The sequence below is a fragment of the Hesperophylax consimilis genome, chromosome 5 (genome assembly GCF_061612785.1).
Source record: "Hesperophylax consimilis isolate HC1 chromosome 5, BYU_Hcon_1.0, whole genome shotgun sequence".
NCBI lineage: Eukaryota > Metazoa > Arthropoda > Insecta > Trichoptera > Limnephilidae > Hesperophylax > Hesperophylax consimilis.
Genome location: NC_142840.1, coordinates 8,171,933 through 8,316,111, shown reverse-complemented (window position 1 = coordinate 8,316,111; position 144,179 = coordinate 8,171,933).

The window sequence follows — 144,179 nt, the reverse complement described above, 5'->3', positions numbered from 1 at the left end:
TCTTTAAGTATATTTATGTATAAAACATTTAAAAATTACGCATTGAAATCATTAACGTTCTTGAAAAATGATTGAAAAACCAAAGTATGTAAATTCTTGAAGAGCTCGTCAATACGGTTGACTTATTGACATTATCGGAACCATCTGGGATCTTACTGAAATGTGAGAATGACTGATTATGACACATTTGATGTTATGTAAACCTTCGCCATTTACTGTTTCAATTTAGGTTGTTTTAACGGGTTTCGAAAATTCTATCTTAAGAATTTTTTAATAAAAAAAAAACGAAAATTAAAAGTAAATACTTGCAGGTATTTATATCAGTCGCACAGAAATTAAGCGCTGATTTATTATCTGAAACTACACCTCCGTTCATATTTTTCATAGGAAACTATGAGGTTATCAATAAATCCAAGACATTTTCAGGTCACGAAGGGTTACGCAATGAACACGGAAGGCGTGTTTGCGCATTATGACACAAGCCAGCCACTTTACACTTAGCTGCTATATACTATACTATACATTATACACGACCAGCTATCATTATTATACAGAACCCAGAATCAGGGTATTTCCTTTCGACGAGAAAAAATCCACTGACTTAATCGTGAGAGCAACGTTCGATACTTTTTTATCAGATTTACACGAAACTAACAGGTTAGAAAAATTATTGATCCGTATTAAGCGTTCAAAAAGAAGAAGAAAATAGTTTGAAAGGGAGATGTAAATACGAGTATTTCAGAGAGAGCGCTTATATTTAAAAAAAAACTAGCAAACTATCGCGCCGTTTCTTCGCAGGGTAGGCTGAGAGGACAGACCGCCAAACAACTCTGTCTTGGGACATACTCCTTGCCTTTTTTGAATTCATGCATCGTCTCATACATACTCTTCTGTTATTTTGACTCTAGACATGGCCAGACTCAAGTATCTGGTTCACTTGATTGTGCCATGTCTTCCTCGGGCGTCCCGACTTCTTCTATCATTCACAGGCCGTATACGGATAATGGCGAAATGCGAAAATGTTATATTTTTTATGAATACGTGTTCCGACATCGTGAAATTCATTGATACTTTACTAAAAGTTTATCAAGAATCCCATCAATTCATTCGTTAAGGGCTATCCCGTTTCTTCTTTCCATGAGATTCATAATAAATTGACAATATTTTTTAGCAGCAACTTCTCCGTACACTATTTTCTTCGTACGTTCGCTCTACATAACGAAAACAACTAAAAGTCTTAATCATTTAGCTTACATAATAATTTTGCATCAACCTAATAAACTATAGTGGTTATAAGGAATCCAAATCGAGGCCTAAGTCCGGTAGTGAAACAAGCACCTACTCCGAAATACAAAGCACCTAATAGAAAACATATAACGTGACGCAAAATTCTTAGCACTCGATTTCCTAAAGTTTATCTGTAAATGAAAATTATTAAACGTAACACATTTCTTCCTTGTTTATGCGTTTGCCGACGTGTATCCTGATTTTCTTTACTTCACAAATGTCAAAATGGTGATGACATAAGATGCCATTTATAAAAATGACATCATCTGCCGATAGGGTGATGACTTCAGTCCCACCTTTTAGATACTTTTCAGTTTTTTTTCTTTTCAGGAGTAGAGCAGGAATATGTTGCAAATTCAATATTTAATCTACCATCTATTATTAATGATTTAAAATTGAACATGGACTAGCGAACATAGGAATCGTGCAGAGTAATGAAGGATGTTTTTTTCGGTAAGGAAGTTTGGACATGAAAAGTACGAGAAGTGAATGGTAAGGTAGTTCTGTAACGAATACACCGATGTAAAAGGAAACCAAACTCGAGGACGTCCGAATAACAAGACATGGCACGATTAAATCTGCCTGATCTGGAGAGTGGTACTCTCATAGAAATAAGCTTCATACGAAACCAGAGAAGCTTCCACTAGCCACGAGCGATAAAACCATACATGAAAGGTCGTGCCAAAAACATCTGAAAATTAAGAAATTAACCTTATTTTTAAAACACGTTCGTTGATTGCATTTTTGAATTGATTGAAATAACGTAATTTTAATACCTCATTATTAATGATACGTAAACGGTCTGCTGCAATAACTCAGGTCTCAGGTAATAGGCTCATTTTGCTATCCCCCGTGTTTGTCACTTCTTTAAAAGTAGCCGAAGTCTTTTTAGTAAAGTTCACAAGGCTTGTCGCTGGGGGTTTGGCAATGTGGGATGAGGTTTGTCCAGGTATTGATGGTAGATGCGTCTGCCCACCTATAAGGCGGGCCGGATCAGGAGAGACTGGTTGAGGGAGACCTTTGAATGGGAGAGGTGGATTCATACGTCCGTCACTCCTGGACACACGGATCCCCAGATTCCTACCCAACCCCTTATAACTCATTACATTACCCACAGATTTCACAATATGACATATGCCCTGAGAGAAATGATTCCTCCCTGAATGCCTTCTGTGTAACATATTGGAATGTACATGGATTTTCCAGGTATTTGAAGATTCTTTTCTACTCCCCATCATCCCCATCCTGTTCACATGTGCTAAATCCGTTACTATTCTTCACTCCTGAAATGGGGAGGAAGCGTAATGTTAAATTTTTATATTTTATTACATTTGTTACATTTTACTGTTTATTGCTAATAGTCGTTTTAGTTTTCCTTCCAAAGTTTTATTGTTATTATATGACACAATGCGTATTTAGATAGTGGGCAGCAGGAATATACATAATTTTTCAATAGATCACGCGTAGTTCAAAACTTACCCTCTGATGACATAATCATAGCTTTGATTTTTTTTACCATATCATTTTTTAAATATCTGTACATGAAAAATATACATCTTAGAATATCAATAGTTATGTTGCGTTATCTTTAAATGCTATTTTTCTTATTACAGTTCCTCCCGTTCCGCATCGTAGTAAAGTTCAAAGGTAAAATTCCGCATCCGCATTATTTTAGTCAGTTTGCACTTGGTGCGTAATCGTTAGTTCTTAGTTTCTGTATCAATGAACAGTGATTCACGTCTTGTGAAGTGTTTGTTACTTGTTCGCGTTTACTTTGCTTATTCTATTTTATATCATTTGAGTAAATAGTAAACCAGTGGAAAAACTGCGATTTGACGTGCATTGGTAAATTGAATCGATTGCTAACACCTTTTGAGCAAGTGGAGTGGTTTTGCCGGTTGGCAGTTGGCTCTAGAAGAATGCCGTCTGTATCTGTCGGCGAGCGGTTGTTTGATTTGCATAATACGTATAATTAATCAGTTTGAAGCGTGTAAAGCGAGTTGGAACAGACAATCAACGCGGAAGGAGAACTTGCGGCTCAAGGTCGGAACGCGGATATTGCGGAAGTCAATCAGTACCGACTCGAATCTACCATTCCGAGCAAGTAGCGTTGGTAGTTGTTACTTTTGAGTTGTGGCTTGTTGCTCTGCGGCTCGATGTTATCACGATCTTTGGTTTCATTTGTAATTTGTACATTCAATATTCAGCATATCGACTTGATTCGTTGTTCATTTCAAGAAAACAAATCTTCGTTGTTCATTACTGAAACGAAATCTACCTATCATTTGTTTTGGAAAGACAGGTTATGTCAGGTTAGGTTAGGTCAGCAAATCATTAGTATTAGGACGGGTTGTTTCGGAGAATTTTAACAATTCATCAAATTTCAACGTTCATTTCCGGGTTCTGTGAAAGTCCTATTCAAGTTCTGTTATTATATCATTATAGGCTAGTTGCTTGACAAAACTTAAATTAAAACAGAATTTGAAAAAATCTTTCACAGAACTGGAAAATGAACGTTGAAATTTGATGAATTGTTCAAATTCTCCGAAACAACCCGTCCTTAATGTCAGTGCTAATTTGAATATTGACGACAAATTGAAAATATTCATTGAATGTTTCCTACAAATCTCAGACCAGCTTTGTCTCTATAATAATATGTTTTAAAAATAGCCGGTATTGTTCTATGTTTTGTCTTCCAAGGAATCCGGCATTATTTCAGTCAAGCGAGCTGATTTTATGCACAACATCATTGGAAGATGAATTTACTTGCTGATTTATTGCAAAAAATCGTTTTGTCTGAATTAAGTTTCCATAGAAAACACTTACCTTAATAAAGCCAATGATTTGACAATAGTAATTTGTTATTAAAGTGTCACAATGTTTGATATTACCGTGGTAATATTAGATGTCACCGTGATAAAATTAATTATTATAAAAAACCACCAAAATTTTTCTATTCTTCTTTTGTTGCTTTGTAAAATAGAAATTTGTTACATTTCCAAACGTTCCGATATTTGAACAACCTTCACATTATTTGTTACCGCATCTGACTTCTGAAATAACCGTTGACGTATAATCTAGATCCAGATGTTGTTTGATGTGTCTCCTAGAAATCTCTAGTTTAATCCATCACAGTCACAAACACATACCTTAAATATAGCATCTCGGTAAATATAGATGTGAATTGCTAATCATTCAGCTACGGCAATAAATAATGTCACATAAATGGTTATGTTAAATCACTTTGATATTGTAGGTGCAGTGAGAAGCTATGGATACCTAATTCCCTACGGTGCACCGAGCTGACGTAACAACACACACGGAAAAAAATCTCCAGCCGATATGTTACAAAACCATTACGTATTCACGATTTTTTCAGAACATGTACTTTACTTCTGGTTGCGCCGTCCTCGTTGAACTCGAAATATGGTTTCCTCTTCCACAGCAAAAGGCGACAAGCGCCGAGTTTCTGTTGAGGAATAATCCAGCTAATAACGGAGTGTTTAAAGAGCCTGATGGTGCAAGACGGCCAGCGTTACACAAGGTGCTTAGATGGATGTGTGAAGAAAGATGCTCGGCTTGCTCGTGCAGCGCGTGGGAAGGTGGTTACATTTCATTCTCTCATTCCCCTGCATGCTTTTTGCCAACTTTTCGTCTAGCATCCTCTCTCACATTGTCTAGGAGATGTTTGATGATGGCGACAGAGCACAGCTACCGTCTGTAATCTGCCGTTGCTCAAGATGTGAAGGGTCACGCCGGGTCACTCTGCGAATTACTTGCCCAAGATACCGACATACGCCACAATCCCACGAACTAATACAAAACATGGAAATAACATCTGAACTTGACCTGGAAACTACCTAAAACTATACATTTTGCTTACGTGTTCAGAGCAAGCAAATTCAAAATGGCCATATTTTAAGAAGACTGTTTTTTGTAAAATCAATGTACGCAAGTATTTCTAAGACGTACAGGTGTGCATTGGTTCAATCTGCATTTTAACTAGCATAATACATTCATTATTACATAATCATTAAAATTATTTATTATCCAGCAATCATCATTACTGAATTAAAACGAAGCCAAATTCATAATTGGCCAGCCAAAACAAACAAGTAAAACGTTTTGTTTTCGTTAGCCATCAGCGCTTTTGGCTTCACTACTTCCTCTTAATTCAAATAAAAGAACTAAAGCGAATTCTGATTAATTGGACATTTCCACATCGGTAATTATATCCAAGTCAGTTGATTGTATTAAAAAAGGAAGTTGGCATTAATCATTCCTCATTATCGTGTGCTTTACAGATTGATTACGAATATTGGATGGGTTTGATTGCATTTTGTAACAATCTGTCGACGGACTCGAACTGCTCATCACAGGTTGGGTAACACCGTCTGAGCAACTGGAAATATTGAGACAACTTATAGCGCCCAATAAGACGCTTGCATAATAATGGAAATTGGCACATTGCTCGAGTCAAGTGGATACTTGTTTTTATTGGGATGCATGACACGGTTTAATTTCGGTCCAGTGGCTGAGAAACTCTTACTTCATTTGGTGAACTTGGTGGGTTTTTTAGGTGCGACAATTATTATCGATCTTTTTTTTGTAAACGCTTCGAGTCTCGTTTTGCAATAAATAATGAGAGCAGTTAATTGTTTTAATTGACTCAGAGAGCAACTGAAATTAACGGTTTTCGTCGTTCTTTGTTCGTAAAACCTCTAATATGTTTATTTATTAACTAACAAGTTTTATTGTCAATATCGATGGCCAACGATTCCATTAAACGTCAGCTTTCATAATATTAATAAAATACTGTGTCTAGTTATACCCTAAAAGAGACATCATGCTTTCACAAAAATAAAGTGTTTTAACTAAATTATTTGGAATGTATTGAATAACCAGTTTCCGCCACAGATTTCACAGTAAATATTAATTGCACAACACCCTTTTCCCCGATAGTGTTGTTCATCGCTGAGCACTGTTTAATCGTTCGTAGATATAATATCGTGATGGTATTCAAGCACAGGAAATCCATTCATGTGGATCTATTTCGCTAGTAAATTAAAATTAAATTGTTGAATAATATTCTAAAGTAAAGGCAAAGGGATCTAGTTACATTATGTAGAAACAAGGCATGATTATTTATGAACATATTTGGCATGTTTCTAAGTTACCTGGAGATTCAGGGATTACGTTATCATCAGTCTCTGGTAATATCAGACTGTAGGAAGTTTAGCTGATACCGAGGCAAACAGAGGGACCGATGATTTTTAGTTCTTATTCAAGGATTGGTGGAAATATTATGAAAACTGTGTTTTTAAACTACCTTTAAATTTTATACATTAATTTAAAATATTTTAAAAATTTTGTTACAAGACAAATATAAAAGTCCCAATTACATTTGTATTTTTCTTAATTCTTTGGTAAATTACCCATTTCTTTTGAGCCATTAGAGGTTACAATGTATTTTTACAGCAATTGTTTTGCAATAGTATAATATGGTAATAACCATGATAATTTCACAACACCGATCACCGATTTTACCCATTGATTGATTTATCATCACAACTTAATCGCTACAACTGTTTTGTAATGATCTTGTGAATTACAAACCGAAAAATTGACAGACGCAATACCATTACTAGAATTCAACAATTATTTATTTTCACCGGTTTAAATGCTAATACTAACCTGAAATTGGATACGTCGAAATAAATTGATGATCTAGGCAGAGCCGGCCCTAGGCCAAACAGCGCTTGGCGCTAATTAAAACCTCAAAGGCGCGGTATTAGGTGTCAGGGATTAGCAGCGCCTTAGCTCCTTGGCGCCCGGAATAGACAGCTCCATTTGTGCCTGCACAGGGCCGGCCCTGTAGGTTTACCGTGATATTTATTTACTTAATTGATTTCTTTAATTGATCATTCTTCGCCTGAAATTTTTTTAGAATTTACTTTTCACAGTCGTTCTTAATAAGCACAGATTATTGAAATAACACCTCGTTTCAACTGAATTAGTGACGAATCGAGACGCAAAATAATGCACTTAAATTCCAATTTTCTTAAAATTAATTTAGCATTAATTTCCGTTTTCACTTGACGCCATGTTGAAAGTTGTAAAAGCACCCTAGACGTGAAATAATTTTATAGTACTGCCAAAACTGCCAACCGAATAAAATGGTGCTATAACAAAATAATATACAGGGTGTTACTTCAACGTTATTGGTAGTAAAAATTAAAATAAAATAGTCCAAATAATGTCAGGAATCACTGTACTATTATACACACTTAAGTACGTCCCTTAACACCCTGCATACCTATTCGATAGATAGGTACTAGTTTAGCGGAATTCTCATAACTCTGACAAAAACCTAAAATCTTATAAAATGTTTGTAATACAAAATAGGTTTTTAGGCTAAATTAGCTTCAGTGTATTATAGTTATAGGCCAGGTTGGTGATATTCTCATCTTTCTGTGTCAAACAATTAGAGCTGAGGAATAGTTAGAGAAAGGGTAGATTCACACTGCAGCATCTCCGTTGCGGGCTCCGATAACGCGTGGTGCCGGATCCGCTCCGTCAGTCGCAGAATCCCGCCGCAGGCTGCCTATTGTGTAACGTGATGTAATACAACGTAACCGCGCACTCGCTCTCTCTCTCGCTCTTATTACGGCATAATGCGATGAAACAAAAAGAGATGACCCACTTTCGCGGACCGGTCGGGCCTCCGCCGCTAGGAAGTAAAAGTCGAAGCGGAGTGTGCGTGCGAAGACGGCGCGGCGTATTGAAATGTAAGTGATTTGAATGCTTGTTGCTCGCGGTGAGAAGCGAGAAGTTTACTATTGCGAGTAATGCTTTTCAGGCTTCCGACTAAAAATATTACACACTTTTCTGTGTGATGATGAGCAATAGTGGACACTTTTGTCAACTTTGCATTGTGATTTTTTTATAATGGGATTAACTTCAATATTTTCATCGAATCTCACAAATCCAAGCTTTTTAACTGCCTACAACCATACAGCAATATGCTAATAATATTTTTTTTCTAAAGCTACAATCTATAAATGTATTTTAATGAAGCTAGTTCGACTTTATATGAAAATAAAGGCATTATCGAGGTAACTTTGAATAATTTCAACTTGGATTTGTGACTGTGATCGACTGTGTTTTGATAAAACCCTTCAAACCACATTTTTGGGAATGTTACTTGTAGTGGCTTCGTATTGAATAGTCTTCATAAAATAATATGGTAAATTAGTTTTCACCGCAATGCAACAAAAAAACCACTTTCAAAAACTTTAAGATTGTAAATATTCGTTTTTTAAGTCTTCTAAAAAAATTTCATTAAAAAGCATGAAGGATTTGAGAGAATAACAGCTGATGTATTTTACTATTATTAATACCCGGCTAAGCCTGTTTATTTTCTCCTTTAAAAACATTTTTTTACTGTGCAGTCAAAATAAGTAGACTTAGGCCGTCGTCCCATAGGTTGGCAAGGAATCGTCATAAATTCAGATGGAGACTGTTACCTTACTTTAGCAAACCTCACTTTTCTGCGCGGGGTCTTACAGCATTCTTTACCGACCCATGGGACAACGGCCTTAGTTGGTCGATGGTATAAACACATTCGTTACATTATCTCCGCGCATTCATTGATTGATTTTTTCTCTAGTTTGGTTTTGTCTCAATGTTGATTTTGTTTCTTGGTTGATTTTGCCTCTTGGTTGATTTTGTCTCTAGGTTTATTTTGTTTAGAAGTAGATTTTGTCTCTTGGTTGATTTTGTCTCTAGGTTGATTTTATGAATAGGTTGATTTTGTCTTTGGGTTGATTTTGTCTATATGTTGATTTTGTCTATAGGTTGATTTTGTCAATAGGTTGATTTTGTCTATAGGTTGATTTTGTCAATAGGTTGATTTTGTCTTTGGGTTGATTTTGTCTATATGTTGATTTTGTCTATAGGTTGATTTTGTCAATAGGTTGATTTTGTCTATAGGTTGATTTTGTCAATAGGTTGATTTTGTCTCTAGGTTGATTTTGTCAATAGGTTGATTTTGTCTCTAGGTTGATTTTGTCAATAGGTTGATTTTGTCTCTAGGTTGATTTTGTCGATAGGTTGATTTTGTCTCTAGGTTGATTTTGTCTATAGGTTGATTTTGTCTATAGGTTGATTTTGTCTATAGGTTTATTTTGTTTCTAGGCTGATTTTGTAAATAGGTTGATTTTGTCCTGGCCATATTTCAAAACTCTTTTTTTCTTTTACGACAGTTAAAAAATGTGGAATAAACAGTACCTAATGTTACATTTTTTTATAGTTCATTGGATATTTAAACCTCCATTGCACCCGATGGACTCAAAGTTCCAAGCTGAAGCGAACCTTGACTTTGACCTAGAAATGAAACGGATCATGTAGACAGAAAACCCATGAAACAGAAATGACGTCGAAATGTTAAAATTATACTGCCATGTGGGTAATTGTACATTTTTTGAAAATTAATCCATTCGAATTAAAGGAAAAAAAACCTAATAATTTACAAAAACCTTTTGCTATTAAAAATTACATTTTGATAATCAATAATAAGTATCAATCAATTAATAGTTCGATTGCAACAAAAATATTAACAAAACCTTTTTGTGAGAAAGTGAAAAATCACATCCTGCGAAGCCTAATTGGAATGTAGACAGTAGTTACTTCGTTGGGAAATAGCGTTTGAGCAGTTCAGGTGAGTGGAAAAAATCAACTCAGGTATTAGGTACGAGTATTTCACATCAACAGGTATTGCTTTCCGCCCACTCTGACCAGCCGCCCTCCTTTCTATCCTTCCATGTTCCATTTCCACTTCCACTTACCACTTACTCCATTTTACCTGGCGTATAGGCAAAAGGGGCAACTTGGTGGCCCTCTGCACTAGAGACCAAATTGAAGATGTAAATGAATAAAAAACGAAATCTCAGTTTTTCTGTCCTGATTTACATATTCTGATGATGTGTACTGATGTGCACTTATTGTGGATTCAATTGCAATGCCAGCCACTAAGTTTTATATAAACATCTACATTGTATAAACAACGTTTTCAAACGGAGTGTTTCAAATATTGTCAGGAAACCGATCTGGATTCGTAATCTGACAGTTTTTATGAAAATGTAGTTAGTTAGTAGTTAGTTAGGATCCGTAAGACATTTACAAGAGTTTGAAAGCTTGTGCACATAATGATTGCTTCTTGCTGTTATCGGTTGGTACTTTGTATTAGGTGGTCGCTGATTTCGCCTTCTCTTCGAGCTGAAAAGGACCGGTCTCTGAAACTGGGATTTCAACACTTAATTTCATGAATTAAAAAAAAATCATTCACCGATAACCTGAACCAGTTTACATTCTCCTTAAATTTGAACACATTTCTGTAATGCTATAAGTACGATTGGGACAATTTCTTCATATAGGGTATTGTTAAACACAGGAATGATTCATAGCCGAGAAAAGTTTCAAAACAATACTCAATTAAAGGAATTGTTATAAATTATTTACCGATAAAACGAGCTATGGCTAACTTGTTCGCGATGGATAAATGGCTCGCTTCTCGTATGGCCTCATAGAAATCATTGTGTCTCCCTTACTTTCATGGTTAGAGATATTATCTAAACGGCGTTAGACAGAGAAAACACCACGCTTTATATTTAAATCAAAAAGTTAACCAAAGGTTCCGACCGCGATTTGAGAGATGACAGTAATGTCTATAATACATTAGTCTAACAAACGTATATTTTTTAATTATCAGTAATTTTAGTACATTGCTTAGGCGAAAAACGTAAGATGAGCCATTTTTCAAATGAAAAAATAAACTATACGTTTATTTGTATTAATCAAAATTTGAAAGTGTTTTTCTTCACCATTCTAAATTTTTTTTTTAGTTTTAGAATACGTTCAGAATAATCATCCTATTTATTTGAATTTATTGCAAAGCTGAAATACTCCGACTTTCTGACAGAATATGCCAGAGGCCTGAGGGGCTAACTAGTCATCTCCATAATGGAAAGCCACACTATTCTATCTTGGCACATACTTCATTATTGCTTCATCAGCTTTGTGAGTGCGTCGCGTCGTCTCGAAAATAATTCATAATCATATATAATATTCCATTAATCTTTCAGTTTTGTAAAGCGTGAATGGAAAATTAATTAATTAATTTTTATTCCCTTTTTAGAGCTCATTTAGATAATTATGAAGGCAATGTAATAATAAAAATAACAGGATTCAAAGTACACGACAAAGTCAAATTAAAATTATGAAGAAGTAATATGTACGTAATTATCTTTTAACCTTATGTTTGTCAAAAAATATTTACACGTTGCAGACTCTTGAGGCGTGGAGTGACATGGTTCATAAGGAAATTGGTGAAGAACCGCGATGGACAGCAGTGAGAGAGAGACTGAAGAAATAAATAACTGATATTTTATGAAAACAGAAAACTTCAGTGAGAATAATAAAACATACAGATAATAAAGTGAGGTTTTGTTGTTTATTACTGTCTGCAACCGATCTTTCTCCTAAAAACCTATGCATGACTTTGAAACTGCAATAATATTTAAATATTTATATGAAGGAAAAAATATTTTCTTGTTTATATCTTGTGTTTATAATGTGTCGAATATCCTGTCTCGGATCTAGGATCATCCTATAAAAGATATTTTGTAATTAGTAAACGCGTTATACGATTTTTTTAAACACTAATGACGGGATGTTTCACAGAATTTGAACTATTCATAAAATTTAATTCATGTTTTATTATTATATCGTTACTGGCCAGTTGCTTCATAAAACTGAAATAATAACAGAACTTGAACAGAACATGAATTAAATTAAACAAAATCAACTTTGAAATTTGATGAATTGTTCAAATTCTGTGAAACAACTCGACCTTAGTTTCAGATAAATTACTACGAGAGACGAATATATATGTCGGGGAGATGGTAAAAGATGCGTTAAAGTTTTTTTTTAATCAAATTTTCAATCTCACTTTTGGTTGAAAGTTAAGAACCATGCGCATGTTTTCCATCTCTTCCGCTGTAAATAATTGTTTCTAGTGGTAATAAGATGGTTATTTTTTATTTTTAAGACGTATTAAGGTTGCAACGGAGTACTACAACTATACCAAAATTACAAACTAAATTACAGTTTAGGAGTTCTAATTGATTCTACAACTGCATGCGACAACTGGTTCAAATTTTGTTTTAACCCTAAGAAAAAATTGTTACTCATACATTTTTTTATATAATCTCAGTTTTTTTTTTCTTTTGACAGAATGAAATTTTCGTAAAGCACATTATTCATTACCTTATCCATATCACAACAACTCACTGTAGAAATGCTGAAATTCCCTGAAAACTATCTGACAAGCTCCATACTCCATACACCTGCACAGTGCACACCCATACCTTATACATAAGCTGACATGTTTCGAGTAGGTGCTTACAACAATACAGCGCTAAGGCAATTTAAGCCGGGGGTAAAATTGGAGTTTATGTCAGCGCTTACGAACAACATTAATTAAACGATATACCAAATATGTATTTATGTGTGCCATTTTTTGTTCTCTCTACATGATGTTGATTGTATCTCCGAATTCGGCTCACGAATGGGCACGAGCTTAAGTAATATAATCACAAAATCATCCTCGAGAAACAAATTAAAAATATATTATGCATTTTGGGTTTCACGATGGAGTTTTTTTTAGTATGATACATCTATTCTTTAATATCTTTTAAAAAATTAAATAAAATAAAATAAAAATTGTTTGACTGAGGATTGAACCTTCCTACCCAGGAATTGGATTCGACAATTCGACCGACATTTATTTCGTATATTAACTGCTGTAATGTCATCCGATTACAGAAAAATGCCTATATGTCCGCGTGTGTATACGAAATTGTCACCAAACGTTGATGAAATACATTGGCATCGACAACAAGTCTACGTGACGAGTTTTAGCGCGATCGTGTGTCGGGAAGTGGTTTAATTTCTGCTTCCAAGATTTGCATTCATTCATCATCGAAAACAGAAGTGAAATTCAAGTATATGTATTTTAAAAATAGGTTAAAAAGATAGATAGAACCTTATATAAGTCCTCTGATCCTTAAAACGGCTAGGAAAAATTACAGGTATTCTGCCGTGGTAAATAAAAACACAGTGTCTTCACTTTGTAGTCACCTTTGTAGTCAGTTTTGAATGACGTTCTGTAATTCCAGCCTAGGTGTTCTCATGTTAAGAGGATGGATGACATCACAGATTAAGATATTCGTTGGGCAAGCCGACCCCAATAAAAGTAAATTTGGAAACCTTACCGGTCAGATAATAACCAATTTCCAATTTTTTGCTACATTTTTGCCATTCGGGCACATTCTATCGGGGGCTATTGCGTTGCATCCTGTCGCTTTCGACGCCCGACAGTTGCTCAATGAAAAGGAAAAATAGCAGTCGGTCATATTTCATTCATTAGACATAATGCATTCTGGGTAATTTTACCGTTCCGTGAGAATATGCCGAGGAAATTGCAATAATAACTGTTACGGCGGTTATTACGTCATACCCGCGGCTCACCTCACGTGTACCGGGATTACATCGGAGAGGATTCGTTAAGAAGGAAAAAATGCAAAATTCTAACAAACTATAATATATTTTTTATTGTTCTGTTTTCATGAAAAATCACAGCGGAACACAGGAAAAAAAAAGTTTCGCTTTTCTTTTTAACTTACTACTTTTGATGACTACAATTTTCAGCCTACCTATCTGCCTTCTAAATAATAATAATATTTGGATGATTTGTATAGCGCCGTTTTTGTTCAAAATCACCTCAAGGGTGCTGTACTATGTGTCATCAACTTGGTATCAGATAACATATCATTCGTTATATGTATATTTTTTCTTTAGTTTCTATTTTTTGACTATCGTTTTATTTTATTTTCCTTCTATTTTTTTCAAATACTTGCTTTGATGACTGCTTGAGAGTTTTAGCATTCATATAACTTAATTGTTGGGTCTTTCTGCCTATCTTATGGGAAATAAACATACATATATTTCTTATATTATAGTATTAAAAATTGATCACTTTAAATGTGTGACTTAAAAGCTTGATGGCTGACCCTTAAGTAACAGAACAGTAATCAGAAAATAAATGGTTTGGCCAAACCGCGGATTTTGCCATAGGGTCAAAGAATAATACAACTTGACGATATACCATTCAAGTAGTGTCGGTCACATGCTTCTAAACCACACATGGATCTTTGCATGGCCAATTGGAGTTATAGTAATGATTTACTTCCCAACGTTCTTGGGTTCATGAATTTATTGAATACACATCTCGAGATATTTTTGTTAGTATTATAGATTAATCATAAATTTAAATCAAACCGGTCAAATTATTTTCATCTCTAGTTCGCTGGTCTGTCGTCGTAGAGAGATAATCCACACCTAACAACTACAAACATGTAATTCCATAACATTGTGAGTACAGTGGAATCTTACTAGGTGGGTACAAGTATCTAGACTATAAACTAAATCATGTAATAGTTTCTCAAGCTATTTCTCCAATATCCTGGCATGTTATCATATTCTGATTTCCTGCAAACGTTTCCGTTGTTACGTTTGGTCCATGCACTGTTGGAACTTCATACTTTCTAATATTGTTTGGGATACCAAGACGTCTAGCGGAAATAATATACATTGTAATCTGGTAGAGGTTTAATATTGCAATTTCGATATTTCATTGCAAAACATTTGTACACCAATGGTGGTCGTAACTCTAGGAATAATAAGTATTTTATTTTTGATCAGAGAAAGGTTATTTTAATATCCCTTTCTGCAATTCAATAAAATCAAATTTCCCGGTTTTATCCATTATGTACAAACAATTATTATATAACTAGCTTTTACCTAAGGCTTGCGCATCAGGGAGATATTATAGTACAAATAATATTCCCACATTCCCCATTCTTAGAGAATGAAATGTTTTTCCGGGATGAAAAGTAGCTTATGTCAGTTCTCAGTTTTCTATCTATTCCTATGAAAAAAATTTCATCGATCGGTCACTCCGTTGCGATATGAAGAAGGACAAACAAACGAACACACTTACGCATTTAGTTAGGAGTATGTTTTCTTCGATTGTAGTATTTCGAAACAGCTCAACGGAACTGCAAAAGTATCAGTCACGTGAGTTTATAAGGCGTGAGGTGCGGCATTTTCCTATTTACGTCTTACATATTAAAAAAAATAACATAAAAAACTTTCGATGTTATCTAATATTAATGATCAGTAATACTGCAAATCTCAACATTAACCGAAAATTTTGAAGTTTTGCTTATAAAAATGTTCACTTTTTGGGGAGATTAATTAATTTAGACAGCAGGTACATTCATTGCTTCATATATAATTTTTTTTGTGAATTTTGTGGTAGAGCAACGTTTCCGGCAAGTCATCAAAACATTCGATAATCCAGATTTTTTTTATAATACAGCGTAACGAGCAGTGACGGAATCACTGTATGACGTCAAAGGAAACCGGAAGCTTCGCTACGGCAGGAAGAAGACTGTACTGAAAAAGGAGAAGATGGAGTGGGCGGGCGGGGTGAGGTTTCATTTCCGGTCGTGACGGCGGATGTCCCCTCCCCCTCCGCCCACTGGCGCCAGGAACCGGAAGTTAAGTAGGATTGTAAAGTGCTACGGAAGCTCCCGCTACGACCCCCCCTTCATCCCTACCCACCCCTATCGGACGCCAGTTGAAATCAGTTCGCAGAATAATATTTCGTGAACATTCCGGAAGGATTACTGTTTTCTGGTAGGTAAAAAATGATAAAAGAATCAATATATAATTTTTTTTCTTTACCTTGTGTTCATTGCTTGTATTTCGTACGTTATACGTGAACTTTTTTTTTCTATAGATACAACAGACATTATTTTTCTTCTTTTTTTAAACATTTGTTTTATAATACATGCATATAAATATATATTATATATATTTATTTCTATAATTAAATGCGTATATGAATGTACAATGTACATACTTACTTTATACTTAAACTTTTCTTTATTTACAATATTATTTTATTTGGATTTTATGTTAATCTTAGTATTAGCGTTTGATTTTTATCTTTTTTTTTGTATTTAGTTATTTATTTATTTATTTATTTAGACGCCGTAAAAGGCTTTTACAATATACATGATTTATGTTTACAGTGGTTCACAGGAGCGAAACAGTATTATGTTAAACAGAATAATTACTGAGAAATTATGTTGAAAATTAAACAAAAATAACATCTGGTATACATAGGTACATTAGCATTTTTATTTTCAATCCGTACAGTAGTTTAGTATTGAGGTTATTGTTACCTTCGATATTGAATTTATATATTTTAATGAATAACGAGTAAGAATGAAAGAAAAAAACAAGGTTGATGACAAGCGAACCAAATACTTGATCATCGACCAATACATCAATGGTTGGGCCATATCAAGAGTTAGAATAACAGAAGGGTATTTGTTTGAGACGATGCGATGTATGAATATGAATGAAACAAGGGGTGTGTTCCAAGACCGAGTTGTTTTTTGGCGGTCCATCTTCTCTGCCCCCCGCTATAAGGACACGGCGTGATGGCCAGTGATAAAAATAAAATATTAATACATGAAGTCCTACTGAGTATCCTACATTTATGTACCACTCAAAAGATGATGATCTGTGTTGGTCAGACGTTCTAAGCGCTCCTCACACGAACACATTGCGCCACTACCGCGTGTCACACGGCAAGCCCCCATTACCCGAGTACATTACCACCTCGATAGCTCGGGCTCAGACTTCCTGGATTTCAACACCTCGAGGAGTCGGGCGGGTTTCATAAGCGGAAACTGTTGCGGCGGCATTGGGCACAACTCCCAGTCAGCCTTTACCAGAGTGCCTTTACCAGTGAGTCTATACCAGTTTGCCTTTACCAGGCTTTGGTAGTAAAGTAGTAAGTAGGCACTCACTGAGGGAGGTTATGCAATGGCTTGATGTAGGCGATACCTTTCTACCATTAAACAGTGCTCTACAGCTTGATGGCTTATTTAGCAAGGGATTCGTATTTCGTAGTGATGGTGTAAGATACTACCTACCCGCGTACTACCTACCAATTACCGATATTAAAATTTAATTTTTTGATTTTTTTTAAATATGTTTTAATTTGATTTTAATATGTATCGTATTTTCTGAAATTCTTATAAATATATTACATGGTGTTTTTAATATATTTATAAGCATGCTTATAAATATATTAAAAAAACACCACGTAATATATTTATAAGCATTTCAGAAAATACGCTACATAGTATATTTATAATTTCTTCACATTATTCTATTATTTCTTTTTGCTACGATTCACATTGTTTGATGAGTGTGAAAGAAAAAGATTGTAAGTACTTACATTCGAAATAAAGAGAACTCTTAAGTAATAATAATAAATAAATGAAACAATTTAACTTTGTTTGAACCATTATATATTTATTTTTTAATAAACGCCGACCGGTTTCGGAACAACCGTTCCTTCCTCAGTATATATTCCTCCGTATATATTATGCCCATTTTCAAGAAACCTACGGACGGCGAAGCCCCGGTGTTCTCCGGACCAAACCATGAGAACGACTGAAAAGTTTTCAAACGACCCTTCCAACACAATGAGACCTCGCCCGGGTTTCTAACTCACCACTCAAAACCAGAATACCTGTTTTGCTGCACCCTGTATATTTTGCGGTGTCCGGAAATCACCAATCTGTTGTTTCTCATTTTATTTCTTTACAATGATTTCTACGCTGTTAAATTTACAGGTGAGAGAATTTGAAGTCTGGAAGTTATGAATACCGGTAGCCAGATTAGCCTTATTATGTAACCTTAAGTACGCTCATTTCCTTTTCCTATTGGGCAGAAACACTGCTCGGTGAGGTAATTCACTATGCTGAAAGCCAATGGTTACGGATACCAAAGCACTTGAAATGAATCGATAGATTATATAAATATGATGATAGACCAAATGCTACTACTCCTTGCTCAACAGCGTAGATAAAAGTCTGGTAGGTAGATAGCCAATTTAATTTTCATCGATTTTTAGAGCACGCTTCTAAATTTAATAAATAAATTAGAAAATATATTTATTTTTAAGAATCAGAAATGTTTATCGATACAAAATCTATATTTAATATACTACGCCTTAGTTCAATCAACTTTACAATACGTTATCATTAGTTGGGGATCCTCATATAAAACTAACCGTCTTCCAATAGGATTCGCACAGAGAATAATAATGAAAAAAACATATTAAAAAACCTAGCGACTACCCGAAAAATTGCTTATTCGTAGAATCTCAAGTAACTTCACCTAAAGATTTTAGATACGTTTTAGCTACCTACATTTATATCACATTCAACAAACATTTACAACAAACATATTGTGATGTTTGGTAATAAGTTGGGTTTTCAAGCGATAGATGGCACCAGTCATAAAGCTTACTCCAGAGTCCGACAGATGTCGCTAGAGTGTAGCAATTGCCTGTGGGGTATTATTGTCAGACAACAAGCTTCTAGAAACGGAGAATTACCAAACCCTCGGGTAATAAACAGTATAGCTAAATTCAGACTTATTTATTGTAACGTAAATACACACAATTATTGTAAAGAACCTTTTACTTTATCAAGAGTTACCAACACACTAAATCTGCATGTAAAGGCAGAGATATAGCAAATATAAACTTCTGTCGCATTGATGTCATAATTTTTTTTTTACTTTCTCACTGTAATGTTCTTACTACATCTCAAAATACATGTACCTACTACATTATTATCATAATATATAAAAAAAAATGTGTTCGTACATGCTAATATCCAAAACCGCCCAATCGATTTCAAATGAAATTTTGTGAATGTGTATGGTTGTTTCCAGCTTGAAATATAGGATAGTTTTGGATCCGATAGGTGGCGCTGTTATCGTGATCTAATTTTTTTTTCAGAATTCTCATCATAAAATACACACAACCACAAATTTTAACTTCCCGCACCCCTTCCCCGTCAATAATTTTTAATGTGATTTTAAGTTTTTTTTATAGGAAAAAGGGTCTAATTTATTTTTGACTTGTGTAAGCTTAAATAGACAGCGGTGTGAACAAATCAATAAACATCTGTATTTCTATATACAGAAAATACCAAACTCAAACATCGTTTTATTTTCATTGCTAATTTAAACGTTTTACGTTAAACGTAATACAGATGTCAATAGATAGAAGGCGGTCTGTGGTAGGACAACGTCTGCCCAGGTCCACTACATAGTTACTTAGAAATAACTACAATAACGTACTACACACTTCTCTTCCAACCACAAGCTAACTCTTCCATGGAAGAGTAGTATTCAAATCTCACAATTTAAATATTATTTTGTATGTACTTACCTTATTTTTAATAAGTTTATAAAAAAAAAAATTCTTTAGAACTTATCTTGTGAATTATGTTTAATATCTTAGCTACGTTCCTACTTGTTTAAGATTTCAGTAGGTTAGCCATATTAAATGATGAATGGATTTTTAATAAGATGGCATTAAAACTGACAGCCAATTTCTTAGGTGGGGTGAGGGGTTAACTCAACCCCACTGAATTAAAATTACCTCAGTTGGCGGTAGCTGAATATGTAAAATTACTTACATACATTGTGTAACTACACCTGTTCTACATCCAATGGTCTTGCATTATATACCTACCACATAAATTGAACAATCAAAACTCTCTATAATTTCTCCTCCTTGTGTAGATATCACCTTTGGGCACTCAAAAATAAAATCTGCTCACGAATTACTAGTCCTTTTGGCAATGGCATGCAAATTGCTGGCTGCGTTAAAAACTACATATCATAAATATAAGAAAAAAATTATATTTTAGTTAGTAATCTTGTTTTAGAAATAAATATTCATGTGAAACAGCCATACATTATCTAATTAATTAAAGGAAAATAAGTATGGACCAAAAGCAGCGTACAATAGCAGTGTTTTTTGATTTTCGACGTGTTTTTGAAACAATAGCCACGAACATATTAATATCCAAATTAAAATATATGGGAATAGTTTGCAAAGAACTAGTAATGTTTAAGGACTACCTGAAAAATAGAAAACAAAAAACCAAGTTTGGGGACGCCATATCGGAGGAACAACCAGTGAACCTAGGAGTCCCACAAGGATCTGAATTGGGGCCATTACTATATATACGAGTATTATATATCAATGATATAGTGCAGTGCTTAAAATACTGTTTAATCAAACTGTTTATGTTAGTTATACATTGGTTAAAGATAAACATATTAAAACTAAATGTAACCAAAAGTAAATACATGGTAATAGGTAAAAAATTCAACCGACTCTAAAATTATCATAGACAAAATAGAGGAAATAGTCTTGGGCATTATCATAAACAATCAACTCAGATTTAACTCTCACATTCAATTATTATCTAAGAGTATTGCAAAAGAGGTTCGATTTTTAAGCAGAATAAGGAATAAATTATCTAGAAATACTAGTAAATTTGTTTATAATAGTAGAATAGCATCTCATTTAAATTACTGCTTTAGTGTCTTTTTCTCGTGCAACCAAGCACAGATTAAAAATTGCAAATAATTCAAAATAGAGGCACGCGAGCAGTTTTGAAATGTAGTAGGTATTCTAAAATAATTTAAAAAAAATAATTATGTTAAGTGCGAGACAGCGTATAATTTATATTTGAGCTCAAATTAAATTTTTTTTAAATTTTTTATTATGAAATACGTGGCTACCATACAAGAAACTGTGCAGATTTTAGGTTTCCGAAAACTAATTTGCCGGGAACCCAAAATATTAAAGGATTTAAGATTTCAATGAACCACCGACAGATGTTAAAGAAGCTAAAAGCCTTGCTGCTTTTCGTAGGTTATGCCCAAATGCTATAAAGAATAATTAGTATTAGATGTGTCTAAATGTCATAGAAATAAGTTGTTAGTAGTTATTAAAGGTTTAAACTAGATATAAAATGTAATTTTTTCTAACTAAATTACAACATACAAAAAAAATGTTTCTGAAATTGAGTATTTTGTTACACTATTTTTTTAGACGCTTTTACAAATGTGTAAATGAATTACCCACATTACTCAATTATAGCGTCGCTACGCTAAAAGTCCAGCAACGGACAGCGCTGCAAAACTTTGCCTTACTTTAGCTAACTTTACTTTTCTGCGCAGAATCTGGTTATTTCAATCTACACTCTTCGGTGGTCAATTCTTATTCAAAGCATTCTCGAACCCTCCTGCACAGAGAAAACCTACTGACATAGGTCAAATCATTAGTTTTTTTCTGTTAAAAATGGGACTGCAGGCCTATAACGAATGAATTGAATTTTTTTTTTTTACAAGGACATTGACATTCTGATATTGGGACATTCCGTCATGATATGTATCAGGAAAAGAATACGTGTTCTCAGTATTTTCCGAATGACAGTAATACATTAATGTTAATAATGACAATTAAGAAATTTGAATGCTGTCACTTTTTTCTGCTGTGACGTGGTTTGCTTCCATTGCTTCCGTTGCGTACCTGATTTCATGCAGGTGCAAGTTTATTGTTTTGAATGTCTGTGGTGACGAGGCATTATCAGTGAAAGACTGATCGATAGATATCTTAAAATCTCAGGAGATCTTGTAGTCCAACATAATACCAGTGGTCAATCAAGCAAACATACATCAGTTGCGTGGTTCGTCGTTCAGCTGTTGGGTTCTTATCAGAGATTAAGAAATACGCTCCCCGGCCGATGAAACCACCGTCGCAGCTATTGAGCGCGGTTATGTCATTTCATAACCATTTCCTTCTTTATCCACAGCAATTTCACACGAAGTAGAAGGTGGAAGCAGTCGGTGGTTACCAGTTTGATCAGAAGGTAAAAGCGGGTCGCCCTCCATAACGTGACGGAGCATTACCTGATCGCGGAGAATGGGAACAGAGTGATATAATAGCTGGTACATAACAATATCAGGACAGGTTAATGTGAATACTCGCTTCGGATCATTGCCCATTCTTGTTATCAATTTCAGCGTTCTTATTCTACTTGATTGCCGAATTCTGCTATACATTTCTTAACATGATAATATGTAATAAAAATACCACATGCGTTATAATACAGCATATAAAGAGCAGTGAGGTAACTTACCTAAGGTACGGTAATGAGTACCCCTTCTTTATCAAGATACTGTTAATTATATGACATTTCCGAATAAAATATTAGTCATTCAGAATATACCTGTGTTCACGCAGGTGCCCTTGTCCGAATAAATATATATCATATTCATAACGTATTCGTGCTATACTGATAGTTCGTTATGAAATTTGTAAAATTATTCGTTTTGCTGTTAAAAATACGACTGGAGGCCAATAACGAATGATTTGATCAAATTTTTAATAATTTAACAATATTTCATATCAGCAAGTTTTCTCCGTGTAAGTTTTATATTCCTCTAGTCTAGATGAAAGAAAAAATAAATAATGAATTGGTCGCAGGGTTTGTAGAAAAATGTTATTAACTGAGAGTAAAGACTGTTTTAACTTTTTGCAATTCGTCTGTCAGTAAATTTGTTTGTGTCTTCCGTTTCCGTGTTCGAAAATCTGCTGCATCCATTTTATTATTGAAGCAAGCCTTACTTTGACTAGATGGCTAACTTTGAGTATGGTTCGGTTAAAAAAATAACGTTATTAATTAAATACGTAGGTATTTATGTAGGTACCTACTTACAAAATTCACGATTTCAAATGAAATTTTGCTTTTGATTTACTAAAAAGTGAAAATTAGGCACATGTTTGACGTTAGGTCTACTGTTTATAGAACTACTAGTATTGACTAATCGCTTATGTTATCTTTGAGGGTGTTGTATATGGAAAAAACCATTCCACAAGAGAGATATTGAGCATAAGAACGACCCGTTCTCATGTGCGGCAAATGCCCCACAGTCGAACAATATTAATTTCACCTGGTTCGTGAGAATGGTGTAGCTAGTCATTTCGTGCATAGAGTAAAACAGTGATCAACTTGATTATTTAGTTCAGTTAGGTACCTACCAATATGAATTATTAATATTTCCAAGAAAGATGATTATTATTTTGTAAAGTATGATCGTTTGGCAAGTGATTTTGCAATGTAAGTGAGCACACGTTTACATTTTCCCTATTTACTTAAACTTCTATTGTCTGTATACTATCAGATTCATTGACAAATCACAGAAGGGAGACAGACAAGGCAAAAAATATAGTTTCACCAGGACGATAGAATACTAAGAATATCTACCTCTTGATTTTTATTATTATTATTACTGTTTCTTAGTTGCAATTCCTCCGTTTTGGGAAAGTGAGTAGTATTTTACCTACGGTGTGTACTTTGCACATGAAATAAACAGTAGTGTAAACACTAAGCAGTAGGTACCCAAGCAGGTTGGAGGGTGCGTCTTCATGCTTGGCTATTCCTAAACGCTGGGTCCTAAATAGGCATCAGGTCAAGTGGAACGGACGAAAAACGTCAAATACGTCCACTTATTGTTCGTTCGAATGGAAAGAAATCACAGGGAAAAACAATTAAAATATCAACTGTTTTACATTAACTGTACAAATGAGGCCGTGAGGAAAAAGGAATTGCCGCGTGGAGGGTCTTTTTGAGTAAAGGAAGTAAAGAAAAGAAAGTGGGTAGGATCTGGGTTCAGGTGTGTCCGGGAGTGACATATAAACCAGTCCCTTCCACTGAGGTGCAAGGCGTTCAAAGAGAGTTCAATAAGAAATTAAAATTTATATGTTCCTCGATTACCTTTTACTAAACCAATCTACAAATTAGTGACATGTTGTCTAATGTATTCAGTATTTACCCTTTTACCATTGAAATCTTAATTCAAATCTAAGATAATATCTATTTTATAATTTGAGATTAAAGGCGTGTATAGTTTTATCTCTATGTTATTACGAAGAGTGTGTGGGTTTGATCATTAAACCAATCTGCATTTTTCCCGAGATCGTTGAAATTCGACCATCTTTATTTTGGTACAATATTTTTTTATATTTCATAGTTATTCAGTAATGTTGGCCTCACAGGGTGGCTTACCCGTGCTGAGGCCTTCATTTTAAAATATAAAAAATAATAAACATAATACATTTAAAGAGAAATATATATATAATCTTGTGAGTTTGTGAGTGATGTGTGTTTTATAATGTCTTTGTGTGTTACGTGTAGGTTTTATTATTTTATGTGATGAAATTTTGGTAATATTGTCTTTTTTGTTCTTTAATCAATTTTGTAATTTTGTGTATGAATTTATTTTTGTTTTCCTCAATTTTATTTTTAAGTGTTAGACTGTTGAATGCTTTTATAGCATGGTATTGATAGTGTCTTTGTCCAAAGCTTGTATTTACAGTCGGAGTTTTTATGTTTTCGTTGTAGGCTTGTCTAACTGGTCTGTTTGTGATATTTTGTGTAAGTTGAAATTTTAAAACAGGAGGGAGGTCACTGTCTACACGAGATTTTCAAAAATCACCCCCACCCCATTTTACAACCAATTAAAGCAGAATGTTGAATTTTTTGTCCACTTGACGTTTAATCTGATTTCGAAAATCTCTGTATAGCGGGCAATAGTTAAATTTAAAAATTAAATTTAGTTTTATAAACAATAATGGCTTCTCCGAATTTGCAACCATCTCATTGCAACAGACCACACGTTTAATAAACACACAGGCATCAGTTTACAACAAAAAAACTGATTAAGAATCAGACAGGATAACTTAGAGGCATTAGAGTTACGGAAACCAAAAAATATCAATATCAAAGTCATCAACAACCAAATAAACCTCCGATATTTAGTTTGTTCCCTGTGTAATCCTTCACCAACTCCTACTACTACTTCACTGGAGGCTGAGCTCCAGTGAGGGCTGCGCTCCAGTGGAGGAGGTGGTAGGAGTTGGTGAAGGATTTAGGTTGTTCCTGGAGGCTAAGCTCCAGTGGAGTGGGTGGTAGGAGTTGGTGAAGGATATATGTTGTTCCCTGTCTAATCCCTGTCTATTTTTTGCAACCCATCCTGAAAGCTTAATATATTTGTAAGTACCACAGACATAGGAATTAATAGACGAGAAGATAATGGCGAGGGGTAAAATCAACTGTTGAAGAACGAAGGGGGTTAAGCTGACTGTGATTCGTCAATAAATCAATCTGACAGTAAATAGGCATCTCGCATTATAATATCACCATTTAGTTCTTAAAAGTAAAATCTGCTTTTGAATGAATAGACATTTTTACATGGGAGCGCAAATTACTCGCCACGTTATGAACTAATTTGCGAAGTCCAAATTCGGCAAAGTAAATTTCTTCTGTTTGCAGAGTCGTAGTTAGTTTCAGAGTATTTAGTTAAGACACTTTTACAAATGTTTCATAATTTACTTACCCCAGTAAACAACGATGAGCACACTTGAGAATCGCTACATTGTGATGTGATAGTATATGTTTCTAAAACTGATCCATATAATACGGTGTGAATAAGCTTAAAATAAAGTAAAATAATGCTTACTTATGGAATGTAATACGACAATTGGGTTTATTCTCTTTTTCACATCTATTTTTACAAGTTTTCATATCACAAGTCAACATTTTGCCGTGTTATTTCGTAAAATGAACCGATGATGCCTCGACCATAGTTCGCACAAGAATGATGACGTCACGTTTTCAAATTTCACTTGAGGCCATACGCGAGCCCAGCCGGCTCCAATGGAACCGGTATGGGGAGTGGGGATTATACGCTTTTAATCACTTAGGGCAGGTCTACTAATATTCATATGTCTATGGTAAGTACCCATATTACTTGCAGATTTTAGATTTTAGTAGAGTACCTATTGTACTTTCTGAAGATGCTACGGTTGTAGCGAAACCCGATTGGCGCTAAGTATTAAAAAATAAAAGTGGCGATTAATAAATTATTGTTTTATTTTGAATATCACATCACAAAGCATATTACATAACATAAGAACCAAAAAAATATTTAAATAGTTGGTTTTCTAAGCAATCAATACCAGAAGCTTTGTACCCATTCGATTTTCGCTAAAACCCGAATCTAAAACCAAAAGGCTGTCTTGATATCATCTTAAATCTATATGTATAAATAAAAATGTAAATGTTGGTTTGTTCAAAATATTAAATGTCCAAAAGTTCCTTACCGATTACTTTGAAATTTTGACAGAACGTTGCATTCAAATACGCGTGTGTATATACCTATATTATAAAGATTTCCTGCGAAAACAGCGTAATCTGTTGGACAAAATAGCTTTTTTGACGAAAATAGCGCTATTTGTTGGAAGTACAAGCAACACGCGCTAATGTTTTTTCGATCTGCACAGACAGACTGAGCCAAGGCAACTCGTGACGGGGTACAGCTACTTAGATATATGTTTGTTTTAGAAAACATCTTCACATTAATTACAAAGTTGATTCATAGTAATATTATGTTACATTTCCGGAAGTGGGTCTCTATGGGAGAGTGGGTGTTCATTCATGGAAGAGGTCTTCATGGTGACTGAAGCACGGTGCCCGGTGCCCGGTGTCAGGGCTGCCTGTTGACGGTGGGTGCCTGTAGGTAGGCGGAGGTGGTAGGAGTCTCTCGGACTATGGGCAGCGGACCTCGGAAGACGCCCAGCGGACCCTGCAGTCAGTCCTCCAGTCCTTACACCGTACGGATACAGTCCTGCACATCGTGTGAACTACTATTACATATTATCTACTGTAGGATGGATGGTTTACTCTGGATTGTTGAACTGTGGATGCAGTGAGATGATGGAAATTGTAGTAAGTTAGTAAGTAACCAAAAAAATATAAGTGAATGTGCTTTTTGGATTATTACACGATATTTTGAATTTAATTTTTTATTCATGTTAATGAAATTTAAATACATACCCTTACATGAATTTAGTAAGAAGAAAAATATATAACAGAGGGTAAATAGTATATTAGAGTTGAAAAAGATAAGAGAGAACAGACACAGAGAGTAAAAGGTTACGGTCCTACCATCTTATAAAGACATTGTCCTGTAAGACACATATCCTCAGTTCGATTCCCAATTGAGACCGTTTTCTACTAATTTTATGTGTTGTTCTTTTTCATGTTTAATTTAGATTTGTTAATATTATCCACTCGAGTGATTTTTGGCATATAATGCCGAGCTTGCAAAACGTCTTGAGTGATCGCACGCCATAATATGCCATCTTTGACTTGTAGATTTCGCACATTTACGATTTTTTTTATAAATCCTAAAAATATATAAAAAAACGATAAAATTTATACGAATTTATTGACTAACCGTAATCATTGTATATTTATCGTTATTAAAATTCAGAGGTATGATTTATTTTTAAATGAGTGCTAGAAATTTCCAAACCTAACGCCAATCACTAAACTTATATTCCAGTTATTGACGCTAGCACTCGAGCTATTATCTTCTTTTCCAATAATATAAATAAGAGTTAGCTGGAAGAAATAGGATGTAACCTATAAGCTATACCCTTTGTACTCTTTTTGTGAAATAAATATTTTTTTGAATTTTGAATTTATATTGCGTTGATGGATATTTCCTTCAAAAGTTTTTACAATAAAAATTGAATATTACAGGATTATTTGTTTGATTCTCACGTGTACATAGGGGAAGCAGTTTTTTGTTTTATTTTATTTTTATTTATTTTTATTACTTATTATTTTTTTTTTCTGATTTCTCTAAATAATTATTATTTATAATTTCTTCGGTTGTCTTTTCTGTAGCGATCCTCAGAAAGAAAACATTTTAGTAGATTAGTAATAATAAAAATTATTGGATTTTTTTTGTGATAAAATCACCATAAAGGCAAGATATTGTATTTAGGTGTTACTGGCGAGTTTTGTAAATAAAAACACTGAAAAACTGTATTTTATACGCCTCAGTCGAATAATCTCTGATTTAAAAACATCAATGCCATAAACCCACGTCAAGAAGTAGGAATAGTGAAGACTATTCTACTAAGCGCAACTTGAAAGGAAGTAAATTAGAGATCTTCTAACGTATGTAATCATAACGTAATGAGAATTATAATATGCTATGGAATCTTTAAAAATATAGGTAGGTACCCGATTGTGGCCTGTGCAACAAATTCTCTATAGCTATATCGTCAGTGACTTAGGTACTACGGTTCTTAATTCTTGTGGGAGCAGAAGCAGGAACAAGCGGTCACACTTCTGGGCAAAGACAATAACAGTCACCTTCCGGAATACTTTTTTGTACCATTTTTAGCGCCTTACTTCACAATCCACAACCACACCATTTTACTATTTAAATGTGACGAATGACATCATGAATTTCAAATTAAAAAATGTACTATTTTTTTGGTTTGACTGATGTTTGAACCGTCTTCTTCGGGGACTGAATTGGGACTGTACTGTAAATATATACATAGAGTCATACCTAATATTAAATATTGCTGAATGATGTAGCGTATGCTCAAGTCATTGTAATAATAATTCATTAAATTGATTAAATTCTTTCTCCGCATTTTTTGTCCCTTCTTTAAAATGGGTTTCTATCAAAACTCTGGATAAAATCTATGTACCGAGAACCAGACAACAAATTGCGACGGCTACCTCTAGTTGTGTTCAATTTAAGTTGAAGGGCGTATAGCTACAAGCGGTCACCGACATTAAAATCAAACTAAAAGAAAAAAAGCTTAAATTAAAGGAGGAAAAAAACTTACGAAAGAGGTATTTTTGTTTCCGTCTTGTCTAGCTCTGCAATATAGCGTGATGTGGACTTGTTATTTCGGTGTTAACAAACTTGATTGTTCCTGGAACCAGTTGAGGAGTGTACTGGAGCATGCACAGGGAGGCTAATTCGAGTCCACGAATCCTGAAGACTGAAATAAATGTTAAAAAAGACTGATTTGATATAATTTGTCTCTTCCACGCCTTAATGGTGACCAGCTGTGTTTGAAGCAGAACTGCGCTGTTCACTTCCGTGTAAGGAATTTAACTATTGTCCTGCAATATCTCTCATTGTGCTAATTTTTTATTAATATTACTAGCTCTACCCCGCCCGCGCTGCTGTGGCTCAGTCTGTCTCTGCAGATAGAAAAACAATAGTGAGTGCTGCTTTTACGTCCAACAGATGGCGCTGTTTTAAATGATAAAAAAGCATACTTCTCCAACAGATTTCGCTGTTTAAAAAAAGGTGACATCTATACATTTAATATATAAAAACACACGAGTAATCGAATGCAACGTTGTCAACAAAAAAATTATGTACAGCATCCATACCTGGTCATGTTAATATTAGATGATTTGAATTGCGTTATTTTTGTGCAAAATCACCGCAACGGCGCTGTAAGCCATATGTTACTTTTTCAGCTCTGCGCAGAAATCGTTAATAATAATAATATTTGGATGATTTGTATAGCGCCGTTTTTGTGCAAAATCACCTCAAGAGGGCTTCATTCCTTTTCCGTTCCTTCTACCTCTTGTCTATCTCATGGAGGCTCTTTAGATAGGAGCATTTAAAATGTTGTAAAACGGTAGCCATGAATCATCTTATCTAAAAATTGTTATATTATGCTAAGTAGAACAGGACAAAATTTCCGTGAACCGAGCCGCGAATTATAGGAAAAGAACGAAGCAACTTGTTGAACTTTCTCCCTGTGAGCACCCTTATGTTTAGGGTGCATGGAAGGTGGTAAGAGAAGCATGGTCCATAGGGATATACACAAACATTTATAATCTCCTTTCCGATTGCCTCAAAACGGAGAAGCGATTAAATAAATTTAAAAAAAACGTTCATTTCAAAATAAGTACAATGTCCTTTAAATGTAGAATAATTGTTAAGATACTACAATATTTTTATATTACTTGAAGTTATTATTGATATCGTATAGCTTTAAAGATCAAAACCAATTAAATACAAATTTACTGTAATAAATGTCTATCATAATCAAATATGATTTAAGATTTCACGGCCAAAAGTATTTTTGTTATTTGTTTTTGGGGTGTTATGCCGTGTTGCGCTAACTCCTTCTTTAGCCAACGTTTCGGACAGCATTGCAGTGTCCCAAGCTAACAAAGCAAGCTAAAAGCTCACATTTTAACACAACCTCAAATAACACATCTTCCCTGATGTAACATAAGCTCACATTTTAACACAACCTCAAATAACACATCTGCCCTGATGATGGACACTGCAATGCTGTCCGAAACGTTGGCTAAAGAAGGAGTTAGCGCAACACGGCATAACACCCCAAAAACAAATAACAAAAATGTCTATCATAATCAATCGTCATAAATTATTGACGAGCTCAATAGGAACTCACAGTGAATTCTACAAAATAAAAAGCTCTGATTGATTTTTTATACGTAAAACCATCTACGTTATCCCCGACGACACAAAAATCTGTTGGAATAAGTTTTCTTATTTTGTAACAGAATACCCCAGCGCTAATATTTATTTCGTAAACAATGGTCCAATTACCACATATACGAATAGGACAAATAAAGGATATTCACACGATTACTAGATTCCACTTTACGGTCCAAATTACAAGACGCGGCAACACGTGACGAGTGGGTGTGGGAGACAAGACATTTGCATTAATATTTTTGACCATTTCTGATAAAGCGTCTTTTGTCCCAATTAAGCAAGATGGTTTGTGGATGTTTTTTATTGTTTTTGGTGTAATTTTACGCAAGTGTTGTGTGTGCCAATGTTATGTCAAATGGCTGACATCCGAGTCATTATCGCCTGCGAAAATACTGTTTTTGTTTGTGTTTGAATTTTAAATATAATACTTGACTTGACTATTTATCAAATATCTCTCATTTCCTTTTTTCTTTGTTTGTTTTTATGAATGTATTGGTTATTTTATTTATTATATTGTTTACGAGGTCTTGATTGCGGCAAAACCCGTAATAATACTTGTAATGTTATTTTCATAGATTTCTGAGAACTACATTATACCAACGCACGTGTATTATATACTATTTATCTTTGATAAGTAGCTTAGTTACCTGGAACACTTAGAAAAAGGTAGTGATTTAAGTTTTAAATAATAAAATAATCGAGTTCAAGTGTAAGGAACAGCTGCTTAAAATACATATCATCAAATGGCTCAAAATATCTCCTTTTCGTTGATGGTATCAAATATTTCAAAGCCATCACATCGATTCCATTCTTGATTCTTTGTCAAATGGTCGAAACTAAACAACTTACTCAACGGCATCCAGAAATGCAGTGTCGTTACATTAACAAGATGCAAATGTAGACTCCTGTTCCCCTGCCACATTAATATTAATTAATGGACACGTAAAAATGAGACATTAGCATGATTTTCGTAGCAAATCTCACCTATCTGACATCGTCTCCCGCGCCTAAAAATTGGATTTGTTCTTCGTAATGAGAAATTATTTACAAATAGAATCGCAATATGAAGAGCATATAAAACATTATTGCTCGCAGTATCCTGAAATATAGCTCAATTAATTGGGCCTCTTCTGAAAAAAACTGTATCCTAGAAATTATGGCTTATGCGTTTAACTGTACACGAGGAAAGTACATAATATCCATTCCTGTATTCATCCTTGTTCTCAACAGGAATACTTGATTTAAACACCTTAGAAGCACGCCGAAAACTATATTTTGCTTAAAATAACTTAACTTAATCTCTGAAACTATACTTAATCCACATATGTTAAAAGAGGTTAACTTATATGTGCCTAACAAGTTCACTCATGGAAGATTCTATAAACATTTTATGCTCTGAAAGCGAGGACTTTTGCCTTCTGTCTATCAGAACGCACCAATCAACAGAGCGACTCAACTTATAATTCCGATTCTGCAATGACAATCGACATTTTAAATTTTACCTAGATAGAGTTTAGCAACAATCTTTTGAAGTATGTCACAAAATAGTAAAACTGCCCCCATGACCTTTTTATACTTATGTGTACCTCAAATAAATAACCTTCCTTGTGATGTATTGGTTTTAATAACCGAGAAATAATTACGGAGAACATGAAAAATATATTTGAAGCGCTGTACAAATTATCTTACTATTTATTATATCATCCATTTCCATCATGTGATTGGGAACGTATGGATAACATTTAAAAACGATTAAATTCACAGATAACGATAATGTTCGGATTTAATAGAAAAGTCACTCATTTTTCACTGTACACTTTTAGTTCACTTTTAAGCACGGATTTGGAAGTGACATTAACAATATACGTCATTTTACGAGACGATCGTTTTAAGGCAACAAAAAATGTTTAATGTGAATAAATTTTTTTTTCTCAGAACAGCAGCATTCACATGACTCATTAGCTGCGGCTAGTGAAACAAATGACAGTCGGGGGAAAATTTTAAATCGCTACAGCTGTTTTAAAATGCCCTGGGTCTGTCAGACCCTACCAGGCACGCGAAGGGTTAAACCTGCGGTGAAATGGTGTGATCCATATCTAAAACTGTTACTAGGTGTGTTAATAAGAATTCATCTGGGCGTAATATACATTCATAACCACATTCGATTATTCTTTTAGAATGTATGGTTCAAGTATCGTGTCAACATTTTGCAATAAGTAAGTATGATTTATTCAACCACGACTCGGGCTCAGTTTTTTAGAACTCAGTTGCGTAATCAATCCACGAAAAGGAGTCATGAACTCGAGAAATGACATAATGTGTAAATAAACACGATAAGTATGCGTAAACAGGTACTCATAGCACACCCGGTTAACATTATAACATAATTTACCATTCATATCCGAATGTGCACAACTGACAGATCTCAAGGATAGATTTGACAAACGAGCATGGTTCAACAATGAGGTGAATTTTTTTAAAGAGATCTTGATGTATTTGATTTTTTTTTTCTAAATTCAGCCTTCTAAATATGTATCTGAAAGTAACTTAAATTTTATAATGTCCATAAATTTAATAATAAATATGTTTATATCCATATTTTTAATGTTATTTATATTAATATCCATATACTAAAATATATAAACGGTAAAAAATTTACTAAATGAAATAAATAAAAAAAATTAAAACACTATTTAATTAAAATGATGCCACAAACAGGGTTTGCAATCCCACAGTCCCCCATGAATTCAACAATATTTTTATATTCCGTGTATTTGCGGGAATTTCATATGCGGTATTTTCGTTTGCAGGATTTGCGGGATTGAAAAAAAAACTGAATTTACACCAAAAACCTGCTGTTTTGATTTGAACTTGCTTGCTAGTTGCGAATCACGTAATATGCAAGCGCCAGAATACCCAGAAGTCAGTACCTACCTACAAAGTTTTTACGACCATATTTTTTAAGTCTTCTTAAAATCCTTATTATGTTACGATTTCAATGTCTTTTTTATAAAATTACTAGTAACGAAGATTTTTGACCTCAAATGATTTTTTTAAAAATTCGGGATTTGTCTTCTTAAAATCCTTAAAGTGATTTTACAATAATAATTATTGAATAAGTGTATTCTAATTTTTTTTTGAATTTGTTACAGATTACAGACACGTAACTTGTTGTGCCTTTGCAGAGAGACTATAATATTATTGTAAGTCTCATTGTCCTGAGTGACTTTTAGTATCGCATTGATGAAAAACCACCTTTCAGAAATCGACGTTTGAATAGTTTCAGCAATGCTTAGTTCTCACAAGTAAGATTTTCTCAAACTTCCCCTATTTTTCTCTTTCCCCATTTTAAAATCAGATCTACTATGTTTCTGGAAAGATAAAAATCACTTTTAAATATCCCATTGGATCAGGAAGTATTGAAGTCGGTATCTAATTAGTCGATAATTGATCCAGAATTTCAGTTCCTCTATTTTCACAACAAAAATGGTCAATCAAGCAAAAATTTCCGTTTCTTTGCTTCACTTTTTTGCAATTTTTCACGCCATTTATCTCATTTTCTCATCTATACTTAACCACTTAAACAGTTTGGTGTCACAGGGCTTTGCCGTTCCATCTTCTCTTCATCTCTCGTTGTGAAACTGCGATGCTGCGGCCGCCGTAACGAGTTAATCGCTTCCTGGAAGCTGGACAGGACCAATCTTCCCATTCGGGATGCTGAGATTGTCTTCCGGAGTGGACAAAGCGCTGGTCTGAATCCCGAATAGACACTTGTCATGGAGGCTGCTAGTATGAATTGATTATTGTTCAATCAGCGATAACTTCTTAACGAGGCATCCCAAATTGTTAGTCACCGTAGTCTAGTGCTTGATTAACAATGTATGATAATAATAATAAATCAAAGAAAGCATTTTGAGTGCCTACATAATTTGGTAAACTGCCTTTATTAACAAATTCACTAGAAGTATATGGAATTACCAAAAGAGTAATGCATATTTCTTTTACCAATTCGACCGCTTGCATTATGGATTAGAATCATAATTAATTGTTGATTCAACCATAAAGTCGCTTTGATAATACACTGTACACATTTCCAAGAAGTGTTATGCTTCCTATTTACGATCATGTTTTCCTTATGGACTTGCTTAGTTTAAGTTCGAAAATCTGCATATTTCTAGCGCAAACCTCTGTAATGTTTTTTTGTCACCAGTTCTGCTAATTTCTTGTGCCATGAACGATGAAGAAATATTTATATTTGAAACAAAACAAAAAAACTCAAACAATCTTATGTCAATAATATTATGACCTTGAGACACAGGAGATAGGTCAGTTTTAATACTTAAACAGAAAAAGCTTATGAATATGCCTGTACATAATATGTTGTTTATATAACTACATTTTATTTAGATTTCAAACTAAAAGTGTGCCATTTATAAGGCACTGTCAAACAGTCACATCAGATTTAAAAAATATATATTTATATTAATTGCAAAATAAACCAATGTTCATTCGCAATACATACATATGGATAAGAAACATGTTAAATTTTACATGCTACATGCAAAATTTTATGACCGCTAGGTAAACTAGATATTTTAATGTATTCATTTTAAAAATATAAATTGAAGTAGGTATGATGTCTAAGGAACAGAAAAGAAAAATAAATTCCAATCATGAGATACACGGTCAGATTTGCAACAAGAAAGATATCAAGCAACTAGAAATCTCCTACGTACCAGGCCGTCCAACTTTATAACTGTGATGTATGGTAATAAGTTGGGTATTCAAGCGATAGATGGCACTAGTCATAAAGCTTACTCCAGAGTCCGACAGATGTCGCTAGAGTGTAGCAATTGCCTGTGGGATATTATTGACAGACAACAAGCTTCTAGAAAGAGAGAATTACCAACCGTAATGAACAGTGTAGCTAAATCCAGACCTAATTTTTGTAACGTATAAGTAGAACCTTTTACTTTATCAAAGAGTTCCCAACACAGTAATCTGCAAGTAAAGCAGAGACATAACAATAACAAAATCCCGAATGAAATTACTGAGATTGAAAATATGATTCATTTTAAAAGGCATTTAAGAATGTATGTCTACCTCAAATATAGACGTTTTGTTTGTGATTGAATACATGGTAATAAGAGACGTACTTGACTTACTTTAACCAATGATTCCTATATTACGAGTTTATATATCCATAGAAATTTAGGTATCCGGTGATGTTTAAATGGTTTTTTGCAAAAACAATAAAAAAATTTAAAATTAAACAATAACTTTGTAAACATCACGTATAGGTAAATACTTAATCCCTACCTCTTCCACTGTAGCTCAGACTGTCCACTCACCGTGATATCAACACATGTTAATCTAAATTTTAGATGGTTAGTATTATACTGCCCTGATGAAGCTACGGTTGTAGCGAAACCCGGTCGGCATTAAGTATTTACCTATAAGTGATGTTTACAAAGTTATTGTTTAATTTTAAATTATAATGTCACATCACAAAGTAACCGCTTCATATGAAGAAATAATAAAAAAATTCTTCCACGAGTCGGCACTGGTCACTCAGCCGTCCAACCTATCATATCAACCCTAGCTGTCCAATACCTACCGATTTTTTGCAGTTTTAGTTGAACAACAACAACAAAAAGACATCAAAAATATCGCCGGAGACCAAAATTTACTTTTTTTTACTGTAAATAATGTCATTTATTCAAATAAAAATATTTACAGATGTTATGTTTGCCAAATAATGTAATTTTTTATATGTACCTTTCTGAAATTATTAGCATACACGACAATGTGAGCCAACTAAGATTAATAAATAATTTTATAGAATTAGATGAGACGCGAGATTGCGTCTCTGTATGAGGGAAGCGTTGCGTGTGTTAGGGTGAACAGTGGTTTTACGGGGTGGTTTTATATCACAAAAGGTGTTAAACAAGGCTGCGTAATGTCACCGTGGTTATTCAATCTATACGTGGATAATTGTATGCAAGAATTGAAAGAGGTGGGATTGGGCGCGAATTTGAGTAATCTGAAAGTATATTGCCTGTTGTATACTGATGATGCGGTGTTGATTGCTAATATGATGGATTAAAACCATGTATGATCGTGTGAGGAATGTGGAGATCCGCAAAGAGTGCAAGACTGATGTAAGCGTAATGAGTAAGATCAAGAAAGGGACGCTTAGATGGTTAAGGCATGTAGGGCGAATGAGCGAAGAAAGGAGTGTACGATAAAAATGTGAATGGTAGCAGAAGCCAGGGACGTCCGAGGAAGACATGGCACGACCAAGTGAATCAGATACTTGAGTCGGGCCATGTCAAGAGTCAGAATAATAGGAGAGTATGTATGAGACGATGTATGAATGTGAATGAGGCAAGGAGTGTGCACCAAGACCGAGTTGTTTGGTGGTCCGTTCTCTCTGCCTTTATAATAATAATAATAATAATGTTTATTTCAGCTGGACAGAGCGGTGTGTGCAATAACCTAATAACCTGCCATAAAAGTTTACATTTAAGTTAATACATAAAAAGAAAATCAATAAAGAAATAAATAAAAATAATAATAATAAAAAATGAAGACATTGATAAGCACATTAGGACTTTATGGTGGCTTGAGTGAAATTCTCCATCTCTGGTGTAGAGGTGCTCCCTGCCAGTGGGCAACGGCCTGGACAAGAGTGTTGTCCGATCTCTGGTAGCGCTGACTCGTCCCGGCTATTCTGTGGCGCATTAAAGCTGCGAACCCATGCACCCTTCCTTCGGTGAACATCTGTGAGGCGCTGCATCGCCAGGGGAGGCCAAATAGGGCTCTGTGTGCGTGGTTGTACTGTACTCGGAGTGTGTTCATGACGCGTTGTGTGTATGTCGTCCATAGCTCATATTTATATGTATCTTAGAATTAGATTATTATTTGTGTGCTGGAAATCAGCGAACCCTTACAAACTTCCTAACATCCCCCTTTCACGTCATATCATCTATTTCCTCTTCTTACTTCCATCATTTTCACAAGTTTCCTAAAATTGGGGATGACATAGTCGACTGGGTCCAGGCAGTTAGGAATCGGTCCACACGAACTCCGGTCCTTTTTTATTATTATTTTTTATAAAAATGTCTTTCCAACTTAAACCCCGTACATTTTTTTTATCATTGTAGTTAGTTTTAATGGTTAAAATAAATTTTATTTTTATTTACGCCAAATCTTTGGGTGTCTGTTTTACGTCACAGGTCACAAAAAGTTTAAATTTTATCTCAACAGGCACTGTATTTTGTATGGCGGCGTCGAGAGTCGAGAAGTTTTTTTCTCTACTGTTATTGTATTGTACAAACGTGCAAAAATACATCCGTGTACGCACCTGAAAACAATTTATTAGTATTCTAAAACCCGAAATACTACGATAAAATGGGGTGACGCTATCAAACTAACCAATAAGAATTCCCTGGGACGACATAAAATGCACAAAAAATTCAACTATATTAAAAAAATAAATCTTACGTTGCATTACTATTGCTTCAATGATTTTTTCAAACGTTAGTAAGTAATACGTAAATGTACACAATACTCTAGGTAGGTACCTACACCCATCAGTTAGCTAATACTTCTTTAATTTTTGCAATAAAAATGTAAGTTTTATTTTTATTTATTTATTATTTAACAAGGAAGCGGAGTATACGTAGAATTATTATTTAGGCTTCCTCTTCTGCAAATTATAAACTACTTACTTATCTCAATGTCAAACTATTTGTAATGGTGTATGCCTTCCAACTTCCACCGGCTAACTTAATTCATATAATTATTAAAAAAGGATATCATTAAAACATCATTCTTTTACCATTATTTTTAACATAAGTGTAATATATTCTTGTTTCCGTTTTTGCTGTTGAGCCCGGGTAAACGCGAGGTTTTTTCCGGTGGTAAATATAGAAATTTAATAATATGTTTTTTATATTTGATAGATATTATGTTGTTTGGGGGTAAATTAAAAACAAAAAACAATTCATTTCAAAATAGCGATGAAAACTTACAAGCTCAAAACACTAATTCTTTACTAGAGTAGATATTGTATGTTCAAAAAACAAATGGATTTTGAAAACTGTTACAAATTCCGTTCGTTCGTTTTCCTCCCCATTTGTATGCCAGAAAAATTAAGTATGTCAAATTGTACTAGTTTAATTTTTATTGTGACATCAGTGATAAATAATTAACTTATTTAACTAAATAACCGTAAAACCGCTTTGCAGGGGTATTATGCCCTTTACAAATTATTAAAATTTTTTGTATTTTTTCTGACTTTATATCCGAGTTAAATATTCCCCATAGGAAAAACTAAACCCTTCCACACACTTTTCCACTAACGATCATCTAGTCAATCAACATTATGCAAGTGCATTATAAAAGCTAAATAAATACAAAACAATACAGGAACAACACATCAACTCACCAGAGATCAAATGGGAAAATAATTCGCCGACTCCAGATATTTTCATATCAGAGGGTTCGGTTCGGTAGAACTAGGGTTGCCATCCGTCCGGGTTTCCCCGGATTTGTCCTAGTTTAGAAGGCGTCCGGGGAGCGTCCGGGCGGGGTTTCATTTGTAGTCCGGGTTTAAAAATTTAAAGTCTTGGGCCACCCGCCACACACGGACTGTTATTATTTCATAGATTTCTTGAAATTACAATTGTTATGTTTTTTTTACAACCATACTAGGCTAATACCCGTGTTAAAGTAATATGGCTGTTGATTAAAATTTAAGGTGATATAAATTAGAATAGTTTTGGATATTTTATGTTTTAAAAAATTAATAATGTAACTTACATTCCAGTGTGTCTAAACTTTAAAAAGGGTCAGTTTTGTTGCTTAAGATTTAAGAAGACTGAATTTAGTTCATATTATGTTAAGAGGTATTTTGTTGTGTAAATGGCTGCTGATACAAATTTAAAGAAGATAATTATTTATAATAAAAACACATAAATTTGTTTTTGACCACGATAGTTTTATTTTCACTCTACCGGTTTCGGAAGATCCCTTCCTTCGTCAGGAGAATATTTAAAACTGATCTACTACACAAAATATTGACACATAAATACAAAAATGTTCAAAAAATCCAAAAATGATCAGAAAATCCCCCAATAATAACTCGAGTAAAATAAATAACCAAATTAATCTGTCTTATAGTCCTATTCTTGACATATTTCCAGTTAACCGCTCTGTTCTTCCTGGAATTCCCGTAATTACCCCTTCCACTTTGTCCACATCTCCCTCAAACACTTAACATTTTTGTATTTATGTGTCAAGTTTAATATTTTAATAAGGTTTAGTTTTCATAACAGAGTATATTAATAATTTTTGTTTTATTTTAAGAATGAAAAAATTCTAACTGATTATGAAAACAATGTGTAACAAACTGTAATAAGATTCTGTTTTGTTAGGTACATTTAAAATGATTATAAAAGATGACAACATTCAATTTTAAGGTCTGAAAATAAATAAAAAGGTGATTTATGACATTTTAAACTGTTTTTATTACACTGACTGTGTTTAAAAAAACCTGTTGACATGTCCGGGTTATGGGCTCTAAAATCCGGGGTTTTCACGCCTCTTGTCCTGGTTGCCAAATTTTAGAGATGGCAACCCTAGGTAGAACTCCTAACAGGGCCTATAAATCCTACTGATCCCTCAACATAAATATTTTAAAAATCTTTCGTTATCCTACATTTAAATACATGCAGACATGTATGACTGATTCTTGCATTTTTATATATAAATTTGTTGATAGATTATTGATGTTGTTATTATTATTTAGTTTCATTTTATTTAGAAAGCATCATAAAACTGTGGTGAAGCCATTTACAGATGAGATATTTATATTACGAGTATTTGAAAAACAATATTTTTTAAAACCGTTAGTCATATTTTTAATACGGTCATAGATACATGTTTTACTGCACATTAAACATCAAGGTTCATAATTCATAATAATATATATCTATGTTTAATATCTTCTTATTATAGGATTGTATTGTACACCATAATTACAATATTGTCGCAATTTTGCATCATAAAGAGCTACAATTACAAAATAACATAATCTCGGAAGATATAAAAAACAAACAAGGAAGCATGAATAGCCATAAATATTGAACGCCACGACCGTTGTTTTTCCTATACAACTTTTCCAGGCGGTCATTTCGAATTCGGAACTCGTTTGGCTCCGGCAAGGACATCTAGCGGAGACATCTAGCGGCCGTTGCTCGAAGCATGTTGACTTCCCGGTGTAATGCCTCTTTCACACCTCCATTTATAATGTCCAAGTTCAATGTTATAATAATTTAATTATAATATTGAAATGTTATTCCATAATGTAATAAAAAGTCATATTTATTCTCTGAAATAATTACTGTTTTGGATTAAGAATTCGAACTGCGTCAATGAAGGTAAATTTTACTAGTAGTTGAAATATTTTCGAATAAAAACATTAATAGCACGTTACAAAATTCTGTGCATAGTAAGCAGAGACAAATTATCTGAAGGAACTGAGTTTTGACCGGTGAGCTTTGACGTCATGAAAGTTTCGCAGTCCTTCTATCCAGAAAATATAGGTTATTGCAAATATTTTCAGAGCGCCACATCATTTACCTACATAATTAACAACGGAGCCGTGATATGATATTTAATTGTGGTAAATTCACAAGACGCCATAATATTGTTGTTTAGTGCGTCATGAAATTGAAAAGTTTTTTTTTATAATTTGAATTAAAACACCAGAAAAGTTTAGGGGGGTGTAATTGCATTGAAGTTAAAAAACAAATAATTATAAGCAATAATTAGTTATGATTTAAGATTTTCACGGCCAAAAGTATTTTTGTAATTTGTTTTTGGGGTATTATGCCGTGTTGCGCTAACTCCTTCTTTAGCCAACGTTTCACACACATCTGTCCTGATGATGGACACTGCAATGCTGTCCGAAACGTTGGCTAAAGAAGGAGTTAGCGCAACACGGCATAATACCCCAAAAACAAATTACAAAAATAATTAGTTGCCTGAAATATCAATACAAATTGAAAATATCTCCCGAGTAAAAATAAATGCAGCCAACGGGAATCGAACCCGTGCCTTCTGATGTCCTGTCAGTTGCTCCTAAGATCTCGGGACATCAGAAGGCACGGGTTCAATTCCCGTTGGCGGCATTTATTTTTACTCGGGAGATATTTTCAATTTGTATTGATATTTCAGGCGACTAATTATTGCTTATAATTATTTGTTATCCTTTGTGCTATGCATAAAACCTTGTCTTATAAACATTAGTTTATCATTAAAAAAATAATTCAAATTGGGACGACAGTCCTTATTAGTCATCTAAAATAAGAAGGTAAAAAAGTTCATCAATTAGACTATGGCATCCCCAATTGGGGATGTAGTGGGGAGGGGAAGGAGATGGGGAAGAGGAAGGCCAAAGCAATTTCAAGCAACGTTTCAATTCTGAATAGTGGTCTTCCACTCTGAAAAATTGGTCATGTATTTAAATCAGTCGAAGCGATCAATAAACACAATCCGTTCTCAACACGGGCGGCTGATCTTTGAACATCTGTTTTCATATTCGTGTCCTTAGATTCTGTATGTAAATGATTTGTTTTAATGTATATTATTTATATTCACACGACGCGATGCAGCATGCATCCAGGGAAGTGCATTAGTAGACGCCAGTGCGAATATTCAACCTCTTATGTGCATATTAATAAAATACCCACTGAATTGATACACTGACAGAATTGTTTTGTGGGCGTGACGTTGTGCTTTTACTAATCTCACATTCTGTAATTTCGTAGAGGTGGGTTCAAATACTAACGTGCCTAAATAAATTCTAATAATTGATGTGTTTTAATTTCACATGTAATTCATCTGAAATATTTTTACCTACAAGTCCTAATGACACGGTGAAATTTCATGTAATTTTGGATTGCTTCCGAGATATTTTAAATGTTTTAGAAACTAGATAAAATTATCTTTGAAATGGTTGTACTTGAAATAAACATCAATATTTTTAAATAATAAAATTTTGATATCAAACCTGAAAATGTTTTCGAAATATTTTGACTCCAAACGTGCGTAATTTTGAAATAATTAGAAATTTGGGGATGCCATAATCCCACTAGTTCCGGGTATTTGAAACTCTTAACTTATAATCACATAAACACTTTGACCCTTTCAATACCAATATTCTTCCTCAGAAACACCATATCAATAAATAATATCGCTTGATTTTGTATCACCAGCCCCGTATTTTGTGTATCTCTTTGGTCTATTTTTATCTGCTTGGTTGCAAGTCTAATTCCCACGACAAAAACACCATACATAAAGTGACAGATCCCGTTTCGATGGTCTTGCTTGGTCTGAAATCCACTTTATCAGTTTTATGTTATCTATGTATTTTAATTATTTTTTTCACTGTAAACGATTTTTTTTAAAAGAAAACAATTGTTTGTGTTAGGTTTTTTCACTACCAATAAAACTCTTAAAGCATAAAAATCAAAATTTTTTAAAAAATTTAATGTATATTCTCCAAGTGGGGATATAAATTGGAGCTGAAAGAGTGAAACTTCCTCTACGCACTTTTTTAGTCTAACAAACTCACAAACTAGGGCAGTCACGATTTTTGTGCTATGCTATGTAAAAATTATAATACACTTTCTAACAACAGTGGAAACTTGCGAGCTGCTTTTTATTCATTAAAAAGATATGTTTCTCTTGGGGTCGGTAAAAACCCCAACAATTCTGTTGTTGTCCACCGTCCGGGCAGTGTGAAACCTAACAATGTCCAGTGTCCACACTGTCCGCACAATACAATATGTATATTATACACTTTCTGTACATTGTACACTTTTGATAAGTAGTTGCGCACATTGTGTAGGCTCATATTATGGGACGGTTCGCTCTCCGACCCGCTCAATTATTTAATTGAAAAAGATAATGGAATAATTGGTGGCAGTCACTGGGTACCGTGTCCGTTTTAGTTAGCGTTAGAGGACTGAGGACTCCCATCTTAAAATAATGAAATAGCAGCTAGTAGCTGAATACGTTTCTTGTTCTGAGCGATGAAACAGGCTTTTAACTAAAAAGTGAAATTGGGTGAAATTTTGTTACTGGCAATTTATTCATGAAACTCTGGTGAATTTCATAAAATCAGTTATTGGTTGAATTTGTTGGCCGTAGTAGTCTATTATCCACAACATAGGGTTCCCAGGCGACGCGAGTTCAACTTTTCCTCCATCATTGCACGAGCATATTGTAATATTTTCCCACTACTGTTAGGTTTTTATAACATGAAAAGAAAGAAACAGAGTTTGTTTTATTGTAAAGATTGTACTAATACACTGCCTACCAATTATAATAAACGCCCAGAATGTTTCAAATTAGACACGTCTCTTGGCAACAATTAAAATCAAAATCATTTACTTTCTACTAAGATATCCCGAAACTTTCCGTAGGAATCTTTCCAAGGAATCAACTTCACCTTTTTTAAACCTCTAGTGCTAATGTGTAGATTACCTATAAATGATAACATCCACTGCAGTGACGATGTTCCAGACGTATTTAGTGATAGCCCCCATAACTTTACTAAATTTCTCGAATTTTGAATCTTCGATGACTTCAGTTTACATAAATTTTATTGTCTGTTGTTTATCTTGTTGTTTCACAGATGTACTTATTATTTTTATCACAATGTTGTGCACCTTTATTGGATGGTTGGTATTTATCATTTGTTATATATTTGAATTGTTTTATGTTAACACCTGTCTGTTGTGTACACTATAAATAAGATTAATTTATTTATTCAAGCCTTAAATTTATACATTTACATGAACGTGTTGTTCAGGAGTAAAATAAAATAAAGATATTATATGATCTTTCCCGATCTCACACCAGAAGTCTATTTTTTATTAAGTTTAGAAATCAGACAGTAACTAATTTTACTTATCAAAATGAATATAATATGATAAAAACCAACTAAGTACAATTAATAATTGTCAATGCATAGGTATAAAGAAATTATACATATGTTCTCAATGAAATTTGGTTGATGTTTGTACGACAATAAAAAAAAAACACCAAGCACATTGAACATAGTAAAAACGTGTATTCAAATTTTTGAGATAGTTTCAGCCCGTTTGATATAATATGGTATAATTGAAAATGTCTACGTTCCATACGGTATTGAATATTTTGTAGATGAATTTTGCGCCTACTTAGATTTACAATGTGGTATACCAAATAAATGATTCGATCTAGTGTGGCCTTCAGGACAACGATTTGGTGTGGCGTTCAGGACAAAGATTTAGTGTGGCTTTCAGGACAACAATTTGATGTGGCGTTCAAGACATCGATTTCATGTGTCGTTTAGGACAACGATTTGGTGTGGCGTTCAGGACTACGATTTGGTGTGGCGTTCAGGTCAACGATTTGACGTGGCGTTCAGGACAACAATTTTGTGTGGCGTTAAGGACAACGGTTTGGTGTGGCATTCAGGACAACGGTTTGGTGTGGCATTCAGGACAACGATTTGGTGTGGCGTTGAGGACAAGGAAATGCAATATTTTCGTATATTTACAGTTCACATTTTACAATAAAAATATCGAATCAGTGATTTTTCGACGTTCAATGGGCTTAAATTGTTTATAACTAAAGCGATACGACACGTCTAATTATTTTTTTATGTTTTTAGTGCAATTAATATTTGTTTGATATTGGTTATATAGGGTGTACGTAATGAAATCATTCTGATGAACCGATGCGAACTTTTGTATAGGTATATACCAACCACAAAATACATTTAGGATTCAAGTTTCAATGAAATCTGAGTGGTGCGGTGCCAGCCTCCTCTAAATCTAAAAGGAGCGCTATGAAGGGAGTTAATGAATACGGACAATAGAGGCATCTCAGAGCCCATCATTGGCGGGTCAATTTAATTATTCAAGGGTCAGTTTCTCTTGCGGCCAGTGCCCAATGCGCATGCGCAACAACTCACTATTAATATAGAGGATGCGTGAATAGCAAAATAAATAAAGTAGGGACATACTAACAATTTTTTATTCTTACTTATTTACTCACTTGTTAGTTGATTAGTTGGTTGGTAAGTAATTTAATAAATGGAAAAATATGGCGAAAAGTGTAAAATTCAGAAAAAACATACCTTAAAACTAAATTAACACGTAAAAATTTGTCAAATATGCATAAAAGTGGTACGATGTAGTACAAATGCTGAAAGACGTAAGATGCTTGTTTCAATGCAGTAAAAATGCTAAGAAACGATAAAAATATGTTTCAAGATGGTGATCAATCTAAAACATGTCTAATCATATAATTCCAATGAGAAAAATAACGTTAAATATGCTCTCTACTCGTATTCTTCTCTAATAGTTTTATATTGCATCAATTTAGTTTGTAGAGTTTAGTTAAAAATTAAGAAAGTTTGAATTTAAACATTTAAAATATGCAAAAGATGGTGAATTGAATTGTGAAAAATGGTTTTATTTGGTTAAAGATGTGTTTCAGTACAGTTTAACCCTTTCAATACCAGACTTTTTCCAGGCAACGAAAAAAATGTTTGTCTACATTATTGAGTTCTGTGATTTTTTCCAATATTTTTACAAAAAAAAAAATATTTTTTTTCCATACGGTTTTCGAAATATTTCATGTTCCTGAGGAAGAACATTGGGGCTTAGGGGGTGTAAGTCAAAGAACGGGTAGTACAAGGAGCATACATAATTTTAAAGTGTTTTTAATTGTTTAAATAGAAAATAAATACACAAAAATCAATTCTATTAATCTGTAAAGGCAAGCATATTAAATTGCAATTTAATATTATGCTAAAATATTATTAGTAAAAAAGAAAAAATTAAAATATATATTTTTTTTTTAAAACGGACTATTACCCTAAATTAACGTAAGAAAAACAAATAGAACAAAAAATATTAGTGGTGAAATAAAACAAAACAATTTTTTCTTTTTGGAGATACACACCGACATTCGTGCTTTTGCCCGTGTAAATTTCAAAATCATAGACGAGCCCACTGGTTCTCGCTCGGCAGAAGACTTTGATGCCCCACTTGTGTGGCTTGTTTTTAATATATTGTTTCAAATTACTTCTCCCTTTGAACGGTATCATGAGCTCGTCTACAGAATTGAATTCCTCAGGTTCGATCTTAGCCATATTTTCAAGGAGGGCATTTACCATCGGCCTTATTTAAAATAATTTGTCGTAACTCTCTTGTCCTCTTGGAATCAATGAGCTATTGTCATTTAAATGAAGACACCAGCGTAACTTAGTGAAACGATTTCTAGGCATGATATCAACGATGAGAGATAGCCTCGTATCATTGGCCCAGTAAAGGTGGAATGCCGGATACTTAAGGATACCCATCATGATGTGGTGTTGACGCTGGTGCTATTTTCTTGAACTGAATACAAATTTGTCTGCTCAACAATATTTTTTATAATATTTTCATCTATGAAACATAAAAAATATTGTAGAGCAGACATATCCAGTGGTTTTTAGAAAGTAACATCACAGTAAGAGTCCACATGATCGACATCTTTCTTGATCCACCGTAGATCAGTTCTCCGTCCATGGGAAGCTGAGGCTTTACTGGGCTGTCCTTGCGACACGGTGCAGGACTCTGGCTCGTCTTCCACTGGCTGCTGCCTCTCTTCCAAAGTCTATAATTAAAAATATATACTTTATGGTTTCATTTAAAACCCAAATTTGTTCATACTTAAATCTACTTCAAACGCAATAATCGCTGAAATATAAAAATAAGAAATAATGACAAAAGTACTTACATGGACTTCCACATCCATTCCAAGAGCTTGGCTCAATGCCTCCACATTGATTTCCTCTGCAGCATCCTGGAAATATTCAACTCACCAGCCCTCTTCATCTTCATCTTCCAACTCCAACTCCACGTCGGAAATATCTCCTTCTAGCATCACGGTGAACTCCTCATGTGTCAAACCACGATGCTCCATCTATTAAAATGAATAAATTAAGTTAAAGTCTACCGGAAAATAATAAAATAAATTAATATATCTTGAAAGAATCAAATAAAAACAAGTAAAACAATATTAAAGGTCAAAGAAAGATTTCTATGGAAAACATCCACGAACGACCAAAGTGCCAGCTCAGGAACATGAATGTTATTACCGAAAACTAAATGGAAAACCAATGTTTTTGATTGGAAATCATATTTACATATCAGATTAGACATGTATATACAATATAATAATTATTTTTAACAGAAATATGCGATATCTTACCTTTAACATAATGTTGAAATCCGAGAAATGTCAAACCGTTAAAAGCTGCAAAACACGCGTTTTTAATTCGAAATAACAGTAATATTATGTATTTCCAGTACGACATTTGTTCTATTCCTTATAAACAATATCTTCCTCAAGCGATATGCAAAATACGGGGCTATTTAGTTCTTAAAATCAAGAGAAATATATTTTTTTCCTTCGTGTTCCTCCAGAAGAACTCTGGTAAGGAAAGGGTTAAATGTTTCACAATAGTTACGCTTCATAATTAATACGTTATAAAAGGAGGTTAAAAGCGTTAATCCTGTAAAAGATGGTTTTAATGGTAAAGGGTGTGTTTCAGTACAGTTAAAATGTTTCATCGTAGTTACGCTTCATAATTAATACGGTATAAAAGATGGTTAAAAGAATTAATCCTTTAAAAATGCACACGATAAAAAACAAAATACATAAAATACTTAAAAATATTCGGAGATAATAGCGTAAAATAATTTTACAGTTTTCTATGTTAAATTTCAACTTGAGTTCCATTGGTTAATCATTTCTTACTAATTTTTTCTCTTTTTACCGCCTTTTGCTAATTTCGATGTATTTACCTGTTTTACTGAATTTGTATTCTTTTGCCAACTTCGCCATCTTTTCAATTTTTTAACCGTTTTTTTACGTTTCTAACCTATTTTACCATTTTTACGTGTTTAGCGTGTTTTTAGGGAATTAAGCATATTTTTCTGAATGAAATTTATGGTGAAATAAAAATTATTCTATTTACCTGCTTTCATAATTGTGAAGAGTTTGCACATTAAACACGCCAAAGACTTAAAATAAAAAGAAAGATGGTAAGAAAAAAGACAAACCTTTAATAATGGTTAAAAACGTAAATTTATTACCATTTTTAACATATATTGTCATAATTGACCACATATTATAATGCTTCATATTTTTGGTATATTGGTCCCGTGCTTTGCCATTTTAAAAGTAAATTTGTATTTTATCGTGTTTTCTTTTCTCTTTTCATATTGAACCAAAGTAAAACATTGTAAAACACGTTGAAATGTGATAAAAAAACAAAACATAATTAAATTTGTGGAGGAAGACGGTAAAAAAATTCAATCTTGGTTTGGAATCTTAAAAAATATGATAAAACATTGAAAAAAAATTATTTGCAAAACATGACAATAGATGATACAACATGATAAAACATAGTAAAATACGTTAAAATATGAAGAAAAAAACGTCACAAAACAAAGTCAAATTTGTGAAGGAATACGGTACAAAATATTCAATCATGGTTTAAACCTTAAAAAATGTGATAAAACGTTAATTGACAGTTTTATGATAAAACGCTGTAAAACATTGTAACACTAGAAAAATACAGTAAGATATGGAAGACAAATACATTTTTAAATATTGAAAACATAATATACCATACTAGGTAATACCAGGTATGAAACGCCCTAGTATTTAATTTAATTAACTCAATCCGATTCCTTTTACTCCAGTTAATTACGTCCCTTCACCGACTAACCACCTCACCACCCCAGACCAACCCTAATATTGTCCAATTTTTCAAAATGTCCTTTGTTATTTTGAAAATATTATCCATACACTTGTTATGCAGAAACTTTAATTATATGAAATTCCCTTAATGGAAAGAAATAGCAAAGTAAGCTCCGAAAATGATTTAAAATGCGTTTTGTTGGTATTTAATATGTTATAGGCATGAAAAAATTTAGAGTGTATCTTTAAATGCAACTAAAGCATTTGTCGAGAGATTTTTGATCTACTTCAAACGATTCGTATTTTATTAATTTTTTTTTCAATTTTTGCCTAATTATTACTGTTTTTTAATATTAGCGCACTCCCTCTAACATTCGTATTTACATACTCCCCTTCAAAACTAACTTTACACGCTTAATACGGGGCCTTAAGTATCGACCAAAAGTACTTCTTATTTGTAGCGGACGTTGTTATCCTGATCTTGCCATAACCCAAGATTCCAGGAGAGGTGTCACATCCAAGATTGCTTACCACTGCGAGTCGTATCTTTTGAATTTGTATAAGAAGATTAGGAAGCGTAATGCCATCATAAAATATAGTAATTTTAACACATTACTGCATAATGTCCAAAAAATTAGGTGTTACATTTTTTTTCTCGGCTATTATTGCATAATTTTCCTTATTTTTGTTACAATAGCTTCAAAAATCTTAGTCTTTCGGAATTTGTCCAAAAAAATTGTGCTTCTGAATATTCGGTAAGTTTATTTTTTCAAAAAGAGTACAGAAAAATGACGGCGTGATCGTGGGGTAAGAAATTTATTTATGTTATCGTTAAAATAAGTTTAATAATATAAAATTGACATTTTTAGTGTTATTTCACCCGCCATGCCTAGGGGTATGCCTATCTTATATGGCGGGTGAAGTTCACAGATTGAAATTTTCGTAATACGCACATAATAATTGTTATTAAATTATACCATTCCGATTTAGTTAATAAATATTTAATATAATTTAATTTCTTAAATTGGTTAAGTAATGTGAACTTCAATATAATATTTTGATACAAATTTCATAACTGGAATCTACGTGTAGGTTATTGTCTTGTTTTGTACTAAATACTGATGCCGATTGGAGGGATTATCATAAAATATAAGGAGAATAATTTTAAAGCACTGTGATCAAGTATAATATACTTAATATATTATTCATATAAGTTCCCGAGGCGCGAACTTTAGGGAGTATGTAAAGTTTACGAAGGACTATAATAATAGTTGAGTGTTTATGGTTTATACTTTATACATTCAAACGCCTTGAAATCGCAGAGGTTAATGATTGAGCTGACACCGAACGTTCGTAAAGTGATCGTGAAATTGTCTGAGTTACCGTTTCCAATAACACTCGGGATTCCTACTTTATGCCTGCTTATGATACCCAGTACCCGTGGGAGAATAAGTACCTTATGACCCGGGACCTGCTATTTTGTGTTGCAATTTTCATTTTATTATACCTTCGAAAATCGTGTGTAAATCCACATCAGCAAAAAAAATAATAAATAAATAAAAAAATCCAAAAGTTAATAAAAATCTCAACAAATTTTACTGAACTCGTTACCTACAAAAAATACATAGTAGGAAAATTCCAGTGAGGAAGTCATTAAAATAAAAATAAAATTTGCGACCTTGTAAACTAACGAATATCACGCCACTTCACCGCAGATTTAGGCTGGGAGGATAGACCGCCACAACACACTCTTGGCACACAATCCTTACTTCAGAATACACAATACAATACTTACATCATTTCATAAAAATTCTTCAGTCCAAAGTACAACAGTTAAAATATTAATATTTAAAATATCAATACTTTTTTTGCTACCAACATTCTAATAAATGTAATATCATTACTAATTGAGGGTAAAATATCAAAAATATGAAATCATAGAATATCCTTTGTTTTTAATTGTATAGTGTCCTGTGCGTGCAAAGTCTTATTTTGGTAGTACAACTTTTTTTAACTATTGAAAGTTGTACCAATCAATGTAATATATCACTAGAGATCCCATATAAATAAAAACCAAACAGGTTTATTACACTACCTAGGTTACAAACCAAAGATATTAGAAGAACGAGATATGCTATGTTGGCCGCCGGACCGTAGCCGGAGTACTACCTAATTAGGGTACTTTGAACGGTATCGGGACGTGTACGCACAGAAATCTGTTCTATGTATTAGTGCGGATACCTTAGCGCAAGCGAAGGTGTGCAGTAGTATTGGTGAACAAAACCGGCGACACTCGGCAAAACAATTCCACTCAGTACGAACTGCGCGTAGCACATCTCGTTCTTCTAATATCTTTGTTACAAACCAACCCAATAGAAATTTATGACCATTCAAAAGGTGGCTGCCAACAATATGAGAAAAAAATAGTTGCGAGATAGTATTGTTATTTCTGAGTTTGAAATAAGAGATTGACAAATATGACGTTTAATAACTAGGTTCCAATGGTCGAGTGATTTTTTTTTTTTTTTTTACAGTATTACCGCACAAGAGTCCCAACTGCTCCCGTCTGGAGCCAGTGAGACTATGGCATCCCCAATTGGGGTATGATGTGAGGCTGAGGGTATTGGGGAGGGGAGGGAGATGGGGAAGAGGAAGGTGGGGAAGTATATATATATATAGTGATTAAGACCCTGTCATGGTAAGACAAGAGATTTTGGGTTCGATTCCTAACTGTGACTTTTATCTTTTTGACACTTGCTCTGGGCTTCCATTTTACAAAATATTTTTCCTTGTTTTCTTCGAAGGTAAAACCTTTAGGAAATGGAACAAGCAAGGGAGAGAGCAATTTAGGTAAGAACCGGATTATTGGGATAATCATGAAAGCGTTTCAATATTACTGTTTTAATCTTTTATTATTCTCTGGGAAACGAAAATATTAGAGTCACGGTTTAAATTGTGCCTCATTTATACTGATACCTATATAGAAAACATATCGGGAAGAATCTTTACTTTACACTCACTGTGTTGTCAACTTGGCCTCAATGTGTAACCTTCACCAATTCAATTATATTCTTAATGGAAATTCTAATATTCTTGACCTACTTTTTTGTGATGAAACTAATATTAATCTGTCTAGAACAACAGGGTTATCAAAAGTCGACAATCATCATCCCCCTTTCGAAATGATTTTAAAATTTGAAAAACTGAAATACTTAAAAGATAATCATTGCCCTATTAAATACAATTTTAAGAAAGGAAATTATGAAGCTTGTCGTCTAGATCTGTCAAATGTTAATTGGATCTCACTTTTCAGTAACTCGAATGTCAACAATAAGGTACAATTATTCTACGATACTTTGTGGGATATTATTGATAAACATATCCCGAAAAAAAAAACACAAATAAGAAATCACTACCCCAAATGGTTTAGTCAGTCTCTTATTAAGCTCCTCAAAGAGAAAAATAAAGTAAGACTGCGGGCCAATAAATATAAAAACCCGCTAGACTATGCTGAGTTTGGTATTCTAAGAAAAAGATCGAAAAAAATGCAAAAAGAATGCTATTTATCATATATAAATTCTGTTGAACAAGGCATAAAAGTAAATGTAAAAGCTTTCTGGGCATACTCAAAATCGTTGCGTACTACCAATTGCATTCCTAAATTAATGCACCTGGATTCTATATCTGCAGATAATGGACAACACATTGCCAATCTTTTCTCTAATTATTTCGCATCCGTTTATACTCAATCTAATCCCTTGTTATATACTGCCATGCCAAAAGTTTCACAAAACAACCAATTTAATCTTGGAAAAATTAATGTTAGCAAGGAAACCATTAAATCTTGTTTAGAAAAAATCGATACATCCAAAGGCCCAGGACCTGATAAAATACCTCCCTTGTTTGTAAGATGTTGTTCCAGCTCGCTGATTAACCCACTTCTTTTAATATATAATGAATCATTATCTTCAGGAACTTTCCCAGACTTGTGGAAAAATGCACATATTGTTCCAATACATAAATCTGGTGATAAATCTTTTGTGAAAAATTACCGACCAATCAGCATTTTATCTTGTTTTGCGAAAGTCTTTGAATCTATAATATATATTTCTGTATTTTCACACTTTAAACCGCAATTATGCATCAATCAACATGGGTTTGTTCCCAGCAGATCTATAAATTCAAATCTTCTTGACTTTTGTGATTATGTTTGTAATGCTTTCAATGAAAGAACTCAAGTAGATGCCATTTACACAGATTTTCAAAAGGCATTTGATAAAGTTAACCATTCTATTCTACTACAGAAGCTTGATCGAATAGGTATTCACGGTGATCTTTTTAGATGGCTTAAGTCTTACTTAGAAAATAGAACACAATTAGTACTTATTAATGGGTACGAATCACCTCCCATAATTGTAACATCAGGCGTACCCCAGGGGTCCAATCTTGGCCCACTGCTTTTCTTAATCTTTATTAACGACCTTGGCCCCATGTTACGCTGTGATTTTGTTCTATTTGCCGATGATCTCAAGATTTACCGCAAAATTTCCACTGATTGTGATCATGTTAAGCTTCAAGAAGACCTTTGCACACTAAATAGCTGGTGCATTCAAAACGATATGTTTTTAAATATTGAAAAATGTTACATTATTACTTTTACTCGTAACAGAAAACGAAAGGATTTTGCATATTCCATTAATAATGTACGATTAAATGCAGTCACCACTATAAGAGATCTAGGAATCACTCTTGATTCAAAGTTTATGTTTGATGTACACATAAATGATATTATAAGTAAATCAATGAAAATGATTGGATTCATTCATAGAATATCGAAACCATTTAAATACCCCCAATCCATTATAACATTATACAACTCGTTGGTCAGAAGCAAATTGGAATATGGGAGTGTTATCTGGAACCCACATTATATAAAATATTCTAAAAGTATTGAATCTGTGCAAAAAAAATTCCTAAGACTGTTATCATATAAACTTGGATTAAATGCCTCACTCAAATCTTATGAAGAACGTCTACTAAACTTCAAATTTACGACATTGGAAAAAAGAAGACAATTTGCAGACTTAATATGTTTATATAAAATTATTCATGATAAACTTCTTACCACTAATTGTCTGAGCAATATTCATATTAAAGTCCCTAATAGACATAATTTAAGGAGCCAAAATATATTCCATATTGATATATTTAATAATAATATTGCATATTTCAATCCACTATCTAGAATGTGTCGTCTGTACAATACAGTTGAATGCGACCTTATAGATATATTCGCAAACAGTCTCGCATATTTTAAAAAACAAATTAACCATCTTCTACCATGATATGTTATGGAGAACAGTTAAGAGATATATTTGCTTTATTATTTTCTTTACTTTTCTTCCTTATCCTTTCTCTGTACATTTACTATATTTTATATTTCATACTTAATATTCATGTTTTATATTTCTTTTTAATTATTATTATATTTGTATTTTTTTTTTCTTTCACCACTAGCATCTCCGCCTAATATCAACTAAACCTTGTTTACGCATGCTGTGAACATTTTTAATTGGGGTGTTAATATATGTGCACATTCCCACCGAAATAATATAAATGTTATAATTGTTAACACTCTGTAAATGTTTCAAACAATAAATAAATAAAATAAATAAATAAATAAATAAATAAATAAATACACGATAATTATTTTTTTATACAAATTTCACGAAAGCGTCATATTTATTCGATGTTGCCGTCAACAAATCATTAAAACTACACGCGATGTGCACAATACTGAACAGTAGTACACGTTCACAATCAGTAATAAACACACAGTAAAGTATTTTTATCAATATTTTCATTATCAAATGAAATAAACATGCAACATTTCCACACAATGTCGTTACGTTAAACAATGACAGATGACAAAGATATCAAATAATGTCCACCATCTTAAAACATTATGAAAATCTGCACCAAAATAGAGAACTTTCTTTTTTCATCCCGAATCATTATGAAAAGAAGGCCCACATGGAACTGGACAAAAAAAAGCATCGTGTTGAGCGGCCATAAGATGTGGATGTTATCAAAGAAAAGGCCTGTCGCATTATGTACGGGCCTTTTAAGTAGACAATAATTGTAAAGTGTAAAACACAGTGTTATTGTTGAGTTTATTATTGATCCTGAAAACTTAAATCTCACAATGTTATGATAATTTCTTGTTAAATCCTTTTCTCAACTTCCAGCGTAGGTTGTTGGTTGGTCACCTTATTCCTCGTAAAAGGTAAGCTCTTATAGATAATGTAAATTACTATTATAATTCAATGCAAATAGCTGGATTCTTCCTGACAGTAATACTTTGAGCCACGTTATATACACTTTTTTGTGCCATTTTGTTAAAACCACCCATTAAAACTACACAATATATATACGACAACAATAGTACTCGTATACAGACAAATGTGTCACATAATATAGCATTTAATTCAAGATAAGTTTTATGTTTACAATTTACAAAGCAGACCTAACTCCTAAAGCCAAACTAACATAAATTCCAGGTTTTCTCGAAAACACGATTCAGCAGTACATTTTTTCAATTTACGAGTGCCAAATGGGGGATTCTACGCCGGAGGAAGTCACATAGTTGGCAATGTCGTCCGCGATGCGATGGTGTCTTGGTCGGTATAGGATGATGTGAGAGTGGAGACGGTGCGTTTAAATTTGACGTTTTCAATGTTTTTTAAAAATTTATATTGAACAATTACCGTATAATGAGACAGCATGAAACAATGGTTCTTCTTTAATGTATCAGCCGGTGAATACCAGAACATTCTTTGGGCAAAGGAGTTTTTCTTATAAAGCTCCTTTTGTTAATAATATGCTCGGTGAAAATATAAAAAATATAGGTTCGTTGAATCTATTCAAGAAAATGGTAAAAAATTCTATACTGGCTGAGAGTGGTGATTTTGGATTGCCCATGTCGTGGCTTCTGTCATGTTCCCCTTAGGAGCCCCATATTCGATGTGATCCATCTGTGTATGTGTTATGTGTTTTACTTATTTGATTGGATATAATTGTAAAGCTGCTCATCTACAGGAATTCCCCAGTGAGATGAATGGCGGAGGAAAAAAAAAATAAATGCCACTAGAATTGGTGTATTGATCTACGTGAATATATTTGTATAAATACATAATCATTTTATTTTTTGGAATAACTTAATGAATAAAACCTCAAATTGTAGAATTTAATTATTGAATATAACATTAGAAGATGTGACCTATCTTTTTCTGATTTTTCTGTTTCGAAGGAATTGCTAATATTGTCTTCAATAATTAAACATAATTATTTCCCATGTGAATTGTCAGTTTCAAAAATAGAAATAATTATTATTTCCCTATAATACGCAACCTACTTTCAGATTCAGAGTGGATGCTAAATTTATATCGTTTCGACTATTTTAACGACACAAATATACCCAAGTTTTGGGGCCAATTTTACAACCCTTCATGGAATGTTTACGACTTGTAAGGTAGATGTAAAGTAGATGAGAGTGTCAGTGGATCACTCCATCCCCTAGGGCAGAGATGGGCAAACTTTTTAAGGAAAGGGCCAGATAAAATAAAAAATTATCTAGGCGGGCCGGAAAAAAAATTTAATAAAATATTTTTTTATAAGTGATATAAGTACTTTATTTTTTAATTTTTACATCATGCATAATATTGAGTACATTAAATGCTAAAATGGTAAAAAAGTAACAAAAATTGATTATTCTTTAGAAGAGTATGAAGGTGTATGTGACAGATGAAACTGTGGCTGAGCTTCTAAAAGTTTATCATAATCCTGTAAAAACTGGGATGAGCTGATTCGCAGTAGTGAAGCTAAATGGTGGTCAGTCAATCGGTTTCTAACACTGTTTTTGCGAAGCTTCATAATAGAAAACACCTGTTCACAGATGTAGGAAGATGCAAACATCGCAATTATCTTCTGAGCGTGAGATTTCAGGTTTGGGAAACTTGATTTTGACAGGGCCTTGTGGAACACAATTTTGGAAACGTTGAGAAACAGTTGCTTCAATTCAGTGTTACATTGCAACTCAATCAATTCGAGCTGCAATTCTGGTTTGACTGATTCACAATCCATATTAAATGGCATGCTAAAAATGTCCAGGTCCTGTTCTATAACTTTGAAGTCTTGGAATCTTCGTTCAAATTCTTCATAAAGATATTTCACGCTTTTCTCATAGTTCTTAAGTTGGTCTTCCCTAACTGCATTAGTTTTCAGTCTTGGAAAATGGGTATAGTCTTTCTTGACTAGTTGTTTAGAAAATAGATTCAATTGCATTTTGAAACTCCTGATATGACCCCAAATATTATTGATTAGTTGATTTCTTCCCTGGAGTTTAAGGTTCAATTTATTGATGTGACTGAGAAGATCTGTAAAAAATGCAAAGTCTGAAAGCCATACAATATCTTTCATGTGTTCACATTCTTCCATTCCTTTTTCTTCCATGAAAGAGATTATTTCGTCTTTTAAATCCCAAACTCGTTCGAAAACAACAGAGGAAACGAATATGGTAGCGCCCGATTCGTCCCGAACTTAGCCGAGCAACACACGCATTGGACTTCACATCGCCATGTATTCGCCATGCTACCGATCTGCAAAGCGCGAGGTTGTGTGCAAACTAATATTAGATGCAATAATACCGTACTTAAAACACAATGAGAAGGAAACCGTTAAGTATTCTATTCTATCTACGTAGAAAATACATTTTGTTCAATTGGTAAATTGTGGTAGGGTTATTCAAAACAATGTCGCGGGCCGGATTGACTAGCCTGGCGGGTCGGACTTGGCCCGCGGGCCGTACTTTGCCCATCACTGCCCTAGGGTCTGACAAAAAATATCATGTAATTAAATATTCCCGCCCGACATTCAATTAAAAATAATTTTACTGTTTTTGAAAGTATCCCAAATTTAAATACTGTTTTCGTTTTAAACATTTGCAATTAAAAAATCAAAAATTGTAAAGAAAACTTAGCTACAGTCGCTAAGAAAATCGCTTACCGATGATTTTTTTAAGCTATTTACAAATTTATACGAAACTAAAAAACAAACTTAGTTAACAGACGTATTATAAACGTCATTTCGTTTTGAAAAAAAAATATTATTAAATAAATTGGCAAACCTTGACCGGGCGAACTGTCCGGTGGTTTTCTGTTTTGTAGAATTATTTCAAGAGAACGTTTACGGAAAACTTTTAAATGTAAAAATTATACCTGATGTTCTCTCTTTCTAAACCTGTTAATATTATATTTCTGATTGTAGTAGGAAAGGAGACAGAGTGAGTTTTATGAGGACTTGTCATTTGAAGAGAGATGTAACACTACGTGACTCCAGTGGTAAACATACATAAAAAAGATTCAAAATACAAAAGTTTTAACCAAGTTGACCCCAATCATCGAATCGGATTAAATACAATTCCATTATATAACCAACACCGTATTATTATTTTATAGACTGAATGAAGATCAGAACGTGCCAGGATGAACGTAATATGAATTTACGTCACAATAATAATATTTCTATCGCTGTATATTATATTCCCCACCATCTTACAAACGACACACGTAATCGAGTCTCCTTGTTAGGTCCTCTCCTCTGGCATTTACAACCTGTCGTAAAATTGTCATGTGGTCTATCGACTGCGAATAAACATTAGCTTTAGTATCAACCTGCCTATCTGATGCCCGCTGTAAAATGACTTCACCTCTGAACTATCGGTGTAACGACAAGAAACCATTTAAATCTCCGATCTACTGGCGAAAATGATAATAACGGTTAGCTGTATTTTTTAAATTTAAACTATTTGCATTTCAGCTCTGCCCACAGAGCTTCAATACGAGTATATTATAATTGTATACTGGTGTATTCAAAAAGTACAAATATAAAAAAAAAGATAAATTGTTTTTTCGTAACATCAGTACATAAATCTACTGTCATTAATTATTTTGTTAAGGAAGAGGAACAATTTATCTGTATTTTATTAATAGTATATCTTCTTCTTCTGGAAGGTAGAAGGTTGTCATCAAGGCCGGTCCTGTACAGGTGCAATTGAAGCAGTCCGCTCCGCTAACACCTAGCACAGCGCCCTTAAGGTTTTTACTATCGCCAGGGGCCGTTCGGCTCAGAGCTAGCAATGCCAATCTTTACTTGCATACTGCAGTCCGGGGGCGGGGGGGGGGGGATGAACACTGTAATGTCATACGAAAAGTTGGCTAAATAAGGAGGTAGCGCTACACGGAATAATACCTCTCTACTTACCTTAACTTATTTTTTACATACCATTGATTAAAAAGATGGTGCGAATAACATTGCTGTATTTTCCAAAGCAATACTGAGGCCTTTGAGGTCTTGAACCCCCTAAAACCCTCCCCTTAAATACGCCCTTGGCAGTCCGGAGCAACTCACCGGAAATGCTGTCATATTTACAAGTCACGTAATTTTCCCAACCTTGAAAATTAATAGGTACTTTCCATACCACGTCTCCATCCATTTGTCTATGAATTATCAGTTAGATAATATTGTATTTATCACCCCTCATAACGTTCTTCTTTTTAAATCTAGTGCAATTTCACAATAATTTTTGATCTAATAATTCCTTCTCATGAAACTTTTGAGAGAATGCCCATATTAGATCTACAATCAACTAAGAAGCTTTTATCATCCTTATCAATGCAAGGTTCAGATTCCCATTTCACAGAGAAATTATTAACACATTTACCATAAGTACTTACAAAGTTTTGGAGAACAAGACACAATTAAATGTCAATGGAACAAAAAGCATCTACTTGCGAAACTTTTTCTCATTTTAATTTATTCGATAGCATATAAATTTTACTGGTCCATCTAGACCGCTTGTTATACACTATACTCCTACAAATCTATACCTGAGAGATTGAAATAAGTTACCTGCTTTAAATAATTCAAGAATAACTCTCTTCAAGAGTTCTCTGACTAGTTTATAATTTCTAATTTACGCGCATTTGTTTCAGTAAATTATTTATTTTCCTGTGATAATGGCGACTACATAAAATTATATTTAATTTAATACAGTACGTATATAAGATAAAACTTGAACCTGCGAATAAGCACGTAGGATAATCACTAACTCAGGTACATCTTAATCCAGCTTCACAACGGACATCTTATCGAACCTGTAGAGAAGGCTAGTGTATATTCAAAATGTGCGTCTCAAATAGACGACCACCTTCCTAACTTGCTTTAATTCTATTCGGTGGCTTCAATCCATTTCCAGGTCTTAATATATTCTTGTACAGCATATAAATTTATTTATTTTCCTCAGCTATTCAGGAGAACTAATTCTTAAGTAATGTGGATCCCTCATAGGCTGGTAAGGAATCGGTAAGCCAAAGTAAAGTAAAAATGAGTAGAAAGTGCGCAGAAAAGTTACGTCCGCTAAATTAATTTTCTTCTGCGCAAGGTAACGGTTTGCAGAGTATTACTATCCATTGTAGGATTATAATGATCTACATCAAAAATAACTTAGCCTGTCGTCCCATGTTTCAGTAAGCAATCGATATAAACCAATTGCCGTAATACCCTATGCAGAAAAGTACCACACTGAACAGACCGTTACCTTACTACAATGAACTTAATTTTCTGCCCAGGCTCTTACAGTACTCGGTTTACGTCGATTCCTTGCTGACCCGTGAGGCAGCCGCCTTACGACGTGTTGTTTCACAGAATTTGAACAATAATATAATTTATCGAATTTCAAAGTCGAAATTCAAGAACTGTGAAAGTTCTATTCAAGTTCTGTGAATATTTAGTCATGGGTTTCACAGTACGTAAATGGTAACAGAGCTTGAATAGTACTTTCACAGAACTTGAATATTAACTTTTAAATTTGATGAATTGTTCAATTTTGCAAAACAATCGGTCCTAAGTTTCTCTCTGGAAATGTCAATGGAATGCTGTGTGATAGTCGTTCTCTTGGCATGTTTAGCACAGGTAAAAGATCGATACGAGCAGCTGGATAGTATTAGAAATATATTTTTTTTCAGGATACAAGGTAAAGTAAAATCTTTTTTTTATTATTGATACATTTTGAATTTTATTTCAACCACCATGCTAGGGATGCCCCTGTGTTATGGCGATTGTACTATATTACCAGTAGAAGATAATCTAGATTCTAGAAGACAAAATGTGACATGTTGTGAGTGCGAATGAACCGAGCAATGTCGGCAAGGAATTTCATTTTTGTACTATCACTACTAAAAATCTTAGCTTTAACTAAAATATGTTTTTATGTTTTAATGTTTTATTTTGTGTAAATGGACTTACCCTTCTTTGTTTATCAAGTTATCTGATCCAGCTTTGTTCTATCGAAGGCGGAAGCAAGGAAACACTCGCCCGCAGGATTGGCTGATTAGCAATTCAGATTGTTATTGCATTGAATGATTTTATTATGCGCTCTACACGACCTCAGTCTCTACTCCTGATAGTCCTGATACACAGGTTTTTTCGATTCGTCAGCAGATGTCTGTTCTCCTCACTTGTCATTTGTCATTAATTCAGTCTAAGATTTAAAGACTATTAAAAAAATTACTGTTTAAACAAGATGTGTCTTATTTTGTTGCTGAATGCAATTTCATCTTGAACAATCAGGACTATTTCGGATGTTTCCCGATTCGATCGGTATTTGGTCTGAATTATCTGCATTTAATTTTAGATACGTTTTGGAATTTTGAAAGCTTTTACGATCTTTGTTTTTAAGTGGTTTCACAAACATATACCTAATAACAGGAAACAGCTTGTTTTTTTAGATAAAGTTATTAATTTTTAGCTCAATTTTAAAATAAAAAAGTTTTATTTCTTTTCCTCGTCTCATGTGATTTTGTGATGCAGGTTTTCAATTTTACTTAGAAATTCATTTGATGTATGGCCATTAATTATTTTTTATAAAGCATTCAAAGAAATAAAAAAAAAAAGTAAGATATAAGTAATAATTATGGATTGTTGCGCATTATTTTGCACCATTTCCGAAACAGAATATTATATTATAACATAAACAAGTTCAGTTTATTTTTTTATATGTACGACGATATTCGTGTAAATCGTATCTTGTAACCTTTTATTTTCTGGATTATTGTCCCTCCAAAAAATTGAACAAATAATCGACAAAAAAATTTTTTGTTGTCAGACCTGCATTACCTATTTTTCGCTAATTTTGCATTTCGATAACTTTTGCAAAAATTATGTCGCAAGCTAAAATGATTTATCTCTGCAATAATAATTGTAGGACCACCTTTGCACTATTTGTTTACTAAATCTTTATTTTTTCAGTTTTCGAGCAGGTTACTTAGATTAATGATATTGACCTACGCATATCAGCAACAACTGTAGTCATTGTTAATGGTTTTGAATGTACCTATCTCCTACATACCTACCTGATAAATTCATTGAACAATTAAATAAAGTCCGGTAGGTATGTGAGACGGAGTAGACGCCTTCGACTTATTTTATTTTTCGTTGACGATATTAATTTGCTAGAACCGGTTATGCAAAATTCGTCAAAACCAATAAACAGATAAAATATTGGCAAAATGGCAGCCAGCGGTAGGTAAATAATCACCATTATGTTTGAGATGTCTCGCGTCAGTTTGTCTACGATTTAAACTTATTTAAAATTATGCAAATTGATTTAATTCTACGTTGCTCGGCAACGCCGTAAGTTCCGATAATAATAATTGGCAGGTTGAATAAAAAAAACCAAATAAATCCTTTTTAACGATACAGCGAGGAAATAAGGATTTAGGCAGTGTCAGATTTATATTTATATTTATAGTTATAAATAATGTAAGAGCGATAATGGCTACTTTATGGTTTTCCCATTGTGGTACAATATGTGTACATCGCACCGCTAGTTTAATACAATAACATCTCAACGAATCCAGTTTTGAGATAAATAGCTAGTGTTACGTAACTTGTGGCACGTCTTGTGAAGAAATCCTTAGATCTGGTAAAAAACCGATAGTTACAAGTACAGAAAAGGAGTTTTGACAAATGTTGGGTCTGAGGCAGTCAACTCTTAGATGAGAAACATCATCAGCTGTAGGCAGACTGATAGAACCTATGCGCAAGCCAAATACTAAGTTTTTTAAATATTGAAGACAATATTAGTGATTTTTAAACGCAAATCTGAAACAGAAAAATCAGAAAAGGAAACGGTCACATCTGGGACTCGAACCCAGGACCCTTGTCTTTCCGGGACAATGCTCTACCAACTGCGCTAATGGGACCCTATCAAGTTGACAACTAAGTTTTTTGATCGCGCTTTCGGAGTATCTGGGCCGAAGGCTTGGAATTAACTCCCTCCGGAACTAAGATCCATAACAAGTCCAACAGAATTCAGGTCTAAACTAAAAACTTACCTTTTTAAGCTGTTATACCCTTAAATTAAATATACCATTACTGAGAGAAAGTCCAGTTATATTCAAATTTCCAACTATGTCCTAAATTTCACTTAAAAACAATTAGATAATGTTAATTAAGTGTTAATCTCAAGTGACCTACCAGGTAAGTATTGTACTGTATATTATCTCCATAAATAGTTAGTAATAATTTATAACATAGATCACTGTAGACATGTATTATAAATTTGTACAGCGCCCTTGAGGTGATTTTGCACAAAAAGGCGCTATACAAGTCATCCAATTATTATTATTATTAGGGAAAAATTCGTCATTCTTTTTAACTGCTATTTCTATGAAATTCCGAGCATCGTGTATCAAAATTCCCCAAAAACGCGAAAACTAAGATATTTCATGAGTTTTGTCCAACTTTTTGGGATATTTGAGAGATTTTCCACGTTTTCGCTGGAGAGTTTCTGTTCTTTGCTCATCATTATCTTTGCTGAACACCCGGCCGATAAGCACATCGATATGGGGTTTTTTTAAAATTTATTTTAACGAATTCCTAGTGATACCCCCAGAATTTTAACAATTAATTGGATTGACCTTCCTGTAAATAAAGGGTTGTTGTGGTTTTCCGCAATTTAATACAATATTCATTATGCTACAGAACAGAAATATAATATTTATTTATTTGCGTCCTAGTGGGCTTTTACGTGAAATCAATTTAAAAGACATTCGTGTTAACTATTTGCTGTACATCACGATGGTATAGCAATTACGTGGTATTGATTTATATAATAAGTCATGTTACAAAGTACAACGCAAGAGTTAAATATACGTCATATAATGTAAAAATCACACTTCTTTAAAATAAGAAAAAGACATGCAAATTATTTAAATAATCAGCGTAAAATATCAAATAAGTGATTATACAAAAAATATTTAATAAATACGATAAACTTCTTTTGCAGACCCATTTACATGAGGTCAATATGGTATAACATTAGTACATAATAAAGACATCTTGTAAGTATGTTACAATATTGCCCACAGAAAGATACATACGTCGATAACCAATTACTTCCATGGCGTAGTTCTAGATCAGTGATTCCCCATGTTCCGATGTACTGAGAAATTATTAAAAATTTATCGGGAAACGACCTGCAATCCCGTTTTTAACCGGATCAATAATAATTTAAAGAGATTTTTAATAATTTGAAGAGAGGGGTATGTGGGGTTGCTTAACCCTTCGGGTACGAGATCACAAATGTTAAGCCCACCGAAATATAAAGCAAACTAGTTTTTCAGAACTGTCCAAAGTGAGACATGCACATTTGTCCTAAATTTAAATAACAATACGTGATTATTATAAGAATTGTTATGCCATTAAAAAAATTGAGATATTAAAGAAAATAAATATCAAAAACTAATTACATTTTTAATCTATCTTTTTTTGTCAACCTTACACGATAACATAATTGGGAACCACTGTTCTAGATAGATTCTGGCTGTGGAACGGATACCAACCTGTTGAGGAATGTATCAAAGGAAATTTACCGGAGATTCGAGGAGAGCGAGAAGAATTTATAGTAGGTACTAAAAAACCTTGCTGTTGCATAAGCAGAATATACCTAAACTAAAAAAAATTAACTAACTATCACGTCGTTTCTCGCAGGGGTAGGCAAAGAAGACGTAACGCCAAACAACACGGTCTTGGCACACACTTCTTGCGTCATTCACATTCTTACATCGTCTCATACATGATATTCTATTATTATGAATTTTGACATGGCCCGACTCAAGTATCAAGTATGATTCACTTGATCGTTCCATTTCGTCTTCAGGCGTCACCGACATTTTATACCATTCACTTTTGCGTCATCTATTCTCCTTTCACCCCATTTATTCATTCATTCGCTCTACGAGTACATGCCCAAACCATCTAAGCGTCACTTTCTTAATCTTACTTATTTCGCTTACATCAAACTTGCATTCTTTGCAGATCTCCACATCTCTCACAAGATCTTACATGGTTTTACCACACAAACGCCTCAGGGATCTCATTTCTACAGCATTCAGTCTACTTTCATCCTACCTCTGACAGTTTCACGCCTCACTGTCATAGATCAGGGTAGGAACCAGCACTGCTTTGTGGACTGCTAGGTTCGCTTCTTCGGACATTTTTTGTTAGCGCCAACAGTTACATATACCTACATATTCAATTTCGTGAGAGACAATACAAAAATTTCCAAACAAAAATAAGCAGCTTATAATTATTGTTTTAGTCTGTTTAATAATGTTGAGTTGGTGTAGCGATATGTGGCCGTAGACGAGTTGACCTCTGAAAGTATTCACATTTAATTGAGTGCTATTAATATTTTTTGCAAACCCGTTTTATGAAAATATCTACTTTAACCCTTCAAACCCCGGAAGGACACTACTAGCCACAAACATCATATTCCATTAGTGGCTCTGAAGGACAGAATTGACCGGGTCGTCTGCACATTATAAAAGTATTTTTTCTATAATCTCGTAGATACGTGATTTGGTCGACGTTGGAAAGATATATAATTATTATTCTTAATTTGTCTCAAATATTCGTATGGATAAAATAAAAATATATTCAAAATGTGTGATAACTAATTGGCTGGATTTTTTCATTGACAGTTGAACGTTAAAAAATATAAATACTTTTTTTATTGTTCAAGTGACATAAAAAGTGAAGTGACAGTTTTCTTACTAATTCTATACACAAAATGAATATGTTTTCTAAATATCGAATTCTTTCAAAACTTGGATGTTTCGTGTAAAAATTTTTTTTATAAATATCAATGTTTATTTCAAAGATAATTTTCACTAGTTTCTAAAATGGTATTTATTTTTACGACAGCTAAGAAATAATAATAAAAAAAATATAAATATGTAGCACTTAGATTTTTAGCATTTTATATATCTCGGGAGGATTTAGAAATTCCATGAAATTTCACCGTGTCGTTGGGACTTGTAGGTAACAATATTTTAAAGCCTGAAGGGTTAACTATCGCCCCTGTGAATTAACAATAATCAGAATTTGTAATATAACCTAACTATGGTTCCGTTAATATCGGGCATTTTCATTTGCAGAATCATTTGAAACATTGGTTCAGAATTGAAAATGATTTAATAAAAAAACTACGACTCGAAGGACCAAATTCAGACTCGCGCAAAGCAAAGTTTTCTCGTTTTCTCCGGCTCTGTGTGGCTGAAGCAAACGACATGTTGTGCATTAAGAAAGCTGTTGTCAACAGGTCTGAATCAGAAGAACATCAAAAGGAATCAAATCGTAGTTGACATACCAAATTCAGACTTTTTTTTTTTTTTTTTTTAATAGTCGGAGGCGGTTTACTTACGTTCCCCGCGAGCACTTAGGCCATAGGCCCATTGTACTATCTCCCATTTTACCTCATTCCCTTGCCAGTAACCCGGTCCCTTTTATGAAGTTCACCAGGGCTGTCATTGGATATGTGGCGATGTCTTCTGGTTCCACACTGTGTCTTCCCAGGTATCTGAGCCTTATTCCCAGCAGAGCGGGGCATTGGCACCATAGGTGAATTGGAGTCTCTTCCTCCTCTTCACATTTCCTACAGATGTTGGTGTTTTCCACTCCCAACAGTTGCATGTGTCTCCTGAGATGGCAGTGTCCCGTTAATAGTCTTACCAGTTCCCTCAGTGAGTTTCTGTCCATATCGAGTAGTTGCCTGGTTCGGTTAGGGTCCGGTCCGTTTATGAGTACTTTAGATTGCCTCATTCCGGGTGCCTTCTTCCATTCCTTCCAGTGTTGGGATTTGACCCACCTCTTGATATGTAGTTTGGTGTGGCAAGCTGCTACTCCTACGGCCGGCTCAGATCCCACAAGTGGTGCTTTCGCCCCTTTCCTTGCTAGTTCGTCAGCCCGCTCGTTGCCCTCAATACCTTTATGTCCTGGTACCCAGAGCAGGGTTACTTTATTGATGGTCGCCAGTTCTATTAGGATAGTCCTGCATTCCATCACCAGTCTGGAGTCGCATCGGTTACTTTCCAGTGCCATTAAGGCCGCCTGGCTATCAGAACATATGTTTATGTTCTTATTTCTGTACCCGATACTCATATTCTCCTGTGCGCAGACTAAGATGGCTTTCATCTCAGCTTGAAACACAGTGCAGTGCATTCCTAGAGGTATACTGAGTTCCCTCTTAGATCCCTGTAGACAGACCCCGGCCCCTGTTCCTTCCTCCATCTTGGACCCGTCAGAAATTCAGACTTAGAAATACGTAAGGTTTTCTTTCTCCTACAATTTCAGACGTAAGAACATTTTTTTATTGGAAATCAACTCTGAATTCTTGTACGCATAGTTTTCGCCAATATTTCAAGATGAAACACTTAAAAAATATTTTTAACAGATTTGATAACAAAGGATTACAAGTTCGTAAACAGATGTTATTTTGGCCGCAAGGTTACTACAACAGGCTCCGCTCCACACACGTGCTTCTAATATTAGCGGTGGAGTAGTACTCTTGTCTCCTACCTCCTACTCAGAGAGCGATGGACCCATGTACGCTCTACTCGCGGACGCGCGCGTGAGTGCGTGTGGATGACGGTGTATGGGTGCGTCTCATGCGAATATTACCGAGATTGTAGAAATGTTAAGATTTCTAAGGGAGATGGTTAAATTTCACCATGCACAGAAAAGCTTACTGACATAAAATACTGTTAATTTATTAAAAATCTGGTCAAATTATTCGGTTTCCTCTTAAAAACGGACTGCAGGCCTTTAACGAATGAATTGACAATGTTCCTAACAAAGTGTCGGTTAAAAGCGAATGTTTTATGTGGACGGCTGAACACATGTTCATACAAATATTGATATTGACATACTGATATTGTCGCATTCTGTCATGATATTTATTAGAAAAAGGACACGTGTTCTCGATATATTCTGAATGACTAATATTTTATCTGAAAATTGGCATGCTATCACTTTTTTAACAGTATCATTATTCTCCGTGTAGTTAACCAAGATTGTAACACAAGATCGAATGTGTAATTTAAATTAACCTAATCCAAATTTTACCTAAACTAACTAAACCTAACCTAATATGTTATGTTTTCTCTCCTACAATTTATTTTTCTTATGAATTTGGTTATGGCCTAGCCTAACGTAACCCAACCTAAGCTAAATTAACCTCACCTAACCTAGTCATAATCAGCAAAATTAAATATGGATTATCGAGACGGAAAGGAAGAAAAGAAACCCAAGAAAGATTAACGTTATGTTTTCACTATTTTGTTCTTAAAAAAATATTTTTTTTATTTTTTTTCATTTTGTTTACGATTTCCACTTATTTTTTGGCACTCTTATGTATCTTGTGTATTTGTCGACGTAAACGGTTTTCTGGAAAGTGACGCATACAATCATTTTATGAATGTTGCAAAAAGATATATACCTAATATGAATTCAATATTTTCCTTCGTAAAGATATTTGTGGAAACTTTAAACAAATTGAACGTTTCATCTATTTCTCTTTTACCACTGGTTCAATATCATCTCCAACTGCGTTATTTGCATAATTTGGACGACTCCGTAGTTAATGCAGCGCTCGGACCGACTGTTGCGAGTTGTGCGTAAATAGAAGGAGATGTCACCAAATCTGTTATTATGTATAGTGAGATTGCCTTCCATTTGAATATTGCCCACAGGAGACATTATAATTTTTGATTTCTACTAAACCCTAGATATAACGCATTCAAAAATATTTTAATATTTTGATATGATTAAAATACTATTGTAATAAAAAAAACCTTTCATGATCATCAGCCGTAATATCACGTACCTGACAATATTTATCACATTCTTCAAAAAATGATAAATTGACCAGTAGTTACTACCCGGCTTCCTCAGAAATACAACACCCTTTTCGAAATGTTTATTTCATTTAACAATTAAAAAACAAAAAAAATTAAGACTCCGTATATTTTTATGGAAATAACGGTGCTAACTGAAGAAAATTCCGTTTAGCTATGTATGTTCCAGATAGAAAAACAGAACAATTTTCTCCAGCTCACCCTTCGAGAAATTTTGCTGATCAGCTTTATAGTTAAGTTGGCAGGTTTTAAAAATGTTGGTTTAAATGTTAATGTTTCTGGTTCCAATTATAAGTTTTGGAATTTTTTGGTAGCATCATTACGTTACTCATTTTAGATATTAAGATATCATACTCTGGCTGGAGAGTGATATACTTACACGTTTCGGATTTGGTAATAACATTATTTTAGCCGCAATCGATAATCAACAATACCAAATCGATCCTTCCAAGAACACCAAGATGCTAACGAAACAACAATTAAAATTGCTAATATCGTTTGACCAGTCCATAAGTATTATACCAGTATCACCACTGCATCGTATCGGTTCGGTATGTGATTCTTGATTACAACCGCCAGCATCTGTATCTGCAGACGCCAAACAATAAAATTAATTGAACAGCCATATTATTATTACCGAGGAAGACTAGAATCCCGCTGATGAATAGGGAACGCCTCCTGGATGCACTCATCATGAGATCCATTTGGAAAGGTATGAGACTGATGGAAAAAATAAAGAGGAAAATTAACATTACTTCGATTATTTACAGTTCTTCTTCTATCACCATTTGCATAATAACATTATATAGAATAATTGGATGGACCGTTTTTGGAAAACTTTTCCTTCAAAGACAAGAAGATATGTAATAACCTTAAGAATGAATAACTGGACTCTCACGAATATTGCTACCACACAATGCACCTAGAAAAGAGCAATACAAGTTAGGTTGCTTGCAAACTCAAAAGATGAATTAATGAATAAGAAGCAAGACAGCGCTTGCCGACACTATCATAAAATAATTCAAATATCATTTGGTTAGGAAAACGATGAGACGGAGTGATTTTTTTGCTAAATTCAGTGCATTGTTTATTCCAGTCATTGAGAATTCTTTGACCACCATGCTCTAGGCACATGCCCGTGTTGTGGTGGTCGATTATATTTATATTTATATATAAAGTACATTACAACAACCGGTATTTGTTGGGCCAAAAATGGGCAAAACTAAAAACGCCAGAAGGACGAGAAGAAAAATATTGTGGGCCTACCTACATTTTAGTTCTCTTTAATTATTTTAATCTTTCCCGCTTACCTATAGGTACACTATCACTCATCCCCTTTAAAAACACTTTCTGGAATACATGATTTACACATAAAATCCACTATAAAATCCTTTGTGTGAAAGCAAAACATTACAGAATTGAAAAGTTTATTACTTGGTAAATACTTTAGTTAGGGTTTCGTGCATCATTTGAATCGTGCTTTTCAGTTCTTTAATCATATCACTGATTCAGGGACGAGTTTCAAAGATCATTTAACATCCTCACAGTAGGGTGGACCATCCATGGACAATCTCCATCTTCTCAAGTGAATCCGGAATTTAAGAATTGATGTTTTCATTTCATAAATATTTCTTTCCACGTTGTCTGGGCGTTTCTCTGTCTGAGAATTATGCCATCAAAATTCTTCGGAACGTCATTCGGATTTCTTTGCATTTTTTGTGACACGCTTGCATTCAAGGGCTACAGAGTAAATGGAGGGTGAATTTACTGTTGACGTGATATCATCATCATTGAGATGAAAATATCTTAAGCGTGGATCTTATCCAATTACGTCTCCTGCCTTTTTTTACCAAATTCCTTTATTTTATTTTACATGGTGTGTTGACTCTTCTTGATTTCTTTAGTTAATAGTGAATTGTTTTACCTTAAACCCCACATGATAGTGCTAAACTTCCGGGAATGATTTGGATATATTTATCTGGTTTTTGTTGAGGAACTCATAAAAATATGAAGACTTAATATATAAGAAGAGATGTTATGCACCAATTAATTAATAAAAAAATAACGATGGGTTGTTTTGCAGAATTTGAAAAATTCATCAAAACTTCAGCGATAATTTTCTGATTCTGTGAAAGTACTATTTAAGTTCTGTTATTATATCATTATGGGTTAGTTGCTTGACAGAAATGAAATATTAACAGAACTTGAAAAAATCTTTCACAGAACTTGAAAATTATCTTTGAAATTCGAAGAATTGTTCAAATTCTCCGAAACAACACGTCCTAAGCAATGAGCGTAAGAATTATTCATAAAATCCAAGTAAATTCCCAAAACCAACCGACAAAGTTGCCTAGTTGTTGAATAGGATGCCTTCGAGTCAATAGGAAAGATGTTCATTTTATCACAATAATAATAAATATTTAGTTTCTAAAATATTTATTGGTGTATTTGAGGTTTACTTATGATATTATGAATAATACTAATATTCGTAGATTCATAAATTAGAAAAAAGAATTGATTATAAACATACAGCGTGATATTATTTATTAATTTATTTAAATAATATCACGCGGTATGTTTATGATCAATTATATATTATTAATTTATTTAAGGAACATAAAACATTCTTATAATACTAATATACTCGTAACATACAGAAAAGGATGACAAAAAAATGACAAATTATTAACGTTAAAAGATAGTTTGATTTAGAAATATAAACTAAGAACTTAATGAATGTAAACTAAAATATTATCATTTTTGAAAAGATAATCTTATGTTTACGTTTTATGAAAAGGACAAAGGATAACAAATTATTATAAGCAATCATTATTAGCCTGAAACACCCACATAAATCGAACCCGCGGCCTTCTGATTGCCGGTCAGTTGCACTAGCAACTATGCGTATTCTTAAACCGCCAAATAATTCAATAAATAATAGTATTTTATTCAACAATTATTGCTTATTAGATTTTTTCATCTGAAAACAACCAACTTTATTTTCTTAGGAAAGGCATGGATAAATACTAAATATTCTACTAGGTGGCGTCGAGATATATTATATCTTTATTAAAAGGTGAAATATTTCAATTATGATGGCTGTTTCAGGCTAATAATTATTGCTTATAATAATTTACAATTACATTTAATTTACAATTTACCATCCCGTTGGCGTCATGTATCTTTTATCAGGAGATTTTTCAATGTGGATGAGTGTTTCAGGCTAATAATTATTGCTTATAAAAATAATTGTTACAATATTATCGATTGGATAGTAGGGCATATATGTGTTAAGTTAAGACACATTTACAAGTAGATAAAATTAACGTGTTATCATTTCTCGTAAAATTAACATCACTCAATTCACCAAGAATATGTACATATTATATTTACTATCGATTAATATTCATTACATTACGTAGATATTAAACATGATCTCAACAATTTTTGCATTTAACACATTCGTGCACTATACCTCTAATACAATCATTTAAATAATACTACCTCATACACCACGCTGTATGCACAAACTTTCCCTTGCTACAATATTGAAGTCGAAAGCCAATGTCTAGCAAAGATTACAACTCTAGTCTGACATGTCATATATCAAAGTACACGGTACAAATTTGTTTTGTTTGACATAAACACGCGGCTCTTCTATTGCTGATTGCTGGCTACTGACTACTGGCTACTGACTACTGACTTCTGACTACTGACTGAGATAGTGATTACTTGGCTTCCGCATTGCTGTCTTCCCGGTTCCCAGTGCACGGTACTCTACTAGAAATAAATATTAAACACACTTCCTGATCAAAGTATGCAACTCGTAAAAACCGATAAATTTTCCAGAACCGTTTTAATAACCGAATTCTCAAGCTTGTATCTTTTCGACTGTGGAGTTTATTACTTACGGGGTAATACGTTAAATCTAGATGGATATTTGCAGGGCTGGACGAAGAAAAAAAGTATTATGTGTATAATGGGGCCCCCCAACCCCGTCGAGGAAGATAACGTGTGGAAATGATAGGCACAATTTCAAAATATTCTGAACAGAGAGTTCAATCCTCTGCAAGCTATTTCTTCCGTAATTGTAAAAGAAACCTTTTCAGCTTATAATTATCAAAATTTAAATAATTTGAATATTGTCAGATTATTCTTAACCCGAGACACAAAATAAAGTTGTTCATCGAATGGAAAAAGAATTAAAAAACAAAGGAAGATGTCTCCAATATCATGATCACATCACGATGATTGACAAAATACTTAACTTAGAATATAATTGATGACATGAATTGATATTTTTAACTATAAAATTTAAAACGACAATTCAAAACATTTCTGTTAAAATATTGTCGTAAAGGTAGGTACCTACTTTATCACTTGTCTGAAACTTTCACACGATCAGTTCCAATTTTGAAAATGACACTTAAATTCAAAGCAAATTTGAGTTTATTGAATTAGATTTCACAATTACTTATTATATTGCCTTCTGGATTTTATGTAACATCCGATTCTGGAAGTCGAGCTGAACATATCTGGGTTGTCAGTATACCTTGCAGCGAAATAAATGTATCGTAATTTTTCTATGCAACACTGCATACTTGTAAATAGCTATTATTCAATAGTATTACGAGAAGTTATTGCATGGATTGTGTTGGGCAGTATTACAAAATGTTTACGTAGGTCCTAATAAGGAAAGGTTTAAGGAAGTAATAGATAATACTATCAACATTGACAATTTCCTACTTGTGATTTATTATTAGTGTTGCATGACAAAAATAGCACATGTTAAAATTACTCGGAGAAAAATAAACCTGCAGGAAATTACTTCTGGAATAAATAACTTGTACACAAAATTACACTCGTACACACTAGGTGAAATTGTATACTTTAATATATATATATGTATTTTGTTAATTTTTTTGTCAATTAAAATTGGACGTGCTGAAATAAAACGTGAGGAAATTACTCCTACACCTAGAATAAATAATTTCGCGCGTAAAACTACACTCGTTCACTTTAATACACAAGGTGAAATTATATACATTATTAAATCATCTTTTGTTAAGGTTTTAATTTGTTGTTTTTTTTTATGTTTGTACGTGTATATAAAAAAAGTTTCTATATCTGGCTTACAAAAAGCAATTGCATAACAGTTACGAAAATTTTCAAAAACACAACATTAAAAAATAGTGACGATTCGGGAAAAAAAAATTAAAAGCATTTATTTTTTGTTTTATGTAATGCCGCACAAAAGTCCCAAAAACTCCCAACCGTCTGGAATCAGTGGAATATGGCATTCCCAATTTGTGAATGTTGTGAGGCTGAAGGTAGTGGGAAGGGGAAGAAAATCACCAAAAACGGCCAAAGTAATTTCAAGCAACGTTTCATTTCTGAATGGTGATCTTCAACTAGGGCGATACTGAAATTATCTTCCACAAACATGTGTCGGAACAACAACGATGAAACCTTAGTTGGGTTGTTTTTTAAATATGTGATTTTTTTACTTTAAAAATTATACCATCCAACAAAACAAATTATTAAATGCATGTCGTTGATAAATATTATGTGTTATTTCAATTAGTGTAATAATGACTTCATATGATTTCGCTGTGTGTTATTTCAACGAATGTAATAATTAAATGCGCGTGATTCCGTCGTGTGTTATTTCAATTAGTGTAATAACTACATGCATGTGATTTCGCTGTGTGTTATTTTAACGAATGTAATAATTAAATGCGTGTGGTTTCATCGTGTGCTATTTCAATTAGTGTAATAATTACTTAATGTGATTTCGCTGTGTGTTTTTTCAACGAATGTAATAATTAAATGCGTGTGATTCCGTCGTGTGTTATTTCAATTAGTGTAATAATTATATGCATGTGATTTCGCTGTGTTATTTCAACGAGTGTAATAATTAAATGCGTGTGATTTCGTCGGGTGTTTTTTTAGCGAGTATAATAATTATCTCCACCCAATACAATTTTTGGCATTCGTAATTATTTATTCCCGTGGAATTCCTTCCTGACACCATTTTATACCACTGCACAATAAAATGGAATAGCGGCAGAAATTGCATGCGGACGGACGGCCAAATAGTCGATAAAATCCTAAAATAACTTGTTTTTTAATTTTATAAATACTCGGACATGCTGGGGAATAAATTAATCCAAACTGAGAAATTAAAATAAAGCTTAATGGATATAAATAAATGACAGTCATCAATTCGTTGGGAACGAATGCAACTTGTGAACAGGTCTCTATCACATATTGAAGGTATTTTGTTTAAGTTTCCAGTATGTACGACTATGCGCATCAAAGCAACGTGTATTATTGCCTTTAAATTTAGTTAGGTAATAAATATTATAATGTATCATTAAATGCAATATTTCAGAAACCTATCTTTTGATAAATTTTATTCTATGGTTCAATTCAGATCAGAAAGTTACAAGTTATACAAATGTTATACTGATTTTTTCAATATTTTTAATGTATTTAAAAAAGAAAAACCTAATAATTATTTTTAACGGTTGTTGTAATATAACATAGTAGCTCTGTGTTATGTTTTCTCAAATTATTTGTATATTTTATGTAATGGAATCCATGACACTAAACTTACAGTAAGCACGAAAGGTGTTGACAACTTGAATATAATATGGTAACATCCCCAAATATCCCGGACAGAAATGTACAGAAAGTGGCTAGTAACTGAACAATGCGTCCCAGAAAGCGTTGGTCTGAGGCAGTCAACTCTTAGATCTCCAACATCATCAGCTGTAGGCAGACTGATGGAACCTAAGCGTAAGCCAAATACTAAGTTTGGAGATTTTTTTTTGAAGGCTTGTCAAATAAATTCCCTCCGGAACTAAGATGCATAACAAGCCCAAGTGAATTCAGTTCTAAACTAAAAGTTAATCTTTTTATGCTCTCATACCCTTATGTCTCATACCCTTATTACCCATGTCAAGAGTCAGAATAATATAAGAGTATGTATGAGACGATGTATGAATGTGAATGAGGCAAGAAGTGTGTGCCAAGACCGAGTTGTTTGGCGGTCCGTCCTCTCTGCCTATCCCTGCGGGGAATCGGCGTGATGGTTAGTTAGTTAGTTACCCTTAAATTAAATATACCTGCCTGAGAGTAGCATTCTTGTATTGCCTTTAATACATCCTAACCGCACTTTTCTTATTTTTTTAAAATTATTCGAAATCTGTCTTTCACCGAGGGACGGATCACATTTAGGAAGATGAATTCTGATCATAACCCTGTTCTCTGGTATCGCCCAGCATAAAGTTTGCCTTTCCTTTCCTAAACACGGCCATTAAAGAACATAAATACCGGAATGTCCAATTGTGTCTAATTTTCTAATTATGTCCTGTGCGTTCGAACCGTATCTAGATTTTTATAATAAACGATAATTTTAATAATTCCTTTCCCAAACACACTCATCAAAAAACATAATTATTAAAATTTCGAGAAAATTCAAAAGAAATTTTTACGATACCTCTATATGAGAGAGTTTGGTTTTTACCCATGGCTGTTTCCAACAGCATTTATCTCGGGAATGCTGAATATCTGCAGCCTTAGTTCCAGACGGGACGTCGCATTATTGATGATGGCTTACAAGCTTCTGAATGGTTTAGTATCAATTCCAGACATTCTGTCAAAAATAGGACTTTATGTCCCGGATAATTTCACGAGAGGCCGCCAACATAGGCTTTTAATTCTTCCCAGGTCCAGAACTAACTTACCAATGGTGATGCCCCTGGGAAGACTCACTAGGTTAATTAACTCCCTTCCAGCTAACTTGGATATTTTCCATATGTCCTACAACGACTTTAAGCGCGAAATATTGTATTTGTTTTAACTGTATACTTATGTATAATTTTTTTTCCATATTTTGTTTACCGCTTTTGCATATGTTTTAACTGTATACTTATGTATAAAATTTTCTTCAATAATTTGTTTACCGCTTTTGCAATGTATTGGTTTTTGTACTGTTTTTGCAAATAAATAAAATAAATAAATAAATAAATAAATAAATAAATAAATAAATAAATAAATAAATAATGCATATTATTAAAATAAATACCGGAATTAATAATAATTTTATTTACATGCTTTCCAATTATGTCCTTATTGATTTGTATCTAAATTTCTCTAATAAACAATAAATAGTGTTAACCTCAAGTGACTTTCCAGGAACAAGTGGTCCTATATATTATCTGTCTGTATAAAATAAATATAATTGTATTATTGATCAACGAACCGGTGGACGCAATAAGTTGACAATAGTTTGACTGTCTATAGTTAGTAATAAGAAAGAAGAAAGAACATTCTAGATACTGTTAGGTAGACAAATGAAAGAAAAACATTTTCAAGTCATTAAAATTATATTGTTTCCATCTTTTTCAGGTTCACCGTCAGTTTTCAGGTACACTAGAATTCACTTCACTTAAGGTATACAAACTTTACTACAAGTCATTCATAACCCCAAGCATCGCCGGGAACACGTGAGCTAGTGTTTTATAAATAAAAATTCCCGTTTTTTATATTTTAGTATTCTTCAAATATCTTTGTATATCATACTTCTCCAGTTAGATATACAAAGATATATTTCTAGAACAAAAAATATATGGTTTCAGTATAAATACTGATGCGCACATTAACGACAGTGGTGAATCTGTTTTCCTTCATTACTAATTAGTGAGTGTGTGTTTCTTAATTCCTTCGAATACATTAAAGTCTTGGGGACAATACGCAGGGGATAATTCAATGTCCTAATGACGGGGCATTCCTGAGCAAAGTGGTCGGGAAACCGAGCCGTGAATCTCCCGGACAGATTTCAGTGGTCCATCACCGTCAAGGTGGCTTACCAAGGGTAGAATTACTAAATAATATTAAGATATTTCCAAAACAAAATAATTATTACCAAAAATCAGCCGAAATCACACCTTCTTCGTCATCCAGCTCTGGAAATAGACTTCCTCCGACTTTTTTCTAGACGTACCGATACTTGGTGGCTTTCAATCATTAGGAGGTCTAATGATTGAAAGTATTAAAATCTAGCACGGTGAAATCGATAACTTTACAATATCGGATTGATAGGCGTAACTACCGATGATTTTATACCGTCATACTGTCGATACCCAAACTAATATTGATACTTTAAATTGACATACGTTGCTAAAACTGGCGCATTTGTCTATGAATTGACATTTCTAAATGCCATACGTTTACGTAGAAGTTAAAAATTAAAATAAATTGACAATGCTTAATTGAAATATTAACTTTTCTGCAGGAAAAGGCAGAGCGCAAGTACTTTTTTACACTAAAAAGGGAGTTAATTACTTCATGTGGTCATTAGACATGTCATAAGTCATAGCCATAACTAACAACTTTTATTTCTCCAAAGTTAGAACGGAATCGATTGATTGCGTCTTAGATGAATTAATTATGTATATAGATCCCGTATACGACTTCTTTCAGTTCTAAGAGGTTAGTTAGTTCACCCCCATTTCGATGGAGGAATTAAATGTACTGCACTATTCCTGGATCTAGCCAAAGCGTTCGACACTATATCACATAAAATTCTGTTGAAAAAACTACAGTGCGTTGGAATACAGGGTCAACTATTAAAGTGGATGGTTAGTTATTTAGAAAACAGAAGCCAAAGAGTGAACATTAATGATACTCTAAGCGATTCAGCAAATATTAAATTTGGTGTACCTCAGGGAAGTACTCTAGGGCCAATTTTGTTTAATATATATATTAATGAGCTATGTAACAGTTCCCTTGCCGACCACATTATTACCTTTGCAGACGATACGGTCTTGTTATTTGAAGGTAAAAACTGGAATGAAGTTCACAGTAAAGCAGAAGCTGGTATAAACAGTGTTAAACAATGGCTTGATAATAATATACTCACACTCAACACGGAGAAAACAAAATTCATCCGCTTCAGTGCAACTCAAGCGGGACAACCGAAAGAAACACAAAACATTATTATACACCACTGCAATAACCTAACTACTTGTAATTGTAACACCCTAGAATGCGTAGATAGTATAAAATATCTAGGAATTATGATAGACAAATTTCTGAGATGGGACCTACATATAGACTCAATTTCCACAAAAGTCAGAAAACTTACTCATCTTTTCCTGGGCATTAGAAATATTCTCTGCATAAAAGATCTTAAATGTTTATATTATGCTCTGTGTAACTCATTACTTGAATATGCATCTTTGGGATGGGGCGGATGTACCAAAACAATACTGGATCCCTTAGCAAAAGCACAGAAATCACTGCTAAGGGTCATCCTAAAAAAACCATTTAGGTACCCCAGTGATGTATTATTCAAAGAGATACAAGTTCTTGATGTCAGGCAACTATACATAAAAAAAATTATATTACACACTCAAAAACAACGTCACCACTACCCTTCCATTGATCATTATCACGACACTAGACATTCAAGGAGGAATCCAGTTGTTCCACCTACTACTATGACATCCTTTGCCCAAAGACAATTCTATTACCTTGGTCCAAAATTATTCAACCTCTTACCCGATTTATGGAAATCGAAAAGCATAAGCATTCTGCGTAAATTAGTTTATTATTGGCTTCTAGACTTGGGAAGAGTCGAAAGCGAACTTATGATGACCAACAGATAAACAAAAATGTTCTGTACTCACATTTATTCATTGTTATTGGCAGTTAAATAAAAAATTCCTACCATGTATCTGATTTATACAATGCGATTGATAATTTTTGTGATTGATAATGTTTATACAATATGTTTTCATGTACCTTGTTTATATGTTTCTTGATTATGTATATTATATTATATGTACCTTGATTATGTAAATTAATACACAGCACAGTAACAGCGATCAAATTAAGAAACCCACCTAATATTTTTCTTATATTGTAACTATAAATTGAATTAATCCAATATGTTATCATGTACCCTGATACAGTGTTCCTTAATTGCATATTATTACATGTACCTTGATAAAATTTATCAGGTGTTTTCATAAAAAAAACTAATATTCGGGTGTACAAATATGTCTGAAAAAGTTTTTATTTTGATTACTTTGATAAATATATATGTATATAGACTATATTACTAGCGTAACTATTAATGTAAAGTATGGAAATATAATTCATAACAGCAGCGTGTACAAATGTTAACTAAACCAGGCAATTTGGCTGTCCTAAAACGGGAAAATTTCCTAGTTGGACAGCCAAAGCTTCCTTAATATGTATGTAATTATTTGTATCTAATAAATAAATAAATAAATAAATTTCAAGTTATTTTGTATAACAAACGACATTATTAAAAAAGTTATGCGCTAAAAGTAGCGGCTTTTGCCTACCGACTGTCAGAAGCATATTCTTACCGTGCTCGTAAATATCGCTAACTGGCCGAAGATGACGGATTTATCGTAATTATATGGGGATTTATCTATCGTCCGTGCTAGACCTCCTGAAGCCTAAAACCTGTAGTCCTCTTTAAACCGTCAGACCATCCATCTGTGGGAAAAAGAAGCACATATCGCCCACAGATGAGACAAATTACTACTCTTGGTAAGTTTGCATGGATACTTACAAGGTTCCACTTTTAACGTTATTTATTTCTTGATTTAATGATTTTGAATTCAACTAAAATTCTCTATTTTGATCGCAAATAATTATTTCACGTGTAATTTAATTGTTTTTAATTTCGCTCTTACTTCGTAAGTCCAACAGTTATGATGACAATCAATACGGAAGGAAGAGTTCTTCCCGCTTCCGAAACTCTCGAGAGATAGAGTATTCAATTCATTTATACAAACATTTTCGTACGACCCAAAAATATTAGGAATCAAACGTCATTCAAAGAAGGTTTTTCTTATACCCTTGCGTCGAGGCTTTGAATAGTAAACACCATACAAAGAATAATATTTCTGCGACATTCTGCGTTGGGAAGAATGGGATCCCTTTTTTCTTCCAAATTAATATCTTGAACGTTACACTATTTTTGCCAATATGCTTATATAACCAAGGAACGCGTCAATTGTATTTTTTCACTCGACCGTTATTCCCCCTTGACAAAGAAATATAAACAAAATTAAAGTGTTTGTTTTTACAAAATTGAAGCTATTTTCGAAAAAACATATTGAAAACTTCTGGTAAAGTTTACAGTGAGCCGAGACGGATATCGCATACTTACGGGAAACGGAAATAGATTCGAAACAAAAGAATGAAAACGTTTCTTGTTTATCCGTTTATTCAGCCTTGGGCCGGCGTACTTACCTATGGAAAATTATACGCGTTGACTTAAGAAATAAACTGTGTTTTCGCGTCGGAGCCGTATTCCCACATTGTTGTGGGAAAGATTTTCTAACAGGATATCCGTTAGACCTGCTGATGTCGGTGTGTTTAAGTTAATACATCCTCCCGATCGCACACAGTGATTTGTTTGATAACATGACCAGTAAAGAATCGGTATTGAGAGCAAAATGGTAAATACATGGTAATATGAACATAAAACGTTTACAGGATGCAAGGATTGCACTTACAGGTTTGGAGGCTGTTTATTTTGATTAAATTAATTTTTATGACTTGTTTCTCAAAATTTTGCTACAAAAATAAGACCTTTATTTATTTATTTATTATTACTTAACAGCTGAGTCGTAGAGGCGATGATTTCATTTTTTATGTGAATACGGTACAATAAATTTGAAACTCATTATAATACATTGCACATAAGCAATACAACGCATTACCTAGTAATCTAAAACTTCCGGCAATGAACAAAAAAACATTGGCAAAAACTCTTAAAAACTATTTCCTCAGCAGATTTATTAATGACTAACACCATCTTTCTTTGGAACTCTATAATAACATCTGCGTTTATTTATTTTAATGTATTTATGTTGTCTTGTCAATCGTAATTGTAATTGCAATTGTAATCTAATGTTGTCTTTCCCGAAATGAGTTTTGTAAACTCACTGGGAATAATACATTATAACTTTTTTATTATTTTGTAATGTATTATCTTGTATTAAATAAACAAAATATACTTTTTCCAAATATTTATACACGAAGAAAAACGATTTTTGCTAATTTATTAAGAATCTATTAAAATCGTTCGTAGTCTGGTTAAAACGGGATTGCAGGTCTTTTATAATGAATTAGAATATATTAGTGTTTGTGAAAATCCAAATATTTTCGCATTTTGTCATTATGCATTATCAAGGAACGTGCGTGGAAACGGCCAGCAATCCCGTTTTTAACCGCATTTCCAATCATTTTAAAAGATTCGCAATACCATTTTTCTCAGTGTAGCCAGTGGGACTATGGCATCCACAATTAGGGTATATTGTGAAGCTGAAGGGAGTAGGAAAGTTTAGAAGATGGGAAAGCAGAAGCTTGGGAAGTACCTGCGAAAAATCAGACACCAAACCTTTGCGGCGAGAGTTTTTGTAGCTATTGCAGAAAATATATTTTTCAGCAATTTAGATAATATTATGTTTAGTAGATCATTTATTTTATTTAAAAAATCCACAGCTTATGTTATGGAAATATTTAATGAGATTTTGACGGTGCTTCAAGTGTTACAGGAAAAGAAAATATCTTAAAATAAATTTTTTAACGCAATAACAGAGATTTCCGCAAAGTCGAATATACGCCCCAGTTTTTGCGGCATTCCTTGCATTTCGGCGTTAAATGATCCCCTGCCCACTGACGTCCGTCATTCAACGGGCGGGTAATTATGTCACCCGTTTCACATAATGCCCGACGAAATATTACCACCGAACCATCGTCATTTCGGCGGGAATCTTGGGCGGAGGGCGGAGAGCGGAGGGCGGGGAGAGGAGCTACGGGAATAGTCGCACAAAGGAAACGCCATCTTGTGGGCGGACTCCGGAGGGAGATTGCCAGATGTGTAGATGGGAAATTATCGCTTTATCTCAGAGGAATTGGTACAGTGTTTTACGCGCTAATTATTATAAGAGTAAGATAATTTTTATTGCCTTTTTTTAATATGAGAGGTTAAAGAGCAATATACAACACAAATAGACATATTATTCGCGTGCAAAATAAAAGTAAGATGAATATACCTACCCCGTACAGCCGTTATTTCATTGATATTTTGTAGCTATCAGGCATAGAGCTATACAATTAGAAATCGATAATCGGTGCGCATAGACTGTATTTTAAAGTTTCCAGTCGTTCGGCGTTAGAGCGTTGGAGGCCAAATCGGACAATTTTTACTAGCGCCAACCGCGTTCGCATTTACCCTGTCAATACACCTATTTTGATAACGCTTATATTCTACATATACAGGGTGTATCGGCACGTACCCGACAAACTTTAACCAGCTATTCCTTAGCACATTTGTAACATTGGTAACATTTTTTTTAATAAAAAAATTACTATTCATATTTTCACCACATGTCACCAATGTTTTATCCTTTGTCAAAGTTTGAAAACCCATCTGGCAATATTTTGTTCGAGTTTTGTTGAATAATGTGTACCTACGTTGGCGCGCTTTTACAATCACAACGAAATGGCACGGCACCATTCGTCTCATTTTTAAATATTATTATTTAGTGTGTACGAAAGAGCGAGGACACTTTTTGACACACTTGCCAATAACAGCTGTTGAACACGAGAAACAATGCAAATGACAGTGACGGAGTGTGGATTTTTTATTTATTTTTTGTTTTTAATGGAAAAAAAAATGTTACCGGACAGCTAAGTGCCGGTAACAATTTTTACTCCAAATGTGCTAAGGAATAGCTGGTTAAAGTTTGTCGGGTACGTGCCGATACACCCTGTATAATGTAAATCTTATAATGGGGATTAGAAATTTAATAAAACCCTTTCTACACAAAAATGGTAGAGATTCTGAAAAACGCAGCGAAGAACGTTGACAACTAAGATTTTTTTTTTTAATTACTCAATCAGGAATAAAGCATTTAAATACTTTATTCATGAAATATCAGAGCTTAAAATTAATAGTCTTCAATATTGTCCCCAGTCCTTGGTCTCATCTCATACCTACCATCATTGAACTTTTCGGTTTAAGTTAATTTAGTCCTTTTGTTTTTTCAGTTGTTCGTCATGACGACACCGAAATGGCATTCCCTAATTTGAAGAACCAAAACACAGATGAACGGATGATTAACTGTTTAGTTGAAGGATTAGAGGGGAATCTTCTAAATTAGAAGTTTCTTTGTCAGTTGGCTGTGAAAATAAAAACTTACTAAAATAAGAGTGAACGAACGAAAGTGAAAATAGAGCTTTGAAATGAGTCGGTGTAGAAATACGATCACTCGTTTCGTATGTGATAATGTGCCATGATGTCATTTACATTTTAGACATTGTAAATAAGGTTCTCACTTTTTTAATGGTTAAATTAAATGAATTGCGTACAAAAGAAATACTTGTTTGTGTTCTTGTTCTTATGGGTGCATTATTTATATGTATTTTGGAAAGTGATTTGCCATTCTGTACATTTTTTTGTCTTCGTTTATATGAATGAATATGAAATAGTGCGAGGCTGGATGCTGGAAATGCAACGAAGCAAGCCAAATACTCGAAAAGGAATGATACAGGTTTGAAGTTCTAGGGCTATCTGGCTCTATTTGAGGGTGTGGTACTAGGTACTGGTATACTTGGCAATGCTGAGTTTCGTCCTGATAATAAATAATGTTTTTGAACACGTGTTTCGAAATCACTGTAACATATTCGTTTTTACTGATAATTTATTAGAAAGCCTGTAAATTCATTCGTTTAAAGCCTGAAGTCACGTTTTATTAATTAATACCAATAATTTGAAAAGATTCTCAATAAATTAGCAATTTCCTCCGTGCACCAAGTAGCGAGGATGCATGGCAGAAAGGCGTGAAACTGGTAGAGGAAGGACGAAAATTAACAGAATTCATTTGAAATGAGATCCCTTTGGTATACGATGCATGGCGTGTGATAAAACCGTGTGCAATGGTGTAAATTATTAGCATAAGAATGTAAGATCAATGAGAATGTACGTAATAATAAACAATATTATCCAAGGGGCGCTTAGATTTAGACATGTAGAATACACGCACCCAGAAATAAGTGAAGAGAAAATATTGTTACGTATGATAAGAGGTCAGGAACGCCTTAACAAGATACGAATACATTCGTGTCAAGAGTCGGAGTAATAGAAAAGTATGTGTGAGACGATGTATTTAAATTGTAAATATGTAAATTTTGTAAAATATACCGATGAAGTCAAGTGCGCGTGTTAATACAGATTTATGTAGCTTTTCGTCTCCTCTACCAACATCTGCCAATAACTAATCTTATCGCTGTTTCCCGGGAGGGGTTGGCAGAAAGGTTAGACTGCCACATAACTCTGTTCTAATACACACTTCTCGCTTCATTCGCATTCATGCAACATTTCACACATTCTCTTCTGTTATTATTAGAAAATTGTCAGGAACTTGCCATCGCTCGATTAATCCTTGTTTTGGTATCTACAAAGAAACTTTAGGCCAAAGGGTTAAGGATTTGTTTCAAAGTATGTAGTGGCAGTCAGTGGTATTAGAAGCAGAACACAGTGGCGTGCATCAATTGACAGAATACGTGACGAGCGATTAGTGGCAGAAGATCAGACGGGCGCCAAGAGGAATCTCTCCATTCTTTCACGCTCAGCTTATTTCGGTGAGAAAATATTTTCCCTAAATTATTTAGTCGTGAAAAATGCAAATAATATATTATTAGGGTGATTCGAGGTCAGTGAGAGCGTGATCGCCAAGGGACAGTGGATTATATTTCACTTTTTCCCTTTTTACCAGGTATCTGAATTCCGCATTCAATATAATTAAATTTCGTATTGTTTTTGTTTTGATTTGTGGGCTGTGAACACTTTTATTTTTTAACGATATTAACATTTCAAAGCTCCAGAGCCGATGGGTACTATGAAGTGACGAGATGAAAATCGTTGTGATGACCTAGAAACATTAAAAAAAAAATCTTTTTCTCAGTGGTCGAAAGTTTTATTTTATTCAGCACACATATGTCTAGTTTATTGTTAAAGTAAAACGTAAAGGTTAACGGTAAGGTTAGACCGTATTTTATAGTTAAGGTAATGTTAATTTTTAACATCATAAGGATGATAAAAGAGAGATTCCTAATACTTTAAGCATCATCAATTAGAAAAGATTTAGTTGTGGGAAAAAACTGCTTTACGATTATATAATTAATTTGTTGTTTTCAATTCCAAATGTTTTGTTTTCCAGTGAAAATTATGCAATATTCTACATGGCAATTTACATGAAACATACATTTGTCCCTAGTAAAATATTCCTATAGTTCAAGGCCTCCAAGAAGTTGTAAACTGTTGTCATCGATATACAATAGTAAGATGACCCCTTGGCAGTAAATAAGCTGTTGGAAATGGGCTCAATCAGTTATGATGTTATTGTGAATGTTCTACTTAGAGTTCGGGTAAAAGTAAAAACAGTCGCACGATGACTATAAGATGTGGAATAATATCTGTAACGAGACCCACATCATTATCAGATCCATGTCATCAGATCAAATCAAGAGAGTGCCATTCCTTCTCGGGGTATCCAAGGCTGTATACTTCATCCTCTTGCTTGTCACCCACTCGCTTTACATATTATCAAAAGATCTTGGGTTTCTCCTTCTTAAATTCGTGTTTATCGCGCTTCCGATGTAAGTCCATCGGTTTCGTATCATATTTGACGGTGTTACATCCTACATGGTTTTAGCTGTGTATACGCATAGGCAATTTCAATTGTATTGCATTTTTAATATGATTAAATCCAACCGAATGGAGTAGTTTTTAACATTTTTTTGCTAAAAAACCCGTGCAGAAAACGATGGAGGAAAAGGATACGTAGTCGATAATAGCCGATAACCAAAAAGGCTTCTCTCTAATAAGTCTGCGAGATGAAGGTATGTCAGAAGGCCTACGTTTAATAAGATCGACAAACACAGCATCATTAAATAATATAAATAACTGTATGAAGACAGCAGGAGACTGTGTGACGTTCCCTTGCTAGAACTCTTCTAGTATTGTAGCTTTATCTGTTTTATGATGAAGTTTGTGTAAAAGGTTTAAAATGCATTGTAATTTATTATTTATTTGATTTTTTTGCTTATTTGGTCGAAAAACGTGTGTATTTTAAATCAATGCCGATATATATACAAATATCCTTGACGTATTCCTATAAATAGCTCGATCTGGCGGTGGGATGCCAAACTCTGGCTACACGAGCATGAATACATAAGGAGTTTTTTGCCCTACAAAGTGTACAGGTTGTTTTTTGATCCGCCCGAGAAGGGGAACACGTGAAACTCAATATGCCCAAATGTAAATGCGTCGGAGATATGTTTCTACAGGATTGTGTGAGGCCATTATGGGACGTCTTACCCCACTCTTCCGATTATCTGTGTTCCGTGTAGAATAATTAATGTGACCCCTCGCTTTAGCCGGTGGTGGGTTGAAGTGGACGTTTTATTTATTTTTTTAAATTATATATCTATTTAAATAAAAATAAATGTGTTCGTTTGTTCAACATCTTAAATCTCCGTTTGTTCTTTACCGATTGCTTTGAAATTTTGACACAGCGCAGCGTTGCATTCGAATACGCGTGTGTTTTTATGTATTTTATAGATGTCACATTTGAAAAGTAAAAACAAGTTTTTTATGAAAGATATCTGTTTGATAAAAACTTTTTTTTTAAAACAGGGCTATCTGTTGGATGTAACAGCAACACGCACTTTTGTTTATCTATTTGTATAGACAGACTAGTACGGAGTACAGCTTGTGTTTTATAACAACAAAGTAAGTACGTATACAATACGATTTGCGTTGGTTTTTTCATATTATAATGCTACCGTGGAAGCGTCAGCTGTAGTTGAAAAAGGAGTTTACAGTAAATTATTGTAGTTTTTTTATCAGTAATTAATAATAGGTACTATAGGTATATGTATTAAGTGCTTTACATTGCAGTGAGAAAATAAAAATAAATAAATTATGTGTATGGTAAATTTCAATAAGAATGTATAGATATAAATATAAGGTATCTAAAATAATATAATTTTTAATAAAATAATTTATAATCTTATATATTTTACAATAATAATATAATCTCTAAAGAAGCGAAGTTAGCAGTCCACAACGGAGTGCTGGTACCTACCTTGATGTATGGAAGTGAGGCATGGAACTGGCAAAGAAAGGATGAAAGTAGATTAAATGCTGTTGAAATGAGATCCCTGAGGCGTATGTGTGGTAAAACCATGTTTAATCGTGTGAGGAATGTGGAGATCCGCAAAGAGTGCAAGGCTGGTGTAAGCGTAATGAGTAAGATTAAGAAAGGGACGCTTAGATGGTTTGGGCATGTAGAGCGAATGAGCGAAGATAGGAGTGTAAGGAGGATATATGATGCAAATGCGAATGGTAGCAGAAGTCGGGGACGCCCGAGGAAGACATGGCACGATCAAGTGAATCAGATACTCCAGTCGGGCCATGTCAAGAGTCAGAATAATAGAAGAGTATGTATGAGAATATGTATGAATGTGAATGAGGCAAGAAGTGTGTGCCAAGACCGAGTTGTTTGACGGTCCGTCCTCTCTGCCTACCCCTGCGGAGAAACGGCGTGATGGTTAGTTAGTTAGTTAGTTATATTTTGTATATATTTGGAGAAGAAATTTTTCCTTAAAATGAACATGTTTTTTAACGAGCTAGATCATTCCATTGGTAGATGAAGGTTTCCCCACACACCTACCACTTATTTTGTTTGACACCGCACAAAAGATTTGTCAACAACCAGTAGGACTATGGCATCTCCATTTGGGATAAGCTGTGAGGCTGAGGGTAGTTGGGTAGGTAGCATATGGGGAAGAGGAAGGTAGGGAATACCCACTATATTATATTTAAATATTCTGATCTTTTCACCAAACACGACTCAAGTCATTTCAAGCAATTTATAGAGTTCTAAATGGTAATGGTTCTTTCTTCAACCAATTTACCATCTTGCCATGGGCTGCAGATGGTTTGGGAAAAACACCACCCTGTAAGCAATGTGTGACCACTAGTCCTTTTTGAAGTGTGTAACAACTACAAAACATAAACGGTTATAATATTTACTATTCCTAATATTAGTCTAAGATATAATGTTTTTGTCGAAATATTTAAAAAACTCAACGTGAAGTTTTTGAAATTTCTGCATTATAGGTGTTAAAGATGGATGATTTCTTACTGGACACATTCACACTATTCAACATGTAGACATAAAATTTATAGAATGTATAATTATTTTCAATATTTTAATTTTCTAAGTAAATTTGATTACACATCTTCAAGTGGTGTATAAAAAGTCAGTTTTTAATTTTTAGATATACCTACACAATACCTTTTATTCTAAAACCAAAGTGGAAATCGTCACCGTGATAAACGAAGTTCAATCGTTCGAGAGAAAGACCTGAATTAGGAATAATTAATTTTAGACATTTGTGTTCCCTTTCCTACTGCACGCTAAAAATAAAATGTGAATATTGTTTCTGTTAGTCCAATCAACAAGTTGTCTTGACAGTGCGAACCAAGATGAAAGGAACTACGTCATCACATCTCCCATCTTTCTTTTGGTACAGATTAATTCCCGCAGCATCCCAGTCAACGTACCCTGTCATCTTAGCCTGACAGCTCCCAACTCCTTTCTCCCTATGCGGGCATTCCTTCCTCTCCAGTCAGAAGTGGCCAACATCGGCCTCCGGTTACCGGCTCTTTGCAGGGGTATTCAAGGGGACTTGTCTGGTTTCACCCACTGTTTGTTTTGTAGCGGGAATGTAATTCATGCCTGCAAGAACAAGTGTTGGTTTTCGTTGGGCATGCTTGTAGATTTTGACGAGACCCCACTGCAGCAGACAAGTCGCATCAAATACATTCATGACTCTGAAACATCCTGTAGGAAGAACAAATAATTTTACATAATAACTTACGACATTAACTACCATGGAGTTTTTGACACAAAATAAAAATAAAATAGATAAAGTACAAGCCACTTCTTAACTTCTTACAAGAATTAGACTAGAATCTAAATAAAGAACGGTGATAAAATAAAACATTGGAGAAAACTGAAGAGAAAAAAACCTTACTGCAACGGAATATATGCCAGCCTTCCAAAATATCAAATTGACAAACTTCAATCAGTGTTTAATGGGTTAATATAGGCAGACTGATGGAACCTAAGCGAAAGCCAAATACTAAGTTTGGTGATCGCGGTTTCGGAGCATCTGGGCCGAAGTCTTGGAATAAACTCCCTCCGGAACTAAGATCCATAACAAGTCCAACAGAATTCAGGTCTTAACTAGAATCTTATCTTTTTAAGTTGTCATACCCTTAAATTAAATATACCATTCCTGAGAGAAAGTCCAATTTTCCAATGCTGTCACAAATTACATATCTAAATTTCGCTAATAAACAATTAGTTAATGTTAATTTAGTGTTAATCTTATGTGACCTACCAGGTAAGTATGGTAATAATAACAATAATAGGATGACTTGTATAGCGACGTTTTTTTGCAAAATCACCTCAAGGGCGCTGTACAAATTTATAATACATTTCTACAGTGATCTATGTTATTACTAAATATTTATAGAGATAATATACAGTACAATGCATATCATTTCCATATACATATAGTTATTAATAACATAGGTCATTGTATATATGTATTACATATTTGTACAGCGCCCTTGAGGTGATTTTGCACAAAAACGGCGCTACACAAATCATCAAAATATTTTTATATTATTATTATTAACCCATTATTTCATCATGTTAGACCAGTAATTCCAAAGTGGTCTATATCGACCCCCAGGCGTCGATCTCGAGCTGAAGGGAGTCCATGTCAATGGAAAAAAATTGGATGTGCATGAGATGTAAATGGGGGTCCATGAGAATGGATCCCATTTAGGCCAATTTTAGTCAATATTTTGTGGGAATTACTATTTTTGTTGTTTCATATGGAATATTTTACAAAATACAACTGTGATGTGATATCTAGGGAAATCCTGGAATGTTGACAAAGAGGTCAAATTCTGGAGAAATCTCAAATATTCTAGTAAAAATCTCGAAACGTTCAAATTTTCTGGCAGTTTGGGGACCTCTGTGTTCTCTGGATTCTAATTCATATACCCAAATAGCCATGTAACTACTGTTACAACCACTTCACAAAATTAGGAAATGCTATATTTTTCTATGTACTGGATTCGAAAATTTGGACACTACCTTTGACCTCAACAAAAATACATCGTTATTTTAAAAACGCTAATTTATTAACTATTTATTTATTCACGCCGTGAAGATTTTTACTGTATACATTGTTATCGGTAAGTTGCACAAAAGTACAATAGTAAGTGTATAGGACAAAACATAATAAACCTAGTGTGAACTAGAACAGGTACGATGTAATATAATGGAGAGTTCTCTTGTACAAAGGAGGTCAATAATTGAATACACTAGGAAGAGTACAAAATAAGTACTACAAAAGTAGTTACCCAATATGTGTAGTAACTTTGTTGATTATTATAAAAAATGAACACGAACAATTTTTTGTAAAGCATGTTTGTATTTAGTAAACCTTTTTTGTACGCCAGATTGGGCGTTTTACAGAACATAGCGAAATTAATACAGTTATAAAAGGTGAACATGAAAAAATATTACAGACATAAAGATATATCGAAAGTTGTAGATTAGAGTTTGATAAGTGTTATTGTAATACAAAAACATAGTTAAAGTAAGTTTGTTGACATAATTTAAAAATTATATAAGAACAGTTTCTTGTAATGCACGTTTGTAATGATTGGATTGTTTGTATAGCGTCGTTTTCGTGAGAAAATCACCTCAAGGGTGCGTAATTAAAATAACTTTATTACGACCGATTAAGTGTTTTACAGAACATAGAAAAATTATTGTGTAGTGAGTACTCGTACACAAACCACATAGATTTAAGAAACTAATCAGGATTATTATTATTTGTTTGATTATTATTTTTCCGACTTTATGTCCGGGTTAAATCTTCCCCATAGGAAAAACTAAACCACACACTTTTCCACAAATGATCATCTAGTCAATCCACATTATACAAGTGAATTATATAAGCATAACAGATACAAAACAATACAAGAACAACACGTCAACTCACCAGAGATCAAATGGGAAAATAATTCACCGACTTCAGAAATTTTTATATCAGAGGGTTCGGCTCGGTAGAACTTCTAATTGGACCTATAAATCCTACTGATCCCTAATATAAAAATCTTTTGTAATCCTACATGTATTTAAAATGACTGATTTTTGCATTTTTATGTATAAATTCTTTGACAGATCTAATACGCCATTATCAGGATTATTAATTAATATTAAAAAGAGTTAGTAATAATGAAACAGTTTCGTATCCGTTGTATGAACACTTGAAATAAAAACATTCGGGTCAATCTTCTGTTCGAACGATCGCAAAATAATCTTGAACTCTGTAAAACGTTTTAATAATGTAACTGGCAAATGATACACTTTCTGCTTGAATGTATGCATTTGTGAGACCGTGACTTACTCGAACGCTCTTGTATATTTACCGTCCGATCAACAGTCGCGGTCGGTGCTAACAGATGCTAACTGTATGCAGAACCTTGGGAGTCCATGCAACTCGGGTGTTCGCTGATCATTTAGCGAACTTCCGGCATCATGTTCTGACTACATCGTTCTGCTACACCTAGAAGGTAAGGAGACTTATTTAAGTTAAGTTATATCGTACAGGTTAAAGAGATTTTATATTAGCTTTAACAATAAAGACAGTCATATATAATATGGATACTCACGGATACATTGAGGAGACATACCATTTAAAAAAAAAAAAAATCACGCTTTAATATTTTTTAAGGATTTTACAGCAGGTAGTATAAAAATTTGTGTTAAAAATGGCGTAATTGGGTAGGTACTACTGCTTTCTGATATTGTTTGTAGATTAAGGATTGAGAAATACAATTGTGAAAGTAATCTAGGTTAATTTATGTATAGTTGTTTTTGTGAAATATTGTCATATTTAGGACGCTTAGCAAAATAAAAAATAATGACAAATTATTTATTAAAATTTCAGAAGCTTTAAGTACCTATGTCTGCTTTTCAGGTATACATGTATCCTGAATGAATTGGACATACTTTCGTCATATACTTCCTAACAAAAAAAAACTGTCCTACATGCGTTTCAACTGAGAATGTTTTATATTTTGGCAAAAAGGAACTTTTTGTGATATTATTTATTACATGATTAGAACAGTGTCCATCCAAAAAAGTGCATTAATATGAGGGTAATAAAATTGTATAATTTATGAAGAAGTCGAACATGAAACAATCAAGCCAACTTATAATCATAAGAAGCGGCGCGTGGTTTGTTTATTTTCCTTTGTATACTACAGACTTCGGTCTACGTCTCGGCGCACATCCACAGTGTTTTTATTGCCTAATCTTTATTTGTATTATTTGTGTTGTGCCTATCACGCTTTGTTCAAAGCACCCGCTCGATATGAATCGTTCCTCATCGCGTCTCATCCCAGTATAATTATAAATAACTTTGTTTTAAATCCGTGTTTCTCAGCATGAGGTCACACGTGAGTCTCGACTTTTTTTGTCAGAGTTTTTCTTAGCCCAAACACATTTTTCCTCTCCTGACGCAAACGTCCGCTATTTTGTAAATAAAGTGATGAAATATTACGTATAATGTGCTAGTTTCAGTTTGCACGTCAGGTTTTTTAAATTCGAAATTTGAAATTGACACAACACACCTTTAGAAATTGGCGTTGAAAGTTTTTTCATATTTTTGTGAAAAAATCAGATTTTTTTTTTAATACTGCACTAGCGTCCTAACTGCTCCCGAATGCCCGGAGCCAGTGGGACTATGGCATCGCCTAATGTGCGTATTGTAAAGCTGAGGGCAGTGGGAAAGGCAAGGAGATGGGAAGAGGAAATTTGGGCAGCAACTTGTAAAGCTCGGAGAAAATGACTATTGCTAATTAATTAAGGATCTTGCAAATAAAATGGGATTGCAGGCCATACCATTAAATTAACAGGTTTCCTGATAAAATTTTAGTACATTACGAATATATTATTATGATGTCGGAACATGTGTACATGAAAATCCGAATATGTTGCATTACAACAAAAAATCTTTGCATCGTCACGATAAATCAAGGCAAATCGGTAAAACATTCTTAAATTGATGTTTTATTAAAAAGGCCTGTTAATTTATCGTGAGGGCAAAAATCATTTTCTCACCGTGTCGTTGATTAGATATGGTCACAAAACACAGCTACAGCTATTTAGAGCAACGTTTCACTACCGAGTAATAATAATAACTTGGCATTTATATAGCGCAGTTTAGTGTCATTTCACTTCAAGTGCGCTTTACTACTCGTATAACAAACTTAAAAAAATGGTAATTCAGTATTAGTGGTTCTTAAAATTATTCCTACAGTGTGCCTTACCCAATACAAATCTAATATTATAACACTAAATACACTGTTTTTTTATATTTTTTTATAGTGAATACCTCACAAGAGTCCCAACTGCTCCCGTCTGGAGCCAGTGAGACTATGGCATCCCCAATTGGGGGATGTTGTGAGGCTGAAGGTAAGTGGGGAAGGGAAAGAGGAAGGTGGGGAAGTACCTGGCTATTCAGATCTAGTCACTTAACACGGCTAAAGCCATTTGGAGCAACGTTTCAATTCTGAATGGTGGTCTTAAACCAGGGCGATACTGGTAGTATCTTCCACTCTGGAACGTGCCGCAAATATACTATATATTATTTTAATTAATTAATTGTGAAATAACACAAATTAATCAAATAAAATTTATTTGCGCACGCCGGGTTCGAACCCGCGACCTTCGGAATGGCAGTCCAATACGTTACCACTGGACTATGCCGGCCGTCATTATATAAAGTGATGACAAAACTTAGAATAACAATAACAGCAGGACAGGACAAAACAAGGATATTAAAACTAAAACATAATATAAAACAGGAGGCAGTTTGTGATCAGAAATGAGAATTTTCTGAGCAGACACTTTAAAAAGGTACAATAAGGAGACAACCGAAACCAAACAATTACCGGAAGTTTTAGAATATGGCTTATTATAAAATATTGAAAAGAAGTTATAATTTATGAATGGTAAGATTTTTTAAATAATTTTGTTTTTAAAGCCCATTTAAATTCAGCCAAATTCTGGAGATTAGTAAGAGCTGAGCGAAGTCTATTCCAGATGAGCGGGCCTGTTACACTAAAAGAACGATCATAGTAAACGGATCGATTTGACCTAGAAAGTTCGATGAGACTATTACTAACATCTAGGTAGAATTTAACAAAGATATAACATAGATAAGGATACTGAGAGTATCTGCCAATCTGAGGTAATATTTTTTGATGTGCAGATAAAAGATATCCGATCAAAAAATAAAGCAAAAAAAATAAATTATTTTGATATTTTTTTATCTAATTTAATTTTCATAACATCTATGTTTGAGAATGTTTGCTCGTTCTGATTTACTAGTTCCCCTTGTGTCTGATTTTATATGTCGAATTAAAATTTTCCACACATTTTTAAAGTGAAATAATGTTTCAAATGAATTTATATTACGTTTTCTATGATTCAAGTTGACACATTTGACTACCAAATCGCTGTAAATTCCTTGTGTCTATTTTTAAACGTGTTAGTATCTATATATTTGAATAATTTAAAATAGGTGGGAGTTAAGAACTTCCGTGTGATGCCAAGGAGAACAGAAATAGTAATGTATCAATCGGTAGAAGTTGACAAACAAAGAAAAATAAACATGTAAAAATGACGCCATTATCGTTGTGAAAATTAGACAATACAATTTACAAATAAAGTTAAAGGTTACTTTCTCTCTGTGTGACATAATAGGAGTATTACAATTTTACAAAAAATCATAATTTGGTTTGTAAACGACACCTTTATTAGGTTAAAGCAGGATCGTCCTGGTGAGAAGCCACCACCTTGTAATGTTGCCTTGTTACATCCTGGGTGAAGCCACCACCTTGTAATGTTGCCTTTTTGCGTTCTGGTGAGAAGTCACCACCTTGTAATGTTGCCTTGTCACGAGATTGGTGAGAAACCACCACCTTGTAATGTGGCTTTGTTACGTCCTGGGGAGAAGCCACTAATAATAATACTTGGATGACTTGTATAGCGCCGCTTTTGTGCAAAAACACCTCAATACCTCGTAATGTTGCATTGTTACGTCCTGGGGAGAAGCCACCACCTTGTAATGTTGCCTTGTTACGTCCTGGGGAGAGAGAATATGTTCTTAGTCCTCCTCACTAGGACATTTGTGCCGAGGGGGACTAGGTTTTGGATTGAGGATTTTTAGCAACTTCATGGTTTTGGTACAGTTCTATCAGTACTTTCGGTGACAATGTTTTTAATATGGTAGTCAGTTCTTTTTCTATTTTATGTACTTACATAATGTTGTTATTAAATTTGTTTGATACTGGGTGGGAAATTATTTTAAGTACATTTTTTAAATGTGAATGCCGCCCAATAGACCCTACTGCTCTCAACCGTCTGGAGCCTATATCTAGACTATGGTATCCCAAATTTGGGTATATTGTGAGGCTGAAAGTAGTGAGAAGGGGAAAGAGATGGGGAATAGAAAGAGAAGGAGACTGGGGATAGAAAGGTGGGAAAGCTAGCTATTCAGATCTGGTCACCAAACACGGTCTTACACCAGGGCGATACTGAGAGTATTTTCCACTGTATAATTTTACAGTTGAACATTCAGAGCTGCTTTGTCCAAAAGTAGTATTACACTTATGTAGATATATTTGGCTTATCTATTTGATTGGATTTGGTTTTGGTTTTATGATTATGTGAGGTGATCACGTCTTTGTCTTTTTTGAGGTGATAAACAAGAATATTTTTAACTTCGAACGTTTAAAAGATTTCTATTGATGACGTCTTCAAGGGGACATTTAATATAGTATTTATGATGCATTCTCAGTTTTCTATATGCGTACGTCAGTAACCGTAAGCGTAATGGGAAAGTTTTAGAAATAAACGATCGTGTATGTCCCAGAGAGACATGTAACAATCAAGCTAATCAGATATTTTATTATGGTTATTTCGAGAGTCGACGAAGAGCAAGTATGAGATAAAGACGAAAAAGTAAAATCTGTGTGACAATGCAGTAGTTTTGTGGAGTTCCACTCTCTCTGCCTACCACCGAGGAAAATATCACGACAGTAATGGTGCTGCCACACGCAAAGCTCACATCAACAGATAATATAAAGCACAATAGCGCTCGCCATACAATCCCATACAGACCCGACACACGTAAAAAGATAACGCGCTATAAGTGTGGTTCTGAACTTCGCTAACCGAATTTATTTTACGTAACCGCTCCCGACGCGATATTTGAAAAGTTATGCGTCCCCCTCTCCGCCGTAAAAAGGAGAGGGGGTCATTTTAATTGCGGAGCTACCGACTAAGTTCCGTGTTCCCTTTGACAGCCATGACATAAGCAGCTAATAATGCATTTCTTATTTATTATGTTAGCTCATATCGTCATGTGTGCTAGTAAATTTAGAAACATAAAAAAAAACTTTATTTGGCAAACATACTTAACATATATTTAAAATATAAATATAATCAATATTTGAATTTGAAGTAAACAAATTTTCGCCCTTTGACTTTGACTTGAGCTTATTTTACAATAATTTATTATATGTCGCTTTCGTCGATCGGCGTGCGAACTGCGAATTTCCTGATTCGACGGAGAGGTTATGTCAGGTTATGTGAAAATGCGCTATTTACGCGCAGATTGTTTAAAATCTAAAAAGTTTATAAATAGCATTTATAATTATATAGTTGGCGGCATCATCATCTGAGGATGAGCTGTCCAACAGATCCAGCAATAGGCGACAAGTATCATCCATTTCGAAAACGTGCTCAAGCTGTCAGTAAGTAAAGTTGTCACTTTGACAGATGAAATTATGTTCCTCGGCCGCTCTCGAATTCAACTGACCCCCTCTCCTACCATAGGAAGAAATATTTGATAGCGTCGTGTGTCGGTAGAAAAGATGATGCGCTGTACATTAACTTTTGATGTGAGCTTTGCGTCTGGCAGCACCATAAGATAAATTAAAAAGCACTCATTTGGAATAAACTTCCCTTAGCACTCACTAACTAATCACGTGGTTTCCCCGCATGGGTAGGCAGAGAGGACGCACCGTCAAACAACTCGGTCTTCACACACTCCGTGCCTCATTCACAGTCATTCAGCGTCTTATACATACTCGTTTATTATTCTTGACATGGCCCGACGCAAGTATCTGTTTCACTTGATCTTCCGCGGACGTCCCCGACTTACCTACCATTCACATTTGCATCATAGATTCTCTTTACACTCCTTTCTCCCTTTCTCCTTTCTCCCTTTCTTAATCTTACTCATTATGCTTTCGCCTTTGCATTATTTGCGGATCTTCACATTTCTCAAACGATCATATATGATTTTACCACACATACGCTCAAAGATAGTATATATTCTAATATCTTTGCAATAATTATATATTCTAATATCTTTGCATACGCCTCAGGGATCTCATATCTACAGCATTCAGTCATAGCACTTACCAATATTCAGAATTTAGGTTAAGCTGGCTTTAAATACAAAATTCACAAAAAATCCTACTCTTCATAAATTTTCATAAAACTTCTTAATCAGCCATATTCTTAAGACCTCGGTAGTTGTTAAACAAAATAAACTATGTTTTCGGTTTCCTCCCTTTGTACTTTGTATGTAAGTATAATGTTCTTATTGCTGAACGTAAACTGACTAATGTTGTTATTTTGCCTATTCTCTGGGCTATTGTTCATTTATTCTCTTCCTATTGCTTTTTGTACCTAGCGTAAATTGGTTCTCTCTTCAATAACTTTATATATCTACATATACCATTAATGTATTTTTAGTTAATGATCTATACCGTATATTTTGTCTAACATGACAACTGGAACGGGGTTAAAAATAAGCATTAATATTAAATTTATTATGGTAAAATGCACTTGAAATGAAATAACAGAAAACTGTGCTCTCAAAACGTTATGTTATTATTACTATTACTAGTTTAGATAAATGAAAAATCACGGGATAGTGATTATTGAAAATTCAGTTCCAATTTCGAAAATGACGAATAAAAGAATTTTCTGAATTGACTGAATTTTTCACACAATCCACTACAAATTTAAAAATGACACTTAAATTTAACGCAATTTGTAGTTCATTGAACCAGAGTTACGCAGAACGCACAGACATCCAATATTAGTATTTTTGATTAGTTAATTGACAACCCCTTCTTCAATCGAATTTGCTTTTTTTCTGAAAGCATGATTTAACATGATTATTAGGTACATATCAAATAAACACAGATTTAGGGTCGTGGTTAGCTATTTAAGGCCCAGTTGTTTCACAGAAATTCACGCGTGACAAATAACCACTCCGAGTTTTTTTTTTACATTTGAAAGGTCCCCGTTAAATGCGGATTCTTCCCGTGTTTCAGCTTAGTCAGATAGTTGTGCTCTTCCGCCGATGACAATTTGTTCAAAAGCTGAAACGGACTTAGAATCGGCCTTTCAACTGTCAAAATACTAATTTCTATGAAACAACCCATCCTAAGTGTACATTCATCTATTCGGACTAATCCTGTTAACTTTAAAGAATCAATATAAGCGTGCTTTGTTTGTATTATTTTGTGTTTGACTCTTAGTTCCAATTCAACACCCAGTTTCCAGAAGAGAAGTAGACAATAGAGGTGGGCGCCAAGACAATTTAGTGGATTTGGGTTCTGTGCCTACCCCGGATGTAACGAGTACCGGGTCCGGGTACCGGTAACGCGAACTGCCAAAACTGGATTCGTGGGTGGGAGGGCTGCATGCCAAACTTGGCACTTGACACTTTGCATGCTTGGCGGAGCCGGGAATAGGAACCCAATAAACACAGGCGATTTATTATTCCAAGATTCTGTCCTACAAGGATTTTAAATAGTACTTATTGATATTTGACTGCGATTATTTTTACACAACCGAAATGTGCAAAATGCTTTTAGGACATTTTTGGAGAACTTTGGGGATTCTGTGTCATAAATTTGTATGTTAGTCGTAAATCTCTAGTTTAAGCCGTAGTTGTAAGTCATATTATAGCGGTATTGCGTAAATGCCCACTCAGTCAAAAAAATATGTATAGTTTTAAGTCATTAGTTAAAAGTCTTAGTTGTAAATCACTCGAAATTAATCGTAGTTATAAGCCACTAGTTATAAGTCTCTAGCTATGAAACTTAGTTATAAGACAAAGTGATAGGAATAAATTAAGTTGTTAAAACGGCGCTCAAATAATCAAATCATTATTATTATTACGATCTTTTTTGAAAAGGCAGGAGTGAGCCTCGGTCTTGAAAAGGGTTCCATGATAACACAATTACAATTGAACACACCTGTAAAAGTGAAATAAGGTCGTTAAAGGCTATGAAAAAAACTAACCTTTAAACTTAACCTACGTTACATATTTTGTTTCATCATTTTTCATGACTTTTTATCATTTTTTAAGGTGTTTTATATGAGTACACCGTTGAATTTCCTTTTCCAGCTTTCCCGTCTATCACAATGGTTCCATAAAAGGTACTCTTACACTTGCTCCAAGGAATTGCTGTACCTACCTACGTATATACATATTCGGTAGAAGTTTATTGTAGAGGGTCAAATCAAATTAATTTATTATTTTAAATTATCTAAAAAAAATATCTACCGACGGGCCAACCATTTTTTTAGATTAACTACTATCAGAATAACAAACAAAAAACAATTAATAATCTCGAAAGATCACCAATGTTTACAATGAAGAATGTTGAGCACTGCCAATTAAAATTATGAGACATTTTTTTTCACGATAACAAAATAAAACGATAATTACCTTCCAACAAACATCCGACTTTCGACACATTTCTTTTATTTCTGTCTACCTCACACGCAGGCAAAACTCGAATCCTTCTCTCTCTGAGGCTGTCTGAGGTCGGTCCATTGGTACGGCTGATGTCACTTCCGCAGCGAAACAAGTGAAGTGCAAATAGGCGGGAGTTTATGTCGAGAGTGATGTCAACTAAGGTCAATTGACCGCCCTAGCCCAGTCGCCCAGTCGCCCAGCATCTAAATCGACCAACCGGCCAACTGGTGCGGTCAAGTGGTCCACTGGGCAAGTTGTATGGAATATTTTAAAGAAATAACATTAATGATTAAAAAAAATATCTAAGTGGATATTTTTTACATCGTCAGTTTTCGTCAATTTTGTGAAATTTGAAATTGGAACATAACTGATAATTATTTTCAATTAGCCTAAAAATACACAAAATTCGCATTTATTACAAAGTTAACGAGTATTATTTAATTTTATAAAAGGGTCAAATTTAAAAGATACTGGTCAATAATTAAACATTGAATTATGAATATATAAATATTTGCATAGTAAAAAAACTGAAAATAGAAAATACATTATTTTACTACCTACTTAAGGCTTGTTTTAAAATAAGGGTGTAAAATCAATTATTTGATTATGAATCTAGTTTAATAAGAAAATTGATTTCAAAAGATTCAATAGAAATGCGTTATAACATAAATAAAGATTAGGGACATGCACTAACCATTTTTCTATTATATTTAAATGAGACAAGAAGCGCAAAATTAGGTTCCACTGTTTTTCCTCCAATTTACCTCCAATGCTCCCAACGCTCTAGATAAAACTACCAAACCAGTCTACAAGTACCGCTTAAATCATTTTCAACAAAATGAACACGTTTTGACGAAATATTAGTACGCAATAGCGCCTCTAATTTATAGTTCTATGGTACTAACTACCTATTATTATATATATATATATATATATATATTTTTTTTTTAAAATTATATTTATTTATTATATAAGTACATTTTTGTTTATTTGTTACAATATATGATCAAATATTTAAAGACTCCTCTTCCATAGAAGCATTAGCTTGTGGTTGGAAGAGGAGTGTACATTGTTTTATTACAATAAGTAAGTAATTAAAAATAAAATAAAATTAAAAATAAAATAATTGTTTTCTTTTTTTATCTTGTATCATTATTTTACGATGTAGGAAAATACCATTAAATATGTTTTGATTTTATCTTATTTATGTGAATATTTTCAATTTGTTTTACAAGGTTTTCTTTTTCTTTTGATTCCACTATCAATTATTGTGTTTTTCGTTGATTATTTACATTTTTTGTATTCCATTTTATAATAACATATCTTATGCGGAAACGTCACTGGTTTCAGCAATCCAGTAAACATATATTTGCAGTTCAGTATACATAAGTATGTATACTAAACTGCTTGTTTCCCAAATAAAGAAAAAAAAATACTAAATATCAGACAATGATAATTTATAGTTGCTGTGGTAATGTTCTACATCCACTGCTCGTAAATAATAATGAAAGTGAAATATTATGTAGGTATGAATAAGTTTATAAGTAAAAACTTACAGCTCTCTGACATAACCCACACTAAACAAATATTAATAAGGGCTCTGACGTTTCATCTCTCAGGATTCGTTATACCAGACCTAAATTATTATTGACCTCTCACGGATCCCATATATACTTCAGAATTCATTCTGTAACAGTCTAAGCAGTACAATATTCGATTAATTATTCTGAAGTTTAACGGCTCCAACAACACTTGCTCAAACATGTACGTATTTAAATTGTATTTAATATCACGTACGTAGGTAATACAAAAAGCAGTCGCGGAAATTTTTTACCAAAATGAAAAATGCCTGGAAGATAAAATAGCATATAGATCCAACTCGTTGAGTTTTCCAATGGTAACATTACAAAGCATCAGCATATCGGCAGCACAAGCGCTCATTTCAAGTGCCCCTGCATCTGAGACGAGTCTAAATTATTATCACAGACTGAGGAGCATTCACTTTATTCTTTATCAACTGCAAATTTCTCCAGCCACTAAAACATAAACATCCATCATAAAGGATGAAAAACAAATAATGCAAAAATATTTCTTTTTCACGAGAGCTAATTTCTGATCTGTAATGCTGCAAGTTTAACCCTTTCAACAACGCACTTTGGTTTCCAGATATAGACTTATTATTTTATGCTTGATAACACCTCAAATAAATATTTTAAAATGTTTGGTGTGTGAATACTTTTTTTTTCCTTACTGAATTTGATTTTAGTAATTTTTAGGCTTCAAAGGGTTATTTTTTACTTTGAAGAAAAACCTACCACAATTATGATTTAAGATTTTCACGGCCAAAAGTATGTTTGTTATTTGTTTTTAGGGTATTATGCCGTGTTGCGCTAACTCCTTCTTTAGCCAACGTTTCGGACAGCATTGCAGTGTCCATCATCAGGGCAGATGTGTTATTTTAAATAACACATCTGCCCTGATGATGGACACTGCAATGCTGTCCGAAACGTTGGCTAAAGAAGGAGTTAGCGCAACACGGCATAATACCCCAAAAACAAATAACAAAAAAAAACCTACCACAATTGTTTAAATTATAAAAAGATTGATTTACAATGTAACATGAATTCATGTGGCATATAACATTAAAAAATGTAAGTAATAATGGATCCCAGTATTCCCAGTCCAAACAAAACGGCCGAAACTATATCTGTTATGATATTTAGAACCGTATTTGTCCCTGGAATAAAGATTAAAACCTACCAGAACGAAATGGGCGCCTTGGGGAATATCCTTCACAAATAAAGAAAAAAATTACTAAATATCAGATAATTTATAGTTGCTGTGGTAATGTTCTACATCCACTGCTTGTAGATAATAATGAAAGTGAAATAAAATACGGGCGATTTATTTCACAAAATCAAGAGACATTAATTTTTTTCTTCAAGTTCCTGAGGAAGAACTCTTGTATCGAAAGGGTTAATACAATTCCCACAGATGCAAATTTGGCGTGGCACTCAGTAAAAAAGAAACAATAAAATCATAAAGTATGAAAAGCAATTTTTTAAAATAAATAACACCTTTTTACAAGAAACCATGTTTCTGATTTGCAATTGCAATGCTTTGAGTACAATAATAATTACTGAGTTGAGTATAAATAATACTGTTCAAAGGGTAAAAACAATATGAAATATGGGCATTTTACAGCTGTCTCACACTCCACAGTCTCTGGAACACGTGTTATGGTAAATGTCTGGACGTTTATACTTGTACCTACGCTGTAACACGTACACCAACTGCCTTATTATTTGAGATCTCGTCTTATGTTTGCTCCTTGTTGGTCTATTTGTTCTCGTTTCAACTCCGGCGTCGAACATGCTTCTGAGGGAGCACTTCACTTACTTGCTTTAATATTTACTACATTACTTCTTGATCTCGGTAAACAAACATATTATTATTAGTGAGTGATTATAGCGATCATCGAATCAAATGGAAACATCCTTATGGTATTATAAGTTGTTTGGTAATTTTATTTACTACTTCTTATGATTTATACCTACGTGATTATTAGTAGTATAAGTAATAAGAATGTTGTTTTAAAATTCCTAGAAGTATGATATCTATTGATTTGGTAAGTTTGTTTTTAGCTACACATTGTAACTGACGAAACTTGTTAAGTCAAATTTGTCACAATTTATTATCAGGAATTAGTCACTGATTTTCAAAATTAATGTTCCAAAACCTTCTAGTAGCTACCGCTACAGTTTCAATAGTATATTTTTGTAATAGGTACGTATACAAAATTTACGTTATACGTATTAGTGGTAATAGATATTAAGTTTTAAAATAACGTCAAGCCTCTTGAGGTGAATTCTTGCTGAAACGAAGCTATATCAATCGTCCCGTAACAATAGGGAATTTGAGTATTTAAAAAAATATATTATATCAAAATCCAATTAAAATTAATTCCAAGTGTGAATATTTTTTAGACGTTATCCGTGCGCTGAACACCCTGTGGTTAGTACATTTTATATGGAGATTTTTTAAATTCTTTAGTAAGGAATTCCAGTACATTTTTTTATCAATTCTTACTGTCTAACTAAATCAAGGGTGTTAAAAAATATATTCAATATCAAAATTTCATCCTGACATTAATTGTTTACGTTAGAATTTGTGATTCTCGCCAAGAAATTTTCTTATTGGATTTACATCATTCGAAATCTGTCTTATACCGACGGACGAATCCCATTTAGTAAAGTGCATTCTGATCAAAACCTTGTACTGTATTACCGGCTAGCATAAAATTTGCTGTTCCTTTCCTAAGCACGCTCATTAAATGTCCTAAATCCTGTATCTAAATTTCGCTAATATTAACTAATTGTTGTTAATGTTAATTAAGTATTAATCTCAAGTGACCTATCAGGTAGATATAGTTTAAAATAACTTAAATCATTGTAGAAATGTGTTATATATTTGTACAGCGCCCTTGAGATGATTTTGCACAAAAACGGCGCTATGCAAATGATTCAAATGTTATTATATTATTATGATTAAAAACTCTCCATAAAAAGCGCGTATACTGAAGTCTACACGGTATTATCGATGTACCTACATGTAGTACGGCGGGTTCTCGCCAGCGGAGTTATTGTCATTGATTTTACGTAAATTTGAATTGAGATTTTTACTTAATCATTTTTACAAAAACGTTAAATTGGCATATAGGTGATTTTAGGCGCGGTCGCGCTAGTTGTTTGAGTTGCATTATATTATGGAATAGCTTCAATTTTACCACTTTCAATTCAACAAAACTTTCTAAAAACGATTTATTAATTCTGAGAGTAAAAATATATAAGTATATTCAGAATCGGTGTTTTTTGATCTACATGAATATATTTTTTAAAAGTCTAAATATTTTTTACTCAAATTCCTTTTTATGATAAGTCCACATTCACCAAGAAACACCAATTCCACATTCCGTAAAAAAATATAGGTACTTCTATTAAGTTATACCTATGGTGGGATGTATAAGTTATATATCGTTATGTAACAAATACCTGATGATAACTGTACATTCTAACGCAGCATCACGATCATTTAGCAAACGCATTGTACTTAGATATAGTTTTGTATTGTTAGTTGATAATATCTTTTTTTCTAGTCCGTTTTTAGTAATACGATAGAGCATTGTAGAAATATGTTATATAAACGACGCAACACAAATCATTCAAAAAGTATTATTATTATGCATGATAGAAGAGAATGTAAGAAACGATCAATAAATGTGAATGAGACAAGGAGTAGGTGCCAAGGCCGAGTTGTGTGGCGGTCCGTCCTCTCTGCCTACTCCTGCGAGGAAACGGCGTGATGGTTAGTTAGGTAGTTAGTTATTATGGAAGCGACTTGGTATATGATAGAAGGAATTATAAAAACAGGACATCTGTTCAGCTACAATGGTTGGCGCCCCTAATTGGGATTTTGACAAATCTGTGAAAAACGATCCCCAAAAGTGTTGTTTTAAACACAAAAGTCTCAACTTAATTGCCCAAATTTGACACTCAATAAACTTCCGGCTCACTAAACCTTTACTAATTATAATCTTTCCAGGAAACTAAATGCGAAAGCCAGTTCAAATGTTTTAATCTCTGTCAAAGAAATCGATATACGAAATGGTTTGCAATTTGTAAAGTAAAATGTCCTTCTTTACTGTCTTGTAGAACCCAAAAATGTCAATGTTGGATGTGTTCCCATTTTTTTGTTTGGTTTTTTTTTCGTCCGCAGGACATCTTCCGCGAAACTTCTAGAGCGACCCTAATCTCAGAAAATAAAATATCGGGTTACCCCCAAAACATGCCCCTCTTTTTCTTAACAAATATTCCGAGTGCGTCATTCTCGTGGTTGTTTTTTTAACTGCAACGGAGTGCCGCTACCTGTCTTAACTTCTGCGGATTATTTGGAGAGAACCTGGCTTTGTGATGGATTATTTGGAGAGAGCCTGGCTCTGTTAGAGATCTAATATTTTCAACATGACTTAACTGCTTTGAGATATTTACAAGATTATTTATTTGCTGGAAATATTACAAGAGTAAAATATTCTACATTTGGTTTGAGTATTGAAATTCATAATTTAATTCGTTATAAAAAATGTTTTTCCAAGCATTTGTCCCGTAATATTGAACATTCTTAAAATCTAAAACAACTGCTCGCAACCGTCTGGAGCCAGCGAGGATATAGTATCTCCAATTGAGGTATGTTGTGAGGCTGAACTGAGTTGGGGGAGAAGATGAGGAAGAGGAAGGTTGGAAAGTATCTGACTATTCAGATCCGTTCACCAAACACAGCCAAAGCCATTACAAGGACTTTTCAATTCTGAATGGTGATCGATACTGAAAGTATCTTCCACTCTGAAACATGCCGCAAATATCCTATATATTATTTTGAATAAGTAAATTGTGAAAAAACACAAATTATTCAAATAAAATTTACTTGCGCACGCCGGGCTTTGAACCCGTGACCTTCAGCTTGCTAGTCAAGAGCCTTACGCCTTGACCACGGAGTAGGTTATTTATTATACATTGCATTTTTAATACTATTTAAAAAGAGTTAAAAATAATTTTCTTTGTTTGTAGGAGATATTTAAAAAAAATCCTACTTATAGGAAAACACAAGTTGATGACCTCCAGTGCGGACTGGTAAGATTCTTACCTTCAGGTCCAAATTTTTGTTTTAAATAAACAAATCCAAACTGATACCTATATATTTGTATATACACATCTACACCTATATGTACACACATATCTACACGTGTAACCCGCTAAAATAATGTTATATAAGCAAGGTGCTGCGAGTCTGTTGAAGGAAGTGTGGAAAAAACATAACGAATAGGTACTATTTATCTAAGCAGCAAGTAAAAGAATTCTGATACATCATCAAAACCATCTTGAGGTATGCACTTTATGCAGTGGCTTAGATATTCATGACGAGACGAGATAAGAGCTTTAGAGCTAAAAGCTCCATCGATTGGCAGCTGCTACCGTCTATCCTCCATCTAAACCACTGTGGTAATAATTGTCATCCTATACTGTTCCTGAACAATGCTTTACTTAAAGAGTCCATTGTTGCCACTAAGTGTCAAATTGATTTCAGATAACATCGTAGGTAGTAGCAGCCACGAAAAAATCGCCTCGTCACGATTTTTTTTACTGATACTGGTTTCCGTGTTGTTTATTTAAGTCCGGTAAGTTGGTATGGGAACAGTACTTGTTAACAATTGGTTACTTAATTATTATTTAAATAGAGCCGGTCTTGCTGTCGAAATGATGGTATTACCTTTTGTGTTACAAAATAAATACTTATATATACGTCGTTCTGGTAGATTTGAAGTTCCGATTATTTTGACAAGGATCATGCTGCAAAAACACACATTGTGGGATTACTAGGAATTATTTGGTAAAATTAGTAGGAACTAGCGATGGGTAATAACTCATTTTATTAAGATCTGGAGCCAAAGAGTCAAAGAGTCGACTCCATTGAACGGGAGCCGTGAGCTCAGAGCGTATGAGCAATGAGAATACTGTGCTCGCTCGATACGGCTCCCCCGGTACGGCTCCCCGCTACACGGCTCCCCGATGCGGCTCCCAGCTTCCAGCACAAGCGTATGAATGATCGTATGAGTCTTTGTACTTGGTACCACGAGAATAATAAAATTCCAGGTAATTAGTAGGTGTAGATACATATATCTCCAAGTCTAGATTTCGGACTGTCAGACGCCGTTCACGTCTGTTTCAATAACAATTAATACTCGGATAATGTTAATTACGCTATTTTTTATAAAATATCTCCTGTGGAACGGTTTACCGGAGACGTACGAATACAGCTCAACATAAAGTGCTAGCTCAATTATGAGCCTCCTTCATTAACAACTCATTGCTATTATGTACTTACTGCTGCAATAGACTAAATTACATTATTATTGAATTTTCAATACTTAAAACCTGCCATGCCTCCGAGAGCTTCAGTGTCGTCTCTCCTTTAGTTCATAATTAGTTTATGATAAAGCGATAGATATTTTAAAAAACTCACAGAACTATTTTCTTCTAGTGGCCATCTAATTTAGGAGGTTGAATTTCATCGGGCCTTTTAAAAAATTACTTAAGGCAACTATAATTGATTTTCATTTGCATACTCAGCAATTTCAAAATTTCAAAATACAAATTAATTAATTTTATTATTTTTGTATAATTTTGTTACTTTATTTATTTTTTAACATGAAAAGTGTAATAGGGTGTATGTGAATTTTTCGTTGAATACAATATTAAACGATTAAATTTTAAAATTTAAGGTTTTACTCATTAGGTTATTCGGAAAATAAAAATATACAAATTATGTACATATTATGACACAGATAAGCTAGTATAAAGTTTTTTTTAAAATTGATAAATTACTGACATTAAGTCCCTGTAATCGGAATTTCCACGGATTTATAACCTATTTTTATTCTAACTCTTGAAAAAAAATACATGTTGTTTTTTAATATAATATCTACACATTATTCCAAAAATGCTACTTTACAAAGATTCAATCGTTGATTCTACTTCAAATCATAATTCATAGAACTAATTCAAAATTCCAGACAGTTCGGCGCCACAGAGCCTGAGAAAGCGGCTTTCATATTTCGAACTGCATTTTTGCCCGTATGATTGAAGATTTTTCCATAAGTGCTATTTTATTGAGATTTTGTGATTAATTCCACTTCTGACCATAACTCTCAGAAGGTATCAAAAATTTAATTCCGTTCGGCGACAAAACGACAGAAAACGTTCTTCAAACGGCTTTCAAAGTTCGAATCTAATCTTGCAATTTATGTCGGTAAAAATGAAGATTTTAGAAATGTTATCATTGATTCTTCTTCTGACTATAACATCTAACAGGTATCTAAAATTTCACTCCGTTCGGCGACAAAAAGCCCGAGGAAATGGCTTTCAAAGTTCGAACCCTAGCCTTGCAATTGTGCCCGTAAAAATGAAGATTTTTCCACAAATGCTACTTTACTAAGATTTTATGATCGATTCCGCTTCAATCATAATTTTTAAAACATATTCAAATTTTCAGTACATTCGGCGCCAAATGTCTGAGAAAAGAGCTTTCAAAGTGCGATTCCAGGTCCCAGGTCCAGATTTTATCAAATATTTTCACAATTTACTGTTAATTATTATGGTTTTTTTTTAAATATATTTGAGCGCTCCCTCTTATTTACATATCTTATTCTTTTTAACCCCTACTAAAGAGTCTTAAATCAAGTAACCTAAATTAGCATTAGTAGATTGTTTATCTTGATGATAATCTTTGGATTTAATGCTCCAATGCACTATGCACCTCCAAATAATAACAGGTACCGAATTTCTATATAAACAATCACAAATCATCGTGCCTATAAAAAACGAGGAGATAATGAAACCCGTCAGAAACAAAGGATCCTGCTGGGGACTACTGTATCGAATATTATAATGGTATAAAAAGCGAATAGAGCGCGCTCACTCATCCCAGAAACCGCATGATATTTCCTTTCTTCCACAGCCGAGTAAGCACGCCACAGGTGGGAGGGTTTGCCTGGTTACTGGTTACTAGTCACTGGTTACCTCACTCCTTGGGTTACTCCTTGATCAAAGTCTTTGGTCCTGTATGTGCTTCTCCCATTTAATGACTATCATTATTTAAATTTTGGTTTGAGGTAGGTAATTGATATTATGTGTAATGTGTAAGATATTTGAACATTTGGTTTTATTTAAGGAGGAGGCTTAAAAAAACACAAGTATACTTTTTAATGTACTTACCAATAGAAACTAAATCCTCGATGCGCACATGTTTAATATGTACAATTTGAATGATGTATAAGGATTAGAGATAAACTGAAATAAGGATTAAGGAATGACGCTTATTGGGTTTAAAATTTGGAGAATGGACTGTTATTATTTATATAAACTGTAACTAACACTTCGATTTATAACTAATGACTTACTTTGCACCATAGATTTATTGTTGTGACTTACAACTCAGGTTTGTAATCAGTGACTAAAACTAATACATATTTTAGACCAAGTCTTAAATAATACTGCTATTGGTTTTCAGGGTCATGTCGTGATGATTAGTTAGTTATCCCCGAAGGAGTGAAACAGAAAAAAACTCAGAAAAAAAAACAATAAAAACGACATAGAAAACTAATAAAACAGAAATGAATAACTTTAGTCCACCTCAGCACAGGTCACCATAGTGAGGAGGAGTAAGAAATACAATTTACTAAACATATATTTAATATCATATTTTGTATGTACAGTGTTTAAACAGTCGTTTAGTAATAAAAGAAATATAAAAAATAAATATTATATTATATTTTCGTATAATAATAGAGACTAGCAGTTAAAAAGGGTTTTTTGCTGCTAAGCCTTGCGGGCGGCACTTGGTTGGGCTTCGCCCAGTTTAAGTGATACTAACAACAGTTACATTTAATAGGTAAAAGTTATGTAATTCACAGAGAGAGGGTGAGTATATATTGTAAATAGATTATTACAATATAGCGCCCCTGAGGTGATATCTCACAAAAGCGGCGCTATACAAATTGTCCAATAAATAAATAAATTTTATTGCGTACATATGCATTGATATACAACGGAAATAATAAACAATGAACGGTTCATGAACGAAGTTCACCTCATCAGGAGTAAGTATACTCTGAAGTCAAAAATTAAATATAGAGTTTATTAAAAAAAATGTTTAATTATATCTGCTATTATATTAAAATGTTTTCTAATTTCTAAAAATGTAAATTATTTATTTGCGATGCTTTATATCCTGTGTGAAGTACTTTAATACCTGAAAAATCAAATAGCATATAACATAACCATAAAATAATATATTCATAAAACAAAAGCATTTGATAACGGTTATTCTAATAAATTGATAGTTGAAATACTAAATAAACAAATTAAACATAATCTCTTCAAAGGGTATATTTACCCTGTTTCTAAAGATAGAAATAAACAACGGCGTAGAATTCTATTTGTGGATAACGATACTTCCAAAATTATAAATACAAACATTCCTGGTACTATTCAACCGGCGTTTTACACTAATAACAAAATTAAGAAATATATTCTTAATAATAAAGATAGCGATAATCAAACAAAAAATCGGGAGTTTATATACTCAATTGGGATGATTGTAATTCCTTTTACAAAGGTAGAACCAATAGAAACTTTGAAGTCATAACTAAAGAACATCTCGGAGCTCTAAATGGAAATAGTGAATCTGAGTTTGATCATTTTTGAATAATGATCACACTTTTGATAAAAATTCAGGTCTTAAAATACTTCACACAGGATATAAAGCATAGCTTATAAATAATTTTAAAATTTTAGAAAAAAGAAATTAATAAGCAAAAAAATATATAAACTCTCTTTTAAATATGTTCCCACTCAACTGGTCTTTCCCGTCTAACGATATTGTAATTCCTAATTCTGATAAACTCCGTCCACTCTTACCCCTCCCCCCCTCCTTCTATTTTTCTGTCCAATTGTAATCTATATTTAATTTTTGACTTCAATGTATACCTGATGAGGTGAACTTCGTTCATGAAACATGTAGAGGTTGTATGTAATTAAGTGATGTAAACAAAGTTATTTATGTTTTAATAAAATAAATAATGCCATCACAAAGTGATAAGCTTCCAGAATAAATCTTTTTATTAAACGCTTGTTAATGGTCAAGTAATTTTTCGTAACTATGCGTAATGTTAGCTGCATATTTAAATATTCGCGCCAGTAATTTGGTGGTCGAATTTTGCCTGCAGACCCCCTATTCGGGATTTACCCGAAACATAAAATTTGAATTCGACCAATCAGAGGGCCTAGATCGTCCAGACGCTAGCGTAATATTACTATCAGATAATATTTGGATGATTTTTATAGCATCGTTTTTGTGCAAAATCACCTCAAGGGCGCTGTACAAATATAATAATACTTTTATACAATGATATATGTTATTATTAACTACATACGGAGGTAATATACAGCACCATACTTACCTGGTAAGTCACTTAAGATTAACACTTAATTAAAATTAAATGTTAATCGTAAGTAATTAACTAATTATTTATTAGTGAAATTTAGGAAATAGGAATATTGGATATAATTGGACTTTCTCTCAGGAATGTTATATTTAATTTTAGGTTATGACAGCTTAAAAAGGTAAGTTTTTTAGTTTAGACCTGAATTCTGTTGAAATTTTTATGGATCTTAATTCTGGACGAAGTTTATTCCAAGTCTTCGGCCCAGATACTCCGCAAGCGCAATCACCAAACTTTGTATTTACTTGCGCTTAGGTTCCATCAGTCTGCCTACAGCTTTACAATGCAGGTTTCCGGCCCTTATGGGTTAAAAAGACAACAACCATCATAATAAACAATAATCATTAATTTGGGAGGTGGTCAATGGGTACCGCCGCCCCAGGAACCATACTCTGGGTTACCAACACCTCTGCCACAGGTCACCTGAAGTGGTTCGCTACGTTTGGTGACTTAGCAGGGGTGCCCGGGCTCATGGAGGGTTGTGCGTTCTGGATCACACTGATGAATGGGTCAGCCTACTTACTGCGGGGCGGGCCGGGCTGAGAGAGGCCGGTTGAGGGAGATCCAGTAAACCGGTTATCGCTGTCCGGGCCGCTGGATAGTACAGGGGCCCGACCCTTGGGCTCACGACCAAGGGTGGGCTGCCCCATCAGCCAGCGAAAAAACCCTGCTGCTGATGTTGTGCCGGTTCGTGACCGGTGAGGACCCAGCATCCAGCGTTTGGGGCGCACTGGGCGACCTCCACAGCCGGACTCTCCTGCTCATTGCCTGGAACCGCAGTCAGAAGAACATACCTTACATTTGGTGTATCCAGTTGCTCCACTCTCCAACTCCCCACCCAACCTTTTTAACCTAATCCTTCCCAACCCATCCTAAATCCCACAAACAAATAAAACAAACTTAAAAACTATGAATTCACAACCAATTAATATAAACTCAGCGACAGCGAACAGTAGGAGTCCTCAGTGTGGACCGAGGATGAAGGTGAATTTCGCTAACATTCGCGGTCTGCACACCAACCTAACTCCCATCCACCACCACCTTCTCTCACAAAATCCCCATCTCCTCTTCCTTACGGAAACACAGATTGCTGAGCCCCCAGATACCTCCTATCTGAACTGCCCAGGATATCATCTGGAAAGCCTTTTCAGGCCAAAAGGAGGTGTCTGCCTTTACAGCCGTGCTGACATCAGCTGCGCTCGTCTCGCAAATATCGAGAGCGCAAAACACGAAGTGTTATGGCTAAGCGTGGATCTCACCGGTATGATGAGAATTTATGCGTGCCTATATCGCTCACCAAACCTTGCCGAATCAGACACTGTTGAGTTGTTTAAATACTTGAGTGACACTGTAGATATTCTCTTGCCCCGTTACCCATCGGCCGAGTTTGTAATCCTGGGGGACTTCAATGTTCATAATGAACAATGGCTGAAGTTCTCGGGCCCAACAAACTCTGCCGGTAGATCAGCGGAATCCTTTGCTCTTATCCATGGACTAAGCCAACTAGTAGAATCTCCGACCTGAATACCAGACATCCCATCACATCGAGCCAACCTACTCGATTTTTTTCTCACTAGTGAGCCACTCGGGTACAGAGTGGAGGTGACAACGCCCTTAGGATCCTCTGACCACTGCCTGATTACCACCTCTGTCCCATCCTCCATGAACCGTCAACCCGACAAACATGTAAAGAGGAAGGTATGGCACTACAGGGCAGCGAAATGGGACGGCATGCGGTCTTTCTTCGGCGCCTTTCCTTGGAGTACTGTATGCTTTAGCTCCGAGGACCCATCAATTTGTGCACGTGAGGTAGGAGAAGTAATCACATCAGCAATGGATTGCTACATTCCCTTCTCCGTCAAATCCTCTGGAGCGGGCACAAAACCGTGGATTGACCATCGCTGTGCTGAAGCTGTCAGACTCAAAAATACGGCTTTTAATGCACTCCGGAAGATTAGCTCCATGAATAACCTTTCGGAATACCGAAAACGGGCAAGGGAATGTAAAAGAGTTCTAAATAGAGCTAAGAGCGATCACGACCAGAGAATTGCGAAAAAGCTGGCTGACTGCCCCACTGGTAGCCGTGCTTTCTGGTCACTCGCTAGCTCGATCGGAAGAAATTTCTGCAGAACCACTTTCCCACCTCTGACCAAGCCTGATGGTCGGCTGGCTAACTTGGCCCGTGAGAAAGCTGAATTATTAGGCAAAATTTTCGCGGAAAACTCAACTCTTCAAGATAACGGAGAGACTCCCCCTTCCATTCCGCACTGCGGTTTTCAAATGGAGGAACCGAAGATCCGGAACAGAGAGGTTCTCCGAGTCTTGAACGAGCTGAAAGTCGACAAAGCCAGTGGGCCGGACGGAATACCTGCCTTGGTCCTCAAGAGGTGTTCTGCAGAAATGACTCCAGTGCTCGCGAAATTATTTAGGCTCTCTCTCAAAGGTGGAAAGGTGCCAGATCTTTGGAAAAAGGCAATCGTCGACCCAATCCCAAAAAAGGGGGACCGCTCCGACCCTTCTAACTACCGCCCCATAGCCATCACTTCCATACTCTCGAAGGTATTAGAAAGGGTGGTTAACAACAAATTGCTCACATATCTCGAGAATAACAATATCCTAAGCGATCGGCAATATGGATTTCGTCGAAACCGATCGTGTGGCAATCTACTCGGATATGTAACGCATATTTGGGGGCGGTACATGGAACGTTTTGGTGAAACCCAAACCGTTGGGTTGGATATCTCCAAAGCCTTTGACAGAGTCTGGCACCGGGCGCTTATCGGGAAGTTACCATCGTATGGGATCCACCCAACCCTGCATAGTTGGATTGCGGACTTTCTGAGGGGAAGAACAATTCAAACCGTGGTTGACGGCTCTTCTTCCTCACCGCACCAAATCAATGCGGGGGTGCCACAAGGATCTGTGCTGTCTCCGACGCTGTTTTTATTGCACATCAATGATCTCGTTGAATGTGCACCAATTCACTGCTACGCTGATGACAGCACCGTTCACGAGGGTTATCTTTTTGACAGGCCCCCTTCCACCTATGATGTCCGAACAGCTCGGGAAGTTTTGTAGCAAAAAATTGACCACCACCTAGAGATGGTTCGTGCCTGGGGTAAGGCCAACTTGGTCAGTTTCAACGTTTCAAAAACCCAAGCGTGTCTGATTTCGGCAAAGAGGGAGATCAATGACTGTCTGGTGCAATTTGATGGGAGCGCTCTCCCCAATAAAGACTCCATTGAAATGCTTGGAGTTACTATATCAGACCAGTTCAAGTATCGGGGATCCATAGAAGCCCGAGTAAATCAGGCCTCCAAAAAGTTGGGCGTCTTGTACAGGGCTAGGAGATTCTTCAACAGTGACCAGCTGCTGACCCTGTACAAGTCTCAAGTCCGCCCAACTGTTGAATTTGGGAGCCACCTTTGGGCTGGTGCCCCAAAATACTTGATAAACCTGCTTGAATCTGTGCAAAGGAGAGCGATCCGTCTGATTGACAATCCGTTGTTAACAGACCGATTGCCTTCTCTAATGCATAGACGATATGTAGGCATGCTGTGTCTGTTCTACAGGTATTTCAATGGAGCCTGCTCCAAGGAGCTAGCAGCATTGATTCCTGATGCACCGGTGCACGTGCGCGAAACTCGACGGACACGAACTGAACACCCGTTCACGGTTGACGTTGGCTTCATGAGAACGGGCCGTTTTTACGACTCGTTTTTGTGTAAGTCGGCTCGTATGTTGAACGAGCTACCGGCATCTGTTTTTCCTCTCTCCTATAATCCGAGCCTCTTCAAGGCCCGCATTAACAAATCCCTTCCTACAGCCCCTACCTTACTCCGCCTCACAACGCCGCCCAACCGGGTGGTGACATAGTTCCCCTGTCTGTGCACTCCACAGGCAGGGACACTCTTGTGAGGTGTCACATAAAAAAAAAATAATAATAATAATAATTATTAAAGTTATTACACGTAGAAAAATGTTTATGCAACTAAGTATATAATAATTCCGCTATTGATTGGTTAAATTCATTATTTTGGTCCACGTTTACCCTTTCTCTAAATTAGTTCTAACTTTAAAACGAAATGTTAAAAGGATTCCTCATTGTAGTGATGATTTGATTGAATACCAAGAGAAAGAGTAATCTAAACAGTAGGCACCCTACACGTTTCAATGATGTAGGTAACATAAATGCATACCGCTAAAATCTTTGTTGTAACCTCTCCTTCTTTCTCGTAAACTATCCATATATCAGAAAGGGACATTAAAACTGAGCTTTCAGCGGCAGAATCATATGAAACTGACCAAAGGGTTGAGTTAATAGAGGTATACCTCTGATAAATCCATTTTATCTCCCTCTATCTCACATACGACTAGTGTATTAGAAAGAGGGGCTGCAATAGACTTCTTAGCGGTAGGACTATGTGATATATACGGCACAACAGATCCTCATTTTCCTTATCCTTATTAGAACTGAATCAAACAAAAGAAAACATTCAGGCTTCTGTACGAAATAAAAAACCAATAGTAAAAAGGTAATTTTATTTGACTTTGAGTTTGATGTGATAATCAGATTAATGATATGATATTTTTACAAGGTTCTCGATTTTAGAAGAATTTTCGATATTTAATACACATGGTCAGGCGCGAGGTCATTTCCTCCGAGATTTTGAATTCCGAATTGAATATTAAGAAGACGATTATTTCAAGGTTCTGATTTCTGAACATACGACGTTGAGATTATAATCAGAAATGAGATGCCTAATAAGTTCTTGGGACAAAGGGCACCTGCATTATTTTTGACATAGGTTACCTTGGAACTCTAGTTTTAAAACCGTTCAAATTGTGATCTGTTTAAAACAATACAATGTTTTTCAATCATAGTTGTTTCTAACCAGATTAATTCTCCCGAGTTTCAACACTGATTTTCATTTTGACAGAAAAAACTTGTTACTGACAAATTACCTATACCTACAATCATTTGACCATTCCTTACTCTACCTAGATAACTGTATTTTTAATTTGACTGTATAGATATTACTGAAAAATTACCCATACAGTCATTTGATCTTTCCTTACTCGACCTAGATAACTGTATTTTTAATTTGACTGTATAGATGTTACTGACAAATTACCTATACGGTCAATTGACCTTTCCTTACCCTACCTAGATAACTGTATTTGTAATTTGACTGTTTAGATGTTACTGACAAATTACCTAAATCCTTACTTATTCCTTACTCTACCTAGATAACTGTATTTTAAATTTGACCGTATAAGCGCCCCCGAGGTGATAACTCACAAAAGCGGCGCTTTAAAAATTGTCCAATATTATTATTATTATAGATGTTACTGACAAATTACCTATTCAGTCAATTGACTTTTCCTTTCTCTACCTAGTAAATGTATATTTTTTAAAATTTGGAAATTATAAAGCACCATTGCTCATTTATTTTTTTTATTTTTTTTATTTATTTATTTGTTAAGACATACACAGTACAATTAGATACAATAAGATATTTTTAGTTATTACATAGTTGTAGTACCTATTACGTATGTCCATAAAATATCATTACGTAATTTCGCCTGAGATTGTTATAAAAGGAAGGAAGTGTGTGGATAATAAAAAAAATAATAAATAATAAATGAATTGAAAACAAGAATTATAACTCATAATACTTATAATATTTGGATAATTTGTATAGCGTCTTTTTAGTGAAAAATCACTTCAAAAGAGCTGTACAAATATAAGTTAACATTTTTGGCTAAGGTTCTGACCTATTTTGAGTCCATATCTTAGTAACTATTAACTTTCAGCTAAGATTTATTAGTCCTTACAACTACGATTTGTGACTTGTACTTTAAAATTACAGACAAAAAAAAACAAATTTCATGACGTGAGAACTCACCTACAAAAGTTTTTAGAATTTCAGGAACACTATCCTATTTTTTTTTTACAGTTAAATGGATATTTCAAAACTTCTACCTGGTGATGAGTTATACAGTAAAAAAAATGCGCAGAAAAAAAATCCAGAAAGTAAATATTCTATCATAATTTGGTGATGCCAGAGCTCACCGATCTGGTATTTAACTGCTTTATTTAGTTAGAATTCTCCCTTTTAGTTGAACATAATATAGGTAATTCAATAATAAATATCTACAAAATTTACAGAACATAAAAATGAACAAAGCATTTAAAAGGAAGTAACATAATATAAAAAGTAAGAATAAAATATAGTTTAACGAATATAAATAAAGCACGTAAAAAATTAACGATAAGAACAAAATACAGGATAATTGAAATAGAACAAAAACAACGCTGTTTTTACAAATTAATTTTGTCAAATCAAATAATGAAATAAGTTCCTACGATAGTTTACTATAATACAGGTTAAATGAGACTAAATGCAAATTCAATTGCAAGTTTTTTTCCACAAAAAGCATCAGTCAAAATGCCAGCAACAAAATTAAGCAAAAACGTGGGAAACTGGCTTGCAAGTGAAGTCGGCAGCATGCGATCGTCGGGATTGAAATATTTCAAATATTTCAGGATCAAATTAGTGCCATCAAATCACCAGACCTCCTAATAAGCCTTAGATTATAATATTATGTTTTAAACTATCGGAGAAGTAATTCTATGTATAGTAGGATGGGCTGTCGAAGTGTTTTGTGGATAAAATACAAGTAAAGAAACATTTCTAAACTTTTGGCAGAAATATGTGTCCATGGCCAAATATCTCAAAGTTTTAACCACTTGAGTGGATTGGTTGTATGTAAGATATATGCATATATTTACCATTTTCTTTCATTTATACTATTATTCAATATTATTATGGAAGCAAATGAACTGCTTACTGCCAATAAATAATAATAATATTATTTGGATTATTTTTGTGAAAAATCACCTCAAGGGCGCTGTACAAATATTTTATATATTCTACAATGATTCACCAAGATTTCGCAGTTTATCCCATATTTTTAGGTTATATAAATTTTGCCATAATATACCAAAAATCGCTCGAGTGGTAGTAATCGTAATGGTAGTAGCTATTTTCAGTAATATTTTTTATTAAATCAAATTATCTTTCTAGCATCCTTTACAACTAACAAATATATTAAATATATCAGTATTTCTTCTTTCATTTTTTATTTTACTTTCAAAACATACCAGGAATTTAAAAATACATTCTATTCAATGTAACATTTCATGAAAAAAATATTAATTGCACAGTAATAAAGACACAATAATAGTAGGGATATTTAAATTGGACATAACCTGACTCAATGGGCGAACCTGTATCGAGGCAGATTTTAGATCAAAATTAATTAATTCACTGTCTTTGGAGACATTATTTACAACGCAAATTTTAAGCGTGACTTGCCTGTGATTAGTGTTTTTGAGAAGAACCGTATAAATATGTAAATAAACGACTAATTGGGACTCGGGACATCAAACCATTGAGAGGAGAATATTTTTTTCGTTGAAGTTTATTTCGTTTATCGACAAAAGCGTTATGTTGAATCTGAATATAAAAATTGGGATTATGGTCTTATTAGTCAAACGCATCTTTAGATACCCCTAAAATAGGAAATTAAAAAAAAACGTCTATATACTGAGGGGCCACCCTAATGCATAACAAGAGGTTGGTGTATCAAAATTAAAGGTGTTTTTCGTTTGGCAAGGTATTCGGGAGTAACAGACTTGAACAAAGTAGGTACCTATATAATATCTACCTCTTGGTCAGTAGTATAGACTGGACACACGTACGTATCTATATAACAGTTGGTGTGTTTTGTTTGTACCAAAACAGGTTTCTCGATGGAAGTTGTAAGGCATCTTCTTACTATGTGGGATTTTTAAAAGTTTTTCCTGTTCTTTTTTTTAAACATTACCGCTCCGTTTTTTCTCCTTATCGTGTTTAGTTCGGTTGGTACCTACACATAACTTCTGTATCTTGTTCCATTATTTGATACATACCGATTACTGTGTAAGTAAATTATTCCACATAAGTAAAACATTGATATTATTTTTAATAGTTGGGTATATTTATGAGGTTTCCCCATATTCGCATAATTCGCAGTTTGCGCGTTTTCCGAATGCATTGAAAAATAGCATAAAATAAATATAACTGGCCGGTCAGTGGCTGAGTTGGCATGGAGTTTGGGTCCCACCCAGGCGTCGCACATTGTCAGGTTATTAGCCCGGGAATGTTTGACTTTCTTTAGAATCTTGCAGAACTAGCGAAAATCGCACTGAAAAATAAGATAATAGAACGTTGAAACTTTGTTGTCGAACACTAAACAGTCTAAATGATTTTATTGTGAAATACCAGTGAATATATTACCCACGTGACATATTGTACATTATATCATAGAATATTAAAAATATGTTATAAGTTTTAAAACAGAATCTCTTCATTATATGAAAAAAAAAATTAAAACGAATGCGTCCAAAATGATAAACATTTATTTATATTATGCATCCATGTCTTAAAGCATTAAGTCCGTTGAGATGAACTCCGAAACAAGCTTGACGCTTTATAGGATCTGGTCAACCGTCCGATTATATTTTTATTCAACATATAATATAAAACATACTGATTTTTTTAAACCATATTTTACCATAGGACTCATTATTAAGGATTCCTGACTATCTAAAGGAAATTCATTAAGTTCTTAAGGTCTCCTGCTGTCTACCTGCAGTACCTTATGGATTTTACGAGGTTGTAGGGTTACACATAAGTTTAATCCTCTCAATCTTTGTAAAAAAATAAAACAATTGAACTGCATTGCGTAAACAAGGAAACATGAATTCCTTATTTTTGTTATTTGTTTTTGGGGTGTTATGCCGTGTTGCGCTAACTCCTTCTTTAGCCAAGGTTTCGGACAGCATTGCAGTGTCCATCATCAGGGCAGATGTGTTATTTAACATTATTATAACACATCTGCCCTGATGATGGACTCTGCAATGCTGTCCGAAACGTTGGCTAAATAAGGAGTTAGCGCAACACGGCATAATACCCCAAAAACAAATAACAAAAATACTTTTGGCCGTGAAAATCTTAAGTCATATATGAATTCCTTAATTTTTTAAGAATAATTTCACTGATAAATAGGTTTAGGATGAGAAGCATTCTAAAACTGAGATATTGAAAAAATAGAGAAGATCATATTGTTCGATTATAAAGATACTCCGAAATACAATATAAAAGGTAAATCTTCCAAAATCACATTAGAGAATAAAATTATCCTAATTTTTTTATAAAAAAGTTTAACTGTTTGCCAAAATTATTGAAAAACAATCAAATTAAGAGGTGTAGATTAAAGCATAAATTTCAAAATTAAGAAGCGCGTATTTATATTATTTAATAATGGAGATGGGTCATTCTACGGGCTGGGCGCTACCCGTCTTGCGGTTTTGTATTCCACGAATTTTGATGGAGAATGGATTGATGGACCTAATAAAAACGACTTTATATTCTCGACAAATCAATCAATTTTAGCACCTAACGGACTAAACTCTTAAGATACCAGGTGTAGTAATTGGCAATCTATTTCACATCAAAGATGACAGAAATTTATCCTGTTGGGCGTCTCTTTCTCTCTCCAGCATTCTTCACTCACGGGTTGATTTAGTCCCCTGTCTAATGACAATGGCAATAAACCTTAGTTTATAAAGATAATTAATATGGTTGCCGACCCACGCCGCTGGCCTTTTTCCATCACATCTCGAGCCGGGCCTTAATTGGACACTTTTTTACATCCGGTGACCAAGTACAAGGAATGCTGTCGGATGCTGACGATACTCACACCTGCAAGACGCACACACACAGACACAAACAAGATACACACTTCTGCTCACATACAGATGCATTGTGAGAAATAAACCTCATCTCAAACAAGCTATATGTATTTTTCATCTCACATACATTCGTGACTAAACCTGTTCGCCACAAATGAGATGGCGTTATCCCAAACCTCTTCCGTACCCTTTTGAGAAGAATGTTACGGTCAAATGAACTTCGGACGCTTTTTTTTAACGATTCTAAATAATTTTACGGCCGTGTTTCTGCCTCTTGAAACTGTGGATGCGGGACGTAAAGTTTTGTCAACAACGATATGACGAAAGCGAAGACCCGCAAAATTAAAAGGTATTTATTTCCATACATTTAACATGTTTTAATATATTCGTTACAAAACAAACAAACAGAAAAAATGTAGCATGAAACGATTATGCAGGTCTCAGACATTACAACGAGTTGACTATGTGTAAAGAAAACGAAATGACAGGGCATCGGAAAGGTGGAAGAGGTTGACTTCGGACGAATGACTTGAACCTGGACTTGGTAAAGAATATTTCTGGAGGATGCCAAATCCCACCCGGGATGTGCCGTCGCGCCGTAATAATGATGAGGTTTGAATTCCTTTTACTTCCGTTTATAAAAGTTGTGATGAGAACCCCGCCCTTTGGATCACTAGTCCACAAACAAAATAATGACGATATCAACTGAGATTCCCCAGTTGTCAAGATTCGTGTCCTATACTCCTATTTCGGAAAACGTCACTAAAATCACATGATCTTGCCTGTGTTATTTTACAATTCAGATTATTTGATTAGATGTTGTCAATGTAATTTTGATTGGTACCTACAGGTAAAGTAAAAACATCGTTCGTTATAACGAAATTCAGAAAAAATTTCGATATATACACAAATTCCTAGTTCTGCAGCAAATAAAGGTAGGTACTCAATATGCCAAAATCATCAGCCTGGCCGCCGACATGGTTTCAAACATAGAATTAAAAAGACAACTAGAAGCGATTTCCATATAAATTCGAATAGAAACAAATGAACCACTGGTACCTTTTGGTTTTAGATCATTTTGCACGGGGTCTGTCTCTTTTTCACTTGTCTGAAATTATATATCGCTATCCCAAGGCACTTCTTATGTTTTCTTTTATTCTATGGTATCAATTAAAACCGTGTTGTCATTTTCTAGTTAGAAATATTTTTTAAACTGGAGTTTTACGTTTTATTGATTCACAACGCTTTTTTTTCAGAAAATTATTATTCAAACAAGAAACGGACTATTATTTATGTGTCCATAAAAGCCAATGAAGTCAAATATACAATCTTCGACTTAATAATGTCTTGGTAACATAAATCAGCCTTTTTCTATTATACCACCGACCTCAGAAGCGTTTAGTAATCTGGCATATAATAATGGAAACAGGTAAAATATTTTAAATATTATTATATCCCCTTTGGGAAAGTTATTCAATTTTAATTATTTTCCAAACCCAATTCTCCGAATTGGATTCGAAAATGGGATTATCAATGTAATGGGTTTTTGTTTGTATAGATTTGCCTAATGAATCGTCTGCCTAGTAATCAATGGGTTTTTTGGTGTTCGTTGAATTTATGGCGAAGTTTTATTAAACACGTTAGTAAACACTTCAAATTAAATACCAAAGGTGAAGTAGTTGGAAATTCTAGATGTTGGTAGATGCTAAAAAAATTTAAATTCTTTAGCTACACAGTGAAAATAAGATTGTTTAAGATAGGCTTCTACTAAGTAAACCTACCCTTTAATTATACAACAAAAAATACAGAAAGTTTATTTCTCCAATCCTTGAACAAGAAATTTCTGATAGAAATAGGTAATGAAATTTGAGGACGCCAAAACTCACCATCCAATTTTTTTTACTGCTTCATACAAAGTAAATATTGTTGCGGCTTCATACAAATTGCGCAAGTAAATTTTATTTGATTAATTTGTATTATATCACAATTTATTCTTTAAAAAAATATATAGTATACTTGCGGCACGTTCCAGAGTGGAAAAAACTCGCAGTATCGCCCTTGAAATGGCTTTAGTCATGTTTGGTGAACAGATTTAAATAGCCAGGTACTCCCTCACATCTTCCTTTTCCCCATCTCTTTTCCATCCCACTACCTTCTGCCTCACAACACACCCCAAATGGGGATGCCATAGACCCACTGCTCCAGACGGTTAGGAGCAGTTGGGACTCTTGCGCGGTATTCACATAAAAAAAGAAAATAACGATAATTATACCATATGTCTCTACGCTGCATTGTTTTCCATTATTAAAAAAAACTCCAAAATTTATTTATTGTTTTTGTGTTTAATTCGTAGAACTACTTTTTTAAAAATTTAATTAAAATCAAATTTAATAATATAATTATTAAGTTCTGCAAGTATTTTTATATATTGTTACAGCTGTTTCGGCTTTCAAGGCCATTTTCAAACTGTTATCCTTTGAAGTTGTGAAACTGTGGTCCATTATTTATACAAATTCTTTGCGTAATGAGTGTTACTAGTAATTTTATTAATTTTTGTTCCTTGTAGACTAGTTTTTATTTATACGTGTGAACCACCACGTTTCGCAGGGCCGGCCCTATGCAGTCGCAATTAACAAATCATCCGAATATTATATTGACATAAGTGATCAACTAGGCGTCTACTAGTTTTGAGAAGGAGCGCCAAAGTTTTACTTGATGTTTCCTAGATACAGCATAATTAGATTAAATTTGTGTAGCAGTCTGTTTTCTGATATTTCATCTCAAATACGCTGCTCAATAGTGTTTAATTTTCGTCCCCCAAAAAGCGCTGAGCCTCCGCGAGTACCTGTCTATAAGAGGTAGCCATGACTACGATTTGAGTGGGGTCAAACACCCGAAGCTCGAAGCTCGAAGGTGCATCACAATCCAACACGGCCACGCCTCGGTATTCTCGGAACGACATAGTACGGGATGCTTATCACATGTAAAGTCAGTCACTCCATGACATTAATATCAATCTTGATTTTTGAACGCGGGACTATCGACTATATACTCACCTTTTTTCTCGTTTTAAATTCCCCAAAATATTCTTGAAATTAATGTAATATTTATAAGCTATGATCATGTTTAGTATTTCCAAGAGTTTTTTTTGCGAAAATTAACTCAAGGGCGTCTTGTGAAGAACTAGGTACACCATCTGGAAAATAAATCAAACATATTTAATTTTAAAGGTTAGTAATTAGTTAATTAGTTTGACGTAATACTTATTTTTGCTCGTTTTTCGCTTTCAATTACAGATATAGATAGGTATATACACATGTGAGTCCAAAGGTAACACTTTTCTAATAGAAATAGAAACGGTCTTAGGGTATCTACGAATAACCCAACATTGAATAAAAAGAACATAAGAAATGCAGTGTGGGCTTGTTTTGTGATCCAAAAGTCTGACCATTCTTTGCTTAAATTTCACATGTAGAAGTGTGTTTCATCTGTGGTAGTGACATAAGATATCAGGCAAGTATAAGAGGGACAGAGAGCGTGACAAATGTTTGTTCTGTATTGTTCTATGCCCGACAATATCAGAATTCTAACCACTTCCATCGTAAAATGTAAAATATTATGGTTTCTGCAATAACGGAGCACATATTTTCGGGGTGTTGAACCCGTGATTCTTGGATGCGAAGCCAACGCTTCGTACCACTGGACCACAAACGGGTCGATTATTAAATTAATTAACTCTCTAAATGGTAAACCATGTCGCTTTCCGCGTTTGTTTGTTTTTGTGCTTATTTCTTCTAAACTACGCAACAGATTTTGATAGGGTTTTCTCTATCATTTAGAGAATTTCTTCCGGAAGGTTTATATATATATATATATATAAAACATGCTTATTATATTTACAAAAAATAGAGAAAAGTCGATGTTATGTAATCAAATTAAAAAAATATATTTTCGGGTGTTTATATTGCTAACGCTGGCTAAACCTTGTGAGATTCATCAAAATAATGTAGGGCGGAATTGTATATCGTAAGGCCTACAAAAAAGTCCACTACTGTATTTGTCTATCTTCTAAGGATTAATCCCAACAACGCCAGGTTCACGTCAGTTAGTTACAGAATATCAAAATTCTAAATTCAAAAAAATATTTACTGTACAAAAATACAAAGTACAAAGGGTATAGCTTATAGTTTACATCCTATTTCTTACAGCTAACCCAACAAATACACATTATATTATATAATCCAACATTTACATGCTAACAAATGTATGCAAATAAAAAAAAATAAAAACAGAGGTATTTAATTTATGTAAGGTATTCGTTTAAGGTGTAGTGACATTTGTTTTTTTATGGACAATTTACCCCACAAATTGGACCAAACAACCCAACTAATCAGATCTTGTTATTTCGTCTACTTCTAAATATATTTATTTTTAAATTATACGAATGTTGGTCTTCGATCAGGAGTAATTTGACAAAATCCGTCATCTACAGTCAGTTAGCGATATTTGCGAGCACGGTCTACAAATAATAAGAAATATTATAATAATTATATTAAGTAGACAAATTTTAGCACGGCCTCCATAGTATCAGATAAGCTTCGGTTAACTGTCAATACACACATCTTTTTACGCAAAATTAATAACAAATGCAGTTGAATTAACGAAGCTCTTAGAAAGAATTCCTATACGCGGCGAGTTGAATGCATTCGGGCCGTTAAAGCTACATTGGTTCGGGCTTGCAGAAATTAAATTTGTACACATATTAAACTAACCATCACGTAGTTTTACTGCAGGGGTAGGCAGAGAGGATGGACCACCACACAACTCGATCTTGGCAAACAAGTTATGAAAAAACACCTCATTAACTAATTAATTCCCTGTTTAAAAGTAAATGCGGACTGCCTATACATATTTAGATAAGTATTTTAATTTATTTTAACATTTCCAAAATATTAATATTTTTTACGTAACTTTATGACTTTTTCGTTTCAAAATGTCAATTCATATATAATACCTCCAGTGTTGTCAGCTTATATCGACTTCTTGTTTATTGCGTTACCAATTTCGGTCTGGATATCAACAGAGCGGCCGTGCTCGGGAAATCGGGACAAAATCATCGCTTGTATCACGCCTGTGCTAGACCCCCCGGTCAATGGAGAGAATTCATAAGTAAGTACCCACAAGATAATGAATATTACATCTGATACTCAGATTGATTTATTTGACCAAGCAGATTAATTAAAATTTCACGATTCAACGTTTTTTATAAAAGTGTAAATCGGAGAGGACACGGTGTAGTGATTGCCTGAAATTATGATCTGTCACACTGAAAAATGAAAAGTGAATTTCTTCATTATTTTATTATCTGTGGTAGCGGTTATTATGCGGAAAATCAATGTTCATTCAGGGCAGGAACCAACCAAAAGTTCCATGTCAAACAGGCGGCAGGCTCGCCCAATTGCAAATCTGTCACGTACACTTTAATTCAGTTTTGTTTATTTGGTTTCACGATAACGCATCAAAATGAAAATTCAACACTCAACATTAAAACCGATGAAAAAAACTAACACCTAACCTTACCAACATAACCTGTTTATTCTAGTTTTTGTTTTATAACTTTTGATGACTTTATATCAGTTTTTAAATGTGTGTTGAAACGGGTAGTTTCACAGAATTCGAATAATTCATCAAAGTTTTGTGAAACCACTGGCTAATAATGATATAATAAAAGAACTTGTATAGAACCTCCACAGAACTTGTAATACAACTTTGAAATTTGATGAATTATTCAAATTCTGTGAAACAACCCGTCCTAAATATTGAACCTTCCTCCTCAGGGAATAGACTAAATGAACACAGCTAATGGCACTAACACTTAACAAGTCAAATCACAGATGGGACCGAGATTTATTTTGTATATTAACTGATGTAAATTTAAAAATATAGTGTCACCCAATTTCAGAGAAATACTCATATTTCCGGGTATGTATGCGTGATTGCCGCCAAAAGTTGATAGAATTCATTGTCATCGACAACGAGTCTATCAGCCGAGTTTCAACTCACTCGGATATCGGGATGTGGGTTAATTTACACTTTTAAGAAACCATTTAATTCAGAAAATAAAATCGAAATTCAAATAGAACTAAATGTATTCCTTCCCTAATTGTACGTTAATTAAATTGACTAATCTAAGCTTCCTAGGCTACGATGGAAATAACCAATGACTAGAGAAAATATCCTAAGATAATACTTGTTATTATTGATTCAATAATAATAATAAGATAATACTTTACTCAATTGAAATAACCAATACAACTGAAAATAATAATATTGTCTTAGGAATTCTATACTAAAAAAACTGTCCAAATTTAAAGACCTCAGAGCCCAAGTTCGTGAGATTTTGTTACCTAGTACAGACAAATTTACTGCTGTGTAGTTAGGATTATAAGCTATATTTTAGTCGAAATATTGGTATTGGAATTCTAAGGATGTGCTTTAACTGAAGCCTTATGAAGTCATTGAACATCTGCAATTTTAAGGGATAAAGGGTTACATTCTTTGTAACCAATGAAGCGAAATAATTATTTTGGTTTAACATAATGTACTCTCATAAAATACTAGGGGCATTAATCAGGTTTCTACACATATTGGCTTATTGAAAATCACAGTTATACCAAATACACATAATCAACAGTTTCAGTTAATGTTTGATTACATATAAAGTTATTTACAAAAATACGTGGTAGATGAAACAAAAAAAAAATCCGTTTTAATTCAGAACCATAAAGTAACATATTTGTATTACTTATGACTTTTTATATCCCCAAATGACGTGGTCTTGTCAAATTTAACCATCTTATTATGTATACCCGGAATTTCCCATGTTTAAAAAAAATATTTAACAAGTTCCATGTTGTTTTTCGTTGTTTAGAAAGAAAAATAAGTATTTGAAGTGCAGTTTAAACAATTTTAGTGTACACGTCCGAAACACGTGAACTTCTCAATAAAGGTTTTCCTGGTGAGGTGTTCGAAAAACATTATAACATATTCCTACCCAACATCTTTACGTTACACCCCACAATCTGAATTCCATGAAATATGTTTGTGTTATCATTGCATTTAACTGTAAGCTGTATACAAATAAATAATTAATTATATGGGTGCACCGGGACAGGAGTGCTCCTGGTTCGGTTGGTAAAATCATATCGTTACCCTGTGTACATAGAATAATGAATATTGCTAATTTATTAATATTCCCATCAAATCATTGGTAATTCCAGTTAAAAATTACATCAGGCCTTATGAATGATTTCCTGATTTCCTGATAAACGTTTAGTAAATTACGAATATATTATTGTGATGCCAGAACATATGTTCATGAAAATCCGAATATTTTTGCATAACAACGAAAATTCTTTGTATCGTCATGATAAAAAAAAAATAAGGCAAATCGATAAAACATTTTTAAATTGATATTTTATTTGGTTATCGTGAGGGCGAAAATCTGTTTCTATCCAGTGTGTTTGTTTTATTTACCATGATGGCAAAAATCTGTTTCTATCCAATGTGTTTGTTTTATTTACCATGACTGCGAAAATCTATTTCTATCCAATGTGTTTTGTATTATTTATCGTGAGGGCGAAAATCTGTTTCTATCCAGTGTGTTTGTTTTATTTACCATGATGGCAAAAATCTATTTCTATCCAGTGTGTTTGTTTTATTTACCATGATGTCGAAAATCTGTTTCTATCCAATGTGTTTGTTTTATTTACCATGACGGCGAAAATCTATTTCTATCCAGTGTGTTTTGTATTATTTATCGTGAGGGCGAAAATCTGTTTCTATCCAGTGTGTTTGTTTTATTTACCATGATGGCAAAAATCTATTTCTATCCAATGTGTTTGTTTTATTTACCATGACAGCGAAAATCTATTTCTATCCAGTGTGTTTTGTATTATTTATCGTGAGGGCGAAAATCTGTTTCTATCCAGTGTGTTTTGTATTATTTACCATGATGTCGAAAATCTCTTTCTATCCAATGTGTTTGTTTTATTTACCATGACGGCGAAAATCTATTTCTATCCAGTGTGTTTTGTATTATTTATCGTGAGGGCGAAAATCTGTTTCTATCCAGTGTGTTTGTTTTATTTACCATGATGGCAAAAATCTATTTCTATACAGTGTGTTTGTTTTATTTACCATGATGGCGAAAATTTGTTTCTATCCAGTTTGTTTGTTTTATTTACCATGACGGCGAAAGTCTATTTCTATCCAGTGTGTTTAATATTATTTATTGTGAGGGCGAAAATCTGTTCCTATCCAGTGTGTTTGTTTTATTTACCATGATAGCAAACATCTATTTATATCCAGTGTGTTTGTTTTATTAACCATGATGGCGAAAATCTATTTCTATCCAGTGTGTTTTGTTTTATTTATCGTGAGGGCCAAAATTTATTTCTATCCAGTATGCTGGCCTGACCCTGGTAGTAAGTGCAGTATAACAAGTAACAGGTGTATGTGGTTGCAGTGCGGGGTTAAATATCAAAGCCTCAGGATGCATATTTAGTTACATTGCATCATGTGATAGGTATTTGTTGCATCCTGTAATTGTAGTCGCTGCTCCATGTTGCACAAACAGAGACTTCAAGCACCCAACACCCAACAGGTAAGTATTGTAATAAGTAATTAGTAGCGATATGAAATTTTTAATTCACGAACTCTACTAAGGTACTTCAAAAACGTTTAACTATATGAAAAAATGTCAAAAACGTATTACGGAGGTACCCACTTAAAAACCCACAATAAAACTTCCAAATTACCATAGAAGAAGAAATTAATTGCACAATATAAATTAATGTAGGTACGCAAGTATTGTTGTTATTAATTAAACGGATTCATATGACTTGATAGATTTCCAGAACTAGCTAATCACTCAGTCGTGAATCTTTTCTGGTTTACTATCACGTTGTTTCTTTAAATTAATGTTTTACGTAGTAAAGTATGAAAAAAATACGTTCTAATTGATATTAATATAAATTACATAAATCTTTCCGATAAATTTGTGTATGCGTGATAAATAATTGTTCGTTCTCAGAAGGCTGTGGTGGAATTTTAATTAAACATAAAAAATGACAACAGGAACCGCAATGAATCACCAATTCACCTTATTCATTAATTTCATTCATGGATTCACCTTATTCATAAATTTATCCATAAAATTGGTCTATATCCGAAAGTTTTGATCATTTTTACTATATTATTTCGGTTGAAAAACATTCGTTATGGCGTCGTTCTTACCATAGTTAGTTGTGCTTAAGTCAGCACAGTTGCCTTCCAAACAATGAATGAATTAATTAATTAGTTACATTTAATCGGTGTTCGATTCTTGGCAGCGGCAATTTAAAAAAAAAAAAAATATATTTTTATTGCTAAAAACTTATTTGACAAATATATGCATACCTTTATTTTTCTCGGGTTGCAGTAGTTCCAAAGAAAAATATAAAATTTTAAATAAATAAACAAAAAAATTAGAGTAAAACATGGACATAATCCAATTCCTCATTTATATATGTATAATTTATTTTAGGAAAATCGACAGTTTACAATGTTTTCGGTTTATACATTTGAAGTTTACAGTGTGGCAGGTTTACACATATGCAATTTACTAATCTGAGACACCAATTATAGATTTTCTCATTATACTTATAAATTATTTGATTTTTATTTTATTTGGTTTTATGCCCAGCCGGGCTTTTACATGGATTTTAAAAACCGAATACACCTAAGGAGTTTTCGAAAATTATACATAAAAGTTTAAAGCATGATATAACTGTAAACCGATAAACTAACTATAATGCAATGTTAGTAAAACGTGTAACAGTAACATAAAATAATATAGAAACTGGAACAATACTACATATAAGACAAAAAACTAAAACTATATTACCAAATCTACTCCAATTTGTAGGATTTAACATGCTGGTAGAGATTACAATTTATTCTATAAATGGAGTCAATAAATATATCAATAGTACCTACGCCCAAACTTGTTGCCAAGATCATGCATCCTATTGGTTAGTGAGTGTGTTGCATATTGGAAATAACGTTTCGCGCCAATTGCGGTTGCTTCGCTCTTTTCCCGTTAAAGTTAAGTTCAGGTTCAGCTCAGCAGTTCGGCTCGAGTGTGTATACGCACCCTTATGTTGCTAATGCAAAGTGTCAGGATGTAAAGTGCGCTAAATTTGGGGGGTTATTCTACATGAAAGTATACATAAAAAAGATACGTTACTTGTTTTCGAAATTCTGATGTTTTAAAGTTGTTTTTAAGTTAAAAAATTGAATTCTTTGTATGGGAAAGTAAATACGTGGAAAAATATTTTTGTATTGGTAAATAAACATTGGAATTTCGAAATAAGTTAACTATCTGTTTTATTTCTACCATCATGTAGAATCACCTTCCGAAGCTAGCGCTCTTTACCCCCCGGACACCATGTATATGTACACTTGTACACGGCTAAAACATAAAAGTTTTAGCTCCTGGAAAATGTTGATATCTGGCGGTGTTGGGACTATTATTTACATCCTCTGTATCTACCACGGTTATTGAATATATTAATATGTATAAGCACGTATTTGTGTACATAGACGAGTACTTACGCTATTTTTACGCCAACGTTATAATTTAATTCGCATTGTTAAGGTCCTATTTTTAATTCGGATAATCGCTTTGTTAACTTTTGCTAAATTAGCATCGACACAATATGCCATTTATACCCGCCGTGAATATGTTTATTATTTGCTTTGTTATTCAAGAATTATACAATGTGTGTTGGTAGGTAAGTACCGAGAGATTGTTAAGAGAGAACTACGTCTCGCTAGTAGGATCTCTAAGGGCGGATCTCCGGAAATTGTTCTTCCTTTTTTCAGATTCAAAGTTTTTTAAGTGACTCCCCAAAAGAGTCCCTTGAGGAACTCTCTGTATAGCTGTATCGGCTTGGCTACTTTGTGAGGAGAATGTGGAAGCGGTTGTATGAAGGGCTTTTTTGATCCGGACACGATGAGAAACTATTTAAAAATGCTATAATTTTTTCTGAACGCTTTCATTATTAATTAAACATTGTATTTTCAGATGTGAAGTAAATTATAAAATTAAAAAAATGCTTATGCTATTATCATTTTTTCAGTAGGTACCTACCACATAATAATGAATTTAAGCCGCTTCTTACAGTACATAGTTATCTTCGAAGAAATTGATCGAGGTTGGATTCTCGGCTATGGATTTTTTTTTTTAAACACAAATTTTAATTTTAAATTTGTACATTTTTTTAAAATAGGTTTTTTTAAATTTTATATCCTGTGATTTTTCACGAGTTTACGCTAGTTACCATGTAAAGGTTACGTGAATGCATACAAAAAATAATGCACATAAAAGTAGGTACCCACCTAAATTACATGAAAACAAACATTTACTAATAAAAATTAACGCAAACGCAAACGTGTGAAATGTTGAATAGTTAGTGAATATATTGGTAAATATTGTGTTTTGCGGTACATGTCCGGTAAAAGATTTTTTAACAGCAGTCAGGGCGATGTTGTTATGATTTTCACGTTGTTATTTTCCTCTAACTGTTCTGTTTTGATGAAGTCTTTTTTTAGTATAAAGTTAACATTGTTCATGCTTTCAGAGAACAATAGGCGTGTACCCAAAGAGTCGCACGCGGTTCGCGAGCCGCGATTTACTATCGCTGTTATGTATAAAATTAATAATTAATCACACACTTTAGTATAGGTATAAAATAATAAGTAAGATCACCCACATTACAAGTTACAAGTTATAAGCAGAGGCGGTTGGTGACTGAAAATGTACCTAGTATTTAATATAGTTGTAGCAAATTAATTAATTCATTCAATCCACTAAGTAACATTTGTAAAAAATTGCGTTAATTATATTGCTACGCATTTCATCACGCAAATCTCTTGAAACCGTCGAGAACCAGTGTGTGAATGTTACTGCGCTAACATTGTAAATTAGTATTCTTAAACAAATTCCTTCCAGACCACGGAGTAAAGAAGTTTCAGATGCATTGGATTACGCATGACCAAAGTAGTGAAAAATTGAGTTGCCGTCAAAACGCTTCGCGCATGCGTCGATAGTGCACGAGGTGAGTTATATGTCTGCACTGTTCCAACAAGTGACTTGCCGTTACGAGCGTCGCTCATGTCACCGTTTCGATGGACCGAGCTGTCTCGATACCGTCCGATGCTGTCCCCGTGAAGAATCGTTTACATTTCGGTTGTATTTCATTACGGATGACTTATTTGCGCTTGCGCGGAAGTCTTGTATTGTTTCATAGTGCTTTCACACCATCGAAGTATTGAATTCCGTAAGTCTAAACTTAAACTCTTGTACTGGAAGATGATGATTAATTAACTGGCGGGAATGGCTGGAGCGTACTTTCGTATATCGATGACTGGGGCACAGAAGACGTCATTGTAATTGAAGAGTGAACACAATCAGAGCAATGCACAAATGCACATAACAAGGAACCGCCTCTGGTTATAGGATCACCTACAAAAGTAATCTTCAAAGATGCTGAGAGTGTAGTTTAGAGGCGAGAGGCGGGAGATTCAATGTGTCTATAACGACAGTTACAAATTACCATAAATACATTACATAAGTGCCATAATAGGCTATGTAAATTCATGGAACTATATAGGTATTGCTATATTACAGGGTATTGCAAGGATCATGATTTATGATGAATGATGTTTTAGTTGCCAATGTGAGGGCAAAATTATGCATCTTCGTATTTGGCAGATAGGTGCTAAACATGATGTGGATGGACAAGCAGTGGATATAAATTAATCATGTTCTAAATTATATTTATACCATTAAATCCATTTCAATGAGAATAATTAATATTAAATTTTAATAAATAAGTATTATTTTACATGCCACAGAGTTTCAGATCCATTTCAACAAAGTAACCGATCAATATGCGGAAAATTAATAGCAACATACATTGTGTTAGTTCCTCTTTTTGTCGCGTGCACAGACAAGTAGATAGCAGTGGCTTCACCCTAGTTTGAGCATATTTTAAAACCATTAACCCATTGATCAATAATTATTGCACCTTATAAAAAAAAACAATATAACCTCCTGTCATTTCATCATTCAAATTTTTTGTCAGTCAATCAGAGCGAAAAGTAGTTAATAAAACAAAACCGCGTTTCATGACGCGAGAGTTCAAAGTTTTGCCTTTTACGGTTGGGAGTAATACACCGAAATAGGATTCCTGGCTTTTACATATTTGGAGCTTTTAGTTTTTGGCAACCCTGTTCAGAAATTCATATGTCATGCAAACACAGTGTGATTGGGAAATAAGTTTTCTCTCAGATTATAGTCTCCTCAAAGATCTGTCAGACTATTGTATGCAAATCTGCCGAACGAGGGCGAACACACATAAATCTGCTCTTCTAGTCACCGAGATTTTTCGAAATCGATATGAATACTGATTATTGGGAAACCGGTTTGAGTTGTCGCTCGATATGTTTATTATGTAATAGTTATGAAATTATGATAAACAAGCGCAAACCCGTGAAAAACACGGGATACTGTATTTGTAGAAATGATAATTATTTTTACTTTTGTTCGTCCATCTACCCTTCATTTTCCTAATCATTAAAGCGTCCTTTTCTTAATCTTATTAAAACAATTTAAAATAAGGTACTAAGGCACAATATTCATCACAGGAACTTTTTCATGTTCATTTGCTAATTGTTTAAAAATTTTCGAAGAACACCAACACTTCTAAAATAGTCAAAACATTTTTAGAAATATATTAAATTTTCAAACTGCACGGATTATAAAAGTTTAGTTATGTTTCATGGTCCATGGTCATTGATCATCAATACGTTTGAAATGTACCTAGTTAATTTCTTAGGGATTTCAAAGATGTTATTGCTAAATTCTAGCAAATACCCTATAATATTAATTATACGTCCAACTCCAGTGAAATAGTGGCAAATTCAACAACTCATATTGACTTTTATATTCCTTTCAATGGCGGCAAACTGAATTTATTTAGTATTTGCTGGAGGTGTTATGAGCTATCTAATTTGTATTTTGACAAATATTGATAAAAAATATACATACAAATGTCCCATAAAGTAGATTCTGTCTGTGCAGTTTACGGATTAAATAATTAAAACCGATAAAAAACATTCCCATGTCATTTTCAAGGGTTCCATGATAACTCAACACAGTGACAATTCAACACACTTTTAAAATGCAATATAAAGTCATTAGAAACAATGATTTTTTTTTTAACCTAAGCTAACCTAACCTAATCTAACATAACCTTCATAATCTAGTTAAAAAAGTTTTTGTTGACTTTATAAAACTTTTTAAAAATGTGATTAATTATCATTGAGATGATTTATCCGGTTACCGTTTTCAAGATGCCAAAAAAAACATTGCTAATTAAGTTGGTGAAATATTATAAGAGTTCATTAAATCCTAGCAAATAAAATGTTTTTCTTTTCAAAACACTTTTTTGTAAATTTTGAATGCGATAAATATATTTATATATTATATTAATACATAATATTAATGTATATTATATGTTATGTATTCATTTAATTAAATATTATATTTAAGTATTTTATTACCAAAACCATCATAGAGTTAATTGCCACTTTAATATTTTTATGTAATATCAAAAAAGCAGTAAGGTCGAATGTAGGTAACCTAATTTTTTGTTTTAGATTTCTATAATTTGTTTTAATTTAAATAATTATACAAATCTAATAATATCTAAGATTATAGTTCACATAAAATCTATTAAAATGACCGAAAGAAAACCAATGCGCACAATTCATAATCTGCACGTTGACATCAGAATGTATGGAAAATGACAGAAGTTGGAGGAGTTATTAATATTATAGGTTATTATATTCTGAATGACTAATATTTTATCAGGAAATTGGCATCACTTTTTAACTGGATCATTGTTCTCCATGTAGGTACATTTGTGGCGTTACATTTTATGACAGTTCGAGGTTGTCAAAACCACAAAGAAAGAAATTTTATAATGTATGGTAATACTTTATTTTTTCAAATACTAGAAATTAAAACACACGCGAAATTATCAGTTCTCTGCTTATTTAACTACCGCCAATCATTACCATCGGGGCCCCAAACACAAGTGTGTTGTGTAGCCCGGGGCGCTCGGGCTCGAGAGGAAGTGCTCGTGATATTACTATTATTATTATTTAATATATCTTCCATAAAATATCAGCAATATGAACGATGATGTGTGGACACTGATCGTGATTTCATGCTTTGAGGAGAATTACAAGGCGATACTGTGAGATAAGCGGATGCTCCTGAATAACTGGAGCATAGATAATTAATAAGGTGATTTAGTAAATGTGCTACATATATATTACTGCTCGAATAATCTTTTATTTAATGTTTATTATAGGGTGACCGGGTATATCATCAAAATGACAATTCAACACACCTACAAAAAGTGGTGTAAAGTCATGAAAAATTATGAAACAAAAACAAGGTTCAATAGGTTAGATATGTAACTATTAAACCTAGTTTTGTTTCATCACGTTTAATGACTCTGTTTTACTTTTTAAAGGTGTGTTGATTGCATTTTGGTGAGATATCAAGGAACCTTATTATAGAGAGAGTTCCAGCACTTCCACCCTAAGCTATTTTCAATATAGTTTCTGATGTTAACAGACCCCGTTAGTAACAGACCTATTTCTTTATATAATGAGTGTGTTCTACAAGTATTTCAAGAAAACCTACTCTAAGGAGCTAGCAACATTGATCCCCATATGCTGATGCGCGCATCTCGACGGACACAAGCGGAACACTCGTTCACAGTTGATGTTGGCTTCCCGAGATCGGGTCATTTCTTCGACACGATTTTGTCCAAGTATTCGGAACGAGCTACCGAAATCTGTATTCTTCTTCTTGTTATGTTATTATAAAAGACCCACATTAATAATTAATAAGCTCCTGCCTTAACCCGCCTCACAGTCTGACAAACCGGGTGGCGACGGAGTTCTCCTGTCGTTGAACTGTACAGACAGATTTTTTAGTCTTATTTACTCATCAGTCGTTAAAAAAAATAATGTATTACAGCTTTATTTGGGAAATAACATTTTAATTTGAATAATTTTTTTAATCAGTCATGTTGAACAAGCATGTCGATCGACACAATTTCATGAGTGTTTTCTTGTAAACTTGTAAACTTTTCATAAACTTGCCTCATTGTCAGTCACAAACACAGACATAGGAATTAATAGACGAGAAGATAAAGGCGAGGGGTAAAATCAACTGTGGAAGAACGAAGGGAGTAAGGCTGACTGTGATTCGTCAATAAATCAATCTGACAGTAAATAGGCATCTCGCATTATAATATCACCATTTACTTCTTAAAAGTAAAATCTGCCTTTGAATGAATAGACATTTTTACATGGGAGCGCAAATTACTCGCCACGTTATGAACTAATTTGCGAAGTCCAAATTCGGCAAAGTAAGGCAGCTTCTATGTTCAGAGTCGTAGTTAGTTTCAGAGTATTTAGTTAAGACACTTTTACAAATATCTCATAATTTACTTACCCCAGTAAACAACGATGAGCACACTTGAGAATCGCTACATTGTGATGTGATAGTATATGTTTCTAAAACTGATCCACATAATACGGTGTGAATAAGCTTAAAATAAAGTAAAATAATGCTTACTTATGGAATGTAATACGACAATTGGGTTTATTCTCTTTTTCACATCTATTTTTACAAGTTTTCATATCACAAGTCAACATTTTGCCGCGTTATTTCGTAAAATGAACCGATGATGCCTCGACCATAGTTCGCACAAGAATGATGACGTCACGTATTCAAATTTCACTTGAGGCCATATGCGAGCCCAGCCGGCTCAATGGAACCGGTATGGGGAGTGGGGATAATACGCTTTTAATCACTTAGGGCAGGTCTACTAATATTCATATGTCTATGGTCACAAATGTATTTTTTTTCAAAATAAATGTTAAATTTAACATTTAAAATACATAATATGTATTTTCGCAGTTTTATTTTATTTACTTCGTAAATGAACAACCTAATAAATTTTTAAAATAATAATTACGTCTGTAAGGCGTTTGGTTGCATTCCGAACCCAAATCCCCCCCACTCAAACACGTATAAGATTGCAATTCAAATGTTATTTTAAAATTTCCGAAAAATAGTTATTGTAAGAAAATCAAAAATTATGTTTAAATCTGACCAATTAGGTAGACTGTACCTGCTCCCAGTTGAGGTAATAATAATATTATGTACCGTCGAGTCAAGTGATAGCTTCCGGGTGGCGACTGCTGCAAACCCAAGGCAGTCAAGGCCAATACTTGGATGCGCCGCGCAAAAAGATAAGAAAATCTTTTTTAATTAATGACACCTAACCAAAAAAGAACTATGAAATGTATTAGACCAAATTTTGTCAATGTAATGGAAATGTTCTTTATTGAAATACAGGAACTCCCTTTTTCTCGAAATGCGCTTCGTGTGAAAGAGGAAGGTATTTTTATGCAGCTGTTAGTTTCATCTTGTCTATATACTGGAAGTGTAACTTCTTACTCGTTGGTATGATGTTTCGTACTTGTATTGACTTGGTGTAAATATAATCTTTTCACCTAGCGCGGTGAGATACTGGAGAAGTTGAACATGAAAGCGAAAATTAAAATATTATTTTAATCAGTTTTAAACCACCTCTATCATTGCCTTTAATTATAATAATAATAAATATTTTATCGTCTTCCTTTTTATGTAACAATTAGAGAAAATGGAATCTTCACTAGGATCTCCCGTGCTGAGAATTTCATTTACGTATTATTAAAATTTAGTAGTTATAAACATATTTTAATGTAGTTTTTTTTCTGAAATAATTGTAAATATAAAACATGGTGTTTTTAGTGCAGTTGAGTGATTTCGGTTTCATTCTGTCTTGGTGTAGATATATTTTTTATTTATGATCTCCTGTGTTATGTATCCAGGTTTTTATTTGAGATTTAAATCTTATAATGCTGTTGTGAGTTTTGAATGAGAGTGGAATTTCGCTGTAGAGTTTAGTACCACAGAATAGGAAAATATTTCTTATATAAAAACATATAGTTTTATACTAAATATTAATAAAATTGAGAATTAATGAAAAAGCCAAGCATGGACACTAATTATTTAAAAGTCTTCCGTAAATAGGTTTTTTCCAGTAGGAAGTGAACTAGTTAAATCCTTGAGATCATAGTTAAGTCAAATGGTTGAAAAGGATCCATTTTTTACTTCCTGGTTTATTTATATTTAAAACAGGCAGTAGTTTAGAATGTGCTAGAATAACTTGAACAAGGTAGCAGAAGTCGGGGACTCCCGAGGAAGTCATGGCATTATCAGTTGAATCAGATACTTGAGTCGGGCCATATCAAGAGTCAGAATAATAGAAGAGTATGTGTGATATGATGTTTGAATGTGAATAATAATAATAATAATAATACCTGGATGACTTTTATAGCGCCGTTTTTGTGCAAAAACACCTCAAGGGCGCTGCACAAACCTATAATACATTTCTACAGTGTTATTACTTAACTATTTATGAAGAAAATATACAGTACAATACTTACCTGGTAGGTCACTTGAGATTAACACTTAATTAACATTATCTAATTGTTTATTGGCGAAATTTAGATGCAGGATTTAGGACTTAATTGAAAAATTGAATATAACTGGACTTTCTCTTAGGATTGGTATATTTAATTTAAGGGTACGACAGCTTAAATAAAGCATAAAGCAAAAAAATAAAGCAAGGAGTGTGTGCCAAGACCGAGTTGTTTTTCGGTCCGTCATCTCTGCCTACCCCTTCGGGGAAACGGCGTGATGGTTATTTAGTTGAAAAAGAAGAAATTTTATAAATAACTCACAAACATATTATCATCAATTAAATTTTGAAAATAAAACAAAAATTTATTAAGTCGCTGTATTTTTATTTTGTCTCTGCGCGGTAAATATATTCAAATATTTGTGTTGAGTCATATGTCATGTGTCATGTTAAGAGTAGGTATAAAAGAAGAACTCCACCAATCTCTTCTTCCCCCCCTCCTTCCCCTCCCCCTACTTTCATCCACACAACAAATTTGGGATGCCATAGTCTCACTGTCTTCTGACGATTGGGAGAAGTTGGGTACTCTTGTGTGATATTCACATAAAAAAACATATTTCATTTCAACTAACATGACTGTTTATAGAAAAAAAACATTTATTTTATTTCAGTTTTATAAAATTAAAAAATAATTACAATTTTATTACATTAAAATTAAAATAAGTTTTAAAGTTTATTATTTTTACACGGTATTTTTGCAGAGTTGACGTAGGTAGGTATCCATTATATTATTAAAATAAAACGAATTTAAATGTACTGCCTAGTTATTGCATATGCTTTGGGTTTTTTTTTCTAAATTCCACTGTACAATTATTATTAGGTGGGTGAAGAAAAAAGAAAATTGATGGTACCCGCAAAATCGTTAAAATAATATTAAGGTGGATATTCTTCAGATTTTTTTAGGACGCTACAGAATTATTGCCATTTCTAATGATGTCAATATGAAATGATATTTTGTTCAGATAGAACCGTAGATCCAATTGAAAAAACCATTCAAGGTTAAGGTAACACTTCAGATTATTTTTATACTCCCGTTCTCTTGCTATATTCTCGTGGCTTGTCCTATTTCAGCATTCGCTCGCCATACATTCCCATTTGTATTGTATGGTAAGCGATATGCTGATTAAGGCAAAGCCATGAAGCGTTTAGCCTTATCTATCAGCCCCATTGTCATTTCTCCACGAAAATGAAAAATTATTACTTTAGTAACCAACTCTAAGAGGAGAGGATTGACTGCCACCCGACTCCAATTTGGCTAACGCTCCTTGCCTCATTAAAATTCATAAATTCTCTTCTGTGCCATGCCTTGGACTCTTATCATGATTCGATAAAAGTATTTGAATAACTAGATTGCCCATATATTTCCGGGACGTTTTTGAGATTTTCGCCCATTATCTTCAATGGCATAACTGGCTTTACCCAAATATGAAGTCTTAACTGAACATCATACATTTCACGTTATTCTGTTTTACTATTGATTGTTGACATGTCTCGATTCAAATGTTTGATACTCTACCGCACAGACTTCTTCAACAAAATAAATATACATCTTTATAGCTCGCAGACCGGTCAAAAGGTTATTCGAGCTCGTCCTCTCG